Source organism: Humulus lupulus, chromosome 8 (genome assembly GCF_963169125.1).
Source record: "Humulus lupulus chromosome 8, drHumLupu1.1, whole genome shotgun sequence".
NCBI classification, from domain to species: domain Eukaryota; kingdom Viridiplantae; phylum Streptophyta; class Magnoliopsida; order Rosales; family Cannabaceae; genus Humulus; species Humulus lupulus.
The window spans coordinates 3,664,281-3,805,338 of NC_084800.1; the positions used below are offsets into that span (position 1 = coordinate 3,664,281).

The 141,058-nt window shown below is 36.2% G+C and overlaps 15 protein-coding genes and 1 pseudogene across 16 annotated transcripts in view; all 16 read left to right on the forward strand.

The window, feature by feature from the left end:
• Window positions 1-4,546: 4,546 nt before the first annotated feature.
• On the forward strand, window positions 4,547-16,977 carry LOC133793677 (G-type lectin S-receptor-like serine/threonine-protein kinase At1g61550). Its single transcript, XM_062230978.1, has 10 exons — window positions 4,547-4,812; window positions 5,200-6,054; window positions 6,138-6,664; window positions 13,773-15,044; window positions 15,148-15,239; window positions 15,425-15,597; window positions 15,684-15,894; window positions 16,089-16,326; window positions 16,445-16,595; window positions 16,684-16,977. Exons 2-10 carry the CDS (start codon window positions 5,200-5,202, stop codon window positions 16,975-16,977), a joined length of 3,813 nt encoding a protein of 1,270 aa, XP_062086962.1. The 5' UTR covers window positions 4,547-4,812.
• Window positions 16,978-21,718: 4,741 nt separating this feature from the next.
• Window positions 21,719-29,136, forward strand: LOC133793679 (G-type lectin S-receptor-like serine/threonine-protein kinase At1g61550). The gene is made up of 3 exons (XM_062230980.1): window positions 21,719-22,376; window positions 22,555-22,785; window positions 28,991-29,136. The coding sequence occupies exons 1-3, from the start codon at window positions 21,719-21,721 to the stop codon at window positions 29,134-29,136; spliced, it is 1,035 nt and encodes a 344-aa protein (XP_062086964.1).
• Window positions 29,137-33,774: 4,638 nt separating this feature from the next.
• LOC133793681 (G-type lectin S-receptor-like serine/threonine-protein kinase At1g61370) lies at window positions 33,775-35,126 on the forward strand. The gene is made up of 2 exons (XM_062230981.1): window positions 33,775-34,208; window positions 34,286-35,126. Exons 1-2 carry the CDS (start codon window positions 33,775-33,777, stop codon window positions 35,124-35,126), a joined length of 1,275 nt encoding a protein of 424 aa, XP_062086965.1.
• A 1,756-nt stretch (window positions 35,127-36,882) lies between these two features.
• LOC133794203 (G-type lectin S-receptor-like serine/threonine-protein kinase At1g61480) lies at window positions 36,883-40,487 on the forward strand. The gene is made up of 8 exons (XM_062231413.1): window positions 36,883-38,277; window positions 38,377-38,487; window positions 38,592-38,797; window positions 38,896-39,106; window positions 39,289-39,526; window positions 39,643-39,793; window positions 39,885-40,183; window positions 40,407-40,487. The coding sequence occupies exons 1-7, from the start codon at window positions 36,981-36,983 to the stop codon at window positions 40,164-40,166; spliced, it is 2,496 nt and encodes an 831-aa protein (XP_062087397.1). The 5' UTR covers window positions 36,883-36,980; the 3' UTR covers window positions 40,167-40,183; window positions 40,407-40,487.
• Window positions 40,201-44,071, forward strand: LOC133793682 (G-type lectin S-receptor-like serine/threonine-protein kinase At1g61480). Its single transcript, XM_062230982.1, has 9 exons — window positions 40,201-40,225; window positions 40,274-40,281; window positions 40,337-41,234; window positions 41,326-41,442; window positions 41,642-41,754; window positions 41,845-42,055; window positions 42,406-42,643; window positions 42,766-42,916; window positions 43,090-44,071. Exons 1-9 carry the CDS (start codon window positions 40,201-40,203, stop codon window positions 43,099-43,101), a joined length of 1,773 nt encoding a protein of 590 aa, XP_062086966.1. The 3' UTR covers window positions 43,102-44,071.
• A 145-nt stretch (window positions 44,072-44,216) lies between these two features.
• LOC133793684 (uncharacterized) lies at window positions 44,217-54,794 on the forward strand. Its single transcript, XM_062230985.1, has 20 exons — window positions 44,217-45,521; window positions 45,601-45,711; window positions 45,816-46,021; window positions 46,140-46,350; window positions 46,533-46,770; window positions 46,885-47,035; window positions 47,127-47,405; window positions 47,615-48,476; window positions 48,568-48,684; window positions 48,884-48,996; window positions 49,087-49,297; window positions 49,648-49,885; window positions 50,008-50,158; window positions 51,449-52,763; window positions 52,843-52,953; window positions 53,058-53,263; window positions 53,382-53,592; window positions 53,775-54,012; window positions 54,127-54,277; window positions 54,369-54,794. Exons 1-20 carry the CDS (start codon window positions 44,234-44,236, stop codon window positions 54,648-54,650), a joined length of 6,690 nt encoding a protein of 2,229 aa, XP_062086969.1. The 5' UTR covers window positions 44,217-44,233; the 3' UTR covers window positions 54,651-54,794.
• LOC133794205 (G-type lectin S-receptor-like serine/threonine-protein kinase SD1-29) lies at window positions 48,489-51,313 on the forward strand. The gene is made up of 5 exons (XM_062231416.1): window positions 48,489-48,684; window positions 48,884-48,996; window positions 49,087-49,297; window positions 49,648-49,885; window positions 50,008-51,313. The coding sequence occupies exons 2-5, from the start codon at window positions 48,892-48,894 to the stop codon at window positions 50,213-50,215; spliced, it is 762 nt and encodes a 253-aa protein (XP_062087400.1). The 5' UTR covers window positions 48,489-48,684; window positions 48,884-48,891; the 3' UTR covers window positions 50,216-51,313.
• On the forward strand, window positions 54,685-58,555 carry LOC133793686 (G-type lectin S-receptor-like serine/threonine-protein kinase At1g61480). Its single transcript, XM_062230986.1, has 8 exons — window positions 54,685-54,709; window positions 54,758-54,765; window positions 54,821-55,718; window positions 55,810-55,926; window positions 56,126-56,238; window positions 56,329-56,539; window positions 56,890-57,127; window positions 57,250-58,555. The coding sequence occupies exons 1-8, from the start codon at window positions 54,685-54,687 to the stop codon at window positions 57,455-57,457; spliced, it is 1,818 nt and encodes a 605-aa protein (XP_062086970.1). The 3' UTR covers window positions 57,458-58,555.
• LOC133794204 (G-type lectin S-receptor-like serine/threonine-protein kinase At1g61480) lies at window positions 57,728-64,097 on the forward strand. 2 transcript variants are annotated; one of them, XM_062231415.1, is made up of 8 exons: window positions 57,728-60,005; window positions 60,085-60,195; window positions 60,300-60,505; window positions 60,624-60,834; window positions 61,031-61,268; window positions 61,383-61,533; window positions 61,625-61,923; window positions 63,542-64,097. In XM_062231415.1, exons 1-7 carry the CDS (start codon window positions 58,718-58,720, stop codon window positions 61,904-61,906), a joined length of 2,487 nt encoding a protein of 828 aa, XP_062087399.1. In that variant the 5' UTR covers window positions 57,728-58,717; the 3' UTR covers window positions 61,907-61,923; window positions 63,542-64,097. The 2 variants fall into 2 exon arrangements, with proteins under 2 accessions (XP_062087399.1, XP_062087398.1); XM_062231414.1 differs by lacking the exon at window positions 63,542-64,097 and having other exon boundaries at window positions 57,729-60,005; window positions 61,625-62,129.
• Window positions 63,422-64,205, forward strand: LOC133793687 (G-type lectin S-receptor-like serine/threonine-protein kinase At1g61480). The gene is made up of 2 exons (XM_062230987.1): window positions 63,422-64,051; window positions 64,143-64,205. The coding sequence occupies exons 1-2, from the start codon at window positions 63,422-63,424 to the stop codon at window positions 64,203-64,205; spliced, it is 693 nt and encodes a 230-aa protein (XP_062086971.1).
• Window positions 64,206-72,071: 7,866 nt separating this feature from the next.
• Window positions 72,072-84,901, forward strand: LOC133793689 (G-type lectin S-receptor-like serine/threonine-protein kinase At1g61550). Its single transcript, XM_062230989.1, has 10 exons — window positions 72,072-72,470; window positions 72,859-73,713; window positions 73,798-74,717; window positions 81,466-82,737; window positions 82,841-82,932; window positions 83,118-83,287; window positions 83,374-83,584; window positions 83,785-84,022; window positions 84,141-84,291; window positions 84,379-84,901. The coding sequence occupies exons 2-10, from the start codon at window positions 72,859-72,861 to the stop codon at window positions 84,670-84,672; spliced, it is 4,203 nt and encodes a 1,400-aa protein (XP_062086973.1). The 5' UTR covers window positions 72,072-72,470; the 3' UTR covers window positions 84,673-84,901.
• LOC133793690 (G-type lectin S-receptor-like serine/threonine-protein kinase At1g61370) lies at window positions 84,831-95,561 on the forward strand (annotated as a pseudogene).
• Window positions 95,562-97,245: 1,684 nt separating this feature from the next.
• Window positions 97,246-99,695, forward strand: LOC133793691 (G-type lectin S-receptor-like serine/threonine-protein kinase At1g61400). The gene is made up of 6 exons (XM_062230991.1): window positions 97,246-98,059; window positions 98,121-98,293; window positions 98,380-98,590; window positions 98,803-99,040; window positions 99,163-99,313; window positions 99,400-99,695. Exons 1-6 carry the CDS (start codon window positions 97,246-97,248, stop codon window positions 99,691-99,693), a joined length of 1,881 nt encoding a protein of 626 aa, XP_062086975.1. The 3' UTR covers window positions 99,694-99,695.
• Window positions 99,696-107,629: 7,934 nt separating this feature from the next.
• On the forward strand, window positions 107,630-117,490 carry LOC133793693 (uncharacterized). The gene is made up of 14 exons (XM_062230992.1): window positions 107,630-109,182; window positions 109,277-109,378; window positions 109,535-109,725; window positions 109,817-110,027; window positions 110,387-110,627; window positions 110,733-110,883; window positions 110,981-111,268; window positions 113,871-115,251; window positions 115,346-115,447; window positions 115,552-115,742; window positions 115,835-116,045; window positions 116,440-116,680; window positions 116,786-116,936; window positions 117,034-117,490. The coding sequence occupies exons 1-14, from the start codon at window positions 107,847-107,849 to the stop codon at window positions 117,322-117,324; spliced, it is 5,088 nt and encodes a 1,695-aa protein (XP_062086976.1). The 5' UTR covers window positions 107,630-107,846; the 3' UTR covers window positions 117,325-117,490.
• Window positions 117,491-120,032: 2,542 nt separating this feature from the next.
• LOC133793695 (uncharacterized) lies at window positions 120,033-131,530 on the forward strand. The gene is made up of 19 exons (XM_062230994.1): window positions 120,033-121,479; window positions 121,577-121,687; window positions 121,944-122,134; window positions 122,221-122,431; window positions 122,681-122,921; window positions 123,050-123,200; window positions 123,288-123,573; window positions 124,003-124,048; window positions 124,281-124,597; window positions 124,783-125,006; window positions 125,058-125,658; window positions 125,788-126,083; window positions 128,161-129,412; window positions 129,526-129,642; window positions 129,731-129,930; window positions 130,043-130,253; window positions 130,430-130,667; window positions 130,750-130,900; window positions 131,037-131,530. Exons 1-19 carry the CDS (start codon window positions 120,147-120,149, stop codon window positions 131,328-131,330), a joined length of 6,471 nt encoding a protein of 2,156 aa, XP_062086978.1. The 5' UTR covers window positions 120,033-120,146; the 3' UTR covers window positions 131,331-131,530.
• Window positions 131,531-140,376: 8,846 nt separating this feature from the next.
• Window positions 140,377-141,058, forward strand: part of LOC133793698 (G-type lectin S-receptor-like serine/threonine-protein kinase At1g61440) — a 3,186-nt gene continuing 2,504 nt past the window's right edge. Inside the window, exon 1 of the mRNA XM_062230996.1 lies at window positions 140,377-141,058. This exon is cut by the window's right edge and continues 590 nt beyond it. Coding sequence (XP_062086980.1) covers window positions 140,377-141,058 — 682 coding nt within the window.

The window sequence follows — 141,058 nt, forward strand, 5'->3', positions numbered from 1 at the left end:
TTTTCTTTTATATATTTTTTTTCTATGTTTGTTTTTTGTCTTGCGAGGAACTTGAGATGTCTCATATGCAAGTCCTCATGAATTTTTTTCAACACGACTTGGAGCCTTTATACAAGGCATGGTGGAGATACAAAGCTTTGCTAATGAGGTTCCCATACCATGGTTTGTCCAAAGAGTGTCAATTAGAGAACTTCCTCAATGGGTTGAATGTCGAAACAAGAGAATGGGTAGAAAGAGGAGATGGTACCACCAATTTCTACCAAGTATCTGTGGATGAAGCCTATTGGATGTTGGAAGACATGGCAGAATACAATGAATGGTTGTATTGGAATTGTTCAGTGACCAACAAAGGATGGGAGAGCAATTATAACAATATGGAGCCAACTTTTAACACTTGCACTCAAGGACCAAATGAGGAAAATTTGGATAATTTTCAAGAAGTAATTATAGAAGAGAAACCTCACTAAGCGGCTCAATCATGTTCATTGGAGGTATTGATGATGGAGTATATGGATAAAAATGAAGCCTTAATTCAAAGCCAAGATTCATCATTGAGGAATTTGGAAAATTCAAGAGGGAAAGAACAACATGAGGAGGTCAATTTGGGGAATGGTGAGGAGATGGAGCTACCAATAGAAGAATTTGAACATAAAATGGAGTCCTCTTCAATCCAAAGTAAGGAAGAAAAGGGAGAGAAAATAGTAGTGTCGAATGCTATCTCTACCCAAGATGTGGATAAATTGTTTGAGCAAAGTAGTGAAGAAAGGCTACATCCACCATCACACTCCATGCAACAAGTACTCGATCCTCAATATAGTGAGCTAATGATAATGGAAAAGTACACATATGACGATCCTTATAGGCCACCACCATCTCCACCTCCATTAGAATCATTCCTTTGCATCCATCATGCTTATATTTCCAAAGAAAGTCAAGTTGAACATTGGAGCTCATCAATTCCAAATCTAGCCAAGCTTGAGGGCATTCCCAATGACAACCTTCAAGTTGTCTTGTATGACGCTTATTATGGGCGTCAGCCACTCATTGATGTGTTTCGAAATATAAAACACTAACGAGGTTAGCAATGAGAGTCACTACAATGGAGCAATACATTGGATTACAGGGAAGTTTTCTTTTCCTTTTCTTTTATTTATACATTGGGGACAATGTTTAGATTAAGTTTGGGGGAAGGGATTTGATTTTTATTGCTTTGCTCATTGTAGATATCTTAGTTTGTTTAAGTTTTGTTAGGTTTAGGTTTATATTTATTTTTATGTTTTGAGTCATGTTTTAGAGTATAAATTAAGTTGACAATAATGGCCATTTCAATCTGATTGACTGTTTTGTAGTATAATCCAAAGGAAAAAATTTGTGCTTCTAAATTAATCTGTGTGCTTGGTTAGATTACTTTGTTTTTTCACTGTGATTTGTTGACATCGGAGATCTATTGTTCATACATTGCAAATGTTATACTTGAGTTATTTTATGCATGTCAAATTTGGATTGTGGATTGAAAAGTTTGAAAAATTCTAGAACCTGCTTGCTTACTATTTGAGATGAAATTTGAAACAGTGCACATTTAGGAAAATGATATAGGCAATTTTTGGACTGGTTGTGCCTTTCAAGCTAACCCTATTAAAGTTTATCCTTAATCAACCCTTTCGAGCCTTATAACCATTTTTTTTATTAACACACTCTTTTGAGCCTAACTGTAAAATGAAATACCATTTACTCTTTTTGACCCATACCATGAGCATGAAAATCATTATATGAGGGGAGTGAATGTGTAATGGGATGTTTGTATTATGTGTTTTTCAGAAAATTACTTTTGATTGAGAAAGAAAACAATTAAAGAAAGAAAAGGAAAAGAAAGTGAAAAAAAATTATGCTCCCAAACAATTATTTATTGAAAAATCAAAGTTTGGGGGAGTTTATTGAAAAAAAAAATATAAACATTCTCAATCATTGCACAGAAAAAGGGGTAACAAGGGATGAGTGGTGTGAATTTGTTGGGAAAGCTTGTTTAATGGAATGCTTGTGGTATGATTAAGCCTAAAAACTGTCTCTTTGTCCACCTATACCTAAGCCTTATATTTCAACCCTTGTAAAGTCCTATTGATTCTTATTTGTGCATTTGTTTATATTAATGGAGAATAGTAAGTGATGCAGGCATATGGAATACTTGAGTTTGTGGTTAGTTGGTGAGAATTTGATGTGCATAAAGTAGTTCAATTATTTTATCTGCAAGTTATGAGTAAATGATCTTTGATGTTGAGAAATTGCAGTGAATTGTGAAGTGGTTAAGACTGAAAATCTAGATTAAAGTTTAAATTGCATGATTGTTTTTCCTGAGAATTATATATGCATAACAGTCTTGAGTGTTTGAATTGGTTAGTTATGTCAACTTGGTTTGTTAGGTTTGAGTCTAGTTAGATTATTTACTCGAGGGCGAGTAAATGTTAAGTTTGGGGGAATTTGTTAGGGTCATTTTAGGTTTGTTTTAGAAATCGTTTTAGGTTGTGTTTTTAGTTATTTAGGATTGTTTAGTGCAGATTTATGCTTGTTTTCTTCTTGTTTCAGGTTTTAATGGTCAATTGCATAATATGGAGTGAAATGAGAAGAAACATGTTAAATATGATTAATAAGATGGATTTCGTGTTGATTGTGGAGTTTCAAGACATTATGTGTGGAAAATACTACATTGAAGATGCTCAACACACGTCGTTTATGCTCTGTAACGCAAGTCTGAGACTTCAAGCCGCATTTTTACAAGGATTTATTCACTTTCTGGAAACATGTCTAGAAATAGAAGTTGTAGATATTTCTCTTATCTTTCCACAGCTTTTTGAATCATTCAATTCAGAGTTATATTGAAGGAGTTATGATCAAAATACAATGAGTTGACGCTGCAGGCTGTTCAAAACGAGTCAGTTTTATTCTGTGCAAAGTAGCGCCCCAGCGCTACAAACCAGCGCCCCAGCGCTGCCGAGAAACAGAGAGTATATTTTGACACAGGTTACAGCGCCTAGGCGCTACGTTTCAGCGCCCCAGCGCTAGGGTCCGTACGGAAACACAATTTAGGGGAATTTTCAAGGGTAATCTTGTCTTTTCATGCAAAAATGAATTAGGGTCTATAAAAGCTTCTTTAATGACGTTTTTAGAGGAGGAGATCAGATCAAGGAAGGTGGCTAGAGAGGAAACAACAATACAACTCAGAGTTCTTTTTTCTTTTTCTTTATCTTTTGATTCCATGTTTTTGTTTGATTTAGTCATGTTTATGAACTAAATTTCTGTTAGGTTTTCTAATTGACTCTCTTGAAACTCTATTATGATTTAATGCATTTTTCTATTTCATCTTCATTCTGAAATCTATTCAATTTGGGTTATTGTGTATGTATTTGACTGCGCATCTTCTACATATGATTTACGAATTTGAATCAAAATCTGAAAAGTGAGATTTGAATATGCTAAAATTGAATAGACATAGACTTCAATTTAGAACGAGAGTATCAAATTGGTTTATGTGATTGAGGGTTGTATTCACTGCTTCCTATTGTTTGAATTTACCATAGAAATATAGGGAATTCACACTAGGTCGAGTTTTCTATCTCTTAACTCGAATAGTTAACACTTTCGCATGCCTATCATTTCAGTGAGAAGAGTTTTAATAGCAATTGCATTAAAGATTAATAGAGTGGATCGTAGAGAAGATTAGGATTCCTAATTATTTTACAGTGATTTTAATCCTTGAGTTCTTGTTATTATTTGATTTCTGCAATTTTTATTTAATTCTGTTTTCTTGTTCTAAAAATTCACAAATCTAATTTTCATTAGTCAAATAGAAATCAAAAATTAATTATTTGGTAATTGATAAATCAGTCTCCGTGGGAACGATACCGGTCTTACCGGAATAAATTGCAAAAGCGATTACGTATACTTGCGTAGCCTTTAAAATATCGCAACAATGGCAGATGTAGTTTTCATGCTCAGCAATGAAACAAATCGTCCTCAACCCATTCAACCTATCTTTACTCTTCAAAGCTCTCCGATATCGCCAAAGGCTGCTACTACAAGCTCTGTGAATGAAGCCACAATCTCAATGATTGAAGGGCGGTAAAAAAAAAGATTAGAAAATAAGAGAAAAAGGAGAACGGTGAAGAAATCTCAATATTTTAGGTACACATATCAATTAAAAAAAGTAATAATATAATGTTGATTAAACGAGTGTGACAAATAAAATGGGGTGTCACAAAATGTTATTTTGTCAATTTGTAACATACAAAGGAAGGTTACAAATTGGTTATTGATTTGTAACTCCCAAAATATCACTATATTCAATAGGTAAAAAAAGTTGCATATTGTTGATTTGATTTTTAAGGGATGTAATGTTTTTTTAGCTGTTAGGGATGTTATTTTGAAAGGGGAAATTTCACTTTTTATCTCTAATAATACCTAATATTACCAAAAAATCCCAACATTAATAATATTTTCAAATTAATGCTAAGCTTTTCCCTCCTACCGAAAATACCCTTCCCATTCAATCTCAGCCTTGTCTCTCTCAGTCTCGGTTTCTCTCTTTTTCAGTCTCACAAAAATCCCCCAAAAACCATCAAACCCCCACCTCCGTCGAGCCGCCATCTCCGTCGAGCCGTCGAGCCGTTGAGCCCGCATCTCCGTCGAGCTCCCACCTTCTCCGTCGAGCCCCTACCTTCTCCCATTTCTCTGGCGATCTCGAGCCCACTGCCAACTCCCATTTTTCTGTCAAACCCGAGACCCACGGAGCATATTTCCTTCAAAGTTTAAAAAACTAAGGTAAAATCTTGAACCCAAGTCCATATTTGGTTTATATCGTTGTTGAATCTGTGATTTGTGGAATGGGTTGTCCGATTTTGTGGGAAATTTTTTCTGGGTTTGAACCAGTGGCTCGATAGGTTCGATTATGGTTCGATAGTAGGCTCGATAAGGTAGTTTGAACAGTTCGATGATGGATCGATTATGGCTCGATAGGAGCTCGATAGGAGCTCGATAGGAACTCGATAATAGCTCGATAGGATATGTTGTATTATATTACAAGGGCTCGATAGGTTATGTTTCAGCTCGATTATAGTTCGATAGAGCTCGATGACAACTTATTTCAGTGTTTTTATGAAATTTTTTTTATTCTTTTTTCTTACAAATTTTTTTCATGTGTTGTTACAGATGCCTAAGTTGCTTGTTCCGTTCAGTGATCACTTTCCTGGTCGAGTGACATATCGGGGTAGTAGTACTTTAAATCACATTAAGACCAGGTTTTTGGAGCTCGGGCTGCTTGAAAGGGCTAAGGAATCCCCTTTCAAGCAATTCTTTTTGGCTTCGGAGTTTAATTTCTCCGGAGTCTTGGTGCATCAACTGTTGCTGAGGAAAATCGCCAGCAACAACGAAGATGAGGTGCATTTTTTCTTGGGGTCGAAGTCTTGTAGATTCGGCATGGGAGAGTTTGCCCTGGTGACGGGGTTGGATTTCAGTGCCTTTCCGTCACCAGAAGAGTTGGAAGGGCGTAATCTCAGCGATCGGTTGATAAAGGAGTATTTCAACGATGCTGAGAAAGTAAAGCTGTCACAGGTGGACCATGCTTTCAAGACTTGTACGGTTGTGGAAGATGTGTACAAGCTTGGTCTATGTCTATTTGTTGAGGGGGTTCTGAATGCCATTGAGGGAAAACTGCACATTTGGCGAGATATTCTAAAAATTGTTGAGAATGTAGAGTACTTCTTCAGCTATCCATGGGGGAACTACTCTTATAGGAGGCTATTGCATTCTTGTAAGAAGGACATGGTGAAGCAAAAGGCCAACTATGATGCCAAGAAGGATGCCAAGGTGCAGCAAGAGTCCAAATACAGTATGTATGGTTATGCCCCCGCCTTACAGTACTGGGCATATGAGGCTATCCAACAGCTTGCGGTGGAGCTTGTTGTGAGCTCGGGAAACATGTTCCCGAGGATGCTTAGCTGGTCGCATCGGAGGAACAAGGATTTCACCAAGTCCGTCATCGCACCGATATTATTGAAGAAGAATGTAAGTTATGTTGTTTTTTTTTTATCTATATGCTTATCTTTTATCATTATTTGAGTTAACCAAATGTTTTATGTTGTTTGCAGTTAATTGTTCTTCCGATGTTGAAGCCTCGGCCAGCAGAAAAAGACTATTACTTGTCTTTGACTGAGGGAGATCTTCCCCTTTATCCTGGGCTTGGCCAGGATCCCTCGGAGACTGATGAGGAGGATGATGCGACTTTTGAGAAAATGGCAGAGAAAGTTTCTCAGGCTGCCGAGGCAGCCAAGATATTTGTTGATGCTGCCCCGGGGGAGGAGGTTGCAGGTCCCACCCCTCCTATTGCCCCAGCCTCAGCCCCAGCCTCAACCTGTGCCCCAACATCAGCCCCAACCTCAGCCCCAGCATCAACCTGTGCCCCAACATCAGCCCCAGCCTCAGTGTCAGCCCCAACACCAACCCCAACACCAGCCTCAGCCTCAGCCCCTGAGCTGGCCGACTTGATTGAGCGGTTGGACAGAGTCGAGGGTCGACAGGAGACCCTCTTGAAGAACCAGTCAGTGATCTTGGACGTACTCAGTCAAATCTTGACATTTGTTAAGGAGAAACCGAGGGGGTCCAATGAAGATTCAGAGTCAGAGTCATTGGATATTCCGCTAGACTATGTTGATGTTCCAACGACGCCCCCTACCATCATTGTGACACCAGATGCTGAGACTCCGGGAGTCGTTATTGTCAACCCTGAGGATGTTGCTGGGGTTCAGTTTCAGAGGGCTAGACGCCAAAGACGCAAGCCAGATTGGTTTGAGGACTATACGGATCCCACGAGGAAAAGACCTCGCACTGCTGCAGCTGCACCAGCAGACGAGGCTACACAAGAGGCTACACATGTGCTGGACCCTCTCAAGAAGCCAGATCCCAAACAGTATAGGACAATGTGCAAGTGGCTTCTTGGAGACATGCCCAACAAGACCCCGCGGGATGTAAAGACTGGGAGTCACGGTCCAGCATGGTTTCTGACGTTGAAGACACCCCAGTCGTGGCTCAATGATGGGGTAAGCAATTTATACCTAATTATGGACTATTTTCAATTTTAGATGTTTTATTTTTACTGACTCGATGTGAGCTCGATAGGAGTTCGATAGTAGTTCGACATGGATGTTAAAATAGGGGTTGTTCTTTACTGTTTTAGAGTGGCTCGATGGAGCTCGATAGGTAGTTCGATAGGGATGTTAAAATAGATTGTTTTTTTTACTGTTTTAGAGTGGCTCGATGTGAGCTCGATATTAGTTCGATAGTAGTTCGATAGGGATGTTAAAAGCTCGATGTGAGTTCGATATGAGTTCGATAGTGAAAATTCCCTTAACAAAGTGGCTCGATGTGAGCTCGATGGAGCTCGATAGGGAGTTCGATAGGGATGTTAAAATAGGTTGTCTTTACTATTTCATGATGGCTCGATGTGAGCTTGATAGGTAGTTCGATAGGGATGTTAAAGTAGGTTATTTTTACTGACTCGATAGTAGTTCGATAGGGATGTTAAAGTAGGTTGTTTTTTACTGTTTCAGACTGGCTCGATGTGAGCTCGATAGTAGTTCGATGGTAGTTCGATAGGGATGTTAAAGTAGTTTGTTTTATACTGTTTCAGACTGGCTCGATGTGAGCTCGATATGAGCTCGATATGAGCTCGATATGAGTTCGATGTGAGCTCGATGGAGCTCGACATCAGCATTTTATGATGGTTTTTGCTAATTTTTTTATCGTACTCTCTTTTGCAGCATATTGATGCGGCAGAACACATGCTTCGTATGCGTCGCAAGTATTTTCCCAATATATATCGACAGAATGCAGTTGTGATGAACAGTTATTTCTCACAAGTGATACCTGCCCGATATGATCAGTTCAAGAAAACAGCCGACAAAACAAAGTATTATTGGGATGCTGACATTATGTCCATGTTGACCGGCATCGAGCAGCAGTTTCTGGCATCTTGGGGAGGAGTTGAGGATGTATATTGGTGCCAGAACTATGGACAACAACATTGGTTTGCCATTGAGGCTTCCATTTCTAGTTGGACTCTGACTGTTTACGATTCAGACAACTCGGTGATTAGTGACGCAAAGCTTGAGGATATTATGAGTCCATGGTGCTTTATGCTACCTTCTCTGTTAATGCAGAGTAAACTGTTTACTGATAGCTTGATGTTGAAGATTCCATCAGCAGGAAATAGGCCGCATCAGTTCACATTGCGTCGCAAACAGAAACACGAGCTCCCTCAGTCAAAGAGAAGGTAACAAACATCATCTTCATACTAATTTTGTTTCTAACTAAATTTATAGTAATGTGCACTTAATATATATTTTTTTTTTACAGTGGGGATTGTGGTGTGTATGCTATCAAGTATATTGAGCATCTAATGGTCGGTCTTCCATTGGAAGCTATCTGCGATGAAAATATGGAGGTGTTTAGGAACAAGTGGACCACAGACTTGTGGTATCAAAATTTGTTACCTTGATGATTGTATATATACAGGGTCTTTACATGTACAGTTTGTTGTTCACATTTTTTTATAATTTTCATGGGCTGTTATCGAGCTAATATCAAGCTCTATCGAACTGTTATTGAATTATCAAAATTTGTTACCTTCATAAAAAGAGTTTATTAATACAACAAGTTCAAATGGGAAAAAAGAGTTTAAAGCCTAGCTTTGCCATAAACATAACTTTTCAGAAAAATCAAATAAAAAGAGTTTATTAATACAACAAGTTCAAATGGGAAAAAAAAGTTTAAAGCCTACCTTTGCATGTAGCCCTGTTGTGGCCAAGACCACCACACATGCTACACTTGCGATGACTGGGAATGATTTCTCCATTCGATGGAGTGCGGTTTGTCTTCCTTCTTCCCACCTTATTCTTCTTCGGTCGACCAACTGGTTGTTTTTCAACGGGAACCCCAACTTGCATTTTCTCTATGTTCTCGGGAACTTCCCAATCATCCTCATTGTCAGTTGGGTAAATTGTTTCTTTGTAAGACTCCCTCCACATCTCAGTAGTGTAATATGGTGAACACAGTGAGTAAATGTTGACATTGCGCAACATGGCCGCAGCCACACCATGAACACAAGGGTAACCCATTATTTGAAACTGACCACAAGAGCATGATTTGGTCATCAAATTCACCTCACCATCACCTTCTGGGTCTACCACATGAAATTCAAACTGTCCAAGAGGATGGACTTTCAAGTACCTTGCATCATCCGCAATGCCTGAGACATCTTTCTCATATGTTGTTGCTAATTTCGATGTGCACTTCTCTACCTCCTCACGACGCGCGGCAAACCATGACTGAATTGTGAAACGAATGAATTCCACAAAAGTAGTGACTGGGAAGGTTCTTGCGTCTCTGGTTTTGTTGTTGAAACTTTCAGCGTAGTTGCTTGTCATTACATTGTATCGATTCCCAGGAAAGTATACACGAGTCCACTTATCGAAGCCAATACCCTCGAGATATTGAGCTATGGCAGGATCCATTTGCTTTATATTGTTGAAGAACCTGTGAAATTTTGACTTCCGAAATGCATATGCCGCATTCCACATCTCCTTGTGACAGTGATCGGTCTTGAACTTAGCGATTACATTCATACTTATGTGATGGTAGCATGCGCCGTGGTAGGCATCAGGGAAGACCAACTCAAGAGCATGAATAATGCTATCATGCCTGTCTGATACAAAAGACAGATTATCAACAACTCCAATGGCTTCCTTCAATTTCATCATGAAATACTTCCAAGAAGCATGATTCTCACTGTCAACAATCGCGAATGCAATTGGATAAATGTGGTTATTCGCATCCAATGCGACAGCACACAACATGTGGCCACCGTACCTTGACTTTAAGAAAGTGCCGTCCACACATATAACAGGACGACATGATGTAAATCCCCTTCTACAAACTCCGAGTGAGAAGAAACAGTAAAGAAAGCGACCGTCATCTGTGACAAAATCAGTAATTGTACCTGGATTCTTTTGCTGCAGCATGTACAGGTAAGAAGGTAACTTGGAGTATGATTCTTCAGGTGTCCCCCTAACATAACCGAGTGCCTTCTCTCTGCATCTCCAAGCCTTAATATAACTCATATCGATCCCAAAATTATTCTTCATATCCTCCTTTATGCTGTTTGGTGGATAGCTAGTGCCATCAGTAGCATATTTGTTCTTGATAAGGTGCCCAATGACAGAAGGTGCTGCTTGACGGTGGTCTTTTTGTCGCAATTCTAGTGAGCAAGTATGTACACTATTATAAACAGTGATCTCAAACAGCTCTGATCGCGCTACTTTTTTCCCTCTTATTCTCCAACCACAATCAGGATCCTTGCAGGTGATATACAACACATCAGTACCAGACTTCTTAACCATAAACTCCAAATTATTCTTCATTGCAAAGAGAGCCGCTTTGGTTTTCAATTCCATCTTGTTCTCAAATGTCTTCCCAAGATGTAATTCCCCCAACGCTATACCGGATGAGGGTGATTCAGAACGACTACAAGCTATGATATCTTCTTTTGTAAACATGGGAGCACTCCATTTTCTGTGATCTTCTGTTGAACATATTGAAATGTTCCCTGTATAGTTATATTCTGTTCCACCATGACGACTAGAGCTGGTGCCAGGTGTTCGGCGTCCTTGACTTGGTGGGTTCGTCCGTGCAATATGACGTATTGGTTGTTCTTGTGCTTCTTCTACTTGCAAATGTTCAGCTAATAGATCATCATCCACCGAATTGTCTCCTAATTCCTCATTGTGTTCGGCTACCGGATCGTCATTCACATAGGGGTTGTACTCATACTGGTTGTCCCTCAGGTCACCAATAGGAAATCCTAAAGTACTGGCTGCTCCCTCAGGTCTGGGAGTGGAATATGGGTCTGCAATGACAATCTTTTTAACAGGAGTGACACACAAGGCCAACCTTTCTTTAGATGTTACTCCTATGAATGCACAAACACCAAGATCACTTTCAACATGAACGGGTGTAAACGGTTGGTCGCCGCAAGTGTAAGGAACCTCCAATTTCAACTCATACATCTGTTTATCAACTTTAAGTTCCTTGTGCAATATGTCAAGAAGTTGCAAGTACGTTACAGTATCCTCCATCGGTATCACCGTGCATTGAGGGTCCTTGAAAATCCACTTATTCCCTTGTAATTCCCAAACACCATTGTAGGATACAAAAACGTAGACAATAGAGCCTGTGTTGGAAAAAAAAACATTAACATTGTCAGGAAAACTGTCATTTTTCCAGAAATGCAATAAAAAATAACATTATCGAGTTTTATCGAGCTATTATCGAGTTGGAATCGAGCTACCATTTCTCAAAACAGAACACAAACCTAACCAAACCCTCCATCGAACCCCTATCGAGCTACCATTTCTCAAAACAGAACATAAACCTAACCAAACCCTCCATCGAACCCCTATCGAGCTATTATCGAGTTAGCATCGAGCTATCATTTCTCAAAACCGACCATAAAACACAACCAAACCCTCAATCGAACCCTATCGAGCTCATATCGAGCTACTATCGAGCTCAAATATTGTAGATCCATTCGAACCCTTATTGAACCCTTATCGAGTTTCCATCGAGCACTAAACCGAACCTATCGAGCTATTATCGAGCTCACATCGAGCTACATCGAGCTCTTACAAAGACCTTCTTCTACATACCATCGAACCGTTATCGAGCTTCTATCGAGCAAAAAAATTGCAGAAAACCCAGAAAAACACAGATCGCGGAATCTCTCAAAAAATCCCGAAAAATACACCAATATAGGCTCAGATCTGTTCAAAATAGCCAAAAAAAATGTAAACAAATAATACCCAACACATAAAATGTAAAATCTCATTACCCATGGTTTTTCTCCTCCAAAAACTCTCAAAATAGATGCTGCCTTTGATATTAACGACTTCACAGAAACAATGGAGATAACTAACAATGATTTTGACAAGAAAATTATACAAAACTGTAGGTTTTATGGAGATTTCGTGAGAATTAGAGAGAGAGAGGGAGGAGAGTGGAAGAGAAGGTTTTGTGAATTTTTGATATAATGGGAGGGGTATTTTGGGTATGGGAGGAAAGTTTAGCATTAATTTGAAAATATTATTAATGTTGGGATTTTTTGGTAATATTAGGTATTATTAGAGATAAAAAGTGAAATTTCCCTTTTGAAAGCCGATAAGTGTTTGGATATTAGAAAATTGCATGGGAGAAGATTTGGGATGTTTTGGCAGCTTGTAACTTGATAGTTTCGGTTTTGAAGCATCTTTTTTATGCCTTGAATGTTGTAACACCCTAAGTAACCTCCAAACCATCCATTTAATTCTATAAATATCTAATTTATCATTGGTAACACCTAAGGGAGTTGGTGGAATCTGAAAATTAATTGGTGATCTCAAACTCTATAAATAGAGCATTTGTTCACTTGTAAGACAACTAAGTTTTCTATGTCTTAAACCTTGTTCAAGTGGTGATCTTCACTACTCTACATTTAAGGTTATGTGTCTGTAAGAGTGTTCTTCTTATTCTTCTATTGTTTTTATTTTATTCTCGTTTTCTTATTTGTTCTCCTTTTATTTGTATTGTTATTGTCTTGAGTTTGTGATTTCCTTTTTTTCTACTTCTTCATATATCTATTTTATTTGTATATTTTGCATTAGAGTTGTAACTTTATTTATCCATCAAATTATCTTATTATAATTTCTTGCTTAAAGTTGTATCTTGGTTTCATATTTCCATTGGAATATATATATACATATATTTCTCTAACACTAATTGTTTGACCTTAACCAAGAAATTGAGGGGCATGGGTGCCTTTGATGAACACAGAAAATGAAGTTCGAAAAAAGATATGTTTAGTTGATGGTAATGAAATGTAGCCCATTTTTTTTATCTATTTCTTTTGTTTGGTTGCTTTATAAAGTATTGGAATGTCAATCCGATAAAATGATTTTTCCATTATTTTCGTGGAAAAGACTATTCCATCCACGTTATAATAATATGTCATTCCAATACATAAATTAAAAAATATTATAATAAAATGTCATTCCAATACACAAATTAAAAAATATATATTAATTTTTTTAGTTAAATTAAGATACATGTCACGTAATTGTCTATATTTTGAGTGTGCAAAATAAGGTTGTAACTATTATTATTTTTAAATGTTATCCCATTTCTATTCTCATTCTTATTCCTTTGTTTTCTTTACTCCCAACCATTCCTACTTGCAAGAAGTTGACTTAGAACAGACCTACCTATAAGAAGTTGACTTAGACTTAGTCGTAAGTCTGGACTAAAGTTATATTATACTGCTATATTACCTTCAATACGCTAGGGGAAGGCGATAAATATATATATATATATATTGTGCCGAAGTCTAACTTCTATGCATCATTATACATATTAAAAAAGGATAAAACTATTGCAAGTGTAACAACTATTGTGAAGTGGAGAGAATTAACTAGAAATTTCTTGCTAAATTCAACTCCTTAAAAAAGAATGAATGTAAAAAAAAAAAAAAAGATTCTTATGTTGTTATATAGGGATTAACAGAACTTTTTTTTTCTTTTAACATTCGGATCTTTGGATTATTTTGCCATCATTTTCTTTCCTTATATCCCCAGGTTCTGCCAAATGAATGCAAGCGATAGTCGCTTCATAGCTTTATTCTATCGAATTATACTATTCTGCAGTTTTTCATCTAAATGCTGCTCCGCAATTTTTAACATAACTTCATCCCAAGCTTTATCTCAGGGCCAAACTCTGGTCTCCTTCAACCAAGTTTTCGAGTTAGGCTTCTTTAGTCCCAATAACTCTGCAAATAAGTACGTGGGAATCTGGTATAAGCAAATCTTACCCCTTACAGTTGTGTGGGTGGCAAACAGAGACAACCCTCTCACAGTTGCAGACTCACCACCAAGTCTAACCATTGGCAGCAATGGAAATCTTGAGCTCTTGGATAGAAACAACAACTCTGTTTGGTCAACCAATGTCGAAATCCAATCCAATAATAGTTCAGTGGCAATTCTTTCAGATTACGGAAACTTAATTCTCAAATATGGTACACAGTACTTATGGGAGAGCTTTAAGCATTCTGGGGACACATTCTTACCAGGAGCAGAGTTGGGTTTTAATGTCAAAACTGGGGAGAGTTTTGTCTTGACTTCATGGAAAAGCAATAGTGACCCTTCAGTTGGAAAATTCACTGCTGGGATTTCGAAAGTGAAACCACCACAAGCTGTCATTTGGATCAACGGATCAACGCCACTGTGGAGAAGTGGACCATGGGCTAAAACTAAGTTCACGGGTATACCAGATATGGATACAAGTTATGGAAGTTATTTCAATATCGTAGAAGATACAGAAGAAGGAACGATACTTCTCCAAAATAATTGGGACTACAACAACTCCGATATGATAGTGGAAAATCTCTTCATCACATCTAGAGGTGTTCTAACCGTTGCGTTAAAAAAAACACATGAAGGCGGCGACTGGAATACGAAGTGGAAGGCACCAGCGACTCGGTGCGATATCTATGGAACTTGTGGACCTTTTGGGGTATGCAACGACTCGGAGTCTCCCATTTGTAAGTGTTTGAAAGGTTTTGAACCAAAATCATTTGGAGAGTGGAGCAAAGGGAACTGGACTGGAGGGTGCATGAGACGAAACCAACTAAGTTGTGACAAAAACACCACTGGTTTAGCTTCACGGAGAGGTAAAAGCGATGGATTTTTGAAGATAGGTGGTGTGAAACTTCCCGATTTATATGAATATATTCAACCTATGGAGAGCTGCCAAGGATGGTGCCTGAACAATTGTTCTTGCATAGCTTATGCAGACATAGAAGGAATAGGGTGTTTGGTCTGGTCCAAAGGCCTCATTGACATCAAGGGGTTTGCCTATGATGCAGAAAACCTTTTCCTACGCCTCCCTCACGCGGAACTAGGTGAGAGAGAACAAAGGTTTTCCCTTGGAAAATTCTTAAATTTGAAGTGTTTTTTTTCCCCTCTTCTCCATAGCTAATTTCAATGTGTTGACTAATTGTTTAGTTGGAGGACGTAAAGTTGGGAAGATTATCATCAGCCTTGCGACTCTTTCTACGGTTGGGACAATAGTTGCCATAGTATTATATTTGTGGCGACGGAGAGAAAGAAGAAAAGGTAAGAATGATACACAAAATATTGCAATGTATAATTCTCTCTTTCTCTTATGGACAAACACGTGCATACACAGGATTTGCCTCATCTTGGCAAGAAATTATTACAGACAGTAACATGTGGACATTACTTAATAAATGTTCAGTTACTACAATACTGACACAAAAAAAATTATTGAAAAAAATTAGGAAATACTATGGCAACCACAGAGCGCATTGACATGATGCAGTCAAGTGACAATTCAAAACAACATGATCCCTCCGAGCTTCCTAGTTTTGATTTTGGCACCATTTTACATGTGACAAACAACTTCAGTTCAACAAACAAACTTGGGCAAGGAGGATTTGGTTCTGTTTATAAGGTTACTACATCATTTCTTCAGTATCAATTAATGAATTTTAACAATTAAAACACCCATTCACATACAAATTTGAGCTCTATTTGCAGGGAAAATTGCCGGATGGGAGGGAAATAGCAGTTAAAAGACTCTCTAGTAGCTCAGGGCAAGGCACAGAAGAATTCAAGAATGAGTTGATATTGATCTCAAAACTCCAACACAGAAATCTTGTTAGGCTCTTGGGTTGCTGCATTGAGAAAGAAGAGAAATTACTAGTTTATGAGTTCATGCAAAATAAAAGCCTGGACAATTTCATCTTTGGTATTGGATTTCTAATCTATATATATATATTTTTTTATCCTAATGCATATCAATCAATTCTTGTTTTATCTAAATCTAGTTTGCCCTATAAATCATGTGAAATACTTGAGCTAAAATTAAACACGTACGATGGGATACGAAATAGGAAACAAGACATTAAATGCTGATTAATGTTTACTGGGTGCATGAATTAGATCCAAGAGGAAGAGAACAGCTGAATTGGGGTACTCGGGTGAACATCATACTAGGAGTTGCTAGAGGTCTTTTATATCTCCATCGTGACTCGTCTTTAAGAGTGATACACAGAGATTTAAAGGCCAGCAACATTCTTTTAGATGAGAAGATGAACCCAAAGATATCAGACTTTGGATTGGCTCGCATTTTCGAAGGAACACTGGATCTCGCAAATACTCGAAGGGTTGTTGGAACTTTGTAAGCATCTCAATCTGTTCATATGTTTTCATTGTGTTACTGTTTTCTTAGGGCTAGAAGAGCTATATATTCAAATGATTATGTAGCACTAATGGTGTAATGTTTCGAATAAGTACAGAGGCTACATGTCTCCTGAATATGCCATGGGTGGAGTCTTTTCAGAAAAATCAGATGTCTTTAGCTTTGGCGTATTGATCTTAGAGATAGTTAGCGGCAAGAAGAACTCTAACTTCCATTATTATGAGAAACCTCTTAGCCTTATTGCTCATGTGAGTTCAATTTATAATTTCCTCTTTGACTCGATGTGTACATATGTATATATTTTAAGTTGGTTACGACTGATATGAGTTTATTCAGGCATGGCAATTATGGAGTGATAACAGAGGATTAGAGTTTGTGGATGTTGCATTGGGTGGCTCATGTAGTGCATCAGAAGCAATAAGATGCGTACATGTTGGGCTGTTGTGCGTACAAGATCATACCACAGACAGACCAAGCATGGCAGATGTAGTTTTCATGCTCAGCAATGAAACAAATCGTCCTCAACCCATTCAACCTATCTTTACTCTTCAAAGCTCTCCGATATCGCAAAAGGCTGCTACTACAAGCTCTGTGAATGAAGCCACAATCTCAATGATTGAAGGGCGGTAAAAAAAAAGATTAGAAAATAAGAGAAAAAAGATTAGAAAATAAGAGAAAAAGGAGAACGGTGAAGAAATCTCAGTACTTTAGGTACACATATCAATTAAAAATAATAATGATATAATGTTGATTAAAAGAGTGTGACAAATAAAATAGGGTGTGACAAAATGTCATTTTGTCAATTTGTAACATATAAGGGAAGGTTACAAATCGGTTACTGATTTGTAACTCCCAAAATATCACTATATTTAATATGTAAAAAAAGTTACACGTTCTTGATTTGATTTTTATGGGATATAATGTTTTTTAGCTGTTAGGGATGTTATTTTGACAGCTGATAAGTGTTTGGATATTAGAAAATTGCATGGGAGAAGATTTGAGATGTTTTGGCAGCTTGTAACCAAGCTATTACTTGGGGTTACAAATCAGTAACTTGATAGTTTTGGTTTTGAAGCATCTTTTTTATGCCTTGAACGGTGTAACACCCTAAGTAACCTCCAAACCATCCATTTAATTCAATAAATATCCAATTTATCATTGGTAACACCCAAGGGAGTTGGTGGAATCTGAAAATCAATTGGTGATCTTACACTCTATAAATAGAGACATTTGTTTATTTGTAAGACAACTAATTTTTCTATCCACAAAACACTTGGCTAGAAAATACAACAAAATCTTGATAATTCCAGAGAGTTATTTCCTAAACTTGTGAGTCTCTTAATGCTTTGAGAATAAGGGAAATAAACTTTTGGACAATGGTCTTAAACCTGTTCAAGTGGCGATCCCCACTACTCTACATTTAAAGTTATGTGTCAGTAAGAGTGTTCTTCATATTCTTCTATTGTTCTTATTTTATTCTCGTGTTCTTATTTGTTTTTCTTTTATTTGTATTGTTATTGTCTTGAGTTTATGATTTCCTTCTCTTCTACTTCTTCATATATTTATTTTATTTGTATATTTTGCATTAGAATTGTAACTTTATTTATCCATCAAATTGTTCGGTTGTAATTTCTTATTTAGAGTTGTATCTTAGTTTCATATTTCTATTGTAATATATATATTTCTCTAACACTAATTGTTTGACCTTAACCAAGAAATTGAGCGGCATGGGTGCCTTTGATGAATACAGAAAATGAAGTACGAAAAAAGAAAAGAACTATATATGGCTATGTTTAGTTGATGGTAATGAAATGTAAACCATTTTTTTTTAATTTATTTCTTTTGTTTGGTTTCTTTATAAAGTATTTTTTCCATCATTTTGGTAGAAAAAACTATTCTATCCAAAAGTAGGAGTAAAATGTCATTCCAATACACAAATTAAAAAATATATATTAATTTTTTTAGTTATATTAAGATACATGTCACATAATTGTCATTATTTTGGATGTGCTGTTAAGTCTAGTTTAGGTGTGTTCTTAGAGTTGTTTTAGGTGTTTATTTTTAAGGTTTATTGTTGTTCTGTGTGGAATTCTACTTGGTTTGTGTTGTTTTAGGTACTTTGGACTTGACAGGTGAATTGGATGATAATTGAGGAAATTGGAGGAAGAAATGGTGATTTTCGGGGAGAGTTTTTGAAGTATTTTTGAAGTTGGATTAGCACAGCTGCACAATGTTGAAGGGCAGTTGCGCTATTGTATTTTTTGAGGTTTTTTTCGCTCTAGGAAACAGTGCCCCTGCGCTATGCAAAGTCAGAGAAGTGTAAAAACTCAGTTCGAAGTAGCGCCCTTGTGCTACTGATGGCGCCCCTGTGCCACTTCGAAGGAAAATTCTATTTTGAGCGTTTTAGCGAGAGTTTTTTGGTCTTTTCACTTGTAATCATTAGGGTTCTATAAAAACACATTAAAAACATCTTTTATCAGTTTTTTGAACCCTAGGGAATTGTGAGAGCATCTATGGAGTTTAGCATAAACGCTTCAATCGTCTTCAATTCTTCTATTTTGTTTTTCACTATTTTCTGGTTTTTATGTTTTTCCTTTTTATTTGGATGTTGATTAATTAAGATGTTGAACAACTAAGTTATTTTCTATGGTGTTAATGGATTCTCGTTGTTGCGAAATTTTCTTACTGCGCAAGTATACGCAATCGAATAAACAAGTAATAGTAGTGGAAATACAGTATCGTTCCGTCAGGAAATTGATCTAATAATTACCAATAGCAAACTTTTATTTCTATTTGACTAATGAAAATTTAATGACAATTAACAATGAACAATAAACTAGGAAAGCAAAATTTAATTAACGAAATTTAATATAAGCGAAATATTAGAGCATTCTAATTTCATCAACCTTCAATTCTATTCAATCAATAATACAACTAATATGTTTCTTTGATCTATGATTATAGCAAGTTTACTATTGACAATTCTATTCTTTCTTAAGATATAAAATATTCAGTTTACATGTGAATTCTCTACATGTCTGTGATAAATTCTACACATAAACCGCTTTAAGAACAAAAACCTAATTGCTACACAAACCAATTTGATACTTTCGTTCTAAATTGAAATCTATGTCTATTGTCTAAAGCTATTCCAATTCTCACTTTTCAGATATTGAATTAAAACCAATAATCATGCAAAAGATGGCCAATCAATTACAAGCATTAAACATAAGAACAATAGATAACCATAAATTCAAAGAGTCATAGAATTTGCATTAAAGACCAATAGAATATCCAGTGACTACATTAAAATACTCTAAATAGAAATTTAGTTCATAATATTAAACTTCATCACACAATCTAAAATTCAAAAGCATAAAAAAAACAAACAAAATAAAGTAGATTCTTCTCTGTGTCCTTTCTTCTGCCGTCAGAATGCTTCCCCCCTTTTCGTCTCTTTTGATCTTCTTTTTATTCTTTTTTTACAAAAATCCAAAAACCTACGAATTTCCATAAAAATTTCCAAAAATGCCCTTGTGCCGATATATCGCCTATAATGCTGCGATATATCGCCTATAATGTTGCGATATATCGCCTACTAAATGTTCTCGATAAAAATGCAATTTCTGATGTCGTTTCTGCTAAGCCGAAATTTGAAATTCCTCAAGCAGCGATATATCGCATGTACCACATCTCCAAATACTAACCAATTTCAACTACTAAAACAGACATTTATCCAAATTCGCGAACAAATCAGAATTATAACGACACACTGCACAAGTTCACCAAACAAATTAAATAGAAACTTTCTCTTGAGAAAAACAACCAAATCAATTTGAAAAAGTTATAAATAAGCGTATATTTTGTACGCTTATCACTCGTGAACCTTTATTTTAAATTAATGCAAGTTTTGTGATTTCAATTTTATCTTGTGATTTATTCAATTTGAATATAATGCTTGTGAATTAGGGGTGTTCATAAAACCGCCCACACCACACCGCAATTTGTGGTTTAGAACCCTTTGTGGTGCGGTGCGGTTTTATTGTTTTGCTTAAAGTTTATTAGCTTGTTGCACATTTAATTATTTTGTTAAACACTCTATGGTTATGAGATTTATTATGAATCTTTCTTAATTATAATATTTAATTGTTAAATTATTTGGCGATAGGTATAAACGCCAAAACTGCACTGCACCGCACCACACCACATTTTTGCAGTGCAGTTTATGCGGTTTGAGGTCTATGTGGTGCAAATTGCAGTTTGGAAAATTGTTTAAACCGCATATGCGGTGCGGTCCAAAAAATTAGAGAAAAACCGCACCAACCACACCACGAACACCCCTATTGTGAATGATTGATCAACATTGGCATGAAATATATAATTTTGATTCGAATTCTGAGAAGTGAGAATTAAATATGCTGTAATTGAATTAACATAGATTTCTATTAGGATGAGAGTACCTGTGTGGTCTGTATAGTTTTAGGGTTGTTAAACGTAATGCCTATCTTATGTTTATTTATCACATAGATGTAAAAAATTTGCATAGGATTGAGACTTATATATCCTAGGTTGAATATAAGTTATCATTGTTGACCTGCTATCACAAGAAAAAATTGAATAGTAAGATTTGTGTTAATGAGAATTAAAGGGGATGGTTGATGAAATTGATTACCCTAGTTCTTAATCTATTGAATTTTCCTAACATTGTTTATTTTCAGATCTTGAAGTTAATTTCAAGTTTTTGTTTTAGATTTTTAGTTATTTCTTGTGACTCGATTATTGTTAGCCAAATAAAAATAGGAGTTAATTCTTAGTACTTAATATAAAGTCGTGGGAACGATCTCACTTACTCTTTTATTATTTGTTACGATTACGTACATTTGCTTATCAATTTACACAACATATGCAAAATGAGTATGCACCTATTATTATTCTTAAATTTGATCACATTTCTATTCTCATTCTTATTCCATTGTTTTCTTTACTCTCAACCATACCTACTTGCAAGAAGTTGACTTAGAACAAACCTACCTATAAGAAGTTGACTTAGACTTAGGCGTAAGTCTGGACTAAAGTTATATTATACTGTTATACTACCTTCAATACGCTAGGGGAAGGTATATATATATATATTTTTGTGCCGAAGTCTAACTTATATGCATCATTATACATATTAAAAAAGGATTAACTAGAAATTAATTAGAAATTGCTTGCTAAATTCAACTCCTTAAAAAGGAATGAATGAAAAAAAAAAAAAAGGATTCTTATTTCGTTATATGGGGATTAACAGAACATTTTGTTTCTTTTAACATTCTGATCTTTGGATTATTTTGCCATCATTTTCTTTACTTATATCCCCAGGTTCTGCCAAATGAATGCAAACAATAATGGCTTTGTAGCTTTATTCTATCGAATTATACTATTCTACACTTTTTCATCTAAATGTTTCTCCGCAATTTATAACATAACTTCATCCCGAGCTTTATCTCAGGGCCAAACTCTGGTATCCTCAAACCAAATTTTCGAGTTAGGCTTCTTTAGTCCCAATAACTCTGCAAATAAGTACGTGGGAATCTGGTATAAGCAAATCTTACCCCTTACAGTTGTGTGGGTGGCAAACAGAGACAACCCTCTCACAGTTGCAGACTCTCCACCAAGTCTAACCATTGGCAGCAATGGAAATCTTGAGCTCTTGGATAGAAACAACAACTCTGTTTGGTCAACCAATGTCGAAATCCAATCCAATATTAGTTCAGTGGCAATTCTTTCAGATTACGGAAACTTAATTCTCAAATATGGTACACAGTACTTATGGGAGAGCTTTAAGCATTCTGGGGACACATTCTTACCAGGAGCAGAGTTGGGTTTTAATGTCAAAACTGGGGAGAGTTTTGTCTTGACTTCATGGAAAAGCAATAGTCACCCTTCAGCTGGGTTTTCGAAAGTGAAACCACCACAAGCTTTCATTTGGATCAACGGATCAACGCCGCTGTGGAGAAGTGGACCATGGGCTAAAACTAAGTTCACGGGTATACCAGATATGGATACAAGTTATGGAAGTTTTTTCAATATGGTAGAAGATACAGAAGAAGGAACGATACTTCTCCAATATAATTGGGACTACAACAGCTTCGATATGATAGTGGAAAATTTATTCATCACATTTAGAGGTGTTCTAACCCTTGCGTTAAAAAAAAATACACGAAGGCGGCGACTGGTATACGAACTGGAAGGCACCAGCTACTCGGTGCGACATATATGGAGCTTGTGGACCTTTTGGGGTATGCAACGACGCTGGATCTCCCATTTGTAAGTGTTTGAAAGGTTTTGAACCAAAATCATTTGGAGAGTGGAGCAAAGGGAACTGGACTGGAGGGTGCAAGAGACGAAACAAACTAAGTTGTGCCAAAAACACCACTGGTTTAGCTTCACGGAGAGGTAAAAGCGATGGTGTTGGAACTTTTTTTTTTTGTGAATTGTTAAAAATTGAAAAAAATATAGTTGTGTGTGATATGGGAAAAGTCCCACATGGAATTGAAACACTCTTCAAGGAGTGTATATAAGTTGCAAATGCTATGTCTTGGGGTGTGCCTCAAGGGGTACCCATTTTTGTGCGCATGGGTGAAGACTCACACACTTGATCACCACACGCGCGCCGCCCGACCGAGCTGAGCTGGTGGGGGGTGGTGTGGTGTGGTGTGGCAACAAAGGTAACTAAACGTTTATTAATTAAATAGATTAATCAAACATTTTTTGAAAAGGTAAGCCTTTTTTTCTTCTTGGTTCTACGAATTTTCTCAGAGCATTTTTATAAGGATGTTGCGAATTTTTTTACTACGCAAGTATACGCAATCGAATAAACAAGTAATAATAGTAGAAATACATTATCATTCCGTCAGGGAGTTGATCCAATAATTACCAATAGCAAACTTTTATTTCTATTTGACTAATGAAAATTTAATGACAATTAACAATGAACAATAAACTAGGAAAGCAAAATTCAATTAACGAAATTTAATATAAGTGAAGTATTAGAGCATTCTAATTTCATCAACCTTCAATTCTACTCAAATAATAATACAACTAATATGTTTCTTTGATATATGATTATACCATGTTTACTATGGACAATTCTATTATTTCTCAAGATATAAAATATTCAGTTTACCTGCGAATTCTTTACATGTCTGTGATAAATTCTACACATAAACCGCATTAAGAACAAAAACCTAATTGCTACACAAACCAATTTGATACTTTCGTTCTAAATTGAAATCTATGTCTATTGTCTAAAGCTATTCCAATTCTCACTTTTCAGATATTGAATTAAAACCAATAATCATGCAAAAGATGGCCAATCAATTACAAGCATTAAACATAAGAACAATAGATAAACATAAATTCAAAGATTCATAGAAATTGCATTAAAGATGAATAGAATATCCAGTGACTACATTAAAATACTCTAAATAAGAATTTAGTTCATAATATTAAACCTCATCACACAATCTAAAATTCAAAAGCATAAAGAAAATAATACATATATATGTGGAAAATATAAAGTTTGGGGGAGTGTGACTTGAAAAAAAGTATACAGATATTTTTAAACTGCGTTTAGGCGATATATCACCTATAACAGGCGATATATCGCCTGGACAACAGATTCGGATGGGAATTTGCAATTAATTTTTTTTTTCAGGTGCCCCAGGAGATATATCGCCTATCAATGGCGATACATCGGCTAGTGTGAAAGGGGTTGTGCTATATTGGGGGTGATCGTGGCGAAATATCGCCATTCTGAACAGAGACGCCGATTTGTTATGCATCGTGTGGCAATATATCGCCACTTATATGCGATATATCGCCTGTTCAAATTTTTTGAAAAAAAAATGGCACGTGGGGAGCACATGATGGCTTCATATCAGTTATTTTCCCCAAAAAATAACCCCAATTCGACCCCCTCTTCCAGAACCGAAGCATTCATTCAAGGATCCCATTTTTCACCCATTTTTCCTCTCAAGCAAATCAATCTCTCAAGCATTCAATCAAGCATCAAAGGTCCGACTATTGCTGTGATTCAAGACCATTTTCCTCATCCTATTCAAGCTTTGCAAGGTACATTGTTGAGTTTTGATGTGTGTGATGATATATTGAGGAAATTTGAAGAACTTAAGTTTTCTTTTGGGCATTGGACGGATTTTTGGGAATTATTGTGAGATTGGTTTGTGTTTCTTGTTGCGAATTTTTTTACTGCGCAAGTATACGCAATCGAATAAACAAGTAATAATAGTGGAAATACAGTATTGTTCCGTTAGGGAATTGATCCAATAATTACCAATAGCAAACTTTTCTTTCTATTTGACTAATGAAAATTTAATGACAATTAACAATGAACAATAAACTAGGAAAGCAAAATTCAATTAACGAAATTTAATATAAGTGAAGTATTAGAGCATTCTAATTTCATCAACCTTCAATTCTATTCAAATAATAATACAACTAATATGTTTCTTTGATCTATGATTATAGCAGGTTTACTATTGACAATTCTATTCTTTCTCAAGATATAAAATATTCAATTTACCTGCGAATTCTCTACATGTCTGTGATAAATTCTATACATAAACCGCATTAAGAACAAAAACCTAATTGCTACACAAACCAATTTGATATTTTCGTTATAAATTGAAATCTATGTCTATTGTCTAAAGCTATTCCAATTCTCACTTTTCAGATATTGAATTAAAACCAATAATCATGCAAAAGATGACCAATCAATTACAAGCATTAAACATAAGAACAATAGATAAACATAAATTCAAAGATTCATAGAAATTGCATTAAAGATGAATAGAATATCCAGTGACTACATTAAAATACTTTAAATAAGAATTTAGTTCATAATATTAAACCTCATCACACAATCTAAAATTCAAAAGCATAAAGAAAATAATAAAAGTGGATTCTTCTCTGTTTCTTTTCCCCTCCGTCAGAATGCTTCTGTCCTCCTTCTTCCAATCTTCTTTTTATTCTTTTTCCCCAAAAACCAAAACCTACGAATTTCTGTAAAAATTTCCAAAAATACCCTTGTGCCGATATATCGCCTACAATACTGTGATATATCGCCTGTTGAATGAACTCGATAAAGACGCAAAATCTAATGTCGTTTCTGCTTCAGCCAAAAATTGAAACTTCTCATGCTGCGATATATCGCCTGTACCGAATTTCCAAATATTCACAAATTTTGACTACTCAAACATATATTTGTCAGCATTCTCGCACTAATCAGAATTTTTTCAACACACTGCACAAGTTCACTGATTGACCCAAAACGGGTATGTTTAAAAATTTATAAATCGCAAGCGCACGACTCGTTCATATAGAATAGTGATCGTGTAAGTAAGGATATCGAACCCAAAGGAGTTGTCTAAAATCGAAAATAAAACTATTTTAAATCAAAATTAATAAATTATAACCTAGTTCCAAAGATTGATGAGAATTTGTAACAATAAAAATAAAATAAAAGATAATAATAAAGAAATTAAAGACAAATATATAAACATAAATTAAAAGTAGAAATCAAGACAGTAAAATAAGATTATTAAGGATTAGAATCCACAAAATATAAGTTCAATAATATTTATAAGTATATTGATTCACAAGTTTTAGTGATAGTTAAGATAAATCAAACTATCATTTTCTAAATAGATTTATAATTTTAAGCACAAATTTCTTCCAAAAAGATAAGATTTTTCTTCACTTTTCAAAATTATAATTTCAAAGCATTTAGTGTAAATCAATCTAATGAAATAACAAATAAATCAATGAACATTATTTATAAGGCAAAACATAATATTTTTGTTCTAAGCATGGATGTGTATAATTTAATGACACATCTTACACAAAGAATATTATGTATTTGCACTAATGAAGAACAAAGTTTAAATATGTGCTAACAATCCGAAATACATGATATTTAAGATTAAAGAAGATATTTGAAGAAGAAAATTTCATAAACTTTGTTGCACAAAATGGGAAATCAACATACAAAATAAATACTATCTAGTTACATATTATTTCATCATCACCTTAATAATCTTAAAAATATTAGAAATTCATAACTAGAATAGAAAATACAAACAAAAATTTACAAACATAAATAGGAAAATTTGGAGGAGAAACCCCCAAAATTTCCTCTAAAAATACATAGAAAATAACCAAAAAGAAGAAGGAGAAGAAGAGAATTGAGAGGTTTTGAATGTGTAGAAATTATGGTATAGTAACATCTCCCTAAAATGGACTCCTTAAATAGTCTTCAAAACTCTCTATTCATAGCCACAAATGAGGTATTAAAATAATCAATTCAAATTAATTAAATTGATTAAATTAATTTAATTAATTATAATATGGTAAATAGGGGTAAATTATAGGGTATAATAATTATGTTTTTGGGTAAAATGTGTAAAAAGTGGGGTAAAAAATGTAGAAAGTGGGGTAAAAAGTGGTATTTTTGTCATAGGGGACAAAGGTGCTTTTGGACAATTTATGGGCTCAAGATAAATGAAGGGGCTGGTGTTGTGCCAGGCGTGTGGGTGGCAGGGGCGCTGGGCTTTATGGGCCTTGCTTCTGGCAGTTGGAGTCAACGTTGGGGTGATTGGCATATGCGAATTGGTGGCATTGCTGTGAGGGAAATGCTTCATTGGTGCATGGCTGTGAGGGAAATGCTTCAGGAGGAAACCGTGGGGTGCTGGTGGGCCTTGGAGCTTGGGCCCAAGGTTGGGCTTGGGCTTGGGCTGGTTCTTCAAAAATGCAAGCTTTTCAATTCTTTTTTCTAAAAAATGCCACTTTTCTTCATTCTTTTCCTTGCTTTTCAAAGCCCAAAATTAAAATAACTTCCCTACAAAATAAACATAAACTAAATCATAATAAAATATTTTCAACTATAAAATAAATCAATTAATTCTTTTGAAAATATTAATTATAACTTAATTTATATTTAACATTTAAGCTCAATAATACAACATTTTTTTTACCACTAACTTAACAATAATAATTCATATAATTAACTACAACATTTTACAACAAAATAACTATAAAAACACACAAAAATCTATAAAATTAAAATAAGCCTAATAAATTGAAAATTACTTAAAAACTTAATAAATTACTTAAAAACTCAAGAATTATGCAACAATTAGCACATAAAAAGTGGTAAAATAACTCTATTTTGTAGAGTTATCATTCACCAAACAGATTAAATAAAAACTTTCTCTTGAGAAAAACAACTAAATCAAACTTGAAAAAGTTATAAATAAGCGTATATTTTGTACGCTTATTAAAGGGTGTACAAGAACGATCTTCTCGGTGCAGGGAGGAATCGTAACAGAGGCTGTTTTATCCTGGGGACGACGTGGTTGATAGACTGTCGTGCACACTTAGGGCAGAGCCGCGAAACATCTTAAAGAGAGCGACATTGTCCGCGACTCAGCCAGAAAAATTTGATCGGTAATTTCGTTCCAATTTTATTCTTTATTGAGGTTTATCAATTTTAAGGTGTTTCTGTTCTGCTATAGCTGCTGTTGACGCGGTTCTTCGCCAACAGGTAATTAAGAGAAAGAGAGAAAGGGATTAGTGCCAAATGTAGAACCGTAACAGATATAAGATCTTAGTGAATGAAATAGGTGACTCAAGACACGTTTTTAAGTGGTTCAAAGGTTAAAATCCTTCTACTCCACTAGTCAATATTATTGTTATATTCTGGGTATTTGGTTACAAAGTATATCTCTCCAGAGACTATTTTTTCCAACCCTTATCAACTCCCAGGGTCTCCATATTTATAGGAGAAGGCACCTGGAAGTTGGTAAGGAGGTCATCCCGTGACCTTCTTATTTGTCATATCAACTCTGTGACATTCATGATTAATTCCTAAACCTGACACATAAGTATGGTCAAATCGATAGGTAAGGAGATAATAGGTCGCACGGCCCAACCCAGCCGTGGGTGTCTGAACACGCACGTTCCTACAGCGTGTCCGAGAAGTCAGGGAGATATCAGACACGTGATGTCAGATATATGCACGTTTATCTTGCGTGTGTTGACTTTACAAGGGGTCATAGCCTCCATATCTAGCTCATACCACGAGCTGTGCATCTGACCCGACCTTCGGCCTTCCGATTCCTTGCTCCAGTCTTGGGAGTCTTGGCGAGTCCTTGAGGATTCCTCGAGCTAAGGGGGGTACGACCTCAAGACAGGAGCTCCAATCTGGGGGATGTTTATGGACTAACCATGATTAGTCCGAAGCTTGGCCTGCTAATCAGCCCGTGGGAAAATCAGGGCGTACACCTACGACCGATGATTTTTTTGGTTCTACCTCTGTTGATATTAATAAGCCATTTTCGTTTTGAGGGTTTGCATTTTAAGCGTTGGAAACAGAAGATGCTTTTTTATCTGACCATGAAGAAGGTTGCGTTTGTACTCACTGCTCTGAAGCCGGTTGTCTCTAAAGCCTCGACCGACAAGGACAATCAGACTGAACGCGAGAAGCAACAGAAGGACTTGGACTCCTAGGTGGAAAACGATTTCCTCTGTAAGAATTTTATTCTTAACGGTTTATCTGATGATCTTTATGACTATTATAACTCAGACAAGTTAGCAAAGGAAATTTGGGAGGCGCTGCAAAAGAAATATGATACAGAAGAGGCAGGGACTAAAAAATATGATGTTAGTCGCTACCTGAAGTATCAGATGGTGGACGATAAATCTGTGGAGGCCCAATCTCACGAAATTTAGAAAATTGCACATGAGATTATCTTAGAAGGTATGGCCCTTGATGAACAGTTTCAAGTTGCTGTTTTAATTGACAAATTACCTCATTCCTGGAAGGATTTTAAAAATGTTCTCAGGCATAAGACTAAGAAATTTTCCTTAGAAAGTTTGATCACCCGCCTTCATATCGAGGAGGAAGCTAGGAAACAAGACCAGAAAGAAGAGGTGCTTGTTGTCTCTAACAGCAACCCTAAGAAGTCCACACCTACGGTTCTGAAGCCAAATGGAAAAAAATTTAAGAATCAGAACCGCAACTCGAATTCAAATTCCAACCGCAACAACCAGAACAATCCTTGAAACAACAACCAGAGTTGGAACCATAACAGGAACCAACATGGAAGGCAGCAGCCTCCACCTAAACAGAATGACTCTCGACAATTCCTTTGTTACAACTATAACAAGCCAGGTCATATGGCACATAAGTGTAGGAACAAGCCAAGCACTGCTCCGCAGGCTAACTTGACTGAAGAAGCTTTTACAGCTATGATTTCTGAGATCAACCTTATTGGTGGATCAGATGGGTGGTGGGTAGACACTGGCGCTTCTCGCCATGTCTGCTATGATCGTGCTATGTTTAAAACATACACTGCTGCTGATGATAAGAAAGTGTTGTTGGGAGATTCCCACACCACTATTGTTGCTGGGATTGAAAATATGGAGCTTAAGCTTACCTCATGAAAGACTTTATTACTGAAAGATGTAATGCATACTCCTAAGATGAGAAAGAATTTGGTTAGTATGAAGTAATTAATTAATGCTTATTAATTACATACAAATACAAATTAATGCTAGTATAATTTCTCATTAATAATTCACCTCTAAAAATGAGAAATGAAACTCTAAATCTAAAGCATTAGTCGTATGATGATTCGTTTCTGAATAGATGTGGGAGACTCGAAATTTCATTTGAGATATCAAATCTTTCTTAGTTGATATCATTAGTGGGTGGGTTGGGTCAAATTGTTACTGCTTAGTTTATGGCAATGTGAATAGAATAAGGTGTTCGGTTCGGTCAGTCAAAGGTCCTCAATAATTATATATTATCATGATTTTGTACACTTTTGCCATCAGTTTGTCGAAGATTGACATTGAATTGTAAAACTGGCTCTCGGAACACATAACAGAAAAAATTTATCTCAACAAAATAAATAATAATAATAATAATAATTGTTAGGGAATTCACTTTCTTTACACCGGCTTCATCTACAAACACAAAATCAACAAACCAATAGATACAACATGCACAAATTTCAATAGAAAAAATCAGCAAGAAAAAAACTAAAATCAACACAATTATAGAAATTCAACCCAAATAACTTGAGCCTACATCCTCTTTGAACTCCCCTTGTGATGTTCTTCTCTGCACTATGAAACAACAATAGAGATTACAACTTGTCACCACTAGAGAACTTCTACACTTGATGGATTACAATGCCTTGAACCCAAACAAAACCCCAAGTACACTTGACCATGTACAAAGAAATCTCTCACCCAAGACCTAAGTGTTTCTCTCTCAAGCTCTCTCTCTGAAAAAACTCCTATTTTACAAATGAAATCTGTTCTCATATACACTTAAACAACTGATATATATATATTTACCAGATTACATGACATATATATAAAATAGAATAATATTTAAAAAGAAATTGATAATAGAAATAAAATAAGAATAGAAAAAGTCATAGTGTAGACAGTAATATATATGCATCAACTATTTTTACATTATAATATATCTCGCAATGTCTTTTGGTGAATTTGATGAAGAAAAAAAGCTCCAATCACTTGATAAAAACAAACTATCACACAAATTTATAAGATAAAAAAAAATATGCATGTCTTTATTATTTTTAAATAAATATGATTTAATTATTTAAATTATCATAAAATATCTTAAAAATATCTTATTTTAATTAATTTTTGTTTAAGTTTATGTTTGTTCTAGTTTTTAAATTTGACAGTGACAATAAATAATTATATATTATATGTTTAATATAATATTAAGTTTGATTAAATTTTATTTTAGTTATAAAATATATGGTTTTAAATAAATATGATTTAATTATTTAAATTATCATAAAATATCTTATTTTAATTAATTAATTTATTTATTTATTTTTGTATAAGTTTATGTTTATTCTAGTTTTTTAATTTGGCAGTGACAACAAATAATATATATTATATGTTTAATATAATATTAAGTTTGATTAAATTTTATTTAAGTTATAAAATATATGGTTTTATTATTTTTAAATAATTATCATTGTAAAATATCTCAAAAATATCTTATTTTAATTTGTTTAATTATTTAAGTTTAAGTCATGTTTATAATCTACTGTTAAATATAAAAATATTCTGTTAAATATAAAAATATTCAGTTAAAATTAACTGGAAAAAATAAAAAAACCTTTAAAACCAATAATTTTCATTATTTACACATTTTTTATATAGAATAGATATATATATTTAGATATATATTTAGATATATATAAAAAAAATTCTCCGAAAATATTATTACCATTTCTTAGACTTGCTCCATCAAGTGTGAGAAATTGAACGGCAGGGGTGCCTTAGTGAACACACAGATAATTAAGTACGAAAAATGAACGAAGTATATGAAGTTGACTGGAGTCCATGGTAAATTATAGTATTATATAACATTCAATGGTCTAAGGGAAGTCGATAGTTTTTATTTTCTTACTTTTTTATTCTATCCCCAAAAGTCTAACTTCTTTGCTCATTATATATAAAAAATAAATAACACTATAACTAGTGGGACAGTTATTATGATGTGGAGAGAAATTATCAAGAAATTGCTTGCTAAATTCAACTTCTGAAGAGAAAAAAGAAAGGAAAAGAAGGGAATATCATGTTGTTACTTTTTTTTTTTTTTTTGAAAAAAACATTGGGATCTTTGTCTTTACTTGTATCCCTAGGTTCTGGCCAAAAGAATGGAAATGATAAAGCTTTCATAGGTTTATTATTCCGTGTTATACTATTATGCATTTTTTCATCTAAATTCTGCTCTGCAATTTATAACATAACTTCATCCCAAACATTATCTCAAGGCCACACCCTGGTCTCTTCCAACCAAAATTTTCGAGTTAAATAACTCTGTCAAAGAGGTACGTGGGAATCTGGTATAAGTAACTTTCACCCTTTACAGTTGTGTGGGTGGCAAACAGAGATATCCCTGTTACTATTGCAGACTCTCCACCAAGTCTATCAGTTGGTAGCAATGGAAATATTGAACTCTTGAATAGAAACCGCAACTTTGTTTGATCTAGACTCTCGAGATTGATAAAAAAAAAAAACACTCACTACAAATAGGCATGCCAATTTAACTTGCGGGGACCCGCTCATAATGGGGCTGGGGCGGAGAACATGACTCATTCTGAATCTGTCCCGGTTTGATTGTAATTTATATTTTTAATATAAATATTATTAAAAATATATAATATAATGATTTATATAAAAATATATATATTAATTAATGGTATAATTTATTGTTTTTGTTAATTATTTTAAATTAAAAAGTATTGATTATTATAATTTATTTTATCAAATTTAGAAAAAAAATTAAACATTTTTATTAAACGGCTACCTGATGGAGCCCTGACCCCGAGACGGGACAGGGATGGGGGAGCCATTCCCGACCCCGCCACACCCCGTTTACATCCCCAATTACAAAATATTATACCAAATTTAGTTTAATATATAACTTGGGCTAAATTTTGCACATAATAAATATTACTTTTTCTATATCCCATATTCCACTAATTAATATTATTTATTAATTAAAATCATTTTAATTTGTTATTAATTTAGTTAAATAATTCTTTTATGTATATTTTTATAAAAAAAATAATGTCTTTGTTGACTTGATTTGCATGCATGGAGACAAAATTATAAAAAAATAATAATGATATTGAGCTAAATTCAACATTTAATATTGGAGTTAAAAAAAAAATAATGAGATTTCTATCTAAAAACTAATTTATTATTAAAAGAGTTAACCATGTTCTCATTAATACGGTTCATTATTATTATATTTATTCTAAGTGGACACCGAACTCCAATATTAGGGAGAATGTTGATAACAAACTTACTCAGCCTTAATAGCATTTAATATCAATGTATTATGTACATAGTACGCATGCCAATATTTGTTACCTTATTTTAAAGTCTAAGAAATCGAACGGCCGTGGGGCCTCAGTGAGCACAAAGATTAGGAAGTCCGGAAAAAAATAATAAAGGAAATATAAGAAGTTGACTGAGTCTACACAGTGGTAAATTATGATGTTATATAACATTCAATGTGCTAAGGGAAGGCGATTGTTTTTATTTTATCCCCCATAGTCTAACTTCTATGCTCATTGTATTTGTATGTATAAAAAATAAATAAAATTATAACAAGTGGGACAACTATTGTGATAGGAAGAGAATTAACAAGAAATTGTTTGCTAAATTATACTTCTTAAGAGAAAAAAGAAAAAAAAAGAAGGGAATATTATGTTGTTGGTATAGGGATTAGTAGAACTTTTTTTTTTTAAAACAAAAACATTGTAATCTTTGTCTTTACTTGTATCCTCAGGTTCTAGCAAAATGAATGCAAATGATAAAGATTTCATTGCTTTATTCTGCCGAGTTATACTATTCTACATTTTTTCATCTAAATCCTGCTCCGCAATTTTTAACATAACTTCTTCTCAAGCATTATCTCAGGGCCAAACTCTGGTCTCCTCCAACCAAATTTTCGAGCTAGGCTTCTTTAGTCCCAATAACTCTGCAAATACATACGTGGGAATCTGGTATAAGCAAATCTTACCCCTTACAGTTGTGTGGGTGGCAAACAGAGACAACCCTCTTACAGTTGCAGACTCTCCACCAACTCTAACCATTGGCCGCAATGGAAATCTTGAGCTCTTGGATAGAAACAACAACTCTGTTTGGTCAACCAATGTCCAAATCCAATCCAATAATAGTTCAGTGGCAATTCTTTCAGATTACGGAAACTTAATTCTCAAATATGGTACACAGTACTTATGGGAGAGCTTTAAGCATTCTGGGGACACATTCTTACCAGGAGCGGAGTTGGGTTTTAATGTCAAAACAGGGGAGAGTTTTGCTTGACTTCATGGAAAAGCAATAGTGACCCTTCAGTTGGAAAATTCACTGCTGAGATTTCAAAAGTGGAACCACCACAAGCTGTCATTTGGATCAACGGATCAACGCCACTGTGGAGAAGTGGACCATGGGATAAAACTAAGTTCACGGGTATACCAGATATGTTTACAACTTATAGAAATTTTTTCAATATCGTAGAAGATGCAGAGGAAGGAACGATACGTTTCCAATATAATTGGGACTACAACAACTCCGAAATGACAGTGGGAAATTTATTCATCACATCTACAGGTGTTCTGACCCTTGCGTTTAAAAAAATACACGAAGGCGGCGACTGGAATACGAACTGGAAGGCACCAGCGACTAGGTGCGATATCTATGGAACTTGTGGGCCTTTCGGGGTATGCAACGAGTCTGTGTCTCCCATTTGCAAGTGTTTGGAAGGCTTTGAACCAAAATCATTTGGAGAGTGGAGCAAAGGGAACTGGACTGGAGGGTGCATGAGACAAAACCAACTAAGTTGTGACAAAAACACCACTGGTTTAGCTTCACGCAGAGGTAAAAGCGATGGATTTTTGGAGATAGTTGGTGTGAAACTTCCCGATTTATATGAATATATTGTACCTATGGAGAGCTGCGAAGGATGGTGCCTGAACAATTGTTCTTGCATAGCTTATGCAAACATAGTAGGAATAGGGTGTTTGGTCTGGTCCAAAGGCCTCATTGACATCAAGGGGTTTCCCCATGATGCAGAAAACCTTTTCCTACGCCTCGCTCCCGCGGATGTGAGAGACAACAAAGGTTTTCCCTTGGAAAATTCTGAAATTTGAAGTGTTTTTTTTCCTCTTCTCCATAGCTAATTTCAATTTATTGACTAATTGTTTAGTTGGAGGACATAAAGTTGGGAAGATTATCATCAGCCTTGCAACTCTTTCTACTGTTGGGGCAATAGTTGCTATAGTATTATATTTGTGGCGACGGAGAGAAAGAAGAAAAGGTAAGAATGATACAAAATATTGCAATGTATGATTCTCTCTCTCTTATAGACAAACACGTGCACACACTGGATTTGCCTCATCTTGCAGATACAAATGGCCAAGCTCTAGCGGTAGTTTGGCATTGGCAACAAATTATTAGAAACAGTAACAATGTGGACATTACTTAATAAATGTTCAGTTACTACAATACTGACACAAAAATTAATGCTTAAAACAATTAGGACATACTATGGAGACCACAAAGCGCATTGACATGATGCAGTCAAGTGACAATTCAAGAGATACCCTTCAATTTTCAAAACAACATGATCCCTCCGAGCTTCCTAGTTTTGATTTTGGCACCATTTTACATGTGACAAACAACTTCAGTTCAACAAACAAACTTGGGCAAGGAGGATTTGGTTCTGTTTATAAGGTTACTCTACGTTATTTCTTCAGTATCAATTTTAATGAAGTTTAACAAGTAAAATATCCATTCACTTACAAATTTGAGCTCTATTTGCAGGGAAAATTGCCGGATGGGAGGGAAATAGCAGTTAAAAGACTCTCTAGTAGCTCAGGGCAAGGCACAGAAGAATTCAAGAATGAGTTGATATTGATCTCAAAACTCCAACACAGAAATCTTGTTAGGCTCTTCGGCTACTGCATTGAGAAAGAAGAGAAATTACTAGTTTATGAGTTCATGCAAAACAAAAGCTTGGATTTACTCATTTGGTACCCTATATTTTTGCAAAGTATTATTTTGGTACTTTTTGTTTTTAATAATACTCATATGGTACCCTGTATTTTAAAATTATACATATTTGATACCCTAGACTCAGATTTGATAGATAAAATTTTGTCAATATGATCAAACTGTCATCAGTTATATGTAATTAAGTAATTAAATTTAAATTTGGAACTTACAAAATTGACAGCAGTTTGATAGAATTGGTAAAATATTATTAATTAAATTTGAATTTATGATATTAAATATGTACGATTTTAAAATATAAAGTACTATATAAGCATTATTAAAAACAGAATGTATCAAAATGATATTTTGTAAAAATACATGGTACCAAATATTTACCTATCTTATTAAATTAAATTAAGTAGGACTTAATATTAAATTTCACTCGCTAGATGGTAGATACGAGTATGACGACACGTCAACATAAAAGGGGCAATGTCCCGCGTCTTTTTATTGGAGCTAAGTCTGAAAATAATAACGCATGTGGAAAACAAGTGGAGTGAGCTTCCCTTTGAGAAGAGAAAACCTATGGTGGTGATAGTTTTATAGTAGACTTGTCTATATATGTCATTTTATCTTGATTCTCGTTCTAAACCACAAGATTGATGATGCTTACAATTACAAGAGAAAATAAAAAAGTTGAAGCAATTTATAAGAGCCGACTCAACTTTATATGTAATATAAATAAATATCATATAAATTTTAGAATATGCAAACGTGTTGTAATATTGATTAAAATAATCCGTTCGCCAGAAATTGTAGCATGTCAATATTGAATATTAAAATAAAGTTTAGAATATTGTAGCATGTCAATATTAAAATAAAAAAGTTAAAGCAATTTATAAGAGCTGACTCAGCTTTATATGTAATATAAATAAATATCATATAAAGTTTAGAATATGCAAATGTGTTGTAATATTGATTAAAATAATCCGTTCGCCAGAAATTGTAGCATGTCAATATTGAATATATTTCTGTTATCTTTCTTCTGGTTTCAATCCCAATATTGCTATGCAAATTATTATAACATAACATCATCCCAAGCCTTATCTCAAACACAAACTCTAGTCTCCTCTAACCAAATTTTTGAGTTAGGCTTCTTCAATCCAACTAATTCTTCAGATCACTATGTGGGCATCTGGTACAAGGGAACTTCACCCCATACTGTTGTATGGGTGGCTAACAGAGAGAATCCGCTTAAAAACGCAGACTATGCAACGGCAATTCTAACGATTAGCAATAATGGAAATCTGGAGCTTGTGAGTGGTAAGAACAAGTCTGTGACCTGGTCAACTAATATTCATGTTCGATCAAATAGTTCAATAGCAGCTCTTTCAGATGATGGTAACTTGGTTTTGAAAGATGGCATATCAGGAGAAAGCTTGTGGCAGAGCTTCCAACATCCAGGGAACACATTCTTAGCTGGAGCAACGTTAGGTTATAATCTCAAAACTGGAGAGAATTATGTGTTGACCTCTTGGAAGAGTGACAGTGATCCATCACCTGGTAATTTCACCATGGGAATCTCGACACAGGCACCGCCACAAGCTTTCATTTGGATCAATGAAACAACGCCTCACTGGAGAAGTGGGCCGTGGGACAAATCCAAGTTCATTGGTGTACCTGAGATGGGTAATTTATATTCAAGTTCAATTAATCTTCAAAGTGACTTTGACAAGGGAACAACTTTTTTGTATTTCACTATGTTCAACAAATCCATTCTCGCAAATATGTTTGTTTCATCGCAAGGTCTTTTGAAAAATATCTTCAAAGACAATGCCGACGACACTTGGAATACTGACTGGGAGGGACCAAAAAGTCGATGCGACTTATATGGAACTTGCGGGGCTTTTGGGGTATGCAAAACATTTGAATCTCCAATTTGCAAGTGTTTAAATGGGTTTGTACCAAAATCATACCAAGAGTGGACGAGTGAAAATTGGAGCGGAGGGTGCAAGAGAAGAACCAACTTACACTGCGAGAAAAACAATAGTAGCCAATCTTCAAATGGAGGAAAACCCGATGGATTTTACAAGATGAGTATGCTAAAACTACCAGACTTGTATACGTATGTGAACATTAATGAAGCCAGTAATTGCTACACATGGTGCCTGAATAATTGCTCTTGCGTAGCTTATGCTTATGTGAATGGAATAGGCTGTTTGGTTTGGTCAGAAGGTCTTATTGACATTCAGGGCTTTTCCTATGGAGGGAAGGATCTTTTTATTCGCCTTGAACAAATCGAACATGGTGAGAAATTTTTTGCTCTTAGTTAAGGAAGTTTATTAAGTACCATCTCTTTTTTCTTAATTCTAACACATATGATCCGTTATATTCTTTCTTATTTAGTCGGAGGACAGAAAACCAGGAAGACTGTCATCATCCTCACAGTTATTTCTGGTTGTGCCCTTCTTGTTGCTGTTGTTTTCATATTTCAACGATGGAGAACTAACCACAGAAGTAAGAAAATGATAAAACTTCTATCAAATGTAAATTTTCACTTTATAGTTTCTTGTATTTCTATCTAAATTTATCTGACCTCAATATTACACCAAATTTTAAAGCTGGTATAGCAGGGCCCGTTAAGGAGATCTTAAAGAAATTTGGTTTGGCTAAGAAAGGTGAGGCTCTAGTACCCAATCTTCAAAGTGCCAAACAACAAGATCCATCCGAGTTAAGTGTTTTGGAATTGGTTAGCGTTTTAGCTGCTACAAACCATTTCAACATCACAAACAAACTCGGGCAAGGAGGGTTCGGTTCTGTTTACAAGGTAATTACTTTGAGTTTTTAACAAAAAATAGTGTTACTCACTGCACTTTGTTTTGAAAAAAAGAGTAAATAATGTCAGAGAGGTTTATCTACTTGCAGGGAAAATTACCAGATGGAAGGGAAATAGCAGTCAAAAGACTGTCAAGTAGCTCGGGACAAGGCATAGAAGAGCTTAAGAATGAGATGATTTTGATCTCTAAACTTCAACACAGAAATCTTGTCAAGCTCTTAGGTTGCTGCATTGAAGAAGAAGAGAAGTTACTAATTTATGAGTTTATGCCCAACAGAAGCTTGGACACTTTTATCTTCGGTTGGTTTCCACATGTTCTCTTAATTTGTTCCCTATCCATCACATATTAACTATCATGCAATATACACCAACTTTTTTTGCATCCCTCAATCTTTATTTTGTTTCATTCATATGTTTTTTTTAAAGTAAATTAGATTATTCATCCTCGAAAACATAAGATATTTTTATGATCAATTATGTAGATCCAAGTAAAAGTGCACAGATCAGTTGGGCTACACGCTTTAAAATTATTCATGGAGTTGCTAGAGGCCTTGTATATCTTCATCGTGATTCGTGTTTAAGGGTGATACATCGAGATTTGAAAGTTAGCAATATTCTCTTAGACGAAAATATGAACCCAAAAATTTCAGACTTCGGACTAGCACGGATTTTTCAAGGGACAATGGATCAAGTAAACACTCGAAGGGTAGTCGGAACATTGTAAGTAGGATATTAAATATGCTTTGTTATAACGAAAGCAATGTTATTTCTTTACTAGAAGCATATGGTTTTCAAGAACTAATGGAACATTTTCTTGGTTCAATCAACTAATGCAGAGGCTACATGTCTCCAGAATATGCCATGGGCGGGATATTTTCTGAAAAATCTGATGTATTTAGCTTTGGTGTACTGCTATTAGAGATAATCAGTGGGAGGAAGATTTCCAACTTCCACTACTATGACCAAGACCTAAGCCTTATTGCTCACGTGAGTTCATACTAGTTTCTCCTAATTTGAATCATAGTTGGTTCGTTTTTCAAACGGTCATCTTGATTGGTTAGACATGTTTGTTTTGTAGGCATGGCGACTGTGGAATGAAAGTAGAGGACTAGACTTGGTTGATGAAGCAGTGGCGGGGTCATACTCTGCACCAGAAGCAATAAGGTGCATACATATTGGTTTGTTATGTGTACAAGATCACGCCGCTGATAGACCAACAATGCTGGATGTGGTTTCCATGTTGATCAACGAAACATATCGTCCTCAACCTAAACAACCCTTCTTTACTTGCCAGCGTCAGCCACAAACCGGAATTAGCTCCGCGAATGAAGCCACCGTATCATTATTTGAAGGCCGATGAGTCACTCCTTCGTTTAAGTAAGTTTTGCAAATTCATGCTTTTATCTATAAACTCTGACAGTTGACAACAGAGTTACTGTGTCAGCTGAATAGTATTTGATACTAAAGCAAGAACGGTAAAGAAATCTCAATCTATTTGGACAGAGTGCACATGTCAATATAAATATATAGGTGTACAAATTTTTGTTACGTTATTCCTTATGGAAGAGCTTTGAGCATCCTGGGGACACATTCTTACCAGGAGCAGAGTTGGGTCGTAATGTCAAAACTGGGGAGAGTTTTGTGTTGACTTCGTGGAATAGCAATAGTGATCCTTCAGTTGGAGATTTCACTTTTGGAGTTTCCAAAACGAAACCACCAGAAGTTTCCATTTGGATAAACGGATCGAAGGTACTATGGAGAAGTGGACCATGGGCTAAAATTAAGTTCACGGGTATACCAGACATGGATCCAAATTATGGAAGTCCTTCCAATCTCGTAGAAGAAGCAGAAGAAGGAACGATACGTCTCCGTTTTAATTGGGACTACAACAACTCGGCTGTGGGAATAATTTTCATCACATCTACAGGTGTTCTAACACTTGAGGCAAAAGAAATAGATAAAGGCAACGACTGGTATACGGACTGGGTGGCACCAGCGACTCGCTGCGATGTCTATGGAGTTTGTGGACCTTTTGGGGTATGCAACGAGTCTGTGTCTCCCATTTGCAAGTGTTTGAAGGGTTTTGAACCAAAATCATTTGAAGAGTGGAGCAAAGGAAATTGGACTGGAGGGTGCCTGAGACGGAACCAATTAAGTTGTGACAAAAACACCACTGGTTTAGCCTCACAAAGAGGTAAAAACGATGGATTTTGGAAGATAGGTAATGTGAAACTTCCCGAGTTATATGAATATGAGATTGACTATTCTGATAAGGAGAGCTGTCAAAACTGGTGCCTGAATAATTGCTCTTGCATAGCTTATGCATATGTAGAAGGAATAGGGTGTTTAGTCTGGTACAAAGGCCTGATTGACATTAGTCCCTATGATGCAGAAGACCTTTTCCTTCGCCTTGCTGACGCAGAAATAGGTGAGAGAGAACATGCCTAGGAAAATTCTGAAATTGCAAGTGTTTTTTCCTCTTCTCCATAGCTAATTTCATGAGTTGACTGATTGTTTAGATGGAGGAGCAGGACATAAAGTTAAGAAGATTATCATCAGCCTTGCAACTCTTTCTACTGTTGGGACAATAGCAGTCATAGTATTATGTTTGCAGAGACGGAGAGATAGAAAAAAGGGTAAGAAAAGTATTAGATGGACAAAATATTGAACTGTATTTCTCTCTCTTAACACAAACACGTGCACGCACTGGATTTGCCTCATCACGCAAATGCAATACAAATGGCCAAACGCTTACACTAACGGTAGTTTGGCATTGGCTTGAAATTATTCCAGTTGCTACAATACTGACACTAAAAATAATGCTTAAAAAATCAGGAAACACTATGGAGACCACAGAGCACATTGACTTTGGCACCATTTTACATGTGACAAACAACTTCAGCCCAACGAACAAACTTGGGCAAGGAGGATTTGGTTCTGTTTACAAGGTTACTCTACGTTATTTCTTCAGTATCAATTTTAATGAAGTTTAACAAGTAAAATATCCATTCACTTACAAATTTGAGCTCCATTTGCAGGGAAAATGTCCGGATGGGAGGGAAATAGCAGTTAAAAAACTCTCTAGTAGCTCAGGGCAAGGCACAGAAGAATTCAAGAATGAGTTGATATTGATCTCAAAACTCCAACACAGAAATCTTGTTAGGCTCTTGGGCTACTGCATTGAGAAAGAAGAGAAATTACTAGTTTATGAGTTCATGCAAAATAAAAGCCTGGACAATTTCATCTTTGGTATTGGATTTACTAATTAAGCAACATCTGTTTTTTGCTTTATATATATACTTTGCTATTCTAATCTACAATTTTTGTTACTTTAATAATTTGTTTTCTATTGCATACCAATCCATTCTTGTTTAATCTAAATCTACATTTTATTTTGATCAATAATTTACCAGCAATTGTCATTACAAGCTCAAACAACTATGTATGTTGCATAACAGAGCACAGCATGAAAAATATCATGATTATGATTGCCTTAAAAATCATATGACAAACTTCAGTTAACAAATAAACAAGATGGGATGTGAAAGAGGAAACAAGACATTAAATACTGATTAATGTTTACTGGGTGCATGAATTAGATCCAAGAGGAAGAGAACAGCTGAACTGGGGTACTCGGGTGAACATCATACTAGGAGTTGCTAGAGGTCTTTTATATCTCCATCGTGACTCATCTTCAAGAGTGATACACAGAGATTTAAAGGCCAGCAACATTCTTTTAGATGAGAAGATGAACCCAAAGATATCAGACTTTGGATTGGCTCGCATTTTCGAAGGAACACTGGATCTCGCAAATACTCAAGGGGTTGTTGGAACTTTGTAAGCATCTCAATCTGTTCATATGTTTTCATTGTGTTACTGCTTTCTTAGGGCTAGAAGAGCTATATATTCAAATGATTATGTAGCATTAATTAATGGTGTAATGTTTTAAATAAGTACAGAGGCTACATGTCTCCTGAATATGCCATGGGTGGAGTCTTTTCAGAAAAATCAGATGTCTTTAGCTTTGGCGTATTGATCTTAGAGATAGTTAGCGGCAAGAAGAACTCTAACTTCCATTATTATGAGAAACCTCTTTGCCTTATTGCTCATGTGAGTTCAAGTTATAATATTTTTTTAGAGTGTCGTTGTTTGATATTTAAGATGTAACACTTTCTTATAATAATTATTAAATTAAATTAAGTAGGACTTAATATTAAATTTCACTGGTTACAACTTTTTCTGATGTTGGGTGTGACTAACCCTTCTTTTTTATATTTTTCAAGGAGACTAGATAGTAGATACGAGTATGACTATACGTCAATATAAAAGGGGCAATGTCCCACGTCTTTTTATTGGAGCTATGTCTGAGAATAATAACTATAATAACTGTGGAGTAAATTCCCTCATGAGCTGTCAAAACCAGAAACAAACAGAACATCAGTTACAACCAACTCAGCAAGTCTCTAGACACAACATCTAATTAACCCAACCGTTTACAACAACAATTTTTTTTTTCTTTCATGTAAAAGGGAAAGAAAGGGGCTGTGAGTGTGAGGCTTGACCATTCTTGTAAAAGGGGTTCAGCTTTTGGTTGACTCTTGAGAAGAAAAAGATACAGAGAGAGTTTGTAAGAAAGGGGTTTATTTTGTAAGGGTTCTGAAAAGAAAAGAAATACAGAAAACGAAAAGAAAAACTGAGAGAAGGAAGGAAGGATTACCTGTCGATACTGTGGCATGGATTCCTTGATCATTGATGTACCAAATTGAATGTCTAGTGCAGATCTGAGCTTCCCTGAGGAGAGCTCAACGAGGTCGTAACCCAGATTGGGGTGAACCTCGATAAAATTGTTGTCTTGCATCCTCTCTTTATTTTTCTTTCTTCTGATTGCTTGAACTTGTTGATTGCTTCTGATTTCTGAATGGTTTGTGCATGAGTTCTCGAAGTCTTGTTCAACTCTGCATAGATAAAAGTCAGGTAAAAGGTTTTAATCTATTAGCTGAATATTCATTGAACTCTGTGGTCATTTTGGTCCACACGCGTGATTGTTGAAAGGTCATTTGTGACCTTGGTTTTGCTAATGTGTCTGTGAGTTGGTGTAGGGCAGAAAAGTAATTTTCCTTCCTACAATAACGTATGTGGAAAACCAGGTGGAGTCAAGCTTCCCTTTGAGAAGAGAAGACCTATGGTGGTGATAGTTTTATAGTAGACTTGTCTATATATGTCATTTTATCTTGATTCTCGTTCTAATCCACAAGATTGATGATGCTTACAATTACAAGAGAAAATAAAAAAGTTGAAGCAATTTATAAGAGCTGACTCAACTTTATATGTAATATAAATAAATATCATATAAAGAGTTTAGAATATGCAAATGTGTTGTAATATTGATTAAAATAATAATCCGTTCGCCAGAAATTGTGTCGTAGCATGTCAATATTGAATATATTTCTGTTATCCTTCTTCTGGTTTCAATCCCAATATTGCTATGCAAATTATAACATAACATCGTCCCAAGCCTTATCTCAAACACAAACTCTAGTCTCCTCTAACCAAATTTTTGAGTTAGGCTTCTTCAATCCAACTAATTCTTCAGATCATTATGTGGGCATCTGGTACAAGGGAACTTCACCCCTTACTGTTGTATGGGTGGCTAACAGAGAGAATCCGCTTAAAAACGCAGACTATGCAACGGCAAGTCTAACGATTGGCAATAATGGAAATCTGGAGCTTGTGAGTGGTAAGAACAAGTCTGTGACCTGGTCAACTAATATTCATGTTCGATCAAATAGTTCAGTAGCAGCTCTTTCAGATGATGGTAACTTGGTTTTGAAAGATGGCATATCAGGAGAAAGCTTGTGGCAGAGCTTCCACCATCCAGGGAACACATTCTTACCTGGAGAGAATTATAATCTCAAAACTGGAGAGAATTATGTGTTGACCTCTTGGAAGAGTGACAGTGATCCATCGCCTGGTAATTTCACCGTTGGAATCTCGAAACAGGCACCGCCACAAGTTTTCATTTGGATCAATGAAACAACACCTCACTGGAGAAGTGGGCCATGGGACAAATCCAGGTTCATTGGAGTACCTGAGTCGGCTAATTTATATTCAAGTTCAATTAATCTTCAAAGTGACTTTGACAAGGGAACAATTTTTTTGTATTTCTATATGTTCAACAAATCCAATCTCGCAAATATGTTTGTTTCACCGCAAGGTCTTTTGAAACATATCTTCAAAGACAATGCCGACGACACTTGGAAAACTGTATGGGAGGGACCAAAAAGTCGATGCGACTTATACGGAACTTGCGGGGCTTTTGGAGTATGCAAAACATTTGAATCTCCAATTTGCAAGTGTTTAAATGGGTTTGTACCAAAATCATACCAAGAGTGGACGAGTGAAAATTGGAGAGGAGGGTGCAAGAGAAGAACCAACTTACACTGTGAGAAAAACAATAGTAGCCAATCTTCAAATGGAGGAAAAGCTGATGGATTTTACAAGATGAGTATGCTAAAACTACCAGACTTGTATACGTATGTGGACATTAATGAAGCCAGTAATTGCCACACATGGTGCCTGAATAATTGTTCTTGCGTAGCTTATGCTTATGTGAATGGAATAGGCTGTTTGGTTTGGTCAGAAGGTCTTATTGACATTCAGGGCTTTTCCTCTGGTGGGGAGGATCTTTTTATTCGCCTTGCACAAATTGAACTTGGTGAGAAATTTGTTGCTCTTAATCTCTTTTTTCTCAATTCCAACACATATATGATCCATTATATTCATTTCTTATTTAGTTGGAGGACAGAAAACCAGGAAGATTGTCATCATCCTCACAGTTATTTCTGGTTGTGCCCTTCTTGTTGCTGTTGTTTTCATATTTCAAAGATGGAGAACTAACCACACAAGTAAGAAAATGATAAAACTTCTATCAAATGTAAATTTTCACTTTATAGTTTCTTGTATTTCTATCAAAATTTATCTGACCTCAATATTGCACCAAATTTTAAAGCTGGAATAGCAGGGCCCATTAAGGAGATCCTAAAGAAATTTGGTTTGGCTAAGATAGGTGAGGCTCTAGTACCCAATCTTCAAAGTGCCAAACAACAAGATCCATCTGAGTTAAGTGTTTTGGAATTGGATAGCGTTTTAGCTGCTACAAACCATTTCAACATCACAAACAAACTCGGGCAAGGAGGGTTCGGTTCTGTTTACAAGGTAATTACTTTGCGTTTTTAACAAAAAATAGTGTTACTCACTGCACTGTGTTTTGAAAAAAAAGAGTAAATAATGTCAGAACACCACATAAAAAAATGAGAGGTTTATCTACTTGCAGGGAAAATTACCAGATGGAAGGGAAATAGCAGTCAAAAGATTGTCAAGTAGCTCGGGTCAAGGCATAGAAGAGCTTAAGAATGAGATGATTTTGATCTCTAAACTTCAACACAGAAATCTTGTCAAGCTCTTAGGTTGCTGCATTGAAGAAGAAGAGAAGTTACTAATTTATGAGTTTATGCCCAACAGAAGCTTGGACACTTTTATCTTCGGTTAGTTTCCACATGTTCTCTTAATTTGTTCCCTATCCATCACATATTAACTATCATGCAATATACACCAACTTTTTTTGCATCCCTCAATCTTTATTTTGTTTCATTCATATGTTTTTTTTAAAGTAAATTAGATTATTCATCCTCGAAAACATAAGATATTTTTATGATCAATTATGTAGATCCAAGTAAAAGTGCACAGATCAGTTGGGCTACACGCTTTAAAATTATTCATGGAGTTGCTAGAGGCCTTGTATATCTTCATCGTGATTCGTCTTTAAGGGTGATACATCGAGATTTGAAAGTTAGCAATATTCTCTTAGACGAAAATATGAACCCAAAAATTTCAGACTTCGGACTGGCACGGATTTTTCAAGGGACAATGGATCAAGTAAACACTCGAAGGGTAGTCGGAACATTGTAAGTAGGATATTAAATATGCTTTGTTATAACGAAAGCAATGTTAATTCTGTACTAGAAGTATGGTTTTCAAGAACTAATGGAACATTTTCTTGGTTCAATCAACTAATGCAGAGGCTACATGTCTCCAGAATATGCCATGAGCGGGATATTTTCTGAAAAATCTGATGTATTTAGCTTTGGTGTACTGCTATTAGAGATAATCAGTGGGAGGAAGATTTCCAACTTCCACTACTATGACCAAGACCTAAGCCTTATTGCTCACGTGAGTTCATACTAGTTTCTCCTAATTTAAATCATACTTGGTTCGTTTTTCAAACGGTCATCTTGATTGGTCAGACATGTTTGTTTTGTAGGCATGGCGACTGTGGAATGAAAGTAGAGGACTAGACTTGGTTGATGAAGCAGTGGCGGAGTCATACTCTGCACCAGAAGCAATAAGGTGCATACATATTGGTTTGTTATGTGTACAAGATCACGCCGCTGATAGACCAACAATGCTGGATGTGGTTTCCATGTTGATCAACGAAACATATCGTCCTCAACCTAAACAACCCTTCTTTACTTGCCAGCGTCAGCCACAAACCGGAATTAGCTCCGCGAATGAAGCCACCGTATCATTATTTGAAGGCCGATGAGTCACTCCTTCGTTTAAGTAAATTTTGCAAATTCATGCTTTTATCTATAAACTCTGACAGTTGACAACAGAGTTACTGTGTCAGCTGAATAGTATTTGATACTAAAGCAAGAACGGTAAAGAAATCTCAATCTATTTGGACAGAGTGCACATGTCAATATAAATATATAGGTGTACAAATTTTTGTTACGTTATTCCTTATGGAAGAGCTTTGAGCATCCTGGGGACACATTCTTACCAGGAGCAGAGTTGGGTCGTAATGTCAAAACTGGGGAGAGTTTTGTGTTGACTTCGTGGAATAGCAATAGTGATCCTTCAGTTGGAGATTTCACTTTTGGAGTTTCCAAAACGAAACCACCAGAAGTTTCCATTTGGATAAACGGATCGAAGGTACTATGGAGAAGTGGACCATGGGCTAAAATTAAGTTCACGGGTATACCAGACATGGATCCAAATTATGGAAGTCCTTCCAATCTCGTAGAAGAAGCAGAAGAAGGAACGATACGTCTCCGTTTTAATTGGGACTACAACAACTCGGCTGTGGGAATAATTTTCATCACATCTACAGGTGTTCTAACACTTGAGGCAAAAGAAATAGATAAAGGCAACGACTGGTATACGGACTGGGTGGCACCAGCGACTCGCTGCGATGTCTATGGAGTTTGTGGACCTTTTGGGGTATGCAACGAGTCTGTGTCTCCCATTTGCAAGTGTTTGAAGGGTTTTGAACCAAAATCATTTGAAGAGTGGAGCAAAGGAAATTGGACTGGAGGGTGCCTGAGACGGAACCAATTAAGTTGTGACAAAAACACCACTGGTTTAGCCTCACAAAGAGGTAAAAACGATGGATTTTGGAAGATAGGTAATGTGAAACTTCCCGAGTTATATGAATATGAGATTGACTATTCTGATAAGGAGAGCTGTCAAAACTGGTGCCTGAATAATTGCTCTTGCATAGCTTATGCATATGTAGAAGGAATAGGGTGTTTAGTCTGGTACAAAGGCCTGATTGACATTAGTCCCTATGATGCAGAAGACCTTTTCCTTCGCCTTGCTGACGCAGAAATAGGTGAGAGAGAACATGCCTAGGAAAATTCTGAAATTGCAAGTGTTTTTTCCTCTTCTCCATAGCTAATTTCATGAGTTGACTGATTGTTTAGATGGAGGAGCAGGACATAAAGTTAAGAAGATTATCATCAGCCTTGCAACTCTTTCTACTGTTGGGACAATAGCAGTCATAGTATTATGTTTGCAGAGACGGAGAGATAGAAAAAAGGGTAAGAAAAGTATTAGATGGACAAAATATTGAACTGTATTTCTCTCTCTTAACACAAACACGTGCACGCACTGGATTTGCCTCATCACGCAAATGCAATACAAATGGCCAAACGCTTACACTAACGGTAGTTTGGCATTGGCTTGAAATTATTCCAGTTGCTACAATACTGACACTAAAAATAATGCTTAAAAAATCAGGAAACACTATGGAGACCACAGAGCACATTGACTTTGGCACCATTTTACATGTGACAAACAACTTCAGCCCAACGAACAAACTTGGGCAAGGAGGATTTGGTTCTGTTTACAAGGTTACTCTACGTTATTTCTTCAGTATCAATTTTAATGAAGTTTAACAAGTAAAATATCCATTCACTTACAAATTTGAGCTCCATTTGCAGGGAAAATGTCCGGATGGGAGGGAAATAGCAGTTAAAAAACTCTCTAGTAGCTCAGGGCAAGGCACAGAAGAATTCAAGAATGAGTTGATATTGATCTCAAAACTCCAACACAGAAATCTTGTTAGGCTCTTGGGCTACTGCATTGAGAAAGAAGAGAAATTACTAGTTTATGAGTTCATGCAAAATAAAAGCCTGGACAATTTCATCTTTGGTATTGGATTTACTAATTAAGCAACATCTGTTTTTTGCTTTATATATATACTTTGCTATTCTAATCTACAATTTTTGTTACTTTAATAATTTGTTTTCTATTGCATACCAATCCATTCTTGTTTAATCTAAATCTACATTTTATTTTGATCAATAATTTACCAGCAATTGTCATTACAAGCTCAAACAACTATGTATGTTGCATAACAGAGCACAGCATGAAAAATATCATGATTATGATTGCCTTAAAAATCATATGACAAACTTCAGTTAACAAATAAACAAGATGGGATGTGAAAGAGGAAACAAGACATTAAATACTGATTAATGTTTACTGGGTGCATGAATTAGATCCAAGAGGAAGAGAACAGCTGAACTGGGGTACTCGGGTGAACATCATACTAGGAGTTGCTAGAGGTCTTTTATATCTCCATCGTGACTCATCTTCAAGAGTGATACACAGAGATTTAAAGGCCAGCAACATTCTTTTAGATGAGAAGATGAACCCAAAGATATCAGACTTTGGATTGGCTCGCATTTTCGAAGGAACACTGGATCTCGCAAATACTCAAGGGGTTGTTGGAACTTTGTAAGCATCTCAATCTGTTCATATGTTTTCATTGTGTTACTGCTTTCTTAGGGCTAGAAGAGCTATATATTCAAATGATTATGTAGCATTAATTAATGGTGTAATGTTTTAAATAAGTACAGAGGCTACATGTCTCCTGAATATGCCATGGGTGGAGTCTTTTCAGAAAAATCAGATGTCTTTAGCTTTGGCGTATTGATCTTAGAGATAGTTAGCGGCAAGAAGAACTCTAACTTCCATTATTATGAGAAACCTCTTAGCCTTATTGCTCATGTGAGTTCAAGTTATAATATTTTTTTAGAGTGTCGTTGTTTGATATTTAAGATGTAACACTTTCTTATAATAATTATTAAATTAAATTAAGTAGGACTTAATATTAAATTTCACTGGTTACAACTTTTTCTGATGTTGGGTGTGACTAACCCTTCTTTTTTATATTTTTCAAGGAGACTAGATAGTAGATACGAGTATGACTATACGTCAATATAAAAGGGGCAATGTCCCACGTCTTTTTATTGGAGCTATGTCTGAGAATAATAACTATAATAACTGTGGAGTAAATTCCCTCATGAGCTGTCAAAACCAGAAACAAACAGAACATCAGTTACAACCAACTCAGCAAGTCTCTAGACACAACATCTAATTAACCCAACCGTTTACAACAACAATTTTTTTTTTCTTTCATGTAAAAGGGAAAGAAAGGGGCTGTGAGTGTGAGGCTTGACCATTCTTGTAAAAGGGGTTCAGCTTTTGGTTGACTCTTGAGAAGAAAAAGATACAGAGAGAGTTTGTAAGAAAGGGGTTTATTTTGTAAGGGTTCTGAAAAGAAAAGAAATACAGAAAACGAAAAGAAAAACTGAGAGAAGGAAGGAAGGATTACCTGTCGATACTGTGGCATGGATTCCTTGATCATTGATGTACCAAATTGAATGTCTAGTGCAGATCTGAGCTTCCCTGAGGAGAGCTCAACGAGGTCGTAACCCAGATTGGGGTGAACCTCGATAAAATTGTTGTCTTGCATCCTCTCTTTATTTTTCTTTCTTCTGATTGCTTGAACTTGTTGATTGCTTCTGATTTCTGAATGGTTTGTGCATGAGTTCTCGAAGTCTTGTTCAACTCTGCATAGATAAAAGTCAGGTAAAAGGTTTTAATCTATTAGCTGAATATTCATTGAACTCTGTGGTCATTTTGGTCCACACGCGTGATTGTTGAAAGGTCATTTGTGACCTTGGTTTTGCTAATGTGTCTGTGAGTTGGTGTAGGGCAGAAAAGTAATTTTCCTTCCTACAATAACGTATGTGGAAAACCAGGTGGAGTCAAGCTTCCCTTTGAGAAGAGAAGACCTATGGTGGTGATAGTTTTATAGTAGACTTGTCTATATATGTCATTTTATCTTGATTCTCGTTCTAATCCACAAGATTGATGATGCTTACAATTACAAGAGAAAATAAAAAAGTTGAAGCAATTTATAAGAGCTGACTCAACTTTATATGTAATATAAATAAATATCATATAAAGAGTTTAGAATATGCAAATGTGTTGTAATATTGATTAAAATAATAATCCGTTCGCCAGAAATTGTGTCGTAGCATGTCAATATTGAATATATTTCTGTTATCCTTCTTCTGGTTTCAATCCCAATATTGCTATGCAAATTATAACATAACATCGTCCCAAGCCTTATCTCAAACACAAACTCTAGTCTCCTCTAACCAAATTTTTGAGTTAGGCTTCTTCAATCCAACTAATTCTTCAGATCATTATGTGGGCATCTGGTACAAGGGAACTTCACCCCTTACTGTTGTATGGGTGGCTAACAGAGAGAATCCGCTTAAAAACGCAGACTATGCAACGGCAAGTCTAACGATTGGCAATAATGGAAATCTGGAGCTTGTGAGTGGTAAGAACAAGTCTGTGACCTGGTCAACTAATATTCATGTTCGATCAAATAGTTCAGTAGCAGCTCTTTCAGATGATGGTAACTTGGTTTTGAAAGATGGCATATCAGGAGAAAGCTTGTGGCAGAGCTTCCACCATCCAGGGAACACATTCTTACCTGGAGAGAATTATAATCTCAAAACTGGAGAGAATTATGTGTTGACCTCTTGGAAGAGTGACAGTGATCCATCGCCTGGTAATTTCACCGTTGGAATCTCGAAACAGGCACCGCCACAAGTTTTCATTTGGATCAATGAAACAACACCTCACTGGAGAAGTGGGCCATGGGACAAATCCAGGTTCATTGGAGTACCTGAGTCGGCTAATTTATATTCAAGTTCAATTAATCTTCAAAGTGACTTTGACAAGGGAACAATTTTTTTGTATTTCTATATGTTCAACAAATCCAATCTCGCAAATATGTTTGTTTCACCGCAAGGTCTTTTGAAACATATCTTCAAAGACAATGCCGACGACACTTGGAAAACTGTATGGGAGGGACCAAAAAGTCGATGCGACTTATACGGAACTTGCGGGGCTTTTGGAGTATGCAAAACATTTGAATCTCCAATTTGCAAGTGTTTAAATGGGTTTGTACCAAAATCATACCAAGAGTGGACGAGTGAAAATTGGAGAGGAGGGTGCAAGAGAAGAACCAACTTACACTGTGAGAAAAACAATAGTAGCCAATCTTCAAATGGAGGAAAAGCTGATGGATTTTACAAGATGAGTATGCTAAAACTACCAGACTTGTATACGTATGTGGACATTAATGAAGCCAGTAATTGCCACACATGGTGCCTGAATAATTGTTCTTGCGTAGCTTATGCTTATGTGAATGGAATAGGCTGTTTGGTTTGGTCAGAAGGTCTTATTGACATTCAGGGCTTTTCCTCTGGTGGGGAGGATCTTTTTATTCGCCTTGCACAAATTGAACTTGGTGAGAAATTTGTTGCTCTTAATCTCTTTTTTCTCAATTCCAACACATATATGATCCATTATATTCATTTCTTATTTAGTTGGAGGACAGAAAACCAGGAAGATTGTCATCATCCTCACAGTTATTTCTGGTTGTGCCCTTCTTGTTGCTGTTGTTTTCATATTTCAAAGATGGAGAACTAACCACACAAGTAAGAAAATGATAAAACTTCTATCAAATGTAAATTTTCACTTTATAGTTTCTTGTATTTCTATCAAAATTTATCTGACCTCAATATTGCACCAAATTTTAAAGCTGGAATAGCAGGGCCCATTAAGGAGATCCTAAAGAAATTTGGTTTGGCTAAGATAGGTGAGGCTCTAGTACCCAATCTTCAAAGTGCCAAACAACAAGATCCATCTGAGTTAAGTGTTTTGGAATTGGATAGCGTTTTAGCTGCTACAAACCATTTCAACATCACAAACAAACTCGGGCAAGGAGGGTTCGGTTCTGTTTACAAGGTAATTACTTTGCGTTTTTAACAAAAAATAGTGTTACTCACTGCACTGTGTTTTGAAAAAAAAGAGTAAATAATGTCAGAACACCACATAAAAAAATGAGAGGTTTATCTACTTGCAGGGAAAATTACCAGATGGAAGGGAAATAGCAGTCAAAAGATTGTCAAGTAGCTCGGGTCAAGGCATAGAAGAGCTTAAGAATGAGATGATTTTGATCTCTAAACTTCAACACAGAAATCTTGTCAAGCTCTTAGGTTGCTGCATTGAAGAAGAAGAGAAGTTACTAATTTATGAGTTTATGCCCAACAGAAGCTTGGACACTTTTATCTTCGGTTAGTTTCCACATGTTCTCTTAATTTGTTCCCTATCCATCACATATTAACTATCATGCAATATACACCAACTTTTTTTGCATCCCTCAATCTTTATTTTGTTTCATTCATATGTTTTTTTTAAAGTAAATTAGATTATTCATCCTCGAAAACATAAGATATTTTTATGATCAATTATGTAGATCCAAGTAAAAGTGCACAGATCAGTTGGGCTACACGCTTTAAAATTATTCATGGAGTTGCTAGAGGCCTTGTATATCTTCATCGTGATTCGTCTTTAAGGGTGATACATCGAGATTTGAAAGTTAGCAATATTCTCTTAGACGAAAATATGAACCCAAAAATTTCAGACTTCGGACTGGCACGGATTTTTCAAGGGACAATGGATCAAGTAAACACTCGAAGGGTAGTCGGAACATTGTAAGTAGGATATTAAATATGCTTTGTTATAACGAAAGCAATGTTAATTCTGTACTAGAAGTATGGTTTTCAAGAACTAATGGAACATTTTCTTGGTTCAATCAACTAATGCAGAGGCTACATGTCTCCAGAATATGCCATGAGCGGGATATTTTCTGAAAAATCTGATGTATTTAGCTTTGGTGTACTGCTATTAGAGATAATCAGTGGGAGGAAGATTTCCAACTTCCACTACTATGACCAAGACCTAAGCCTTATTGCTCACGTGAGTTCATACTAGTTTCTCCTAATTTAAATCATACTTGGTTCGTTTTTCAAACGGTCATCTTGATTGGTCAGACATGTTTGTTTTGTAGGCATGGCGACTGTGGAATGAAAGTAGAGGACTAGACTTGGTTGATGAAGCAGTGGCGGAGTCATACTCTGCACCAGAAGCAATAAGGTGCATACATATTGGTTTGTTATGTGTACAAGATCACGCCGCTGATAGACCAACAATGCTGGATGTGGTTTCCATGTTGATCAACGAAACATATCGTCCTCAACCTAAACAACCCTTCTTTACTTGCCAGCGTCAGCCACAAACCGGAATTAGCTCCGCGAATGAAGCCACCGTATCATTATTTGAAGGCCGATGAGTCACTCCTTCGTTTAAGTAAATTTTGCAAATTCATGCTTTTATCTATAAACTCTGACAGTTGACAACAGAGTTACTGTGTCAGCTGAATAGTATTTGATACTAAAGCAAGAACGGTAAAGAAATCTCAATCTATTTGGACAGAGTGCACATGTCAATATAAATATATAGGTGTACAAATTTTTGTTACGTTATTCCTTATGGAAGAGCTTTGAGCATCCTGGGGACACATTCTTACCAGGAGCAGAGTTGGGTCGTAATGTCAAAACTGGGGAGAGTTTTGTGTTGACTTCGTGGAATAGCAATAGTGATCCTTCAGTTGGAGATTTCACTTTTGGAGTTTCCAAAACGAAACCACCAGAAGTTTCCATTTGGATAAACGGATCGAAGGTACTATGGAGAAGTGGACCATGGGCTAAAATTAAGTTCACGGGTATACCAGACATGGATCCAAATTATGGAAGTCCTTCCAATCTCGTAGAAGAAGCAGAAGAAGGAACGATACGTCTCCGTTTTAATTGGGACTACAACAACTCGGCTGTGGGAATAATTTTCATCACATCTACAGGTGTTCTAACACTTGAGGCAAAAGAAATAGATAAAGGCAACGACTGGTATACGGACTGGGTGGCACCAGCGACTCGCTGCGATGTCTATGGAGTTTGTGGACCTTTTGGGGTATGCAACGAGTCTGTGTCTCCCATTTGCAAGTGTTTGAAGGGTTTTGAACCAAAATCATTTGAAGAGTGGAGCAAAGGAAATTGGACTGGAGGGTGCCTGAGACGGAACCAATTAAGTTGTGACAAAAACACCACTGGTTTAGCCTCACAAAGAGGTAAAAACGATGGATTTTGGAAGATAGGTAATGTGAAACTTCCCGAGTTATATGAATATGAGATTGACTATTCTGATAAGGAGAGCTGTCAAAACTGGTGCCTGAATAATTGCTCTTGCATAGCTTATGCATATGTAGAAGGAATAGGGTGTTTAGTCTGGTACAAAGGCCTGATTGACATTAGTCCCTATGATGCAGAAGACCTTTTCCTTCGCCTTGCTGACGCAGAAATAGGTGAGAGAGAACATGCCTAGGAAAATTCTGAAATTGCAAGTGTTTTTTCCTCTTCTCCATAGCTAATTTCATGAGTTGACTGATTGTTTAGATGGAGGAGCAGGACATAAAGTTAAGAAGATTATCATCAGCCTTGCAACTCTTTCTACTGTTGGGACAATAGCAGTCATAGTATTATGTTTGCAGAGACGGAGAGATAGAAAAAAGGGTAAGAAAAGTATTAGATGGACAAAATATTGAACTGTATTTCTCTCTCTTAACACAAACACGTGCACGCACTGGATTTGCCTCATCACGCAAATGCAATACAAATGGCCAAACGCTTACACTAACGGTAGTTTGGCATTGGCTTGAAATTATTCCAGTTGCTACAATACTGACACTAAAAATAATGCTTAAAAAATCAGGAAACACTATGGAGACCACAGAGCACATTGACTTTGGCACCATTTTACATGTGACAAACAACTTCAGCCCAACGAACAAACTTGGGCAAGGAGGATTTGGTTCTGTTTACAAGGTTACTCTACGTTATTTCTTCAGTATCAATTTTAATGAAGTTTAACAAGTAAAATATCCATTCACTTACAAATTTGAGCTCCATTTGCAGGGAAAATGTCCGGATGGGAGGGAAATAGCAGTTAAAAAACTCTCTAGTAGCTCAGGGCAAGGCACAGAAGAATTCAAGAATGAGTTGATATTGATCTCAAAACTCCAACACAGAAATCTTGTTAGGCTCTTGGGCTACTGCATTGAGAAAGAAGAGAAATTACTAGTTTATGAGTTCATGCAAAATAAAAGCCTGGACAATTTCATCTTTGGTATTGGATTTACTAATTAAGCAACATCTGTTTTTTGCTTTATATATATACTTTGCTATTCTAATCTACAATTTTTGTTACTTTAATAATTTGTTTTCTATTGCATACCAATCCATTCTTGTTTAATCTAAATCTACATTTTATTTTGATCAATAATTTACCAGCAATTGTCATTACAAGCTCAAACAACTATGTATGTTGCATAACAGAGCACAGCATGAAAAATATCATGATTATGATTGCCTTAAAAATCATATGACAAACTTCAGTTAACAAATAAACAAGATGGGATGTGAAAGAGGAAACAAGACATTAAATACTGATTAATGTTTACTGGGTGCATGAATTAGATCCAAGAGGAAGAGAACAGCTGAACTGGGGTACTCGGGTGAACATCATACTAGGAGTTGCTAGAGGTCTTTTATATCTCCATCGTGACTCATCTTCAAGAGTGATACACAGAGATTTAAAGGCCAGCAACATTCTTTTAGATGAGAAGATGAACCCAAAGATATCAGACTTTGGATTGGCTCGCATTTTCGAAGGAACACTGGATCTCGCAAATACTCAAGGGGTTGTTGGAACTTTGTAAGCATCTCAATCTGTTCATATGTTTTCATTGTGTTACTGCTTTCTTAGGGCTAGAAGAGCTATATATTCAAATGATTATGTAGCATTAATTAATGGTGTAATGTTTTAAATAAGTACAGAGGCTACATGTCTCCTGAATATGCCATGGGTGGAGTCTTTTCAGAAAAATCAGATGTCTTTAGCTTTGGCGTATTGATCTTAGAGATAGTTAGCGGCAAGAAGAACTCTAACTTCCATTATTATGAGAAACCTCTTAGCCTTATTGCTCATGTGAGTTCAAGTTATAATATTTTTTTAGAGTGTCGTTGTTTGATATTTAAGATGTAACACTTTCTTATAATAATTATTAAATTAAATTAAGTAGGACTTAATATTAAATTTCACTGGTTACAACTTTTTCTGATGTTGGGTGTGACTAACCCTTCTTTTTTATATTTTTCAAGGAGACTAGATAGTAGATACGAGTATGACTATACGTCAATATAAAAGGGGCAATGTCCCACGTCTTTTTATTGGAGCTATGTCTGAGAATAATAACTATAATAACTGTGGAGTAAATTCCCTCATGAGCTGTCAAAACCAGAAACAAACAGAACATCAGTTACAACCAACTCAGCAAGTCTCTAGACACAACATCTAATTAACCCAACCGTTTACAACAACAATTTTTTTTTTCTTTCATGTAAAAGGGAAAGAAAGGGGCTGTGAGTGTGAGGCTTGACCATTCTTGTAAAAGGGGTTCAGCTTTTGGTTGACTCTTGAGAAGAAAAAGATACAGAGAGAGTTTGTAAGAAAGGGGTTTATTTTGTAAGGGTTCTGAAAAGAAAAGAAATACAGAAAACGAAAAGAAAAACTGAGAGAAGGAAGGAAGGATTACCTGTCGATACTGTGGCATGGATTCCTTGATCATTGATGTACCAAATTGAATGTCTAGTGCAGATCTGAGCTTCCCTGAGGAGAGCTCAACGAGGTCGTAACCCAGATTGGGGTGAACCTCGATAAAATTGTTGTCTTGCATCCTCTCTTTATTTTTCTTTCTTCTGATTGCTTGAACTTGTTGATTGCTTCTGATTTCTGAATGGTTTGTGCATGAGTTCTCGAAGTCTTGTTCAACTCTGCATAGATAAAAGTCAGGTAAAAGGTTTTAATCTATTAGCTGAATATTCATTGAACTCTGTGGTCATTTTGGTCCACACGCGTGATTGTTGAAAGGTCATTTGTGACCTTGGTTTTGCTAATGTGTCTGTGAGTTGGTGTAGGGCAGAAAAGTAATTTTCCTTCCTACAATAACGTATGTGGAAAACCAGGTGGAGTCAAGCTTCCCTTTGAGAAGAGAAGACCTATGGTGGTGATAGTTTTATAGTAGACTTGTCTATATATGTCATTTTATCTTGATTCTCGTTCTAATCCACAAGATTGATGATGCTTACAATTACAAGAGAAAATAAAAAAGTTGAAGCAATTTATAAGAGCTGACTCAACTTTATATGTAATATAAATAAATATCATATAAAGAGTTTAGAATATGCAAATGTGTTGTAATATTGATTAAAATAATAATCCGTTCGCCAGAAATTGTGTCGTAGCATGTCAATATTGAATATATTTCTGTTATCCTTCTTCTGGTTTCAATCCCAATATTGCTATGCAAATTATAACATAACATCGTCCCAAGCCTTATCTCAAACACAAACTCTAGTCTCCTCTAACCAAATTTTTGAGTTAGGCTTCTTCAATCCAACTAATTCTTCAGATCATTATGTGGGCATCTGGTACAAGGGAACTTCACCCCTTACTGTTGTATGGGTGGCTAACAGAGAGAATCCGCTTAAAAACGCAGACTATGCAACGGCAAGTCTAACGATTGGCAATAATGGAAATCTGGAGCTTGTGAGTGGTAAGAACAAGTCTGTGACCTGGTCAACTAATATTCATGTTCGATCAAATAGTTCAGTAGCAGCTCTTTCAGATGATGGTAACTTGGTTTTGAAAGATGGCATATCAGGAGAAAGCTTGTGGCAGAGCTTCCACCATCCAGGGAACACATTCTTACCTGGAGAGAATTATAATCTCAAAACTGGAGAGAATTATGTGTTGACCTCTTGGAAGAGTGACAGTGATCCATCGCCTGGTAATTTCACCGTTGGAATCTCGAAACAGGCACCGCCACAAGTTTTCATTTGGATCAATGAAACAACACCTCACTGGAGAAGTGGGCCATGGGACAAATCCAGGTTCATTGGAGTACCTGAGTCGGCTAATTTATATTCAAGTTCAATTAATCTTCAAAGTGACTTTGACAAGGGAACAATTTTTTTGTATTTCTATATGTTCAACAAATCCAATCTCGCAAATATGTTTGTTTCACCGCAAGGTCTTTTGAAACATATCTTCAAAGACAATGCCGACGACACTTGGAAAACTGTATGGGAGGGACCAAAAAGTCGATGCGACTTATACGGAACTTGCGGGGCTTTTGGAGTATGCAAAACATTTGAATCTCCAATTTGCAAGTGTTTAAATGGGTTTGTACCAAAATCATACCAAGAGTGGACGAGTGAAAATTGGAGAGGAGGGTGCAAGAGAAGAACCAACTTACACTGTGAGAAAAACAATAGTAGCCAATCTTCAAATGGAGGAAAAGCTGATGGATTTTACAAGATGAGTATGCTAAAACTACCAGACTTGTATACGTATGTGGACATTAATGAAGCCAGTAATTGCCACACATGGTGCCTGAATAATTGTTCTTGCGTAGCTTATGCTTATGTGAATGGAATAGGCTGTTTGGTTTGGTCAGAAGGTCTTATTGACATTCAGGGCTTTTCCTCTGGTGGGGAGGATCTTTTTATTCGCCTTGCACAAATTGAACTTGGTGAGAAATTTGTTGCTCTTAATCTCTTTTTTCTCAATTCCAACACATATATGATCCATTATATTCATTTCTTATTTAGTTGGAGGACAGAAAACCAGGAAGATTGTCATCATCCTCACAGTTATTTCTGGTTGTGCCCTTCTTGTTGCTGTTGTTTTCATATTTCAAAGATGGAGAACTAACCACACAAGTAAGAAAATGATAAAACTTCTATCAAATGTAAATTTTCACTTTATAGTTTCTTGTATTTCTATCAAAATTTATCTGACCTCAATATTGCACCAAATTTTAAAGCTGGAATAGCAGGGCCCGTTAAGGAGATCCTAAAGAAATTTGGTTTGGCTAAGATAGGTGAGGCTCTAGTACCCAATCTTCAAAGTGCCAAACAACAAGATCCATCTGAGTTAAGTGTTTTGGAATTGGATAGCGTTTTAGCTGCTACAAACCATTTCAACATCACAAACAAACTCGGGCAAGGAGGGTTCGGTTCTGTTTACAAGGTAATTACTTTGCGTTTTTAACAAAAAATAGTGTTACTCACTGCACTGTGTTTTGAAAAAAAAGAGTAAATAATGTCAGAACACCACATAAAAAAATGAGAGGTTTATCTACTTGCAGGGAAAATTACCAGATGGAAGGGAAATAGCAGTCAAAAGATTGTCAAGTAGCTCGGGCCAAGGCATAGAAGAGCTTAAGAATGAGATGATTTTGATCTCTAAACTTCAACACAGAAATCTTGTCAAGCTCTTAGGTTGCTGCATTGAAGAAGAAGAGAAGTTACTAATTTATGAGTTTATGCCCAACAGAAGCTTGGACACTTTTATCTTCGGTTGGTTTCCACATGTTCTCTTAATTTGCTCCCTATCCAAATTGAGTTCACATATTAACTATCATGCAGGATACACCAACTTGTTTGCATCCCTCAATCTTTATTTTGTTTCATTCATCTGTTTTTTGAAAGTAAATTAGGTTATTCATCCTCTAAAACATAAGATATATATTAACATTTATGATCAATTATGTAGATCCAAGTAAAAGTGCACAGATCAGTTGGGCTACACGCTTTAAAATTATTCATGGAGTTGCTAGAGGCCTTGTATATCTTCATCGTGATTCGTCTTTAAGGGTGATACATCGAGATTTGAAAGTTAGCAATATTCTCTTAGACGAAAATATGAACCCAAAAATTTCAGACTTCGGACTGGCACGGATTTTTCAAGGGACAATGGATCAAGTAAACACTCGAAGGGTAGTCGGAACATTGTAAGTAGGATATTAAATATGCTTTGTTATAACGAAAGCAATGTTAATTCTGTACTAGAAGTATGGTTTTCAAGAACTAATGGAACATTTTCTTGGTTCAATCAACTAATGCAGAGGCTACATGTCTCCAGAATATGCCATGAGCGGGATATTTTCTGAAAAATCTGATGTATTTAGCTTTGGTGTACTGCTATTAGAGATAATCAGTGGGAGGAAGATTTCCAACTTCCACTACTATGACCAAGACCTAAGCCTTATTGCTCACGTGAGTTCATACTAGTTTCTCCTAATTTAAATCATACTTGGTTCGTTTTTCAAACGGTCATCTTGATTGGTCAGACATGTTTGTTTTGTAGGCATGGCGACTGTGGAATGAAAGTAGAGGACTAGACTTGGTTGATGAAGCAGTGGCGGAGTCATACTCTGCACCAGAAGCAATAAGTTGCATACATATTGGTTTGTTATGTGTACAAGATCACGCCGCTGATAGACCAACCATGCTGGATGTGGTTTCCATGTTGATCAACGAAACATATCGTCCTCAACCTAAACAACCCTTCTTTACTTGCCAGCGTCAGCCACAAACCGGAATTAGCTCCGCGAATGAAGCCACCGTATCATTATTTGAAGGCCGATGAGTCACTCCTTCGTTTAAGTAAATTTTGCAAATTCATGCTTTTATCTATAAACTCTGACAGTTGACAACAAAGTTACTGTGTCAGCTGAATAGTATTTGATACTAAAGCTAGAACGGTAAAGAAATCTCAATCTATTTGGACAGAGTGCACATGTCAATATAAATATATAGGTGTACACATTTTTGTTACGTTATTCTTATTTTAAAGTAATTGTTCGACCTTATCTAATCTCTTCAATATATATATATATATATATATATATATAAAATTCTCTGAAAATATTATTACCATTTCTTAGACTTGCTCCATCAAGTGTGAGAAATTGAACGGCAGGGTGCCTCAGTGAACACACACGAAAAATATATATGAAGTTGACTGAGACAGAGTCCTCTATCAGTCTAGACCATAGTAAATTATACTATTATATAACATTCAATGCTCCAAGGGAAGGCGATAGTTTTTTTTTTTTTTTTTTACTTTTTTATTCTATCCCCCAAAGTCTAACTCCTATGCTCATTATATATAAAAAATAAATAACAATATAACAAGTGGGACAATTGTTATGATGTGGAGAGAATTATCAAGAAATTGCTTGCTAAATTCAACTTCTTAAGAGAAAAAAGAAAAGAAAAGGGAATATTATGTTGTTACTTTTTTTTGAAAAAAACATTGGGATCATTGTCTTTACTTATATCCCTAGGTTCTGGCCAAAAGAATGGAAATGATAAAGCTTTCATAGGTTTATTCTTTCGAGTTATACTATTCTGTATTTTTTTCATCTAAATCTCGCTCCGTAATTTATAACTTAATTTCATCCCAAACATTATCTCAAGGCCACACCCTGGTCTCTTCCAACCAAATTTTCGAGTTAAATAACTCAAATTTAACACAAAATTTAACGAGCCCGAGCTGTGTTATATACCAACAAAAATCATGAGACTCTATCTAAAAATCAATTGGTTATTAGTAGAATTACCATATTATTATACTCAGCATCAACTGAATAGCATTTAATACTGAATCGAACGGTGAAGAAATCTCAGTCTATTATGTACATAGTAGGCATGCCAATATTTGTTACCTTAGTTTAAAGTCTTAGAAATCGAACGGCTGTGGTGCCTCGGTGAGCACAAAGATAAGGAAGTCCGGAAAAAAAAAAGGAAATATGAGAAGTTGACTGAGACTGAGTCCTAAGTCTAGACAATGGTAAATTATACTGTTATATAACATTCAATGTGCTAAGGGAAGGCGATAGATTTTATTTTATCCCCCAAAGTCTAACTTCTATGCTCATTGTACGTATAATAAATAAATAAAATTATAACAACTGGGACAACTATTATGATATGAAGAGAATTAACAAGAAAATGTTTGCTAAATTTAACTTCTTAAGAGAAAAAAGAAAAGAAAAGAAGGGAATATTATGTTGTTGGTATAGGGATTGCTAAAACTTTTTTTTTTTAAACAAAAACATTGTAATCTTTGTCTTTACTTATATCCTCAGGTTCTAGCCAAATGGATGCAAATGATAAAGATTTCATTGCTTTATTCTGCCGAGTTATACTATTCTACATTTTTTCATCCAAATCCTGCTATGCAATTTATAACATAACTTCATCTCATGCATTATCTCAGGGCCAAACTCTGGTCTCCTCCAACCAAATTTTCGAGCTAGGCTTCTTTAGTCCCAATAGCTCTGCAAATACGTACGTGGGAATCTGGTATAAGAAATTCTCACCCTTTACAGTTGTGTGGGTGGCAAACAGAGACAACCCCGTTACAGTTGCAGACTCTCCACCAAGTCTAACCATTGGCAGCAATGGAAATCGAGAGCTCTTGGATAGAAACCGCAACTCTGTTTGGTCTACCAATGTCAAAATCCGATCCAATAATAGCTCAGTGGAAATTCTTTCTGATTACGGAAGCTTAATACTCAAAGATGATACACAGAGCTTATGGAAGAGCTTTGAGCATCCTGGGGACACATTCTTACCAGGAGCAGAGTTGGGTCGTAATGTCAAAACTGGGGAGAGTTTTGTGTTGACTTCGTGGAATAGCAATAGTGACCCTTCAGTTGGAGATTTCACTTTTGGAGTTTCCAAAACGAAACCACCAGAAGTTGCCATTTGGATAAACGAATCGAAGGTACTATGGAGAAGTGGACCATGGGCTAAAACTAAGTTCACGGGTATACCAGATATGGATACAAGTTATGGAAGTCTTTTCAATATCGTAGAAGATGCAGAAGAAGGAACGATACGTCTCCAATATAATTGGGACTACAACAACTCCGATATGATAGTGGGAAATTTATTCATCACATCTACAGGTGTTCTAACCCTTGAGTATAAAAAAATACACGAAGGCGGCGATTGGAATACGGACTGGGTGGCACCAGCAACTAGGTGCGATATCTATGGAACTTGTGGGCCTTTCGGGGTATGCAATGACTCGGAGTCTCCCATTTATAAGTGTTTGAAAGGTTTTGAACCAAAATCATTTGAAGAGTGGAGCAAAGGAAATTGGACTGGAGGGTGCCTGAGACGGAACCAATTAAGTTGTGACAAAAACACCACTGGTTTAGCGTCACAGAGAGGTAAAAACCATGGATTTTGGAAGATAGATAATGTGAAACTTCCCGATTTATATGAATATGAGATCGACTATTCTGACAAGGAGAGCTGTCAAAAATGGTGCCTGAATAATTGCTCTTGCATAGCTTATGCATATGTAGAAGGAATAGGGTGTTTAGTCTGGTACAAAGGCCTGATTGACATTAGGTGGTTTCCCTATGATGCAGAAGACCTTTTCCTTCGCCTTGCTGACGCAGAAATAGGTGAGAAAGAACATGCCTTGGAAAATGTAGGAGATATATCAACCTGTATAGATTAGAAGAACAATACAACTAGGCAAAACATATACTGTTAATCGAAATTAGAACACCAGAATCAATGAAATCAAAAATTAAGAGAAATAAAAGGGCCAAAACAGAAAGCAATCGACACAGTGATTTTATACTGGTTCAAGATCAAAGATCAATGTGATCTTTGACTCTACATCCAGTTGAATACTATCCCTTTATTAATCAAGAACTCAGAAGTGCAAAATTACAACAGTTAAGAAGTATATCACCAGACAATGAGAGATTTAATGGTGAGTAAACTCAGAACTACTCAACAGCAACTTATCACCATAACACATCCGTTCATAGTGTTATGCCAGCTTCTTCTCTCCTTCTGTCGTGCATATACTTCTCTTTCTCTCTTTGTAGTTTCTAGTTCTCTTTCTCACTTTCTCTCTCTGTTCTCTTCTTGCTCTGTTTTTCTGTGTGTGTTTTTCTGATGAGCCGAGACCCCTCATATATATATGCCTCTTAAAAGAATAGGCAAAAGCCTCACAAACTAACTTAACTGACTTAACAGAGTTAGTTAAAGACTGTTGGATTTGAATGAATACCAATACCACAAATTCCACTTTATTCTTTCAAAACTCAACAGTAAGAGGCAGGGATAGTATTCCAGCCTTGGTATTATTTTCCAAGGCTAAGCAAGTTTAAACAGTACCTAAACTTGCTTACTGAGAGTACCTTGGTACCAACATCTGCAGGATTTTCTTCAGTCCTTACTTTGCTCAGTTCAATGACACCTTCTTCTATCTTTTCTCTTATCCAGAATAGTCTAATGTCTATGTGTTTGCTTTTCTCATGATATACCAGATTTTTGCATAGATGAATTGAAGATTGACTGTCCGAGAAGACTGTAACCTTTCCTTTTAGAACTTTCAATTCAGACAGTATCCCTTTTAGCCAAATTGCTTCCTTGAATGATTCTGTGGTGGCTATAAACTCTGATTCAGTAGTTGAAAGTGAAACTACTGATTGTTGTTGTACCTTCCAGCTTATGCAATTCTTATTAGTTAGAAACATGTAAGATGTGGTCGATTTTCTGGTATCCTTGTTGGCTGCATAATCTGCATCTACAAAACCCTGTAATTCCATTTCATCTTCAACTCTCTTGTAAATCAAACCATGATTCCAGGTGCCTTTCAAGTATCTAATGAGCCATTTTAGAGCCTTCCAATGTTCTTGACCTGGGTTTGACATGTACCTACTTAGTACACTCAATGCATGAGCAATGTCAGGCCTTGTACTGACCATAATATACATGACACACCCCAAGGCAGCAGAGTATGGCACCTTACTCATTTCCTTCATTTCTTCATCACTTGAGGGACATTGGTCTTTAGTTAGCTCAAATTGGCCTCCTAAAGGAATGGAGGTACTTTTAGCATCTTGTAAGTGAAACTTTTGAACAACCTTCTGTATGTAGCTCGACTGTCTTAAGTACATCCTTCCTTCATCCCGATTTCTCACAACTTCAATGCCAAGAATCTTTTGTACTTGCCCCAGCTCCTTCATTTCAAATTCCTTTTTCAGCTTCACCTTGATGTTGTTGATTATGGTTTTATCTCTGCTTAAGATAAGCATATCATCAACATATAATAATAAGTAAACTGCAATAGAGGAGTTTAGACCTTTGTAGTATAGACAGTGATCAAACTGAGATCTAGTGAACCCGATATCTTGCATGTAGGTGTCAAATCGTTTGTTCCACTGTCTTGGTGATTGCTTAAGACCATATAACGATTTTTTCAGTTTGCATACTAACTCCTCATTATTGTGTTCCACCTTAAATCCTGGGGGCTGTTTCATATAAATGTCTTCTTCTATGAATCCATTTAAGAAGGCTGTCTTCACATCTAGTTGCTCCACTTCTAAGTCTTGTTGAACAGCTAGGGACAGCATTAGTCTTATTGTCTTATACTTAACAACTGGTGAAAAAAATTCTGTGTAGTCTGTCCCTTCTACTTGAGTGAACCCCTTTGCCACCAACCGTGCCTTATACCTTACTGAGTCTTCATTTGTTGTTCCCTCTTTAATTTTGTAAATCCACTTACAATCTATCACCTTTTGCTTGGCTGGTCTAGATACAAGATCCCATGTTTTATTTTTATTTAGAGCCTCCATTTCTTCCTTCATAGCCAGCAGCCACTTGTCCTTGTCTCTTCCTGAAATAGCTTCTTCAAAGCTGTTTGGTTCAGGGATTTCAGACTGCTGAACAACAGACAAGGCATATGCAATCAAATCAGCTTCTGCATATCGTGATGGAGGATTAATTTCCCTTCTTATTCTGTCCCTTGCCAGTTGATAATCTGCCAAATTTTCTTGTGTCTCATCACTGTCTTGATCATTCTTTTCAGGTTGTCTTTGAGCTTCATCATCCCTATCTTCTTGCTGAGTTTGGTCAATATCAGTTTTGACTGTTTGTTGTGTGCTTTTGATACCTGAAATGTCAGAAAGCACACTGCCTTTCTCGGCTGTTAAGTAGGGAAAATCATATTCATTAAATACAACATTCCTAGCAATTATGATTTTGAGCCTACCCTTTTGATTAACACAAATTCTATAGCCTTTTGTGCCTATTTGATAACCAAGGAAAATTCCTTTAATTGATCTAGGCTCAAGTTTATCTTTAGATTGATGTACATATGCTGTACATCCAAATACTTTTAAATGTTTAAGACTAGGTTGTCTACCATACCACATTTCAAAAGGTGATTTCAAGTTTATGGATCTGTTTGGGCTTCGGTTTATCAAATAACAGGCTGTTGCTAAGGCTTCTCCCCAATAAACTTTTCCTAATCCTGAACTGAGTAACAAGCATCTGACTTTATTCAATAGGGTCCTATTCATTCGTTCAGCAACCCCATTCTGCTCAGGTGTATTAACAATAGTCCTATGTCTTGTTATGCCACTTTCTTTACATAAAACATCAAACTCATGATTAACAAACTCTAAACCATTATCTGTTCTAAGAGTTTTTATTTTTAAATCGGTTTGGTTTTCAATCTGAGTTTTCCAAGTTTTAAAGTGATCTAAACACTCATTTTTAGTTCTCAATAGGCAAGTCCACACACACCTACTATAGTCATCAACTATAGAGAGAAAATAGTGTTTACCTGTATTTGTTGGAATCTTGTAGGGTCCCCATAAATCTGCATGAATGTACTCTAAGATCCTCTTTGTGGTATGTCGGGCTTGAGTAAACTTGATCTTGTGTTGCTTGCCAAGTATGCATACTTCACAGAATGGGAGAGCACAAGTTTTTAGTTGTTCAATGCTCCCTTGTCTGTGTAGTTCTCTTAGTCCTTGTTCACTTATATGCCCGAGCCTTTGATGCCACAAAAACATTTCATTTTCTTGTCCTTTTACAGTTCCAGCTTCAGCAGTGGGAACTGTTTCACCATCCAGTACATAAAGGCCATTTATTTTCTTGCCTTTCATTATGAGTAGGGAGCCCTTAGTTATCTTGAGAACACCATTTGTTGATTTGTAGGAGTAGCCTTCATCTTCAAGAGTCCCTAGGGAGATCAGATTTCTTCTCAAATCTGGAATGTGTCTCACATCTGACAGGATCTTAACTTCTCCATTAAACTGTTTGACAGCAACTTTGCCAATACCTGTGACCCTGCAAGAGACATCATTTCCCATTAGTACTTTGCCACCATTAACATTTTTATAATCAAAAAATGATTCTCGATTTGGACACATGTGATATGTGCATCCAGAATCGAGTATCCACTCCCTGTTATGTGCAGTTTCTGAGATGGTAAATGCATCTCCATCAGTTGACCACTCATCATTGTTCTCCTCGGCTACTGCAGCTGTGTTTCCAGCTGCCTTAGGATCACTTCTTGGCTTCTGATCTTGTTTAGGATGATTAGAATGATGTGATCTGAAGCTTGCTTGTTGTTCTTTGTACTTATTACATAATCTTTGAATGTGTCCTGTTTTGCCACAGAAATAGCACTTTCTGTCTCCTCTTCCCCGAGATTTAGACCTTGAATGTGAGTGATGTTGCTGGTTTCTTGAGGAACTTCTTCTTGGAGTTCTTCCTCTGGCCATGTACACTTCCTCTTTCTTTGATTCCCTTTCCAGTTGCAACTCAAACTCTTTTGACTTAAGAGCACATAGAACATCTTTTAAGGCAATCACATCCCTGCCATATTTGATAGCAGCCTTAACTTCTTGATAGGCAATCAGTAATGATCTCAGGAGTATTATGGCTTGGCTTTCTTCATCTACAACATGCTTAATATTGGCAAGACCTACAATAATCTCATTAAACTTGTCAATATTTTCATCTAAAGACATAGTAGATATCATTCGAAAACCATAAAAACTTTCGAGCAAGTTTATCTTGCTGGAAATTGAAGGTTTCATATACAGTTCCTCCAATTTATCCCATATTTCTTTTGCTGTCTTTTCACCAGTTAGCTTCCTTCTGACTGTGTTTGACAGATGCATTATTATCGTGTAGTAAGCCATTTCCTCCATTTCTGCTATTTCTTCTGGTTTCTTTTCAGCCAACAATTTGGTATCACCTAACACCTTGGCTACCTTCTGGTGAACTAGAATGCCTTTAAGACTCTCCCTCCAAAGAGAAAAGTCACCTGTTCCATCAAACTTTTCCAGTTCGAACTTAGCCATTGTTGCAGTGTGTTCTTTAACAGCTTCTTGATCAATTTCTTGTTTGTTCTTGCAGCGGAAATATCAGTTTCTTGAATTGTTCTTCTTGATCAGACCTGGCTCCTGGTACCACTTGTAGGAGATATATCAACCTGTATAGATTAGAAGAACAATACAACTAGGCAAAACATATACTGTTAATCGAAATTAGAACACCAGAATCAATGAAATCAAAAATTAAGAGAAATAAAAGGGCCAAAACAGAAAGCAATCGACACAGTGATTTTATACTGGTTCAAGATCAAAGATCAATGTGATCTTTGACTCTACATCTAGTTGAATACTATCCCTTTATTAATCAAGAACTCAGAAGTACAAAATTACAACAGTTAAGAAGTATATCACCAGACAATGAGAGATTCAATGGTGAGTAAACTCAGAACTACTCAACAGCAACTTATCACCATAACACATCCGTTCATAGTGTTATGCCAACTTCTTCTCTCCTTCTGTCGTGCATATACTTCTCTTTCTCTCTTTGTAGTTTCTAGTTCTCTTTCTCACTTTCTCTCTCTGTTCTCTTCTTGCTCTGTTTTTCTGTGTGTGTTTTTCTGATGAGCCGAGACCCCTCATATATATATGCCTCTTAAAAGAATAGGCAAAAGCCTCACAAACTAACTTAACTGACTTAACAGAGTTAGTTAAAGACTGTTGGATTTGAATGAATACCAATACCACAGAAAATTATGAAATTGCAAGTGTTTTTTCCTCTTCTCCATAGCTAATTTCATGAGTTGAATGATTGTTTAGATGGAGGAGCAGGACATAAAGTTAAGAAGATTATCATCAGCCTTGCAACTCTTTCTTCTGTAGGGACAATAATAGTCATAGTATTATGTTTGCAGAGACGGAGAGAAAGAAAAAAGGGTAAGAAAAGTATTAGAAGGACAAATATTGAACTGTATTTCTCTCTCTTAACACAAACACGGGCATGCACTGGATTTGCCTCATCACGCAAATACAATACAAATGGCCAAACACTTACACTAACGGTAGTTTAGCATTGGCTTGAAATTATTCCAGTTGCTACAATACTGACACTAAAAATAATGCTTAAAAAAATCAGGAAACACTATGGAGACCACAGAGCACATTGACTTGATGCAGTCAAGTGACAATTCTAGAGATACCCTTCAATTCTCAAAAGAACATGATCCCTCCGAGCTTCCTAGTTTCGACTTTGGCACCATTTTACATGTGACAAGCAACTTCAGCTCAACAAACAACTTCTATGTACATCATCACTGAATTACATATTTGTTACAGAAAAAGAGAAAAGGAATATTCTTCCATCATTACACCACTATAACCAAAAAGTGCAATAACAGAAAGGTGAAATTATACTAACAAATTATAACAGAATGAATGAGACCACTATGACAGCTATGCACAAAATAACAGTCTATGAATATTTTATTTTCTAACAGGAGTTGTTAGAGGTCTTTTATAACTCCATCGTGACTCTTCTTTAAGAGTGATACACAGAGATTTAAAGGCCAGCAACATTCTTTTAGATGAGAAGATGAACCCAAAGATATCAGACTTTGGATTGGCTCGCATTTTCGAAGGAACACTAGATCTCGCAAATACTCAAAGGGTTGTTGGAACTTTGTAAGCATCTCAATCTGTTCGTATGTTTTCATTGTGTTACTGTTTTCTTAGTGCTAGAAGAGCTATATATGCAAATGATTACGTAGCATTAATTAATTGTGTAATGTTTCAAATAAGTACAGAGGCTACATGTCTCCTGAATATGCCATGGGTGGAGTCTTTTCAGAAAAATCAGATGTCTTTAGCTTTGGCGTATTGATCTTGGAAATAGTGAGCGGCAAGAAGAACTCTAACTTCCATTATTATGAGAAACCTCTTAGCCTTATTGCTCATGTGAGTTCAAATTATAATTTTCTCTTCGACTCGATGTGTACATATATATATTTTAAGTTGGTTACGACTGATATGAGTTTATTCAGGCATGACAATTATGGAGTGATAACAGAGGATTAGAGTTTGTGGATGTTGCATTGGGTGGCTCATATATTGAATCAGAGGCAATGAGATGCGTACATGTTGGGCTGTGATGCATACAAGATCTTACCACAGACAGACCAAACATGTCAGAAGTAGTTTTCATGCTCAGCAATGAAACAAATCGTCCTCAACCCATTCAACCTATCTTTACTCTTCAAAGCTCTCCGATATCGCCAAAGGCTGCTACTACAAGCTCTGTGAATGAAGCCACAATCTCAATGATTGAAGGGCGGTAAAAAAAAAGATTAGAAAATAAGAGAAAAAGGAGAACGGTGAAGAAATCTCAATATTTTAGGTACACATATCAATTAAAAAAAGTAATAATATAATGTTGATTAAACGAGTGTGACAAATAAAATGGGGTGTCACAAAATGTTATTTTGTCAATTTGTAACATACAAAGGAAGGTTACAAATTGGTTATTGATTTGTAACTCCCAAAATATCACTATATTCAATAGGTAAAAAAAGTTGCATATTGTTGATTTGATTTTTAAGGGATGTAATGTTTTTTTAGCTGTTAGGGATGTTATTTTGAAAGGGGAAATTTCACTTTTTATCTCTAATAATACCTAATATTACCAAAAAATCCCAACATTAATAATATTTTCAAATTAATGCTAAGCTTTTCCCTCCTACCGAAAATACCCTTCCCATTCAATCTCAGCCTTGTCTCTCTCAGTCTCGGTTTCTCTCTTTTTCAGTCTCACAATAATCCCCCAAAAACCATCGAACCCCCACCTCCGTCGAGCCGCCATCTCCGTCGAGCCGTCGAGCCCGCATCTCCGTCGAGCCGTCGAGCCCGCATCTCCGTCGAGCTCCCACCTTCTCCGTCGAGCCCCCACCTTCTCCCATTTCTCCGGCGATCTCGAGCCCACTGCCAACTCCCACTTTTCTGTCAAACCCGAGACCCACGGAGCATATTTCCTTCAAAGTTTAAAAAACTAAGGTAAAATCTTGAACCCAAGTCCATATTTGGTTTATATCGTTGTTGAATCTGTGATTTGTGGAATGGGTTGTCTGATTTTGTGGGAAATTTTTTCTAGGTTTGAACCAGTGGCTCGATAGGTTCGATTATGGTTCGATAGTAGGCTCGATAAGGTAGTTTGAACAGTTCGATGATGGATCGATTATGGCTCGATAGGAGCTTGATAGGAGCTCGATAGGAACTCGATAATAGCTCGATAGGATATGTTGTATTATATTACAAGGGCTCGATAGGTTATGTTTCAGCTCGATTATAGCTCGATAGAGCTCGATGACAACTTATTTCAGTGTTTTTATGAAATTTTTTTTATTCTTTTTTCTTACAAATTTTTTTTCATGTGTTGTTACAGATGCCTAAGTTGCTTGTTCCGTTCAGTGATCACTTTCCTGGTCGAGTGACATATCGGGGTAGTAGTACTTTAAATCACATTAAGACCGGGTTTTTGGAGCTTGGGCTGCTTGAAAGGGCTAAGGAATCCCCTTTCAAGCAATTCTTTTTGGCTTTGGAGTTTAATTTCTCCGGAGTCTTGGTGCATCAACTGTTGCTGAGGAAAATCGCCAGCAACAACGAAGATGAGGTGCATTTTTTCTTGGGGTCGAAGTCTTGTAGATTCGGCATGGGAGAATTTGCCCTGGTGATGGGGTTGGATTTCAGTGCCTTCCCGTCACCAGAAGAGTTGGAAGGGCGTAATCTCAGCGATCGGTTGATAAAGGAGTATTTCAACGATGCTGAGAAAGTAAAGCTGTCACAGGTGGACCATGCTTTCAAGACTTGTACGGTTGTGGAAGATGTGTACAAGCTTGGTGTATGTCTGTTTGTTGAGGGGGTTCTGAATGCCATTGAGGGCAAACTGCACATTTGGCGAGATATTCTAAAAATTGTTGAGAATGTAGAGTACTTCTTCAGCTATCCATGGGGGAACTACTCTTATAGGAGGCTATTGCATTCTTGTAAGAAGGACATGGTGAAGCAAAAGGCCAATTATGATGCCAAGAAGGATGCCAAGGTGCAGCAAGAGTCCAAATACAGTATGTATGGTTATGCCCCCGCCTTACAGTACTGGGCATATGAGGCTATCCAACAGCTTGCGGTGGAGCTTGTTGTGAGCTCGGGAAACATGTTCCCGAGGATGCTTAGCTGGTCGCATCGGAGGAACAAGGATTTCACCAAGTCCGTCATCGCACCGATATTATTGAAGAAGAATGTAAGTTATGCTGTTTTTTTTTTTATCTATATGCTTATCTTTTATCATTATTTGAGTTAACCAAATGTTTTATGTTGTTTGCAGTTAATTGTTCTTCCGATGTTGAAGCCTCGGCCAGCAGAAAAAGACTATTACTTGTCTTTGACTGAGGGAGATCTTCCCCTTTATCCTGGGCTTGGCCAGGATCCCTCGGAGACTGATGAGGAGGATGATGCGACTTTTGAGAAAATGGCAGAGAAAGTTTCTCAGGCTGCCGAGGCAGCCAAGATATTTGTTGATGCTGCCCCGGGGGAGGAGGTTGCAGGTCCCACCCCTCCTATTGCCCCAGCCTCAGCCCCAGCCTCAACCTGTGCCCCAACATCAGCCCCAACCTCAGCCCCAGCATCAACCTGTGCCCCAACATCAGCCCCAGCCTCAGTGTCAGCCCCAACACCAACCCCAACACCAGCCTCAGCCTCAGCCTCAGCCCCTGAGCTGGCCGACTTGATTGAGCGGTTGGACAGAGTCGAGGGTCGACAGGAGACCCTCTTGAAGAACCAGTCAGTGATCTTGGACGTACTCAGTCAGATCCTGACATTTGTTAAGGAGAAACTGAGGGGGTCCAATGAAGATTCAGAGTCAGAGTCATTGGATATTCCGCTAGACTATGTTGATGATCCAACGACGCCCCCTACCATCATTGTGACACCAGATGCTGAGACTCCGGGAGTCGTTATTGTCAACCCTGAGGATATTGCTGGGGTTCAGTTTCAGAGGGCTAGACGCCAAAGACGCAAGCCAAATTGGTTTGAGGACTATACGGATCCCACGAGGAAAAGACCTCGCACTGCTGCAGCTGCACCAGCAGACGAGGCTACACAAGAGGCTACACATGTGCTGGACCCTCTCAAGAAGCCAGATCCCAATCAGTATAGGACAATGTGCAAGTGGCTTCTTGGAGACATGCCCAACAAGACCCCGCGGGATGTAAAGACTGGGAGTCACGGTCCAGCATGGTTTCTGACGTTGAAGACACCCCAGTCGTGGCTCAATGATGGGGTAAGCAATTTATACCTAATTATGGACTATTTTCAATTTTAGATGTTTTATTTTTACTGACTCGATGTGAGCTCGATAGGAGTTCGATAGTAGTTCGACATGGATGTTAAAATAGGGGTTGTTCTTTACTGTTTCAGAGTGGCTCGATGTGAGCTCGATGGAGCTCGATAGGTAGTTCGATAGGGATGTTAAAATAGATTGTTTTTTTTACTGTTTTAGAGTGGCTCGATGTGAGCTCGATATTAGTTCGATAGTAGTTCGATAGGGATGTTAAAAGCTCGATGTGAGTTCGATATGAGTTCGATAGTGAAAATTCCCTTAACAAAGTGGCTCGATGTGAGCTCGATGGAGCTCGATAGGGAGTTCGATAGGGATGTTAAAATAGGTTGTCTTTACTATTTCATGATGGCTCGATGTGAGCTCGATAGGTAGTTCGATAGGGATGTTAAAGTAGGTTATTTTTACTGACTCGATGTGAGCTCGATAGTAGTTCGATAGGGATGTTAAAGTAGGTTTTTTTTTACTGTTTCAGACTGGCTCGATGTGAGCTCGATAGTAGTTCGATGGTAGTTCGATAGGGATGTTAAAGTAGTTTGTTTTTTACTGTTTCAGACTGGCTCGATGTGAGCTCGATATGAGTTCGATGTGAGCTCGATGGAGCTCGACATCAGCATTTTATGATGGTTTTTGCTAATTTTTTTATCGTACTCTCTTTTGCAGCATATTGATGCGGCAGAACACATGCTTCGTATGCGTCGCAAGTATTTTCCCAATATATATCGACATAATGCAGTTGTGATGAACAGTTATTTCTCACAAGTGATACCTGCCCGATATGATTAGTTCAAGAAAACAGCCGACAAAACAAAGTATTATTGGGATGCTGACATTATGTCCATGTTGACCGGCATCGAGCAGCAGTTTCTGGCATCTTGGGGAGGAGTTGAGGATGTATATTGGTGCCAGAACTATGGACAACAACATTGGTTTGCCATTGAGGCTTCCATTTCTAGTTGGAATCTGACTGTTTACGATTCAGACAACTCGGTGATTAGTGACGCAAAGCTTGAGGATGTTATGAGTCCATGGTGCTTTATGCTACCTTCTCTGTTAATGCAGAGTAAACTGTTTACTGATAGCTTGATGTTGAAGATTCCATCAGCAGGAAATAGGCCACATCAGTTCACATTGCGTCGCAAACAGAAACACGAGCTCCCTCAGTCAAAGAGAAGGTAACAAACATCATCTTCATACTAATTTTGTTTCTAACTAAATTTATAGTAATGTGCACTTAATATTTTTTTTTTTTTTTACAGTGGGGATTGTGGTGTGTATGCTATCAAGTATATTGAGCATCTAATGGTCGGTCTTCCATTGGAAGCTATCTGCGATGAAAATATGGAGGCGTTCAGGAACAAGTGGACCACAGACTTGTGGTATCAAAATTTGTTACCTTGATGATTGTATATATACAGGGTCTTTACATGTACAGTTTGTTGTTCACATTTTTTTATAATTTTCATGGGCTGTTATCGAGCTAATATCAAGCTATATCGAACTGTTATTGAATTATCAAAATTTGTTACCTTCATAAAAAGAGTTTATTAATACAACAAGTTCAAATGGGAAAAAAGAGTTTAAAGCCTAGCTTTGCCATAAACATAACTTTTCAGAAAAATCAAATAAAAAGAGTTTATTAATACAACAAGTTCAAATGGGAAAAAAAAGTTTAAAGCCTAGCTTTGCATGTAGCCCTGTTGTGGCCAAGACCACCACACATGCTACACTTGCGATGACTGGGAATGATTTCTCCATTCGATGGAGTGCGGTTTGTCTTCCTTCTTCCCACCTTATTCTTCTTCGGTCGGCCAACTGGTTGTTTTTCAACGGGAACCCCAACTTGCATTTTCTCTATGTTCTCGGGAACTTCCCAATCATCCTCATTGCCAGTTGGGTAAATTGTTTCTTTGTAAGACTCCCTCCACATCTCAGTAGTGTAATATGGTGAACACAGTGAGTAAATGTTGACATTGCGCAACATGGCCGCAGCCACACCATGAACACAAGGGTAACCCATTATTTGAAACTGACCACAAGAGCATGATTTGGTCATCAAATTCACCTCACCATCACCTTCTGGGTCTACCACATGAAATTCAAACTGTCCAAGAGGATGGACTTTCAAGTACCTTGCATCATCCGCAATGCCTGAGACATCTTTCTCATATGTTGTTGCTAATTTCGATGTGCACTTCTCTACCTCCTCACGACGCGCGGCAAACCATGACTGAATTGTGAAACGAATGAATTCCACAAAAGTAGTGACTGGGAAGGTTCTTGCGTCTCTGGTTTTGTTGTTGAAACTTTCAGCGTAGTTGCTTGTCATTACATTGTATCGATTCCCAGGAAAGTATACACGAGTCCACTTATCGAAGCCAATACCCTCGAGATATTGAGCTATGGCAGGATCCATTTGCTTTATATTGTTGAAGAACCTGTGAAATTTTGACTTCCGAAATGCATATGCCGCATTCCACATCTCCTTGTGACAGTGATCGGTCTTGAACTTAGCGATTACATTCATACTTATGTGATGGTAGCATGCGCCGTGGTAGGCATCAGGGAAGACCAACTCAAGAGCATGAATAATGCTATCATGCCTGTCTGATACAAAAGACAGATTATCAACAACTCCAATGGCTTCCTTCAATTTCATCATGAAATACTTCCAAGAAGCATGATTCTTACTGTCAACAATCGCGAATGCAATTGGATAAATGTGGTTATTCGCATCCAATGCGACAGCACACAACATGTGGCCACCGTACCTTGACTTTAAGAAAGTGCCGTCCACACATATAACAAGACGACATGATGTAAATCCCCTTCTACAAACTCCGAGTGAGAAGAAACAGTAAAGAAAGCGACCGTCATCTGTGACAAAATCAGTAATTGTACTTGGATTCTTTTGCTGCAGCATGTACAGGTAAGAAGGTAACTTGGAGTACGATTCTTCAGGTGTCCCCCTAACATAACCGAGTGCCTTCTCTCTGCATCTCCAAGCCTTAATATAACTCATATCGATCCCAAAATTATTCTTCATATCCTCCTTTATGCTGTTTGGTGGATAGCTAGTGCCATCAGTAGCATATTTGTTCTTGATAAGGTGCCCAATGACAGAAGGTGCTGCTTGACGGTGGTCTTTTTGTCGCAATTCTAGTGAGCAAGTATGTACACTATTATAAACAGTGATCTCAAACATCTCTGATCGCGCTACTTTTTTCCCTCTTATTCTCCAACCACAATCAGGATCCTTGCAGGTGATATACAACACATCAGTACCAGACTTCTTAACCATAAACTCAAAATTATTCTTCATTGCAAAGAGAGCCGCTTTGGTTTTCAATTCCATCTTGTTCTCAAATGTCTTCCCAAGATGTAATTCCCCCAACGCTATACCAGATGAGGGTGATTCAGAACGACTACAAGCTATGATATCTTCTTTTGTAAACATGGGAGCACTCCATTTTCTGTGATCTTCTGTTGAACATATTGAAATGTTCCCTGTATAGTTATATTCTGTTCCACCATGACGACTAGAGCTGGTGCCAGGTGTTCGGCGTCCTTGACTTGGTGGGTTCGTCCGTGCAATATGACGTATTGGTTGTTCTTGTGCTTCTTCTACTTGCAAATGTTCAGCTAATAGATCATCATCCACCGAATTGTCTCCTAATTCCTCATTGTGTTCGGCTACCGGATCGTCATTCACATAGGGGTTGTACTCATACTGGTTGTCCCTCAGGTCACCAATAGGAAATCCTAAAGTACTGGCTGCTCCCTCAGGTCCGGGAGTGGAATATGGGTCTGCAATGACAATCTTTTTAACAGGAGTGACACACAAGGCCAACCTTTCTTTAGATGTTACTCCTATGAATGCACGGACACCAAGATCACTTTCAACATGAACGGGTGTAAACGGTTGGTCGCCGCAAGTGTAAGGAACCTCCAATTTCAACTCATACATCTGTTTATCAACTTTAAGTTCCTTGTGCAATATGTCAAGAAGTTGCAAGTACGTTACAGTATCCTCCATCGGTATCACCGTGCATTGAGGGTCCTTGAAAATCCACTTATTCCCTTGCAATTCCCAAACACCATTGTAGGATACAAAAACGTAGACAATAGAGCCTGTGTTGGAAAAAAAAACATTAACATTGTCAGGAAAACTGTCATTTTTCCAGAAATGCAATAAAAAATAACATTATCGAGCTTTATCGAGCTATTATCGAGTTGGAATCGAGCTACCATTTCTCAAAACAGAACACAAACCTAACCAAACCCTCCATCGAACCCCTATCGAGCTATTATCGAGTTATCATCGAGCTACCATTTCTCAAAACAGAACATAAACCTAACCAAACCCTCCATCGAACCCCTATCGAGCTATTATCGAGTTAGCATCGAGCTATCATTTCTCAAAACCGACCATAAAACACAACCAAACCCTCAATCGAACCCTATCGAGCTCATATCGAGCTACTATCGAGCTCAAATATTGTAGATCCATTCGAACCCTTATCGAACCCTTATCGAGTTTCCATCGAGCACTAAACCGAACCTATCGAGCTATTATCGAGCTCACATCGAGCTACATCGAGCTCTTACAAAGACCTTCTTCTACATACCATCGAACCGTTATCGAGCTTCTATCGAGCAAAAAAATTGCAGAAAACCCAGAAAACACAGATCGCGGAATCTCTCAAAAAATCCCGAAAAATACACCAATATAGGCTCAGATCTGTTCAAAATAGCCAAAAAAAATGTAAACAAATAATACCCAACACATAAAATGTAAAATCTCATTACCCATGGTTTTTCTCCTCCAAAAACTCTCAAAATAAATGTTGCCTTTGATATTAACGACTTCACAGAAACAATGGAGATAACTAACAATGATTTTGACAAGAAAATTATACAAAACTGTAGGTTTTATGGAGATTTCGTGAGAATTAGAGAGAGAGAGTGAGGAGAGTGGAAGAGAAGGTTTTGTGAATTTTTTATATAATGGGAGGGGTATTTTGGGTATGGGAGGAAAGTTTAGCATTAATTTGAAAATATTATTAATGTTGGGATTTTTTGGTAATATTAGGTATTATTAGAGATAAAAAGTGAAATTTCCCTTTTGAAAGCCGATAAGTGTTTGGATATTAGAAAATTGCATGGGAGAAGATTTGGGATGTTTTGGCAGCTTGTAACTTGATAGTTTCGGTTTTGAAGCATCTTTTTTATGCCTTGAATGTTGTAACACCCTAAGTAACCTCCAAACCATCCATTTAATTCTATAAATATCTAATTTATCATTGGTAACACCTAAGGGAGTTGGTGGAATCTGAAAATTAATTGGTGATCTCAAACTCTATAAATAGAGCATTTGTTCACTTGTAAGACAACTAAGTTTTCTATGTCTTAAACCTTGTTCAAGTGGTGATCCTCACTACTCTACATTTAAGGTTATGTGTCTGTAAGAGTGTTCTTCTTATTCTTCTATTGTTTTTATTTTATTCTCGTTTTCTTATTTGTTCTCCTTTTATTTGTATTGTTATTGTCTTGAGTTTGTGATTTCCTTTTTTTCTACTTCTTCATATATCTATTTTATTTGTATATTTTGCATTAGAGTTGTAACTTTATTTATCCATCAAATTATCCAATTATAATTTCTTGCTTAAAGTTGTATCTTGGTTTCATATTTCCATTGGAATATATATATACATATATTTCTCTAACACTAATTGTTTGACCTTAACCAAGAAATTGAGGGGCATGGGTGCCTTTGATGAACACAGAAAATGAAGTTCGAAAAAAGATATGTTTAGTTGATGGTAATGAAATGTAGCCCATTTTTTTTATCTATTTCTTTTGTTTGGTTGCTTTATAAAGTATTGGAATGTCAATCCGATAAAATGATTTTTCCATTATTTTCGTGGAAAAGACTATTCCATCCACGTTATAATAATATGTCATTCCAATACATAAATTAAAAAATATTATAATAAAATGTCATTCCAATACACAAATTAAAAAATATATATTAATTTTTTTAGTTAAATTAAGATACATGTCACGCAATTGTCTATATTTTGAGTGTGCAAAATAAGGTTGTAACTATTATTATTTTTAAATGTTATCCCATTTCTATTCTCATTCTTATTCCTTTGTTTTCTTTACTCCCAACCATTCCTACTTGCAAGAAGTTGACTTAGAACAGACCTACCTATAAGAAGTTGACTTAGACTTAGTCGTAAGTCTGGACTAAAGTTAAATTATACTGCTATATTACCTTCAATACGCTAGGGGAAGGCGATAAATATAAATATATATATATATATTATGCCGAAGTCTAACTTCTATGCATCATTATACATGTTAAAAAAGGATAAAACTATTACAAGTGTAACAACTATTGTGAAGTGGAGAGAATTAACTAGAAATTGCTTGCTAAATTCAACTCCTTAAAAAAGAATGAATGTAAAAAAAAAAAAAAAGATTCTTATGTTGTTATATAGGGATTAACAGAACTTTTTTTTTTCTTTTAACATTCGGATCTTTGGATTATTTTGCCATCATTTTCTTTCCTTGTATCCCCAGGTTCTGCCAAATGAATGCAAGCGACAATCGCTTCATAGCTTTATTCTATCGAATTATACTATTCTGCAGTTTTTCATCTAAATGCTGCTCCGCAATTTTTAACATAACTTCATCCCAAGCTTTATCTCAAGGCCAAACTCTGGTCTCCTTCAACCAAGTTTTCGAGTTAGGCTTCTTTAGTCCCAATAACTCTGCAAATAAGTACGTGGGAATCTGGTATAAGCAAATCTTACCCCTTACAGTTGTGTGGGTGGCAAACAGAGACAACCCTCTCACAGTTGCAGACTCACCACCAAGTCTAACCATTGGCAGCAATGGAAATCTTGAGCTCTTGGATAGAAACAACAACTCTGTTTGGTCAACCAATGTCGAAATCCAATCCAATAATAGTTCAGTGGCAATTCTTTCAGATTACGGAAACTTAATTCTCAAATATGGTACACAGTACTTATGGGAGAGCTTTAAGCATTCTGGGGACACATTCTTACCAGGAGCAGAGTTGGGTTTTAATGTCAAAACTGGGGAGAGTTTTGTCTTGACTTCATGGAAAAGCAATAGTGACCCTTCAGTTGGAAAATTCACTGCTGGGATTTCGAAAGTGAAACCACCACAAGCTGTCATTTGGATCAACGGATCAACGCCACTGTGGAGAAGTGGACCATGGGCTAAAACTAAGTTCACGGGTATACCAGATATGGATACAAGTTATGGAAGTTATTTCAATATCGTAGAAGATACAGAAGAAGGAACGATACTTCTCCAAAATAATTGGGACTACAACAACTCCGATATGATAGTGGAAAATCTCTTCATCACATCTAGAGGTGTTCTAACCGTTGCGTTAAAAAAAACACATGAAGGCGGCGACTGGAATACGAAGTGGAAGGCACCAGCGACTCGGTGCGATATCTATGGAACTTGTGGACCTTTTGGGGTATGCAACGACTCGGAGTCTCCCATTTGTAAGTGTTTGAAAGGTTTTGAACCAAAATCATTTGGAGAGTGGAGCAAAGGGAACTGGACTGGAGGGTGCATGAGACGAAACCAACTAAGTTGTGACAAAAATACCACTGGTTTAGCTTCACGGAGAGGTAAAAGCGATGGATTTTTGAAGATAGGTGGTGTGAAACTTCCCGATTTATATGAATATATTGAACCTATGGAGAGCTGCCAAGGATGGTGCCTGAACAATTGTTCTTGCATAGCTTATGCAAACATAGAAGGAATAGGGTGTTTGGTCTGGTCCAAAGGCCTCATTGACATCAAGGGGTTTCCCTATGATGCAGAAAACCTTTTCCTACGCCTCCCTCACGCGGAACTAGGTGAGAGAGAACAAAGGTTTTCCCTTGGAAAATTCTTAAATTTGAAGTGTTTTTTTTCCTCTCTTCTCCATAGCTAATTTCAATGTGTTGACTAATTGTTTAGTTGGAGGACGTAAAGTTGGGAAGATTATCATCAGCCTTGCAACTCTTTCTACGGTTGGGACAATAGTTGCCATAGTATTATATTTGTGGCGACGGAGAGAAAGAAGAAAAGGTAAGAATGATACACAAAATATTGCAATGTATAATTCTCTCTTTCTCTTATAGACAAACACGTGCATACACAGGATTTGCCTCATCTTGGCAAGAAATTATTACAGACAGTAACATGTGGACATTACTTAATAAATGTTCAGTTACTACAATACTGACACAAAAAAAATTATTGAAAAAAATTAGGAAATACTATGGCGACCACAGAGCGCATTGACATGATGCAGTCAAGTGACAATTCAAAAGATGATCCCTCCGAGCTTCCTAGTTTTGATTTTGGCACCATTTTACATGTGACAAACAACTTCAGTTCAACAAACAAACTTGGGCAAGGAGGATTTGGTTCTGTTTATAAGGTTACTACATCATTTCTTCAGTATCAATTAATGAATTTTAACAATTAAAACACCCATTCACATACAAATTTGAGCTCTATTTGCAGGGAAAATTGCCGGATGGGAGGGAAATAGCAGTTAAAAGACTCTCTAGTAGCTCAGGGCAAGGCACAGAAGAATTCAAGAATGAGTTGATATTGATCTCAAAACTCCAACACAGAAATCTTGTTAGGCTCTTAGGTTGCTGCATTGAGAAAGAAGAGAAATTACTAGTTTATGAGTTCATGCAAAATAAAAGCCTGGACAATTTCATCTTTGGTATTGGATTTCTAATCTATATATATATAAATATATATATTTATCCTAATGCATATCAATCAATTCTTGTTTTATCTAAATCTAGTTTGCCCTATAAATCATGTGAAATACTTGAGCTAAAATTAAACACGTACGATGGGATACGAAATAGGAAACAAGACATTAAATGCTGATTAATGTTTACTGGGTGCATGAATTAGATCCAAGAGGAAGAGAACAGCTGAATTGGGGTACTCGGGTGAACATCATACTAGGAGTTGCTAGAGGTCTTTTATATCTCCATCGTGACTCGTCTTTAAGAGTGATACACAGAGATTTAAAGGCCAGCAACATTCTTTTAGATGAGAAGATGAACCCAAAGATATCAGACTTTGGATTGGCTCGCATTTTCGAAGGAACACTAGATCTCGCAAATACTCAAAGGGTTGTTGGAACTTTGTAAGCATCTCAATCTGTTCATATGTTTTCATTGTGTTGCTGTTTTCTTAGGGCTAGAAGAGCTATATATTCAAATGATTATGTAGCATTAATGGTGTAATGTTTCAAATAAGTACAGAGGCTACATGTCTCCAGAATATGCCATGGGTGGAGTCTTTTCAGAAAAATCAGATGCCTTTAGCTTTGGCGTATTGATCTTGGAGATAGTTAGCGGCAAGAAGAACTCTAACTTCCATTATTATGAGAAACCTCTTAGCCTTATTGCTCATGTGAGTTCAAATTATTATGAGAAACCTCTTAGCCTTATTGCTCATATATACAACCAAGTTCGTTACGACTGATATGAGTTTATTCAGGCATGGCAATTATGGAGTGATAACAGAGGACTAGACTTTGTGGATGATGCATTGGGTGGCTCATGTAGTGCAACAGAAGCAATAAGATGCGTACATGTTGGGCTGTTGTGCGTACAAGATCTTACCACAGACAGACCAAGCATGGCAGATGTAGTTTTCATGCTCAGCAATGAAACAAATCGTCCTCAGCCCATTCAACCTATCTTTACTCTTCAAAGCTCTCCGTTATCGCAAAAGGCTGCTACTACATGCTCTGTGAATGAAGCCACAATCTCAATGATTGAAGGGCGGTAAAAAAAAAGGTTAGAAAATAAGAGAAAGAAGATTAGAAAATAAGAGAAAAAGGAGAACGGTGAAGAAATCTCAGTACTTTAGGTACACATATCAATTAAAAAAAATAATGATATAATGTTGATTAAACGAGTGTGACAAATAAAATAGGGTGTGACAAAATGTCATTTTGTCAATTTGTAACATATAAAGGAAGGTTACAAATCGGTTACTGATTTGTAACTCCCAAAATATCACTATATTTAATATGTAAAAAAAGTTACACGTTCTTGATTTGATTTTTATGGGATATAATGCTTTTTAGCTGTTAGGGATGTTATTTTGACAGCTGATAAGTGTTTGGATATTAGAAAATTGCATGGGAGAAGATTTGAGATGTTTTGGCAGCTTGTAACCAAGCTATTACTTGGGGTTACAAATCAGTAACTTGATAGTTTTGGTTTTGAAGCATCTTTTTTATGCCTTGAACGGTGTAACACCCTAAGTAACCTCCAAACCATCCATTTAATTCAATAAATATCCAATTTATCATTGGTAACACCCAAGGGAGTTGGTGGAATCTGAAAATCAATTGGTGATCTTACACTCTATAAATAGAGACATTTGTTTATTTGTAAGACAACTAATTTTTCTATCCACAAAACACTTGGCTAGAAAATACAACAAAATCTTGATAATTCCAGAGAGTTATTTCCTAAACTTGTGAGTCTCTTAATGCTTTGAGAATAAGGGAAATAAACTTTTGGACAATGGTCTTAAACCTGTTCAAGTGGCGATCCCCACTACTCTACATTTAAAGTTATGTGTCAGTAAGAGTGTTCTTCATATTCTTCTATTGTTCTTATTTTATTCTCGTGTTCTTATTTGTTTTTCTTTTATTTGTATTGTTATTGTCTTGAGTTTATGATTTCCTTCTCTTCTACTTCTTCATATATTTATTTTATTTGTATATTTTGCATTAGAATTGTAACTTTATTTATCCATCAAATTGTTCGGTTGTAATTTCTTATTTAGAGTTGTATCTTAGTTTCATATTTCTATTGTAATATATATATTTCTCTAACACTAATTGTTTGACCTTAACCTAGAAATTGAGCGGCATGGGTGCCTTTGATGAATACAGAAAATGAAGTACGAAAAAAGAAAAGAACTATATATGGCTATGTTTAGTTGATGGTAATGAAATGTAAACCATTTTTTTTTAATTTATTTCTTTTGTTTGGTTTCTTTATAAAGTATTTTTTCCATCATTTTGGTAGAAAAAACTATTCTATCCAAAAGTAGGAGTAAAATGTCATTCCAATACACAAATTAAAAAATATATATTAATTTTTTTAGTTATATTAAGATACATGTCACATAATTGTCATTATTTTGGATGTGCTGTTAAGTCTAGTTTAGGTGTGTTCTTAGAGTTGTTTTAGGTGTTTATTTTTAAGGTTTATTGTTGTTCTGTGTGGAATTCTACTTGGTTTGTGTTGTTTTAGGTACTTTGGACTTGACAGGTGAATTGGATGATAATTGAGGAAATTGGAGGAAGAAATGGTGATTTTCGGGGAGAGTTTTTGAAGTATTTTTGAAGTTGGATTAGCACAGCTGCACAATGTTGAAGGGCAGTTGCGCTATTGTATTTTTTGAGGTTTTTTTCGCTCTAGGAAACAGTGCCCCTGCGCTATGCAAAGTCAGAGAAGTGTAAAAACTCAGTTCGAAGTAGCGCCCTTGTGCTACTGATGGCGCCCCTGTGCCACTTCGAAGGAAAATTCTATTTTGAGCGTTTTAGCGAGAGTTTTTTGGTCTTTTCACTTGTAATCATTAGGGTTCTATAAAAACACATTAAAAACATCTTTTATCAGTTTTTTGAACCCTAGGGAATTGTGAGAGCATCTATGGAGTTTAGCATAAACGCTTCAATCGTCTTCAATTCTTCTATTTTGTTTTTCACTATTTTCTGGTTTTTATGTTTTTCCTTTTTATTTGGATGTTGATTAATTAAGATGTTGAACAACTAAGTTATTTTCTATGGTGTTAATGGATTCTCGTTGTTGCGAAATTTTCTTACTGCGCAAGTATACAGTATCGTTCCGTCAGGAAATTGATCTAATAATTACCAATAGCAAACTTTTATTTCTATTTGACTAATGAAAATTTAATGACAATTAACAATGAACAATAAACTAGGAAAGCAAAATTTAATTAACGAAATTTAATATAAGCGAAATATTAGAGCATTCTAATTTCATCACCCTTCAATTCTATTCAATCAATAATACACTTGGATAGAAACAACAACTCTGTTTGGTCAACCAATGTCCAAATCCAATCCAACAATAGTTCAGTGGCAATTCTTTCAGATTACGGAAACTTAATTCTCAAATATGGTACACAGTACTTGTGGGAGAGCTTTAAGCATTCTGGGGACACATTCTTACCAGGAGCGCAGTTGGGTTTTAATGTCAAAACTGGGGAGAGTTTTGTCTTGACTTCATGGAAAAGCAATAGTGACCCTTCAGTTGGAAAATTCACTGCTGAGATTTCGAAAGTGAAACCACCACAAGCTGTCATTTGGATCAACGGATCAACGCCACTGTGGAGAAGTGGACCATGGGCTAAAACCAAGTTCGCGGGTATACCAGATATGGATACAAGTTATGGAAGTTTTTTCAATATCGTAGAAGATGCAGAAGAAGGAACGATACGTGTCCAATATAATTGGGACTACAACAACTCCGATATGATATTGGGAAATTTGTTCATCACATCTACAGGTGTTCTGACCCTTGCGTTTAAAAAAATACACGAAGGCGGCGACTGGAATACGAACTGGAAGGCACCAGAGATTAGGTGCGATATCTATGGAACTTGTGGGGCTTTCGGGGTATGCAACGGCTCGGAGTCTCCCATTTGTAAGTGTTTGGAAGGCTTTGAACCAAAATCATTTGGAGAGTGGAGCAAAGGGAACTGGACTGGAGGGTGCATGAGACGAAACCAACTAAGTTGTGACAAAATTACCACTGGTTTAGCTTCACGGAGAGGTAAAAGCGATGGATTTTTGAAGATAGGTGGTGTGAAACTTCCCGATTTATATGAATATATTGAACCTATGGAGGGCTGCCAAGAATGGTGCCTGAACAATTGTTCTTGCATAGCTTATGCAAACATAGAAGGAATAGGGTGTTTGGTCTGGTCCAAAGGCCTCATTGACATCCAGGGGTTTCCCTATGATGCAGAAAACCTTTTCCTACGCCTCCCTCACGCGGAACTAGGTGAGAGACAACAAAGGTTTTCCCTTGGAAAATTCTGAAATTTGGTGTTTTTTTTCCTCTTCTCCATAGCTAATTTCAATTTATTGACTAATTGTTTAGTTGGAGGACATAAAGTTGGGAAGATTATCATCAGCCTTGCAACTCTTTCTACGGTTGGGACAATAGTTGCCATAGTATTATATTTGTGGCGACGGAGAGAAAGAAGAAAAGGTAAGAATGATACACAAAATATTGCAATGTATAATTCTCTCTTTCTCTTATAGACAAACACGTGCACACACTGGATTTGCCTCATCTTGCAGATACAAATGGCCAAGCTCTAGCGGTAGTTTGGCATTGGCAACAAATTATTAGAAACAGTAACATGTGGACATTACTTAATAAATGTTCAGTTACTACAATACTGACACAAAAATTAATGCTTAAAACAATTAGGACATACTATGGAGACCACAAAGCGCATTGACATGATGCAGTCAAGTGACAATTCAAGAGATACCCTTCAATTTTCAAAACAACATGATCCCTCCGAGCTTCCTAGTTTTGATTTTGGCACCATTTTACATGTGACAAACAACTTCAGTTCAACAAACAAACTTGGGCAAGGAGGATTTGGTTCTGTTTATAAGGTTACTCTACGTTATTTCTTCAGTATCAATTTTAATGAAGTTTAACAAGTAAAATATCCATTCACTTACAAATTTGAGCTCTATTTGCAGGGAAAATTGCCGGATGGGAGGGAAATAGCAGTTAAAAGACTATCTAGTAGCTCAGGGCAAGGCACAGAAGAATTCAAGAATGAGTTGATATTGATCTCAAAACTCCAACACAGAAATCTTGTTAGGCTCTTCGGCTACTGCATTGAGAAAGAAGAGAAATTACTAGTTTATGAGTTCATGCAAAACAAAAGCTTGGATAATTGCATCTTTGGTATTGGATTTACTTATTGATCAACATATCTTTTTGTTGCATTTCAGCATTGAATGTTGGATTCTTTCCTGCACAAACTAAACAATGCAGCAACACAAAGAACAAAACTGATAACAAGTATTAAAGAAAAAACAGAAATAAAAACACCACAATTATAGAGGTTCGAACTTCCTTCACAGAATTGTGTGAAGAGCCTAATCCTCTCTCTGAACTCCTCAGTAGTTCAGTTCATCCATTAATCTTCTGAATCTTGGTTACAAACTAATGGTAACACAAACTGTGTTCCAATCTTCTATACAACTCAATGTTCTTGCTATGACCTTCTCTGCCTCACGATTACAACACCAGAATTTTTGTATTCTCTTTTCTCAAAATGACTTAAAACTTATCTAAGTTACATTAAGTAAGGTATTTATAGGCAATTGAATAAGTCACCAAGGAAGACTTCAAATAACGGTCATAACAGAGATTCAAGAATGCTGAGTTGGCATTAGTTGTCTTTGGTATTCTTGAATGAACTTGTAAAGTTAAGTTGAGATCTGACTCAACACTTTTCTTATAGTTTGCTATTCTAATCTATATTTTTTTATCCTAATGCACATCAATCAATTCTTGTTTGATCTAAATCTACATTTTCTTTATCCATGATTTACCAGTCATTGTCATTTTCTTTATTATGCCTGTCCTATAAATTATGTGAAACACTTGAGCTAAAATTAAACACGTACGATGGGATACGAAATAGGAAAGAAGACATTAAATATTGATTAATATTTACTGGGTGCATGAATCAGATCCAAGAGGAAGAGAACAGCTGAATTGGGGTACTCGGGTGAACATCATACTTGGAGTTGCTAGAGGTCTTTTATATCTCCATCGTGACTCGTCTTTAAGAGTGATACACAGAGATTTAAAGGCCAGCAACATTCTTTTAGATGAGAAGATGAACCCAAAGATATCAGACTTTGGATTGGCTCGCATTTTCGAAGGAACACTAGATCTCGCAAATACTCGAAGGGTTGTTGGAACTTTGTAAGCATCTCAATCTGTTCATATGTTTTCATTGTGTTACTGTTTTCTTAGTGCTAGAAGAGCTATATATTCAAATGATTGTGTAGCATTAATTAATGGTGTAATGTTTCGAATAAGTACAGAGGCTACATGTCTCCTGAATATGCCATGGGTGGAGTCTTTTCAGAAAAATCAGATGTCTTTAGCTTTGGCGTATTGATCTTGGAAATAGTGAGCGGCAAGAAGAACTCTAACTTCCATTAGTATGAGAAACCTCTTAGCCTTATTGCTCATGTGAGTTCAAATTATAATTTTCTCTTCGACTCGATGTGTACATATATATATTTTAAGTTGGTTACGACTGATATGAGTTTATTCAGGCATGGCAATTATGGAGTGATAACAGAGGATTAGAGTTTGTGGATGTTGCATTGGGTGACTCATATATTGAATCAGAGGCAATGAGATGCGTACATATTGGGCTGTTATGCGTACAAGATCTTACCACAGACAGACCAAACATGTCAGAAGTAGTTTTCATGCTCAGCAATGAAACAAATCGTCCTTGTGAAGATTCTGATAATGATGTATGAATTGTGTAATCTCTCATTAACTTAATGAATGAATATACAATGGTATATATAGAGATTACAGTAAGCAAGAAGCTAAACTAACTACCTAACTAACTAACTGAATTACAGCTATAATTAACAGACTAAGAACTGAGTAATAACAGAATGTACAATTAGGTAGTATCAGTAATAACTGGTCTTAACACCCCCACTCAAACGAAGAGTGGATAAGGATTCCACTCTTAGTTTGGAACGTAAATCAAAAAATCTGGAGTGTGAGAGTGCTTTGGTGAGTATATCAGCATTTTGATCTTGAGCAGGGACATGCTTCACTTGAATTTGCTGCCGTTGAAATTTCTCCCTGACAAAATATAAATCCAACTCAATATGCTTGGTCCGAGCATGTTGAATCGGATTAGCTGAAAGTAGAACTGTGCTGAGATTATCACACCAAAGAACAGGGGGGCTATGTTGAGGAAAACGCAGTTCAGCAAGCAAGGCCTGAAGCCAAGTAATCTCAGCAGTGAGGGTGGCTAGACTTCGGTATTCAGCCTCTGTGCTAGATCTCGAGACAGTAGGTTGTTTCTTGGAGGACCAGGACACCAAGTTCGGACCAAGATAAACACAAATGCCTGAAGTAGATCGTTGATCATCCGGATCAGACGCCCAATCTGCATCGCAGAAGCCAACCAAAGGAAGAGAGGAGCTAGCCCGAAAATGAATACCGTAGTCTAGAGTGTGCTTGAGATATCGTAAGAGGCGTTTAACTGTTTTCCAATGAGACTCCAGTGGGTTATGCATAAACTGAGAAACTTTGCTGACAGCAAAGGAAATCTCAGGCCGTGTAATGGTAGCATACTGTAAGGCACCCACTAGACTTCTATAAAGTTTAGGATCCTGAACAGGATCACTACCAGAAGCAGATAGTTTCTCTCCACCAACCATAGGAGTAGGTAGGCCATTAGCAAATTGCATCTTTGATCTACAAAGTAAGTCTGTGATGTATTTTGATTGGGATAAATGATAACCTTGGGATGTTTTAACCACTTGGATTCCAAGAAAATAATGAACATCACCAAGATCCTTCAAGGCAAAGGCTGAGTGTAAATGAGAAATCACAGTCTGCATTTCAGTAGCTGAGCATCCTGTCACCAAAATATCGTCAACATAGACTAAAATAAAGATAGGTGAACCATTAGTAAATCGCAGAAATAGAGATTGGTCAGCTTGAGAATGCTGAAAATGCAGAGAAAGTAGTGTAGATCGCAGCTTTTCAAACCAAGCTCTAGGTGCCTGTTTCAGGCCATAGAGTGCTTTGTGCAACTTGCAAACCAACTGTGGAGAGTGAGGAGTCTCAAATCCAGGGGGTTGAGTCATAAAAACCTCTTCCTGAAGCTGGCCATTTAAAAAGGCGTTATTGATGTCCAATTGTTTGATAGGCCAGCCATAGGAAAGAGCAATAGAGAAGATGACTCTAATAGTAGTTGGTTTAATGACTGGACTAAATGTCTCAGTAAAATCAAAACCATACTGTTGATTAAACCCCTTTGCAACCAATCTCGCCTTGTGCTTAAGAACTGTCCCATCGGGATTCTCCTTGACCTTAAAGACCCACTTACAGCCAATAGCTTTCCTGTCAGGTGGCAGCTCAACTAATGTCCAAGTGCAATTTTTCTGCAGTGCTGTATACTCAGCATCCATAGCTGATTTCCAATTAGGATCGGTCAAGGCTGCTTGGAGTGTTAATGGCTCTTTGGAGGTGATGAACACCTTCGGTTTATACACTCCAGCCTTAGAGCGGGTGACCATCTGATGTTGATTTTGGTTAGATCTAGAAATAGGTAACAAAGGCTCAGCTGCTTGTACAGTCTCAGAAGGTAACTCAACAGAACTAGGAGGATCAGGTGGCAAAGGAGAAGATGCAGCGGAATTATGAGTATTAATCTGTGTAAGGGGAGGAAGGGATTGAGAAGGAGACATATAAGGAGAAGAATGAGCATGGGAAATGGAGGGTGAAGAAGTAGTCAAGGAAGGAGGTGGAGCATGCATTGAAGCAGTTGTTTGAGGGGTAGATGCGATAGGAATATGAGAAGGAAATCTGGACAATAAAGGGATGCAAGTAGTGGAAGTAGATAATGGTTGAGAATTAGAAGACACAGAGGAAGAGGAGGAGGAGTATGGAAATTTAAGCTCATTGAAAATAACATCACGAGAGATGTATATCCGACCAGATTTTGAAAGACATTTGTAGCCTTTATGGTTGTAACTGTATCCTAGAAATGTACAAGATTCAGACCGAAACTGAAGTTTGTTAGAATTGTATGGTCTAGTATTAGGAAAACATTCACAACCAAAAATTTTTAGCTTGGAATAATCAGGTTGTTTATTGAATAGTCGATAGAGAGGTGAAACATTTGAAATCACAGGGGAAGGCAAACGATTTATGAGATATACAGAGGTGCGAACAGCCTCATCCCAAAACTTAAGAGGCAAGGAGGCATTGGCAAGTAAGGTTAGGGACATCTCAATGATATGCCTATGCTTGCGCTCAGCAAGACCATTTTGCTCAGAGGTTTTGGGGCAAGAAACACGGTGAGAAATGCCATGTTCTAAGAGGTACTGAGTAAAAGCACGATACTCACCTCCCCAGTCAGTTTGTATTGATTTTATCTTATGACCAAGCTCATTCTCAATCTGAGTTTTGAAGTTTCGAAAAGTTTGTATGGCTTCAGATTTATTTTTAAGAAGATACACCCAGGTATACCGAGAGTAAGAGTCTATGAAATGAATATAGTATCTGTAGCCATTAGAAGACACCATGGGAGCTGGCCCCCAGATGTCAGAGTGAATTAGTTCTAAGGGAGTATTGTACTCAGAAGTAGAGTTGGGAAAGGGAAATTTATGGATTTTGCCTTGACAACACGATGAACAAAAATCAACAGGAGTTTTATTAATATGAGAAAGGTTACATTGAGATAGAATTGACTTTACAATTTTTGCAGATGGGTGACCCAATCTGTTATGCCACAACATGAAATCAGAATTATTACAAGACTTAGAGCTAGATACATCAACAGAAAAGCAATTGGATAAAGGCAGAGATGGAGAGGCAGTGTTAGGAAGAGACTTGCAGGAAGGCAAAACAGAGGCTGGTCGAATGAGCTGGAATGCAGAAGAAGGGAATGCATAGAGACCGTTGTTAAGGGTCCCTCGCATCAGGATTTGATTGGTGACCTGGTCTTTCACAAGACAGAAATCAGAATGGAATTCACAGTAAACATCATTATCTTTAGTTAATTGGGAGACACTAATAAGATTTTTCTTAATAGATGGAACATGGAGAAGTTGAGTTAGGAACAAAGGTTTAGATGAGGAAAGAGACTGTATAGCAGACTTACCAATGTTGGAAATGGTTAGACCCGAGCCATCACCAACATGCAGCTGATCAGTACCACAGTAAGGACTCTTGGTCAAAAGATTGTGCTCATTGTTTGTACAGTGGTTCGTTGCCCCCGAATCAGGATACCACGAGGAGTCATTAACCAGATCTGAAGAGGCAACTAGAGCATTCATAAGAGAAGCGGATTTGTCGACAGATTGAGCTCCAAAGCCTGGAAAATCCATGTTGAAGCGCTGATAACATCTGGAAGCATAGTGGCCTGGACGAGAACAAAGTTGACAAATCGGTCGATTGGACTGAGAAGAAGTGGAATTAGGAGGTCCATCACTGTACGATCTACCGGGATGAGAAGCACGGCCACGACCACCGGCATAGGGATTCCAGAAAGATCCACGACCAGGAGAGGGTAAAGAAGGCGACGAGTGATTATGTTGAGAAAATCGACCATACCCAGGGTTTGAGAAGGAGTTCGAGCCGCCCCTTCGATAAGCAGCGTTCACTTGTGGAGTGGAGTCCAGATCACGATTGTGCTTCTCCAGGCGACTTTCTTGAGAAAGAAGAAGAGATTCGATCTCAGCAACAGTATAAGTGGACTGACGAGAGTTGATAGAGATGATAAAAACGTCATATTCAGGTGGAAGGCCATTAAAAATGGCAGTAATGTGATCTTTGGCAGAAGTAGTGTGACCGACAGAGCTGAGTTGATCCACCAGAAACTTGATTTTGAGTAAGTAATCATTCAACGAGAGAGAGCCTTTCTTAAGATTTCGTAGCTGAGTATGAAATTGGTCAATTTTAGCATTCGTCTGAGTTGTGAAGTAAGTATCAAGAACGGACCAAACCTGAGCCGAGGTGTCAGATCCAACAACTCTGGTGAGAATACTCTCTGTCATGGATGAGAGAAGCCACGAGTAAAGGAGATTGTCCTGTTGCTTCCATTGAGTGTACGCAGAGTTGAGCTGACCAGCTACTCGATCTGCATCAGTGAGATACTTCAATGGAGGAGTAAAATCCAGATCTATGTAATCTTCAAGCATATGACCTCGGATCGCCGCAAGAACTTGTGGCCTCCATAAAAGAAAATTATGAGTGTCTAATTTGACAGAGAGATTATGAGAGAAAACGATCGGTGCGAACGAAGAAGATGCCATGGAAGATGGAACAACAGATGCCATGAAGAAGAAAGATCAATCAAGAATGGACGAGAGAAATGAAGAAGGAAGATCAATCAAGAATGGACGAGAGAAATGAAGAACAGAATAACAGAATCGGTTGAGGCTCTTGATACCATGTGAAGATTCTGATAATGATGTATGAATTGTGTAATCTCTCATTAACTTAATGAATGAATATACAATGGTATATATAGAGATTACAGTAAGCAAGAAGCTAAACTAACTACCTAACTAACTAACTGAATTACAGCTATAATTAACAGACTAAGAACTGAGTAATAACAGAATGTACAATTAGGTAGTATCAGTAATAACTGGTCTTAACAGTCCTCAACCCATTCAACCTATCTTTACTCTTCAAAGCTCTCCGATATCGCAAAAGGCTGCTACTACATGCTCTGTGAATGAAGCCACAATCTCAATGATTGAAGGGCGGTAAAAAAAAATTAGAAAATAAGAGAAAAAGGAGAACGGTGAAGAAATCTCAATATTTTAGGTACACGTATCAATTAACAAAAAGTATAGATATAATGTTGATTAAAGGAGTGTGACAAATAAAATGGGGTGTGACAAAATGTCATTTTGTCAATTTGTAACATACAAAGGAAGGTTGCAAATCAGTTACATATTTTTTATTTGATTTGTATGGGATATAATGTTTTTTAGCTGTTAGGGATGTTGTTTTGACAGCCAATAAGTGTTTGGATGTTAGGAATTGCATGGGAGAGGATTTGTGACGTTTTGGCAGCTTGTAACTTGATAGTTTCGGTTTTGAAGCATCTTTTTTATGCCTTGAACGATGTAACATCCTAAGTAACCTCCAAACCATCCATTTAATTCCATAAATATCTAATATATCATTGGTAACACCCAAGGAAGTTGGTGGAATCTGAAAATCAATTGATGATCTCAAACTCTATAAATAGAACATTTATTCTCTTGTAAAACAACTAAGTTTTCTATCTACAAAACACTTAGCTAGAAAATACAACAAAGACATAATTCTAAGGAGTTATTTCCTACACTTAAGAGTCCCTCAGTACTTAGAGAATAAAGGAAATAAGTTTTTTAGATAAAGATTTTAAACCTTGTTCATGTGGTGATCCTCACACCCTACATTTAAGGTTATGTGTCTGGAAGAGTGTTCTTCTTATTATTTCATTGTTTTTATTTTATTCTCGTTTTCTTATTTGTTCTCATTTTATTTGTATTGTTATTGTCTTGAATTTGAGATTTCCTTCTCTTCTATTTCTTCATATATCTATTTTATTTGTATATTTTGCATTAGAGTTGTAGCTTTATTTATCCATCAAATTATCCAATTGTAATTTTTTGCTTAAAGTTGTATCTTGGTTTCATATTTCCATTGGAATATATATACATATATTTCTCTAACACTAATTATTTGACCTTAACCAAGAAATTGAGGGGCATGGGTGCCTTTGATGAACACAGAAAATGAAGTTTGAAAAAAGATATGTTTAGTTGATGGTAATGAAATGTAGCCCATTTTTTTTTATTTCTTTTGTTTGGTTGTTTTATAAAGTATTGTAATGTCAATCCGATAAAATGATTTTTCCATCATTTTCGTGGAAAAGACTATTCCATCCAAACTATAATAAAATGTCATTCCAATACACAAATTAAAAAATATATATTAATTTCTTTAGTTAAATTAAGATACATGTCACATAATTGTCTATATTTTGAGTGTGCAAAATAAGGTTGTAACTATTATTATTTTTAAATGTTATCCCATTTCTATTCTCATTCTTATTCCTTTGTTTTCTTTACTCCCAACCATTCCTACTTGCAAGAAGTTGACTTAGAACAAACCTACCTATAAGAAGTTGACTTAGACTTAGTCGTAAGTCTGGACTAAAGTTAAATTATACTGCTATATTACCTTCAATACGCTAGGGGAAGGCGATAAATATAAATATATATATATATATTATGCCGAAGTCTAACTTCTATGCATCATTATACATGTTAAAAAAGGATAAAACTATTACAAGTGTAACAACTATTGTGAAGTGGAGAGAATTAACTAGAAATTGCTTGCTAAATTCAACTCCTTAAAAAAGAATGAATGGAAAGAAAAAAAAAAAAGATTCTTATGTTGTTATATAGGGATTAACAGAACTTTTTTTTTTCTTTTAACATTCGGATCTTTGGATTATTTTGCCATCATTTTCTTTCCTTGTATCCCCAGGTTCTGCCAAATGAATGCAAGCGACAATCGCTTCATAGCTTTATTCTATCGAATTATACTATTCTGCAGTTTTTCATCTAAATGCTGCTCCGCAATTTTTAACATAACTTCATCCCAAGCTTTATCTCAAGGCCAAACTCTGGTCTCCTTCAACCAAGTTTTCGAGTTAGGCTTCTTTAGTCCCAATAACTCTGCAAATAAGTACGTGGGAATCTGGTATAAGCAAATCTCACCCCTTGCAGTAGTGTGGGTGGCAAACAGAGACAACCCTCTTACAGTTGCAGACTCTCCACCACGTCTAACCATTGGCAGCAATGGAAATCTTGAGCTCTTGGATAGAAACAACAACTCTGTTTGGTCAACCAATGTCCAAATCCAATCCAACAATAGTTCAGTGGCAATTCTTTCAGATTACGGAAACTTAATTCTCAAATATGGTACACAGTACTTATGGGAGAGCTTTAAGCATCCCGGGAACACATTCTTACCAGGAGCAGAGTTGGGTTTTAATGTCAAAACTGGGGAGAGTTTTGTCTTGACTTCATGGAAAAGCAATAGTGACCCTTCAGTTGGAAAATTCACTGTTGGGATTTCGAAAGTGAAACCACCACAAGCTGTCATTTGGATCAACGGATCAACGCCACTGTGGAGAAGTGGACCATGGGCTAAAACTAAGTTCACGGGTATACCAGATATGGATACAAGTTATGGAAGTTTTTTCAATATGGTAGAAGATACAGAAGAAGGAACGATACTTCTCCAATATAATTGGGACTACAACAACTCCGATATGATGGTGGAAAATTTATTCATCACATCTAAAGGTGTTCTAACCCTTACGTCAAAAATAATACACGAAGGCGGCGACTGGTATGGAGACCACAGAGCGCATTGACATGATGCAGTTAAGTGACAATTCAAGGGATACCCTTCAATTTTCAAAACAACATGATCCCTCCGAGCTTCCTAGTTTTGATTTTGGCACCATTTTACATGTGACAAACAACTTCAGTTCAACAAACAAACTTGGGCAAGGAGGATTTGGTTCTGTTTATAAGGTTACTACATCATTTCTTCAGTACCAATTAATGAATTTTAACAATTAAAACACCCATTCACATACAAATTTGAGCTCTATTTGCAGGGAAAATTGCCGGATGGGAGGGAAATAGCAGTTAAAAGACTGTCTAGTAGCTCAGGGCAAGGCACAGAAGAATTCAAGAATGAGTTGATATTGATCTCAAAACTCCAACACAGAAATCTTGTTAGGCTCTTGGGTTGCTGCATTGAGAAAGAAGAGAAATTACTAGTTTATGAGTTCATGCAAAATAAAAGTCTGGACAATTTCATCTTTGGTATTGGATTTCTAATCTATATATTTTTTTTTATCCTAATGCATATCAATCAATTCTTGTTTTATCTAAATCTATATTTTTTTTTATCTAAATCTAGTTTGCCCTATAAATCATGTGAAATACTTGAGCTAAAATTAAACACGTACGATGGGATACGAAATAGGAAACAAGACATTAAATACTGATTAATGTTTACTGGATGCATGAATTAGATCCAAGAGGAAGAGAACAGCTGAATTGGGGTACTCGGGTGAACATCATACTAGGAGTTGCTAGAGGTCTTTTATATCTCCATCGTGACTCGTCTTTAAGAGTGATACATAGAGATTTAAAGGCCAGCAACATTCTTTTAGATGAGAAGATGAACCCAAAGATATCAGACTTTGGATTGGCTCGCATTTTCGAAGGAACACTAGATCTCGCAAATACTCGAAGGGTTGTTGGAACTTTGTAAGCATCTCATTCTGTTCATATGTTTTCATTGTGTTACTGTTTTCTTAGTGCTAGAAGAGCTATATATTCGAATGATTGTGTAGCATTAATTAATGGTGTAATGTTTCGAATAAGTACAGAGGCTACATGTCTCCAGAATATGCCATGGGTGGAGTCTTTTCAGAAAAATCAGATGTCTTTAGCTTTGGCGTATTGATCTTGGAGATAGTTAGCGGCAAGAAGAACTCTAACTTCCATTATTATGAGAAACCTCTTAGCCTTATTGCTCATGTGAGTTCAAGTTATAATTTTCTCTTCGACTCGATGTGTACACATATATATATTAAGTTTGTTACGACTGATATGAGTTTATTCAGGCATGGCAATTATGGAGTGATAACAGAGGATTAGAGTTTGTGGATGATGCATTGGGTGGCTCATGTAGTGCATCAGAAGCAATAAGATGCGTACATGTTGGGCTGTTGTGCGTACAAGATCATACCACAGACAGACCAAGCATGGCAGATGTAGTTTTCATGCTCAGCAATGAAACAAATCGTCCTCAACCCATTCAACCTATCTTTACTCTTCAAAGCTCTCCGATATCGCAAAAGGCTGCTACTACAAGCTCAGGGAATGAAGCTACAATTTCGATGATTGAAGGGCGGTAAAAAAAAAAATTAGAAAATAAGAGAATTTAAAAAAAAAAAAAGTGTTTTGAATCTACTTTCTAATGTCAGTTAAATGATATGAAAGATTTATTGTTGAAGTGGAAACACAAATCACGTCAATGTAACTTTGTAATTATATGTTAATACATTATGATTGAAGGTTTATAATTAATATTATTAAAATGATTATTTTTTCAGTACTAATTCTGTTCTTTAATTAATTATTAAAAGATATTCACTTTAAAATTTAAGAAAAGCTTAATTTCTTAAAAAATAAAATAAAAACAAAAACAAATGTATTAAAAAGATTTGGCATAGTAGTAATAATATATATAAATAGTTTTAAGCATACTAACGTATATAAAGTTTATTTTGAAACAATAGAAATTAAGTGTCAATATTGGTATTTAACCAAATACACGTTGGCAAAAAGTTGTGCTTGTACTAAAATGATATGATGTACATTGATGAGTGCCAAATTTATGAACTCATTCATGACTGCCAATTTTATGAACTCATTCATGACTTTTTTTATCTTGATTCAACGTATTTACCTAAGTTTTTGTGTGAATTTGATGTGTTATCTTAAAGTATGTAGGAATAAATTTAATTGATGAATGTTTTCGCCAATTCAAAACTTCAAGCTTGATTTTTGCTATGTTCCCTTAATTTTCTTGGAGATTTCCTGAAACAAAAACTTGTAGATCTATTTCTCGGGTTTCTAAAGCATGTTGAAGCGTCATATTTGGAGCTCGGATGAATTTTTTTTGCATATTTTATTAAACAAGGTCGAATTAGGAAAATCGAACGAGTTTCAAGTGGCGTCGCCTGATAAGCTGCCGCACGTCACCACTTGACACCACAAAGATTGTCACAACATCTTGATGGTTTATCTTTCCATTGAAAATGAGAATAAACTTTTGATTGTTAGAGAATATTATATTTCAATAGAATAAAATGGAAACCAATATTACAACTCTAGACAAGAAATACAATTAGACAATGTGATTGTTAAAATAAAATTACAACACTATGCTTAAAATATAAATAAATATAGACAATATAGAAGAAGGGGAGAAAATGAATACAAAGTCAAAGCAAAAGTTACAAATAAAATAACAAGAATAAAGAAAGAAAAACCTTATCACTTACACAACCTTAAGTGAAGAATAGTGAGGTTTACTAGACTTGAACAAAGTTCTAAATTTTTGTCCAAATGCTTATTTTCCCTTATTTTATTAGCATTAAGGGACTCTCAAGTTTAGTAAATATCTCTTTGGAATTATCAAGTCTTGTATTTTCCAGCCAAGTGCTAAAATAGATGGAAAAAATCATATTCACAAGTAACCAAATGATCTCTATTTATTGAGTTTTGGATCACCATTTGATTTTCGAATTCCACAAACCTCTTTGTCTGTTATCAATGATAAATTGTGTGTTTATGGAATTAATGGGATGATTTGGGAGTTACTTGGGGAGTTACAACCTCAATGCATTAAAAAGATGCTTCAATACCAAAACTATCAGGTTACTGATTTGTAACAACTTTGGTTACAAGCTGCCAAACGTTCTAACTATTCTCCTATACAATTTTGTAACATCCAAATGCTTATTGGCTACCAAAATAACATCCATAACAACTATAAAACATTATAACATATGAAAATCAAATCAAGAATATGTAACTCCATTTACATATCGATTATGATGGTATTTTGGGAGTTACAATGTATGTTACAAATTGACAAAATAATATTTTATCACGCCCATTTTATTTGTCACACTTAATTAATGGATATTATAACAATATCTTATTGGAGTATGGTGTCTCACGTGGAATAAGTGTATGAATATTGTGTCATTAATAAGAACATGAGTAACTCCACTAATCATCAATTGGTTTTTAGATGAAACCCTATGATTCTTGTCATTATATCATGAGCCAATTCCCTAGCGGACATTTGACCTGAAGAAACGTTTGAGATCCGTATAGTGCTGCAATATGACACTTGGGATCTAGATAGTGATTTAAACCACACGAGATCCGCATATAGTGCAAAAAGACACTTGGGATCCAAAAAAATAAGCGAGCTGAAAAATGATCACTTGTGATCACGTGATTCAAGAATGGTGAGCGAAAAATTGTCACTATCTTGAGGGGATATTAGAGTATGGTGTCCCACATGGAATAAGTGTAAGAATTTCGAACCATTAATAAGAACATGTGTAACTCCACTAGTTACCAATTGATTTTTAGATGAACCCTCATAATTCTTGTCATAACTCTTGCTATGAGCATTTTTTTTCCTCGGAAATATGATAGGGTGAATAATCATTTAGTTCCTTTAAATAAATAATTGATTAATTATATATTAATTTGATAGATGTGGACTTTAAGATGTTTATTATCTATTAAGTTAAAGAAAAATCTCCTATTTAATATGCAAAAAAGAATGACAATGAAAACATTAAAAGGAACTGCTAAATCAACTATACCAAATTGTGTCTCTTTCCTAGCATTATAAAACTTGAAATAATTAGCAGCAATCATAGAAGAGCAGCTAGCTACCACGTTGAATTAATTTAATATTCAACTAAATTATAAATTAGAGATTAATTAATGTAAATAACTGTTTTTGTTAAGGATTTAAAAATACTAGACAGTAATAGAAACTTAAATATGGATAGGTTCTCTGGACATCAATTTCTACATTAATTTTTACACCAATTATAGATAGATTAAATATGGTTGAAAATAAAAGATAAACTCATCTTCGCGGTTGCTGATGACTGAGAGTCAACGCCAATTAATTTCCAGCCTATACATAAAGCATTTGTCAAGGGCCACTGATTCTGAAAAAAGAATAATTATTTATTAATTCTAAAAAGTCAGACTTGTTAACATGATAACAAACCAAATCCCTTTGACAGCGTTGAAGATAATCATTTTGTTTATATATATATATATATATATATAGGAGGAAGATGAGAGAACAAGAGGTTCAAATCATTTAAGTCAACAAAAATAAATCAAAATATATATATATATATTATTTTTCTAAATTGTGAAAATATAATCCTTATTCTAATATTGGCAAAAAAAAAATCATATTCAGCACACTATTACAAATTGGAATACTGCATTTTACTCAATTGACCGAAACGATGATTTCTACTATTATTAATAAATCACTAACTTCAGAAATCACTAGACAATTGAATTCACCACAATTTTTCCCAAGAAATTTTTAAAAAAAAATCATGATAAGAAATCACACACGGACGGTGGAAGAGATACCAACTTTCAAACGTTATATAATCTCTTCAATAATAATTAGAAAAAGTGATCCAATCTCTTAAAAAAAAAACTCAAAATTCAGTAACAGTTGCCAAAATTTCGGGTATTGTTTTTTCTTCTTTTTTTTCTAAAAAAAAAAAAAAAGGCAATGCAGTTTCAAATTTCCCGTTCTACATTAATTTTTACATGGGAGGCGTGACATGTATTCATTACAAAAATATAAGGAGGCAGAGTCGCTACTGTTTGAGGTTCTTTCGCAACAGGAGGTCTTCTGGCGTCAAAGATCAAAGCAATTTTGGCTCCAAGCAGGTGATCTTAACACTAAATTCTTTCATGCTTCAGCAAATAAAAGAAGACAGAGGAATCAGGTAGTTGCTCTTAAGGATGATGATGGTGTGCTTCGTGATTGGGATAGCGGACTGGATAGGGTCATGGTCGATTATTTTAAACAATTGTTTTCAACATCTACCACAGATTGGCGTGTAGTGACAGAGTGTATATCTGCTACAGTTTCTGATGAGGTAAATCTTGATCTCGTGCGACCTATTGAATCTGATGAAGTTAGGAAAGCCTTGTTCCAGATGCATCCTGACAAATCTCCGGGACCGGATGGGTTCTCTCCTGGTTTCTACCAGAAGTTCTGGGATATTGTGGGTGTGGATATTATTAGCATGGTTCAGGATTTCTTTACTACTGGCATGTTTCCGGATCATCTTTCTGAAACCAACATTGTGTTGATTCCCAAAAAGTCAAATCCGGAATCGATGGGTGACTTGAGACCTATTGCCCTTTGTAATGTGGTGTATAAAGTGGTTTCAAAGGTGATGGCGAATCGAATGAAGGACGTACTTAATGTGGTGATTTCAGAAACTCAAAGTGCTTTTGTGCCAGGGCGATTGATTACTGACAATATTATGGTGGCTTTCGAGGTAATGCACTATCTGAAAAGGAAAGTGTCAGGGAAAGATGGGTTTATGGCTTTAAAACTTGATATGAGTAAAGCATACGACAGAATTGAATGGGGTTTCCTAGAAGCTATGATGAAAAAAATGGGTTTTGGGGACCATTGGGTTTCGTTGGTAATGAAATGTGTTAGCTCGGTTGCCTATAAGATTGCTATTGAGGGCCAGGAGTTGGGTCCTATTGTTCCAACAAGAGGTCTGAGACAAGGAGACCCGCTATCACTGTATCTTTTTATCATCTGTGCTGAAGGTTTTTCTGCGTTGATCTCTAAATTTGTTGGAGATGGTAGGCTCACTGGGTGCAAGGTGGCTAGGTCGGCTCCGGTGATTTCACATATGTTGTTTGCTGATGATAGCTATTTATTCTGTAAAGCATCAATGGAGGAGGCGATTCATGTGGGCGAGTTACTTCATTTTTATCAGTTAGCTTCAGGACAACAAATAAACTTAGCCAAATCATCGGTGTTTTTTAGTACAAATACCAGGGCTGAGACTCGCCAAAATATTTGTTCAGAACTCAATATACCAGAGGCGGGCCCTCTTAGCATGTATCTGGGGTTGCCTAATACTTTGGGCAGAAACAAATCTGTGGTGTTGGGTTTTCTGAAGGACAAAATGAGGAAAAGAATTGCTCAGTGGGAGGGTCGTTTTTTATCTAAGGCTGGTAAGGAGATATTAATTAAAACTGTTACACAGGCACTGCCATCTTATGCCATGAGTGTTTTTCTGCTCCCTCTAGGCTTATGTAGAGAGATGGAGATGCTTATGTGCAAATATTGGTGGCATTCTTCTTCTAGTACTGGTCAAGGCATTCATTGGAGGAAATGGGATTCATTGACAATGCACAAGGTTAAGGGCGGTATGGGATTCAGAGATCTTCATGATTTTAATAGATCTCTTTTGTGTAAACAGGGATGGCGATTACTTATTAATCCTCATTCTTTAGTAAGTCGTCTGTTCCAAGCCCGTTACTTTAGAAATGGGAACTATTTAACTGCTGAGCTTGGGCCTAACCCAAGTTACATTTGGAGGAGTTTATGGGAGGTGAAGTGTTTAGTAAAGAATGGAGCTCGGTGTCGAGTTGGAAATGGGGAGACCATTTTTATTACTTCGGATCCTTGGGTCTTTGATAAAGAGAATCCTTGGGTTACATCGGTGCACCCTGGCTTAAATGGTCAGCGAGTATCTTCTTTAATGCATGTCGGGAGGCTTGAGTGGGATGAGGAGCTGGTGCAGGACCTGTTTAATGATAGAGATATGAGGTGTATTCTTAGCATTCCATTAAGTCCTAATCGTCCTTTAGACCGCTGGTTTTGGTCTCTGGAGCCGTCTGGGTTCTTCACGGTTAAAAGCTGCTACAAAAATTTACAGGTGCTAAAAAATGGCGATGGTACAGATCTAGATAAGCAATTTTGGAAGGTTTTGTGGAAAGTTAGAGTTCCCCCAAAGGTAAAGGATCTTATTTGGAGGGCTTCTACGGGTTGTTTACCCACTAATTTTCAGCTCCGTTCAAGACATGTGGAGGTGGATCCGTTGTGCCCTTTATGCCAAACTAAGAGGGAAACAATTATGCATGCGTTGGTGCGATGTAATCGGGTCTGGGAGTGTTGGGAGAGGCTGGGTCTGCGATTGGTGCGTTCAGAATCTGAGATTTTTGCTTCCTGGTTGAGAGATTGTATAGCTGGGTTAACTGATGAACAGAAAGCTAAAGTGTTCATGTTATGTTGGGCAGTGTGGAGGAGGAGGAATGATTTCGTTTGGAGGAATACAAAAAACAATACTTATGGTGTGCTCTTTTTGGCTGAATCTTCATTACTTGCTTGGGGTCATGCTCAAGATAAGGAAATTGCTCCATTGCCCAATTTTTTATCCCCTGAAGATGGTCGGTTGGCATGGGTCAAACCCCCTTTTGGAGTTCTGAAAATAAACGTTGATGCAGCATTGTTTTCAGAGGCAGCCACGTATAGCTTTGCAGGTATTGTTCGAGATCATGAAGGAAATTTGGTGGAAGCATTCTCTGTGTGTCGTGCTGGGTCTGTTTCTCCGGAGCTGGGCGAGGCGTTGGGTGTGAGGGAGGCCTTGAGTTGGATAAAGAAGAGATCTTGGCAGCAGGTGGAGGTTGAAACGGATAGTCTCCTAGTTGTTCAAGCGCTTAGGAGTTCTTTGTCCATGGCCTCTTACTTTGGGGTTGTTATAGATGATTGTAAGGCATTGTGGAAAGATTTGGTTTCTGTTTCAATTTGTTTTGTAAAACGTTCTACAAATGAAGCTGCAAATGCATTGGCAAAAGCTTCCTCTTTTATAGCTGAATGTACTTTATTGAAGGAGGATATCTCCTCTAGTGTGTTGATGTTATTTTGAAAGATAATTGCTAATAAAGTCCATATTTTATTTCAAAAAAAAAATAGAAAATTTAATTTTTAGAAATTAATTTTTAAAAGGAAATTAATTAATAATTATAATATTTTTTTAATGTAAGATATGAACTTAATTAATAACATTCTTTTCATATAAATAAATACAATCAGATCAGATCATGTTAGTAAATATAATATTTTTTTACATAAATAGTTAGTATGAAGCAATTAATTAATGCTTTTTAATTACATACAAATACAAATTAATGCTAGTATTATTTCTCATTGATAATTCACCTCTAAAAATGAGAAATCTAAATCTAAATCCAAATCTAAATCTAAAGCATTAGTCGTATCATGATTCGTTTCTGAATATAGATGTGGGAGACTCGAAATTTCATTTGAGATATCAAATCTTTCTTAGTTGATATCATTAGTGGGTTGGGTTGGGTCAAATTGTTACTGCTTAGTTTATGGCAATGTGAATAGAATAAGGTGTTCGGTTCGGTCAGTCAAAGTTCCTCAATAATTATATATTATTATGATTTTGTAGACTTTTGCCATCAGTTTGTCGAAGATTGATATTGAATTGTAAAACTGGCTCTCGAAACACATAACAGAAAATTATTATCTCAACAAAATAAATAATAATAATAATAATAATAATAATAATTGAAAGATTGCTCTCGTTTCAAGAAGACCCTCCCATTAGGACACTTGAATGTTGAAGATGATGATGGCGATTGGGCTCTCTGCGATATTTATATTCCTAAGATACTTAATATTTATACCTAGAAATTTTGATACTTAATATTTATACTTCTAAATTTTGTGAGGGTTAAAATAACTTAAAAATTAATTTATTTTATACTTTGGTGTGATTTTGATATTTATTTACAAAATAATTTGGGACACTCAAAATAGTTAGTCGAAATATTTTAAATAATTTGTCAAAAAATTGAGATAACAAGTAGAAATTTTAGACTGATACTACTTTGCAAAATATTATTAAAATTAAAGCAGAATAGAGTACAAAATGACTAGTTTAATTACGGTAAGTATTTCACTAATGTCAAAATCAGAATTAACACATTTGGTATACACCCTCGTGTAAAAAAAAATAAGTAATATAAAAATTTAGAATTATAACTGTTGAGGGATGTCGATATTTCTCTTTTGAGGAGAAAGTGCTAGAGAAACCCCAATATTATAATATATGAAAATTCTAGCTTCTATGCTCAACGTATATATTTATATATAAAATAAATGATGACAAGAGTAACGACTATTTAATGAGAGAACTAATAGGAAATTGCAGTGCTTTGCTTGCTCAATTCAACTCCTTCTGACAAAAAAAATATCTTCTTTATTATTTTTAAAAAGAAAAAAGAAATAGAGGGGTATGTTGCGGGCATTTGATTTTTCTTTTCTTTCTGGAAATTGGTATTTGAATTAATAGATTCTTGTGTATGTATTTTCTCATCTAAACATTATTTATTGCCATCTTTGTCTTTAAAATACTGTGTTTGTGCCCAAATGGGTACAAAAGACAGAATTTTCATAGCTTTGTTCTTCAGAGTTACACTATTCTACATATTTTCATTGAAGTGTTGTTCTGCAATTTATAACATAACTTCTTCCCGAGCTTTATCTCAGGGCCAAACTCTGGTATCCTCCAACCAACTTTTCGAGCTAGGCTTCTTTAGTCCCAATAACTCTGCAAATAAGTACGTGGGAATCTGGTATAAGCAAATCTCACCCCTTGCAGTTGTGTGGGTGGCAAACAGAGACAACCCTCTCACAGTTGCAGACTCTCCACCAAGTCTAACCATTGGCAGCAATGGAAATCTTGAGCTCTTGGATAGAAACAACAACTCTGTTTGGTCAACCAATGTCGAAATCCGATCCAATAATAGTTCTGTGGCAATTCTTTCAGATTACGGAAACTTAATTCTCAAAGATGGTACTCAGGACTTGTGGGAGAGCTTTAAGCATCCTGCGGACACATTCTTACCAGGAGCAGAGTTGGGTTTCAATGTCAAAACTGGGGAGAGTTTTGTCCTAACTTCATGGAAAAGCAATAGTGACCCTGCAGTTGGAAAATTCACTGCTGAAATTTCAAAACAGAGACCCCCACAAGCTATCATTTGGGTAAACGAATCGAAGGCAAAGCCACACTGGAGAAGTGGTCCATGGGCTAAGAGTAAGTTCTCTGGTATACCACAGATGAATACCTTTTATCAAAGTCCATTCAATCTAGTAGAAGAAGCAGAGCAAGGAACAACACGCCTTCGTTTTAATTGGGATTACAGCAACTCTACAGTCTCAAATATGTTCCTCAATTCTGGAGGTGTTTTAACAATTGTAAGACAAGAAAAAGATGATGACATTGACTGGGATACGAACTGGGAGGCGCCGGAGACTCCGTGCGATGTATATGGAGTTTGTGGACCTTTTGGGGTATGCAACGACTTTGAATCTCCGGTTTGTAAGTGTATGAAAGGTTTTGGACCAAAATCGTTAGAAGAGTGGAGCAAAGGAAACTGGACTAGAGGGTGCGAGAGACGCAGCCAATTACTTTGCGACAAAAATACCAGTGGCCTAGCTAATTCGCAGAGAGGTAAAAAAGACGGATTTTGGAAGATAGGCAATGTGAAAGTTCCCGATTTTTACAAATATGTGGAGCCATTAGAGCTTGATTTTGCTGATACGGAGAGCTGTCAAAAATGGTGTCTGAATAATTGTTCTTGCATAGCTTATTCATACGTGGATAACATAGGATGTTTGGTCTGGTCTCAAGGCCTTATAGATATCGAGCGGTTTTCAGATGGTGGTGAAGACCTTTTCCTTCGCCTTGCTCACTCAGAACTAGGTGAGAACAATGTTATTACGACGGAAACTCTGCAATTTGAACTGTATTTTTCTCTTCCCCTTAGCTAATTTAAATGTGTTAATTCATTGTTCAGTTGGTGGAGATAAGGTAAAGAAGATAATCATCAGCTTTGCAGTTCTTTCTACTGTTGGGATCATAGTTGTCATAGTACTATGTTTGAGAGCTAGAAGAGTGGGTAAGAAAAAAAGCCTTAGATTGAAACAATTTTTCATTGTATCTCTTACATTGCACATGCAAATAGGATTCAAGTGTTATTTTCTTTTACTCTTTCGAGTTTTATTCTTCCAAAACTAAGTATGATTACTGACACAGCATAAATTTGAAAAACCAGGAAACAATAAGGAGATCACAGAGCACATTGATTTAATACAGTCAAGTGACAGTTTAAAAGATCATCAATTTTCAAGACAAGATGAACCCTCCGACCTCCCTAGTTTTGACTTCGGGACCATTTTACATGTGACAAACAACTTCAGTTCAACAAACAAACTTGGGCAAGGAGGATTTGGTTCTGTTTACAAGGTTACACTACATTATTTTTTCAGTACAAATTAATAAATTTTAACTAGTAAAATATCCATTCCCTTACAAATGAATTGAGCTCTGTTTGCAGGGTAAATTGGCTGATGGGAGGGAAATAGCAGTTAAAAGACTTTCTAGTAGCTCAGGGCAAGGCACAGAAGAGTTCAAGAATGAGTTGATATTGATCTCAAAACTCCAACACAGAAATCTTGTTAGGCTCTTGGGTTGCTGCATTGAGAAAGAAGAGAGATTACTAGTTTATGAGTTAATGCCCAACAAAAGCTTGGACAATTACATCTTTGGTAATGGTTTTACTTGCTATTCTGACCTATATTTCTTGTAAATTTTGGGCTTGATTGGATTCACTTCTTTTTTTCTATTTTTTTAAACAAAAAATTTGAAGTTTTCTTTGAAAGTTTACAAAGGAAATTGTTTATTGTTTTAAAAAGTTGCTAGCTTTATTTTTCAAACAAATTTACAAAACGAAAGATATACACATTTACTATACATTTGTATGTATGCATAGCACAGTACAACTAGAAAACCTCCAGAGTTTCCTTGTTTTAACGTCTTATGATAGTTCAGCTAAAATTAAACAAGGCTGGATATGATACGGGAAACAATACATTACTGATTAATTTTTACTGGGTGCATGAACTAGATCCAAGAGGTAGAGAACAGCTGAATTGGGATGCACGAATGAACATCATACTTGGAGTTGCCAGAGGTCTTTTATATCTCCATCGTGACTCATCTTTAAGAGTGATACACAGAGATTTAAAGGCCAGCAACATTCTTTTGGATGAGAAGATGAACCCTAAAATATCAGATTTCGGATTGGCTCGCATTTTCCAAGAAACGATAGACCTGGCAAACAGTACTCAAAGGGTTGTTGGAACTTTGTAAGCATCTTAATCTTATGAAGCATGTGTTTACTTTAATAAACAACTATGGTTGTGAGTTATGACTAACAAGCACTAATGGTTTGATGTTGCAATTAAGTACAGAGGCTACATGTCTCCTGAATATGCCATGGGTGGAGTCTTTTCAGAAAAATCAGATGTTTTTAGCTTTGGTGTCTTGATCTTAGAGATAGTGAGCGGCAAGAGGAACTCTAACTTCCATTATTATGAACAGAACCTTAGCCTGGTTGCTTATGTGAGTTCGGATTATATTTCTATCTTTAACTGAACGCATACACATTTGCATAAGAGTTATATTTCAATCTCATAATGAATGGTGTGAATTGATTCAGGCATGGCAATTATGGAGTGAAGGAAGAGGAGTAGAGTTTGTAGATGATGCAATAGGCGGCTCATATGTTGAATTAGAAGCAATAAGATGCTTACATGTTGGGTTGTTATGCGTACAAGATCATACCACAGATAGACCAAGCATGGCAGATGTCGTTTTAATGCTCGGCAATGAAACAAATCGTCCCCAACCCATTCGACCTATCTTTATTTTTCATAACTCCGCCAGATCGAAAAAGCCTACTGCGTGCTCTGTCAATGAAGCCACGGTCTCAATGATTGAAGGTCGTTAACACCTCTTTTTTTGGTACAAATGTGACCTTTTTTATTCGTTCCCTTCTTTATGAAATGGAAATAGCTTAGAGGAAAAAGAAATTCAAGGTAAATAATTGAAAAGAAAAATACTATGTGATAATACAACTTTTGCATACTCTGCTTTCAAGTAATTGTTTGACCTTATCAATGTTTCTCCAAAATGATGCTTCCTTTTTTTGTTGTCATTTACCACCAATTATTTTGAAGATAATGAATTGTAGGGATTCCTCATGCTAAAAAAAATTAGGGTGAATATTTGACCTGCAAAATACAAAACTCACAAAATCCGTCCGACCCAAACTCTGAGAACCCAAATTTTTGGAAAACCCGTTCATTTTGGGCTTAATCTGATCCGAATCTGACATATGTCGGGTCAGGTTTGGATTTAAAATTCAGAAATTTCCAGTTCGGGTGACCAAAATTTTTTGAAAAAATTGGTATTTTGCAAAATTAGACTTTTCGGCCCAAAACCCAGCAGGCCCGAACCCAACCCGAAAACCCAAAACCAAAAAAAACTCGAAAATTTCGGATCGGTTTTAGTACTATTTTTCTCCACCCAAAATCTGCAAAATTCAAAACCGATGAACCCGAAACCTGAAAATTCGACTCATGTGCACCCCTACAAAAACTGTTGTAAATTGACAACACAAACTTAAATAGAACACTACACAAATACAATGTAAATTTATACTGGTTCGGCCAAACAAAGGGCCTACATCCAGTTACTCCCCACTGGATTATTTTTTCATTTAATCAGTAGAAATACAAACTCTAATTCAGTCTAGTGCACCAGGCAAATGACACCGAGCATAAACTCCCTCAAAACTCAGTATGAGGTTTTCCAAGAACAATGATCTTGGTCTTCAATCTCGAGCATCACCTTCACACTCTTACTCTTTCTCTATTTTGCTTTCTATTACAATTCTAATGTTTTTTATTTACCTTCTCGAGTGCCTTAGATGGCTTTAAATAGCTAACAAACAAACTCGGTCCACTACAACTAACAAAACTAATTTTTAACTAACATAACCACTTTTGACACATGTTGTTTTAACATTTTGTTTTATACGGATTCACCTGATGATAGATATGGGAACAACTTGTTTGCATTTTGTGGACCGATACAAGGGCTCAGCTGCCTGGAAAATCCAAGTTCGTTGGTTGATCACCGGACATGGATAAGATGCTTGGTTTGGTCAGTGAAAGGTTCTGAAGAATTATATTATGATTTTGTAGACTTTTGCAAAAATGGAAAAATCTATAGATATTGTATACTTATTCAGATGTAATTTTATATTTTAACATGAAGAACTTCGTCTTTATGTATATACTTGATAATAATTATTAGGGTAATTGAGGAATTATTAATTTTTTATCCAAAACTGTCGGAATTAATAATTATTCCCCCTTTTATATCCCAGTATTTGTCAAAAGATTAAATAAATAAAAATTGTTTAAATAGTAGGTGATGCCAATGAGACTCACGTATAGTACGTATAGTACTAGCATGGAACACCAATTTTGACTTTAGGCCCAAAATTTAAGCCCGACTGCGTCAGTATAATTAATAAATAAATGAAAAAGAAGATAATTTTCAGTATTTGGATGTATGATCGATTGAGAGACTCATTCACATGTACTTGTTATGTAAGTAATAGAAAATATAAATATACATAAGTTGATTACACTTGTATTATATAACTTTCAATGAGCAAATTCTTTCCCAATTGCTCTAAAATATTAGATTTCTTCTATTAAAAGAACGTCTATTAAAAGTACATAGATAACATATAAATTCTTAATTTTGACAATTATTTTGTTTACATTAATAAAACATTCTAAATATTCAACGGAATATATTTTTAAAATCAATTAAAAATAATTATTTATTAATTATATTAATATAAATTCAAGTGTAATAAAATATCATTATTATAATAATATATAATATATAATATATAATTCTAATTTGTATAAAATTTTGCTACAAGAAATATTTAGTAATTATATTAATATAAATTCACATGTTATAAAGTATTATTATTACAATATATGTATTGTTCGTACAAATAGTATGACTGGGTAACTAAATAAGAAATTAAAATAACATTTATCTTATATAAAAAATAAATAAGTTTCTTCTCCATTGATATGTAATTTAAATAATAATATCATGAATATTTTGTACTTTAATTATGATATTTTTTTTAATCATAAATAATATCTTGAATTAATGTTTTTTTAATAAATTTATATCATTATTTTATATATAATATTATTTATTTATTTAAAATTTATACGACAATCATAAAAAAGATTAATAAATTTGTACTTAGTATATATATATATATATGAAAGTTCTAACTAATTTCTTTTTTTATTTTTGAAATGGAAAAGTTCTAACTACTTTGCTGAATGGTATATGTATAAAATTAATGATGACAAGTGTAACGACTATATAATAACAAGATAATTAGCAGGAAATTGCAATGCTTGCTCAATTTAGCCTCTTCATTATTATTTTATAAAAGAAAAAAAAAGAAGATGATTCTTATGTAAGTATTTTCTGATCTAAAGATCATTAAGCCATCTTTGTCTCTACTTAAATTCTTAGTTTGTGCTCAAATGGGCGCAAAAGATAGAGATTCCATAGCTTTATTCTTTCGAGCACTATTCCACCTTGTTTCATTTAAATGCTGCTCCGCAATTTATAACATAACTTCATCACAAGCTTTATCTCAGGGCCAAACTCTGGTCTCCTCCAACCAAGTTTTTGAGTTAGGCTTCTTTACTCCCAATAACACTGCAAACAAGTTCGTGGGAATCTGGTATAAGCAAGTCTCACCCCGAAGAGTTGTGTGGGTGGCAAACAGAGACAGCCCTATTACAGTTGCAGACTCTCCACCAAGTCTAACCATTGGCAGCAATGGAAATCTTGAGCTCTTGGATAGAAACAACAACTCTGTTTGGTCAACCAATGTCGAAATCCGATCCGATAATAGTTCAGTGGCAATTCTTTCAGATTACGGAAACTTAATTCTGAAAGATGATACTCAGGACTTGTGGGAAAGCTTTAAGCATCCTGCGGACACATTCTTACCAGGAGCAGAGTTTGGTTTCAATGTCAAAACTGGGGAGAGTTTTGTCTTAACTTCATGGAAAAGCAATAGTGACCCTGCAGTTGGAAAATTCACTGCTGAAATTTCAAAACAGAGACCCCCACAAGCTATCATTTGGGTAAACGAATCGAAGGCAAAGCCACACTGGAGAAGTGGTCCATGGGCTAAGAGTAAGTTCTCTGGTATACCACAGATGAATACCTTTTATCAAAGTCCATTCAATCTAGTAGAAGAAGCAGAGCAAGGAACAACACGCCTTCGTTTTAATTGGGATTACAGCAACTCTACAGTCTCAAATATGTTCCTCACTTCGGGAGGTGTTCTAACAATTGTAAGACAAGAAAAAGATGAAGACGTTGACTGGGAGACGAACTGGGAGGCACCGGAGACTCCGTGCGATGTATATGGAGTTTGTGGACCTTTTGGGGTATGCAACGACTTTGGATCTCCGGTTTGTAAGTGTATGAAAGGTTTTGGACCAAAATCGCTCGAAGAGTGGAGCAAAGGAAACTGGACTAGAGGGTGCGAGAGACGCAGCCAATTACTTTGCGACAAAAATACCAGTGGCCTAGCTAATTCGCAGAGAGGTAAAAAAGACGGATTTTGGAAGATAGGCAATGTGAAAGTTCCCGATTTTTACAAATATGTGGAGCCATTAGAGCTTGATTTTGCTGATACGGAGAGCTGTCAAAAATGGTGTCTGAATAATTGTTCTTGCATAGCTTATTCATACGTGGATAACATAGGATGTTTGGTCTGGTCTCAAGGCCTTATAGATATCGAGCGGTTTTCAGATGGTGGTGAAGACCTTTTCCTTCGCCTTGCTCACTCAGAACTAGGTGAGAACAATGTTATTACGACGGAAACTCTGCAATTTGAACTGTATTTTTCTCTTCCCCTTAGCTAATTTAAATGTGTTAATTCATTGTTCAGTTGGTGGAGATAAGGTAAAGAAGATAATCATCAGCTTTGCAGTTCTTTCTACTGTTGGGATCATAGTTGTCATAGTACTATGTTCGAGAGCTAGAAGAGTGGGTAAGAAAAAAAGCCTTAGATTGAAACAATTCTTTTACTCTTTTAAGTTTTATTCTTCAAAAACTAAGTATGATTACTGACACAGCATAAATTTGGAAAACCAGGAAACAATAAGGAGATCACAGAGCACATTGATTTAATACAGTCAAGTGACAGTTTAAAAGATCTTCAATTTTCAAGACAAGATGAACCCTCCGACCTCCCTAGTTTTGACTTCGGGACCATTTTACATGTGACGAACAACTTCAGTTCAACAAACAAACTTGGGCAAGGAGGATTTGGTTCTGTTTATAAGGTTACACTACATTATTTTTTTCAGTACAAATTAACAAATTTTAGCTAGTAAAATATCCATTCACTTACAAATGAATTGAGCTCTGTTTGCAGGGTAAATTGGCTGATGGGAGGGAAATAGCAGTTAAAAGGCTTTCTAGTAGCTCAGGGCAAGGCACAGAAGAGTTCAAGAATGAGTTGATATTGATCTCAAAACTTCAACACAGAAATCTTGTTAGGCTCCTGGGTTGCTGCATTGAGAAAGAAGAGAGATTACTGGTTTATGAGTTAATGCCCAACAAAAGCTTGGACAATTACATATTTGGTAATGGTTTTACTTGCTATTCTGACCTATATTTCTTGTAAATTTTGGGCTTGATTGGTTTCACTTCTTTTTTTCTATGTTTTTAAACAAAAATTTGAAGTTTTCTTTGCAAGTTTACAAAGGAAACTTGTTTATTGTTTTAAAAAGTTGCTAGCAAATTTTAAAAAAGAGGTACTGATACAAGCTTTATTTTTCAAACAAATTTACAAAAGGAAAGATGTACACATATACTATACATTTGTATATATGCATAGCACAGTACAACTAGAAAAGAAAACCTCCAGAGTTTCCTTGTTTTAACGTCTTATGATAGCTCAGCTAAAATTAAACAAGGCTGGATATGATACGGGAAACAATACATTACTGATTAATCTTTACTGGGTGCATGAACTAGATCCAAGAGGAAGAGAACAGCTGAATTGGGATACTCGGGTGAACATCATACTTGGAGTTGCTAGAGGTCTTTTATATCTCCATCGTGACTCATCTTTAAGAGTGATACACAGAGATTTAAAGGCCAGCAACATTCTTTTGGATGAGAAGATGAACCCTAAAATATCAGATTTCGGATTGGCTCGCATTTTCCAAGAAACGATAGACCTGGCAAACAGTACTCAAAGGGTTGTTGGAACTTTGTAAGCATCTTAATCTTATGAAGCATGTGTTTACTTTAATAAACAACTATGGTTGTGAGTTATGACTAACAAGCACTAATGGTTTGATGTTGCAATTAAGTACAGAGGCTACATGTCTCCTGAATATGCCATGGGCGGAGTCTTTTCAGAAAAATCAGATGTTTTTAGCTTTGGTGTCTTGATCTTAGAGATAGTGAGCGGCAAGAGAAACTCTAACTTCCATTATTATGAACAGAACCTTAGCCTGGTTGCTTATGTGAGTTCGGATTATATGTCTATCTTTAACTTAACGCATACACATTTGCATAAGAGTTATATTTCAATCTCATAATGAATGGTGTGAATTGATTCAGGCATGGCAATTATGGAGTGAAGGCAGAGGAGTAGAGTTTGTAGATGATGCAATGGGTGGCTCATATGTTGAATTAGAAGCAATAAGATGCTTACATGTTGGGTTGTTATGCGTACAAGATCATACCACAGATAGACCAAGCATGGCAGATGTCGTTTTAATGCTCGGCAATGAAACAAATCGTCCCCAACCCATTCGACCTATCTTTATTTTTCATAACTCCGCCAGATCGAGAAAGCCTACTGCATCCTCTGTCAATGAAGCCACGGTCTCAATGATTGAAGGTCGTTAACACCTTTTTTTTTGGTACAAATGTGACCTTTGTTATTCGTTCCCTTCTTTATGAGATGGAAATAGCTTAGAGGAAAAAAAAATTCAAGGTAAATAATTGAAAAGAAAAATACTATGTGATAATACAACTTTTGCATACTCTACTTTCTAGTAATTGTTTGACCTTATCAATGTTTCTCCAAAATGATGCTTACTTTTTTGTAGTCCTTTAACAACAATTATTTTGAAGATAATGAATGGTAGGGATTCCTTTTTTGTAGTCCTTTAACAACAATTATTTTGAAGATAATGAATGGTAGGGATTCCTTTTTTGTAGTCCTTTAACAACAATTATTTTGAAGATAATGAATGGTAGGGATTCCTCATGCTAAAAAAAAAATTACTAAGGAGCACTATTGGTGTCCAACACCATAAGAAGTGGCATAATGGTGTAATTCAGTATCGGAACTCATTTATTTGAATTTAATAAGCATTATGGGGGTATCGCTAACCAATCATAGAATGTCACATCATATGGTGTTGGGCACCTTAAGTGCCAAATAGAAACACTAAAAAAAACTGTTGTAAATTAACTACACAAAGTTAATTAAACACTACACAAACACAATGCAAATTTATCGTGGTTCGGCCAAAGAAAGGACCTACATCCAGTTGCTCCCCCATTGGATTTTTTTTCATTTAATGAGTAGAAATACAAACACCAATTCAATCTAGTGCACCAGACAAATTACACCGAGCATTAACTCTCTCAAAACTCAGTATGAGTTTTTCCAAGAACAATGATCTTGGTCTTCAATCTCGAGCATCACCTTCACACTCTTACTCTTACTCTTACTTTTACTCTATTATGCTTTCTATTACAATTCTAATGTTTTTGATTTACCTTTTCGAGTGCCTTAGATGGCTTTAAATAGCTAACAAACAAACTCGGTCCACTACAACTAACATAACTGATTTTTAACTAACATAACAACTTTTGACACATGTTGTTTTAACATTTTGTTTATTATGGATTCACCTGATGATATGGGAACAACTTATTTGCATTTTGTGGACCGATACAAGGGCTCAGCTGTCTTGAAAATCCAAGTTCGTTGGTTGATCACCGGACATGGATAAGATGTTTGGCTTGGTCAGCGAAAGGTTCTGAAGAATTATATTATGATTTTGTAGACTTTTGCAAAAGTGGAAAAATCTATAGATATTGTATACTTATTCACATGTAATTCTATATTTTAACATGAAGAACTTCGTCTTTATGTATATACTTGATAATAATTATTAGGGTAATTGAGGAATTATTAATTTTTTTATCCAAAACTGTTGATATTAATAATTATTCCCCCTTTTATTATATCCCAGTATTTGTCAAAAGATTAAATAAATAAAAATTGTTTAAATAGTTGGTGTCTCACGTACGTATAGTACTAGCATGGAACACCAATTTTGACTTTAGGCCCAAAATTTAAGCCCGACTACTTCAGTATAATTAATAAATGAGAAATTTGTGGAAATAGACTCTTTTATAGTAAAAGAAAGATCATTTTATTATATTAATAAAAAAATGCCATTTTACCAAGGACTCCTTATTAAATGGAGGAAATTAATAAATAAATGAAAAAGAAGATAATTTTCAGTATTTGGATGTATGATCGATTGAGAGACTCATTCACATGTACTTGTTATGTAAGTAATAGACAATATATATATATATATATATAAACATAAGTTGATTACACTTGTATTATATAACTTTCACTGAGCAAATTTTTCCCAATTACTCTAAAATATTGGATTTCTTCGCTAAAAAAGTAAGTAGATAACATAAATTCTTAATTTCAATAATTATTTTGTTTATTCTAATAAAACATTCTAAATATTTAATAGAATATACTTTTAAAACTAATTAAAAATAAATATTTATTAATTATATTAATATAAATTAAAATAAATATTTATTAATTATATTAATATAAATTCAAATATAATAAGATATCATTATTATAATAATATATAACATATAATATATAATTCTAATTTATATAAAATTTTGCTAGAAGAAATATTTAGTAATTATATTAATATAAATTCACATGTTATAAAGTATTATTATTACAATAATATATAATACATAATAAATACATTATGTATACGTGTCGTGTGTACAAATAGTAGGATTGTGTAACTAAATAAGAAATTAGAATAATATTTATTTTATATCAAGAATAAACAAGTTTATTCTCCGATCATTGATGTAAGTTTCTTCTGATGTGTGATTTAAATAATAATATCATGAATATTTTGTATCTTAAATATGATAGTTTGTAATCTAAAATAAGATCGTATTATTTTTTTTTCAAAAAATCATAAACAATATCTTAAATTAATATATTTTTTAATAAATTTACATCATTTTTTATATATAATATTATTTTTTTTATTTAAAATTTATACGATAATCATACAAATTTAATAAAATTAATTAATAAATTTTCTAAATAAAACTAATCAAAAACATGCCTTTGTACTTAGTATATATATGAAAGTTCTAACTAATTTCTTTCTTTTTTTTTTTTTTTTTTGAAATGGAAAAGTTCTAACTACTTTGCTGAATGGTGTATATAAAATAAATGATGACAAGGGTAACGACTATAAAATAAGAAGATAATTAGCAGGAAATCGCAATGCTAGCTCAATTTAGCCTCTTCATTATTATTTTATAAAAGAAAAAAAAAGAAGATGATTCTTATTATGTAAGTATTTTCTGATCTAAAGATCATTAAGCCATCTTTGTCTCTACTTAAATTCTTTGTTTGTGCTCAAATGGGCGCAAAAGATAGAGATTCCATAGCTTTATTCTTTCGAGCACTATTCCACCTTGTTTCATTTAAATGCTGCTCCGCAATTTATAACATAACTTCATCCCAAGCTTTATCTCAGGGCCAAACTCTGGTCTCCTCCAACCAAGTTTTTGAGTTAGGCTTCTTTACTCCCAATAACACTGCAAACAAGTACGTGGGAATCTGGTATAAGCAAGTCTCACCCCGAAGAGTTGTATGGGTGGCAAACAGAGACAGCCCCATTACAGTTGCAGACTCTCCACCAAGTCTAACCATTGGCAGCAATGGAAATCTTGAGCTCTTGGATAGAAACCGCAACTCTGTTTGGTCTACCAATGTCAAAGTCCGATCCAATAGTAGTTCAATGGCAATTCTTTCCGATTACGGAAATTTAATTCTCAAAGATGATACACAGCACTTATGGGAGAGCTTTAAGCATCCCGGGGACACATTCATACCAGGCGGAGAGATGGGTTTTAATGTCAAAACGGGGGAGAATTTTTTCTTTACTTCATGGAAAAGCAACAATGACCCTTCAGTTGGAAAATTCACTACGGAAATTTCAAAAGAAAAACCACCAGAAGCTATAATTTGGATGAACGGATCAAAGGCAAAACCACACTGGAGAAGTGGCCCCTGGGCTAAAGGCAAGTTCGTTGGTATACCAGAGATGAATACCTTGTATCGAAGTTCATTCAATCTAGTCGAAGAAACAGAACAAGGAACGACAAGTTTTCTATTTAATTGGGACTACAACAACTCTACACTCCTAAATATGTTGCTCACTTCTGAAGGTGTTCTAAAAGTTGTTAGGAAAACAACAGATCAAGGCAGTGGCTGGTATACAGACTGGGAGGCACCAAAGACTCAGTGCGATGTATATGGAGTCTGTGGACCTTTTGGGGTATGCAACGACTTTGAATCTCCGGTTTGTAAGTGTATGAAAGGTTTTGGACCAAAATCGCTCGAAGAGTGGAGCAAAGGAAACTGGACTAGAGGGTGCGAGAGACGCAGCCAATTACTTTGCGACAAAAATACTAGTGGCCTAGCTCATTCGCGGCGAGGTAAAAAAGATGGATTTTGGAAGATAGGCAGTGTGAAACTACCCCACTTTTACGAATATGTGGAGCCAGTAGAGCTTGATTTTGCTGATACGGAGAGCTGTCAAAAATGGTGTCTGAATAATTGTTCTTGCATAGCTTATTCATATTTGGATAATATAGGATGCTTGGTCTGGTCTCAAGACCTTATTGATATCGAGTGGTTTTCATACGGTGGTGAAGACCTTTTCCTTCGCCTTGCTCACTCAGAACTAGGTGAGAACACTGTTGTTACCTTGGAAAATTCTACAATTTGAACTGTTTTTTTTTTTCTCTGACTTTGCTGATTTGAATGTGTTAATTAATTGTTCAGTTGGAGGAGATAAAGTTAAGAAGATAATCATCAGCCTTGCAGTTCTTTCTAGTGTTGGGACTATAGTTGTTATAGTACTATGTTTGCAAAGATGGAAAGCTAGGAAAGAGGGTAAGAAAAAAGTTTCAGATTGAAAGAATTTTTCATTGCATCTCTCTCAACACAATCACTTCATGATAATCACTTTATAGTACCATGTTCTTTATGCTGAAATACTCACGCTACTTGAGTATGCATATGCATATTCGTTGCCAATTTTCTTTCAAATCCAGTTAATAAAATGGATAATGACATAATTTAGTTGATTTCTAGGTAGTCTTAAAACCAAGTATGATTACTGACACAAAAGATAAATTTAAAAAACCAGGGAACAATAAGAAGATCACGGAGCACACTGATTTGATACAGTTAAGTGACAGTTTAAAAGATGTTCAATTCTCAAAACAACATGAACCCTCCGACCTTCCTAGTTTTGACTTCGGGACCATTTTACATGTGACAAACAACTTCAGTTCAACAAACAAGCTTGGGCAAGGAGGATTTGGTTCTGTTTATAAGGTTGTTGCAGTTTTTCTTTAGTATAAACTAATGAATATTCACTACTAAAATATCCATTCACTCACAAATTTGAGTTCTATATTCAGGGGAAATTGCAGGATGGGAAGGAAATAGCAGTAAAAAGACTTTCTAGTAGCTCAGGGCAAGGCACAGAAGAGTTCAAGAATGAGTTGATATTGATCTCAAAACTTCAACACAGAAATCTTGTTAGGCTTTTGGGTTGCTGCATTGAGAAAGAAGAGAGATTACTAGTTTATGAGTTAATGCCCAACAAAAGTTTGGACAATTACATATTTGGTATTGGTTTTACTAAAAGCACAATTTCGTCCTATACTTGCTATTCTGACCAATATTGGAATTTTTCTTTGAAAGTTTTCAAAGGGAACTTTTTTATTGTTTTTTTTTTTAAAAAAAAAAGAGGTATTAAAACTGGTTTTATTTTTCAAACTAATTTACAAAACGAAAGATATATACAATTTACTGTATATAGCACATGCAGTACAACTAGAAAATTAACCTCACAGTCTTACTGGGTGCATGAACTAGATCCAAGAGGTAGAGAACAGCTGAATTGGGATGCACGAATGAACATCATACTTGGAGTTGCTAGAGGTCTTTTATATCTCCATCGTGACTCTTCTTTAAGAGTGATACATAGAGATTTAAAGGCCAGCAACATTCTTTTGGATGAGAAGATGAACCCTAAAATATCAGATTTCGGATTGGCTCGCATTTTCCAAGAAACAATAGATCTGGCAAACAGTACCCAAAGGGTTGTTGGAACTTTGTAAGCATTTCATTCTTATGAAGCATGTGTTCACTTTAATGTGAATTAATTTTTAGTGTTAATAAACAACTATGGTTGTGAGTTATGACTAACAAGCACTAATGGTTTGATGTTGCAATTAAGTACAGAGGCTACATGTCTCCTGAATATGCCATGGGTGGAGTGTTTTCAGAAAAATCAGATGTTTTTAGCTTTGGTGTCTTGATCTTAGAGATAGTGAGCGGCAAGAAGAACTCTAACTTCCATTATTATGAACAGAACCTTAGCCTTGTTGCTTACGTGAGTTCGGATTATATTTCTCTCTTTGACTTAATGCATACTCATTTATATGTTTAATTCCATTATGAATGATATGAATTCCTGCAGGCATGGCAATTATGGAGTGAAGGCAGAGGAGTAGAGTTTGTAGATGATGCAATGGGCGGCTCATATGTTGAATTAGAAGCAATAAGATGCATACATGTTGGGCTGTTATGCGTACAAGATCACACCACAGATAGACCAAGCATGGCAGATGTAGTTTTAATGCTTGGCAATGAAACAAATCGTCCCCAACCCATTCGGCCTATCTTTACTTTTCACAACTCTCCCAGTTCGCAAAAGCCTACTACAAGCTCTGTCAATGATGCCACGGTCTCAATGATGGAAGGGCGTTAAGACTTTTTTTCTTTTTTTTTTTTGTAGAAATGAGACTTTTGGTACTCGTTCCCTTCATGGTACTCTGTAATGGTACAACTTTTGCCTACCTTATTTTCAAGTAATTGTTTCACCTTATCAATGTTTCTCCAAGATGATGTTTACTTTTTTTATAGCCTTTACCAATAATTATTTTGAAGTTAATGAATGGTAGGGATGGTAGGGATTCTTCACGAAAACCCTTCTATCTATGCAACATCTTAATGTTAGAGTTATTATTTGAAGGTATTTTAGTATTTTTTTAATTATTGTTATTTTATATCTTTTGTCTTATATAAAAGGCTTGGGCTTATTAGTTTTGTAACCTAGAATAATTTTATCTCTATTTTGCAATACACTCTAGCCTCATTTTTCTCTCTTCATCTTTTTGCTATCTTCATTTTAGTTTTATGGATTGTGTCTTTGCATAATTATCATGGTATCAGAGAAGGGTTTATGGAATTGAATTTCTTAAGTGTAACCATAGCTTTTGCGGATCGAGAAAACTAGGTGAGTTAGTTAGGGGGTTGCAGGGGGGGCAGCGCGCCACCTGCCCGGGGTTCGGGGCGGAGGCCTGAATTTTTTTTTTGGCGGCTTGGGTCTTCTTCGTATTGCAGCAAACTAGGTCGGAGCATCTTTGCAGTAACTTGGTATGTGATTTTCGTGTTCGTTCTGAAATTTTAGGGTTTCGTCAGATTGCAGAATTTGGGAGCTTTTGTCTGAGATAGCATTTGGAAATTTGTTTTTTGTTTCTGAAATGGCAAGTAATAGAGATGATTCCCTTCAATCCATTAGTGTGAGGTTAGATGGAAATAATTATTCTTATTGGAACTATGTGATGAAAAAAAATTTGAAAGGGAAAAAGATGTGGGGTTATGTTTCTGGAACTTTAGTTAAACCAACAAATGACAAAGCGGATTATGCAACTTTGCTAGATAATTGGGAAGTGGATAATTCAAAAATTATTACTTGGATAAACAACTCTATAGAACACTCCATAGGTACCCAACTAGCCAAGTATGAAACAGCGAAGGAAGTTTGGGACCATCTTGCAAGGCTGTATACTCAGTCTAACTTTGCAAAGCAATATCAATTAAAATAAGATATTAGAGCTCTTGAACAGAAAGATATGAGTATTCAGTTATGACAGATCTATAGGATCAATTGGCCCTTACTAAATCTGCAGAGTTAGGAGCTTTCGCACCACATATTGCTCATAGGGAGGAGCAACGATTGGTTCAATTTTTTATGGCACTTCGTGATGACTTTGAGGGACTCCGTGGCTCTATTTTGCATCGTTCTCCACTTCCTTCGGTTGATTCAGTAGTCAGTGAACTGTTGGCAGATGAAATTCGTCTTAAGTCTCAAGCAAGAAAAGGCATCCTCCCAGCACCTAGTCCCTCTGTTTTGGTAGTTCCTCCTTGACACTTTACTCACCATGAGAATAAACCTCACACAAAGGTTGGAGTTGATGAATGTAGCTTCTGCAAACAAAAAGGTCACTGGAAGGCTCAGTGTCCTAAATTAGTAAATCGTGCACCTTCGCAACAAAGACATCAACTCATACCTCAATTCGGTAATCAACCGCCTCATTATGGTAGCCAACCACAGTTTGGCAACCACTCACAACCTCGACCATACCGTCCTTCGCAATTTAATGTTGCTGCTACTGTACCTCCATCTGACTTGTATGATTTTGGGGCCTCATCTTCTAATCCTGCTCTTTCTGCCCTCTCAGAACAGTTTAAGAAGTTTCTAACCATGCAGCCACATGCCATGTCCGCCTCTTCTTCGATAGGTCAGCCCCCTACTAGCACTTCAGGTATGACATCCTCTACATGGATTTTAGATTCTAGAGCCTCGCACCATATGTCTCCACATTCGAAATCTTTTGTTTCTTTGTGTCCTGCATCATCTGTGCCTGTCATGACTGCTGATGGTACTCCTATGTCATTAGCAGGTGTTGGTTCTGTTGTCAGTCATCATTTATCACTTCCTAATGTTTACCATATTCCTAAGCTTTCACTAAACCTTGTATCTGTTGGTCAATTGTGTGATTCTGGTTACTCAGTGTCTTTTTCTTCTACCTCTTGTCACGTGCAAGATCAGTAGTCTTAGAAGCTGATTGGGACCGGCCGTAGGCGGGGGGGTTTATATGTTTTGGATGAGATGAAATTACCAGTATTTACAGCTCCTAGTGTTGATCTGTCTTCCTTTCGTTTGTCTCCATCATCATCTAGTTTTTATTTATGGCACTCTCGCCTTGGTCATGTTTCAACTTCCCGTTTAAGATTCTTAGCTTCTACAAGAACCTTAGGAGATTTGCAAGTTTATGATATTTCTGATTGTAGTGGTTATAAACTTGCAAAATTTTCTGCTTTACCTTTCAGTAAAAGTACTTCATGTTCTGTTGCACCTTTTGACTTAGTTCATTCTGATGTGTGGGGACCCTCTCTTATTGCTACAAAAGGAGGGTCTAGATATTATGTCTCTTTTTTTTATGATCACACTCGATTTTTTTGGGTTTTTCTAATGAAATGTCGTTCTGATTTCTATGATATTTATGATCGTTTTCGAGCTTATGTAGTTCCGTCAGGACAGATCAAATTAGGTGGGGGCCTTTCGACCCTGCCAACCTGCAGGTCCCGTGCCTGGCGGTCTGGACGAGGCGCAGGACGGTTATTGGGGGCGAGCTGATGCTGTGAGCCCCCCCCGGACCTCCTTCTGGAATTTCCCCGAGCTCTCCTGGGCGCACTCGAGGCTGGTTGGGAGCTAGGAGTTGATGTTCTGACCGAACGGCTGTACTGCTGTTGTTCGGCTCTAGGCATCCCTTCGAAGTTTGCTTCTCGACGGTGCGACGAGGGAGTGGAGTTGGCTGTAGGAAGTCTGTCCGAGCGGCTATGCCTGGACCGATTACCCCGGCGAGACTTAGGAGCCTCGCCTTGCCTCTCTCCGACGTTAACGTCGGTTGTGAGAGGGGGTAGTCGGGCCAGCACATCCTTGATCTGCTGATTGGCTATTGCTAGCTGGCTCCTCAACTGAGCATTCTCCATCTCCACCGCAGTGTAATAGCATGGGTTCGGATTAGGTGGCCGGGGCACCGAACTTCCAGTGTCGTCTTGGCCCGCCGGCTATTTGTCGAGCCGCTGTTGAACTTCAGGAATTTGCTCACGAGGAATGGCAGTATGATGAGCCTCCTGCCCATCATGCTGTTTCGTCTCGTTACCATGCCTGGATCGAGTAGTCACCATAGTTGGATGCTTGTGACAACACTAATCGAACTTGCTCTCAATGAAAGCACCAAACTGTTGACGCGGTTCTTCGCCAACAGGTAATTAAGAAAAAGAAGAGAAAGGGATTAGTGCTTAGGTTGAACCGAAATAGATAAATGATCTTAGAGAATGAAATGGTGACTCAGAACACGTTTTTTAAGTGGTTCAAAGGTTAAAATCATTCTACTCCACTAATCAGTATTATTGCTATATACTGGGTATTTGATTACAGGGTATTTCTTACAATCGAGAATCCAACCCCTTACAATTCCCAGGGTCCCCATATATATAGGGGAAGGCACCTGGGAGTTAGTAAGAAGGTCATCCCGTGACCTTCTTACCTATCATGTCAACTCTGTGACATTCATGATTAATTCCTAAATCTAACACATAAGTGTGGTCAAATCGATAGGTAAGGGGATAATGGGCCGCACGGCCCAAACCAGTCGTGGATGTCTGAATATGCACTTTCCTGCTGCGTGTCCGAGAAGTCAGGAATATATCAGACACGTGATGTCTGATATATGCACGTTTATCTTGCGTGACTGACTTTATAAGAAGTCATAACCTCCAGTTCCAGCTCGTACCACGAGTTGGATGCTTCCCTCGACCTGTGGTCCTCAGAGCCCAGGCTCAGTCCTTAAGCAATCTAGGTGAACCCTTAAGTTATCTCGAGCTAAGGAGGTAGGACCTTACGATGGCAGCTCCGGTCTTGGCGATGTTCACGTGGTAGTCATGATTGGGCTGTATCTCAGCTCGCTAATCAGCTCGTGGGAAAATCAGGGCGTACACAAATTATATGTGATTTTTTTTCTTATAATTTCATGAAAGTATTGCTCTTATAATATTTATCAATTTTCCATATCAAATCTAAGAATTCCTAAAAGACCACAATTATAAAAATGCCAAGTGGAAAGGAATTTTGAAGCAGTGCAGGATGACTTGGTTTGTTTTGTTCGTCACTAGTGTAACAAAGTCTAGCGTCTCAATCCCATGCATAAAAAAAAATAACAGCACCAAATGATGACAGATATGATAAGGAACGGAACAGGTATTGAAAATTTCAACCACAGAAGAAATTTAAATAGATTATGCCTTATGGACTTGGTTTTAAAGTAAAAGTCTTAAAAACTCTGTTTTTAAACATTAATTCACAACTTACTTTTCTAGTACTTGATAGATCTCATACACTCTTTCTGTTCTTGAGAGGCCATATGGAAGCGAACAATAAAGACCAGATTGGTCTAGTTTTTCGTATATTATTCTTACTCTTCTACTCGATTCCATTACAGTTTTCCTATGCAATTTCTAACATAACTCAATCAGACTCATTATCTCAAAGACAAACTCTAATATCCCCCAGCCAAAAATTCGAGTTAGGATTTTTCAGTCCTAGTGATAAGTCTAGAAATCAATATGTGGGCATGTGGTACAAGGGAATCTCTCCAGTTAGAGTTGTATGGGTGGCTAACAGAGAGAATCCGCTCGCAGCTTCAGACACTTCTGCAACTCTAAACATTGCCAGTAATGGAAACTTAGAGCTTTTGGATGGAAAACTCAACTCTGTCTGGTCAACCAATGTTGTCGTCCCTTCAAATGGTAGTTCTGTTGCTCTTCTCTTAGATAATGGAAACTTGGTCCTCAGAGATGGCATATCCGGAGAAAAGCTTTGGGAGAGCTTAAAACATCCCGGGAATACATTCTTACCTGGATCAGTGCTGGGCTTTAATGTTAAAACAGGAGAGAATTTTGGCTTGACCTCGTGGAGAAGTGACAGTGATCCATCACTTGGGAATTACTCTTATAAAGTTGTCCAACAGGCTCCACCCCAAACCTTCATCTTGATTAATGGATCAACTCCCTACTGGAGAAGTGGACCTTGGGATAAATCCAAGTTCGTTGGTTCACCTGACATGGATTCATCATACAAAAGTGACTGTCATCTCGTGGAAGATCTTGATATGGGAACAACTTATTTGCATTTTGTGGACCGATACAATGGCTCAGCTGTCTTGAAGATTTTCCTTTCATCGCATGGTGTGTTGACATCTGTAGTGAAACAGAGTGGAAGCAATGTTTGGGAAACTACATGGCAAATACCAGAAAATGGCTGTGGCGTTTATGGGGTTTGTGGACCTTTTGGGGTATGCAAAATATCAGAATCTCCTATTTGCAAGTGTTTGAAAGGATTTGAACCAAAATCATACGAGGAGTGGAGCCAGGGAAACTGGGCAGGAGGGTGTGTGAGGCGTAGTAAATTACTATGCCATCAAAACGCAACCTCTTCATTGTCACAAGGAGGAAAAACTGACGTTTTTGTTAAGATGGGAATGACAAAACTGCCAGATTTTTATGAATATTTGGACGTTGAGGGTGTTGATGATTGCCGACTATGGTGCCTGAATAATTGTTCTTGCTTAGCTTATGCCTATGCTAACGGAATAGGGTGTTTGATTTGGTCGACTAAAAGTCCTCTGCTTGATATTCAGGAGTTTTCCTCTGGTGGACAAGATTTTTTTCTTCGCCTTGCAAATGCAGAACTTGGTGAGAATGTAGATAAATTTACAAAATTAATTCTTCAGTAAAAATGTGTGTATTTCTTTTTCTTTTCTCATACTTATCTACTTTGTTTATGATCTTTTAAATTTTCTTTTCAGATGAAGGACAGATAAGTAAGAAGAAACTTATTAGCCTTGCAACTATTTCTGCTGGTGCAATATTGTTGTGCATCATAGTACTAATTTATTTTTGGAGAAGGAGAGCTAATAAAAATGGTAATTATAACGAGAATACTGCCTTACACTTCCACCAATTTCAATTGTTCTCATATCTAGGATTGATTTCTGACTTGAAAATACACAGTAAACAAAAGTAAGGTGACCACAAATCACTTGATCAGTATGGTTAAGCCCCCAGACAGTCCAAGAAACGTTCTTCAATTTTCGACTCAGCTGCAAGAACCCCAGCTCCCTTTTTTTGACTTTAGTAGCATTTTTGCTGCTACCAACCACTTCAGCATATCAAACAAACTCGGGGAAGGAGGATTTGGCCCTGTATATAAGGTCATTACTTGCCTCTTAATTTTATAATGAGATAAACAAATGCATTTTTGCAATTAATCATTTTAGTGAAAAACATGATTGATGGACAGAATAGTATATGAAAAAATTGTAGGGAAAATTACAAGATGGACGGGAAATCGCAGTGAAAAGACTCTCAAGTAGCTCAGGACAAGGAATTGAAGAGTTCAAGAATGAAACCATACTAATCTCAAAGCTCCAACACCGAAACCTTGTTCGGCTCATGGGTTGCTGCATTGAGAATGAGGAGAAATTGCTAATCTATGAGTTCATGCCCAACAAGAGTTTGGATACTTTTATTTTTGGTTTGTTTTTCTTAGCCAAATGTCTCTTGTTCTATAATACACTGCTAAATCTCACTAAACTTTTCTCCTCCTATAAAGCTCTAGTAGAATTTTTGATGAAATGAAGCAGATTAGCATTCACTCTCAAAATATACATCACTACAATGGATTTTGATTTAGTTGGTTATTATCATCAGATGCAAGAAAAAGAGAACAACTTCAGTGGGGTGCACGCTTTAACATCATTCATTGTGTTGCTCGAGGTCTCGTATATCTCCATCGCGATTCTTTTTTAAGGATAATACACCGTGATCTGAAAGTCAGCAATATTCTCTTGGATGAGGATATGAACCCAAAAATATCAGATTTTGGACTCGCACGCATTTTCCAAGGACGGTTAGATGAAGCAAATACTCTCAGGGTTGTCGGAACATTGTAAGTAATACAAGAAATTTTTTAGTTTAGTACAACTTTTAATGAATCGTGATTAATATATTTTTGTTTTAATCAAGTGCAGAGGGTATATGTCTCCAGAATATGCTATGAGTGGTGTATTTTCTGAAAAATCTGATGTCTTCAGCTTTGGTATCTTGATATTGGAAATAATTAGTGGTAGAAGGAACACAAGCTTCTATTATGATGAGCACCACCTAAGCCTTGTTTCTTATGTGAGTTCATTCTTTTTTCCCCATTAAATCTTCAAAATATATGACACACACACACACACATATAATATATATATATATATATATATTATCCTTATGAAGATAAATATAAAATATACATCTATATATATGTGTATAGGCATGGCAATTATGGAGTGAATGCAGGGCAATGGAATTGGTAGATGAAGCAATATTGGGAGACTTATGTAGTTCATCAGAAGTAATGAGATGCATACATGTTGGGCTTTTGTGCGTACAGGACCATGCCGAAGATAGACCCACCATGCCAGAAGTAGTTTTTATGCTAAGTAATGAAACTCATTGTCCCAACCCCAAACAACCTGTCTTAACTGTTCGAAGCTCACAAAGACAGCAAATGCTTAGTACATGCTCTGTGGATGAAGCTACCATCTCCATAGTTGAAGGGCGTTAAAGTCAGTTATGTCACTAATTAAGATAACCTTCACAGACAGACTATATCGCTGTGCTTGTGGCCGATCCAAAAGATCGTTGGTTAAAGTTGTGCTACTTTTATCAATACACTTTTGCCAACACTATAAATATGTACATGTAAAAGTTTCATCCGTAGTGCCACTGTATTTCTATTATTTTCTAAATAATTCGAATTATCTATACACTGCCTAATTAATTCCAGGTTTCTTTTACTATGTGGTATAGTTCCTATAAATGATTAGCAACAGAAAGTCAGTTATGTCATATTAGTTTCCAGTTTTAACTAACTAATCCATCTCAGCTGAAAATATCTTTCAAGGCCACTCGTATTCAGCTGCCTATATATACTGCTTCACTCTCCTCATTTGATACTGATAATGTTAATTTTTAGTTCTTGCTGTTTGTTGTCAAAAATTATGCATCTTGTTTTGTCTAGGTTTCGATCTGTCTTATCTCAATATTAAAGGGTTAACATTGTTTTGACAGGTTAGTTGTTACTTAAAATAATAATGATCTTTTCCAGCTGGCAGTCCACAAGTGACAAGCTGTTGTCACTTGATTATGTCATTTCTATATATAGATCATTGTGCTAAACAGAGGAACTAACTCTTGGAGAAAAAAACCCTAGATATTGTAGATCTTGTTTCTTGGACTTTTCTTTGTGGTGCAGAGATAAGTGTGGAGAAGAAGCTGGTGATCTACTTGGGCTTTTGAAGAGGAGCAGCTAAAGCTTGGTACAGACATTTACTGAAGGGAGTTCAGTCGATTCTTTGAAGGGAGTTCAAAGAAAGTTCTCTGTCAAGTTTTTGCTGTAGATCTTGATTGGTTACTAATTAGTGTACATAGATTGATTGGACTGTGCATTCAATCTATATTCTGTATTTCTGTTTGTAAGTTGTTTTTATAAACTTTGTTTGAAAGATTTCAGATCTATAATAAATCTTCTTGAAAGATTACAAGTGTTTCATGTTTGATCAATAATTGAGTTCATTGAGTATAAGGTTCTTTAATTACTGTAAGTAATTTGAAATAATCATTAGAGTAGCAAACCCACTTTCGAATTGGTATCAGAGCATGGTTACTAAAGATCGATCTCTATCTGTTTGATATTTTTTCTTTGGGTTTATTTGCTTTAGTGATTTTTCTGTAAATCTGTTTTCTGGGAAATTCATGTTTTGTCTGTTCTTTTTCGTGTTGTATCTGCTTATCTTGTGTGCAGGTGAAAATGGATATGTTCAGAGAAGGGGGATCTACTTCTAGACCTCCAATGTTAGAAGGGTCCAATTATCCCTATTGGAAAACCAAGATGAGGGCTTTTCTGAAAGCTGTGGACGAAAGAGTCTGGATGGCAGTGGTGGATGGATGAAAAGCTCCAAGTATTACTGAAAATCGGGTAGAAATTGTTAAACCGATGAGTGAATGGTCTGAAACTGAGATTGAGAAGGCAAATTTCAACTCCAAAGCTCTTCATGCTATCTTCAATGCAGTCTCTACAAATCAGATGAAAGTCATAGCCAACTGTGAAATTGCTAAAGAGGCTTGGGAAAAACTGAAGACAAAGAATGAAGGGACTCAAGCTGTCAAGAAAGCAAGATTAAGGGCTCTAGCTACTCAGTTTGAAAACTTAAATATGGAGGAGGGAGAGACTGTTGCAGAGTTTCATGCCAAATTATGTGACATTTCAAATGAGTCGTATGCCCTTGGAAAGACTTACTCAAACACGAAACTTGTCAGAAAGGTTCTAGCTGTCTTGCCAAGAGCTTTTAAAGCAAAAGTTACCTCCATTGAAGAGGTACATGATGTTGAAGAACTGGATCTTGATGAGCTGATAGGTTCTTTACAAAACTATGAGATGACTTTATAACGATGGGGCAAAGAGAAACATGAAAAAGAGAAGGATAAGGGCAGCATCAGTCTTGCTTTCGTACACAAATAGGAGGTAGAGAAAGGTGATATGCTAGACGGCTTGACTGAAGATAAAGTGGCATTTCTTACGAAAAACTACGCCAAGTTCTTGAAAATAAATATGAGGAGAGGAAATCTTGGTGGGAAAGAAAATGGTCCCAAAAAGATTATGCCATTTAATCAAAGATCTGTGACTTCACAGGAAAGGAAAAATAGAGAAATTCGGTGTCGTGAATGTGATGGTTTTGGTCACATTCAAGCTGAATGTGCCAATACTCTAAAGAAGAAAAAGGCTATGACAGTAACATGGAGTGACAGTGATGAAGAGAAAGAAGAATCTTGCAGTGAATATTCAGATCAAGATAAATGCGTGGTTGCATTTATGGCCTCATCAAATCGTAAGGATGAAAGTGAGAATGATGAGTCTGGAGAATCTGATGTGGAAAGTCTGGATCAACAATCTGCTTATGAACAAATGTATGATCAATGGGTGACTATGATCAAGAAGGTAAAGCAGGTTGAAGGAAGAAATCAAGAATTAATTCTGATTAATAAAAATCTTGAGGGAAAAGTCAAAAGATTGCTAAGGGAGATTGATGATAAGAATGTGCAGTTGCAGGCCTTACGAGTTGAAGCTTTGAAAGTTAAAAAACCTCGTGATGATTCAGGAGCAGAGGGGTATCGAACCAAGGTAAGACTTCTAAATAAATGTGGAAAGGAGATTCTGATTGATGATCTATTTTCTTCCAAAAGTCATCAGTCAAATGCAGTTTTATCTACAAATTTTCAGACTCAAGAAGATGAATCCTGGAGCAGGCCAAGTATGCAAAAAAATTTCACTAGTGGAAGATTTGTTCCAGTCTGTCACTTCTACAACAAACGTGGTCATATACGCCCAAAGTGCTTCAAGTTACAGAACTATCTCCAAAAGTTATTCGAGAGAAATGAGGGATTGAAGTCTTCAGAGAAGATTGTTCATGTTCCTTTTGACATTTTTCCTAACACAAGTTCTGAGGATACAAAAGTTTGTGTGGCTCATATATCTCTATCTGCATTTAAGGATGACCAGTGGTATTTTGATAGCGGTTGTTCACGACACATAACTGGAAACCGGCACCTATTGATCAACTACCAAGATAAGATAGAAGGAGTTGTTACGTTTGGTGATGAGAACAAGGGTGCTATCAAAGGAAAATGGGAACTTCTTCTGAAGAATGTTCCATCTTTGAAGGATGTTCTATACATTGAGGGGCTGAAAGCAAACTTGATCAGTATAAGTCAGCTGTGTGATTCGGGTTATTTGGTGAATTTTTCTAACAGTTGTTGTTCTGTTGTTTCGTCAGATGGAAGTACAGTCGTAACAGGCAAAAGATCAATTGACAATTGCTATAAGCTAGACAGTGAAGTTCTGTGTAATAGAACTGTTCTGGAAAAATTAGATTTGTGGCATCATAGAATGGGTCATCTAAACTACAGAGATCTTCATAAACTGATCAAGCTCAAGGCACCCAGAGCTTGGTATGAGAGGTTAACCTCTTTTCTTCTCAGCAATGGTTTTGTCAGGGGAAATGCAGATCAAACTTTGTTTATCAGACATTTGCATCCAGGTATATTTGTAGCTCAAATTTATGTAGATGATATCATTTTCGGATCTACTTGCCCTGGTGCTATAAATCATTTTGTTGAGTTAATGCAGTCCGAATTTGAGATGAGCATGATAGGTGATCTTTCATTTTTCCTAGGATTACAGATCAAACAGTTATCCACTGGAATCTTTATTTCCCAGTCGAAATATACTCTTAACATGTTAAAAAAATTTGGTCTAGATCATTCTAAGCATGCTAGAACTCCTATAGGCACAGCCTCTAAGCTTACTAAAGACATGTCAGGCAAACCTGTAGATCCAACACTTTTTCGTAGTATGATAGGGAGTCTTCTTTATTTGACCGCTAGTAGACCTGACATTTGTTTTAGTGTTGGTTTGTGTGCTAGATATCAGTCCACTCCCACTGAGTCTCATCTTACAGCTGTTAAGAGAATAATGAAATATATGGTTGGTACTGTTGAATTTGGTCTGTGGTACACAAATGATTCCAATATGTCATTAGTAGGATATAGTGTCTCAAATTGGGCTGGAAATTTAGATGATCGAAAGAGTACATCTGGAGGGTGTTTTTATCTGGGAAACAACCTTGTATCTTGGCACAGCAAGAAACACAACTCTATTTCTCTTTCCACTACTGAAGCCGAATATATTGCAGCAGGCAGCTGTTGCACTAAATTACTCTGGATGAATAAGATGCTTGCTGATTATGGTTACCCTCAAAACTCTTTACTCATGTATTGTGATAATACTAGTGCCATTAATATTTCAAAAAATCCTGTGCAGCATTCTAGGACTAAACATATTGACATTCGGTATCATTTTATTCGAGAATTGGTAGAATCAAAATCAGTTGTGATATCTCATGTGTCTTCTGAAGCACAATATGCTGATTTGTTCACCAAAGCTTTAAACTCTCAGACCTTTGTTCATTTATGTAAATGCATTGGAGTTTGCTCTATTTGAGTTTCTTTATCTAGAACACTCTTATTTCATTTCTGTTTCCAGGATTGGTTGTTCATCTGAACCAATTTTTTTTCTCAGCTAAAAAGGCTACCTTGTCAGGTGCAATGGGAAGAGCTTTCTCTTAAGATTTACTCTTGAGTAGTTTGCTCCTTCTTCTTGAGTATTTTCTGCCTTAGAGAAGACGGCTACATCCCTGGTCAAGAGTGAAATCCATGGCTGGTTGTTGTTTTATAAAAAAAAAATTCAAAAAAAAAATCAAAAAAAAAAATCAATATAATAAAAAAAAAGAAATTCTTGTGAGAGTTTTTTGAGAGAGTGAGTCATTTGACTCACATGAGGACACTTTTTCACACACTCATGAAAAATTCTGGTTCAACATCATGTTGAAATTTTTATGTTATGAGTGTTGTTTTGTTCTAGTCATTTGGTTAAAGAGCTCTCTATTGCTTATTTTTTTTCTCTCATCTGGTCTGATTATTTTTTTTGGTCTGTCTGTCATATCTCAGAATCATCTTGATATATCACAATTGGTTTGGGTCTACTCATCTTCTCTTTCTTGTTTTTGGGCCGAGCCTTTTATTAGTTTGTTGCTCAGTGACTTTTTGGTTTTTTTTTTTTTTTATATTGATTTAGGGTTTTGTGGCTCTATAAATACATACTATTCTTCCAGGCATCTTATTCATCTTTGTTTTTGAGTTTCATCTTTTGTTGTTGCCTATTCGATGGCTTCTAACATTGTGGGCTCTCCTAGAAAGGTTCTTGCTGTTCCCATTGGGTCCCCGTTGGCTTCTTCGCCTGTCTCTCAGTCTCCTCCTTCTGTGATCGTCCCTGATGACGGTTCAAATGTGGCTGTTGCGGTTGGTCCCTCTTCAGGTAAATCATCCGACTCTGGTCTCCCTAGTATTCCTCTAGTTTCATCTGAGGTTGTGTCTGTTAAATCTGCTGTTGAGTCCATGATTTCTAGGGGTTGGATTAATTCGGTCTCTAATCTACTCATGCCATCTCAGAATCTTGTTCGGGAAATTTATTCTAATATTGACAAACATATTTTGGAATCTTCTAATCCCAATCAGTTTAAAGTGTTTTGTCGGGGCAAGTGGTTTCGTTTTTCTCCATCTACTATTGCTAAAGTTCTGAATTTGCATGTGGTTAAATCTCCTGTTTTTTGCTCTGATTTTTCCCCTGACTTAAACTTGGTTGCTGCTGAGTTAACTGGTATTCCTGATTTTAAATGGCCTGATAGTAAGGGTGCCATTCTTGCTACTGCACTTACATCATTTTATAGACTTCTTTTTCGGGTTGCTCTCACAAATTGGTTGTCTAATACTCACAAGTCTACTGTTGGTACTTCACTGGCTCGATTTATGTTTGCTGTTGACCATGTGCTGCCTGGTTTTCCAACCTCTGGCTGGCGGTTTATGCTGTTTGACTATATGCATTAGTTTCGTGCAAGTTTCAATGATTTTGTGACTACTTACAAAAAGGATAGACAACGCTCATTGCAATTTGAGAGGAGGGTTTTGGCTCAGTTGGCTCAAATTCGTGCTTCATCTCAGGGGGAGTCCATTGTTCCAGGCGCATCTGTGCAGGGGGAGTTTCTAGAGAGACCTTCGTCTCAGTAAAATGGGCTGCAATTATGATCACTGAGGGGGAGATGTTTTAATATTTTCAGTTGTTGTTTAGTTTTTCTGTGCAGACTTTTGGATACTGTTGGGTATATGTCTTTGAAGGGTATGGTTGTGTTTGAAAAGTTGGTGGTGTAATCTTTGTTTTGTTTTTTTTTTTGTTTTGTGTTTTGTGGCTGTTTTACTAACTCTATTTCTGCACTGATCATAATTTTTGTCAAAGGGGGAGATTGTTAATGTTAATTTTTAGTTCTTGCTGTTTGTTGTCAAAAATTATGCATCTTGTTTTGTCTAGGTTTCGATCTGTCTTATCTCAATATTAAAGGGTTAACATTGTTTTGACAGGTTAGTTGTTACTTAAAATAATAATGATCTTTTCCAGCTGGCAGTCCACAAGTGACAAGCTGTTGTCACTTGATTATGTCATTTCTATATATAGATCATTGTGCTAAACAGAGGAACTAACTCTTGGAGAAAAAAACCCTAGATATTGTAGATCTTGTTTCTTGGACTTTTCTTTGTGGTGCAGAGATAAGTGTGGAGAAGAAGCTGGTGATCTACTTGGGCTTTTGAAGAGGAGCAGCTAAAGCTTGGTACAGGCATTCACTGAAGCGAGTTCAGTCGATTCTTTGAAGGGAGTTCAAAGAAAGTTCTCTGTCAAGTTTTTGCTGTAGATCTTGATTGGTTACTAATTGGTGTACATAGATTGATTGGAGTGTGCATTCAATCTATATTCTGTATTTCTTTTTGTAAGTTGTTTTTATAAACTTTGTTTGAAAGATTTCAGATCTATAATAAATCTTCTTGAAAGATTACAAGTGTTTCATGTTTGATCAGTAATTGAGTTCATTGAGTATAAGGTTCTTTAATTACTGTAAGTAATTTGAAATAATCATTAGAGTAGCAAACCCACTTTCAGATACACAAAACCCACTTTCAGATACAGAAAAAGAGCAAGGAAGAGAGAGAGTTTTGGTACAGAGTAAAGAGTGAGATTGGGGTTCTTGGGTTTTGTAATGAGCTGCATATGTTGATGAATATGCAAGCTCGTGTCTGAGTATTCTTGAGAGAAAGACAATCACTTTGAGAGGATCCAAGAGAGTTGAATCTACTTGACTGTATTGTACCAAGAAGTTGTTCTTATCAATAAAGAGGAAGTTGGTGGTGTTCCAAAACTGGATTAGAGCCATAGATCACATCGATCTATTGGTCTTGAACCAGTATAATCATTGGTGTTATTTACTGTTTTCTGCATTGTTAAGTTCTTTATTTTCTAATCTTGCATTTGATTGTGCTCTTGCTTATTAGCTTGTTGTGTTTTAGTTGTTTATTTGGTTCTGTTTAGTACAAAATTCCCACATACTATTTTCTAACACAGTCTAGAATCGGTAATGACTTTTAACACATGGCTTATCATCAAAATCAATAAGATGCATGTGCAGGAAGATTCATATTAGTGTATGCATGAAAGGCATAACAGGAAGAATCTACTAAAGTAATTATTATTAGCTTATTATAAGGCTAGTTTAGTCGCTTATTTTAATCTTATTCATATTATGACTTTAATATAAAAAACAAGATTTTGCAACCACATTTTCTTATATTTGTCTTATTTCTTTTTGTTGAATATTTCACAGAATCTTGTATGTAACATCTTAAGTGATAACAACAAAACAATATTACATGGTTACTTTCACTGAGAAATTGTACTGGCTATCAATTTGAGGCGAAATGGGAAAATGGGGCAGTGAGGCGGGGCGGGGCGGGGCGGGGCCCCGACCCAACAGGGCATCTTTGCCCCGGTTAAAACGGGGCGGAATTCGAGGCGGGCCCCGCCCCGCTTCATTTTTTTTTTCTATACTCTAATCCAATTTTTTCATACTATTTATATACATAGTACGTAAAATTAACATTTTATATGTAGTTTAGAATATTTTTAATTCTATATAGACTAGAAAGAATTATAAATATTGAAAAATATGTTTTATATAATTCATCATTATTCTTATATTTATTTTGTAAATTTTAAAATAAAAAAATAAAATATAATTTTTGATGATGTAGTTGATACCAAGTATAAAATATAAAAATTATAATAAAAAATAATATTTAAACTTTGGGAAAATTCTAAAATTATAATTTAATGTTTATAAAAAAATAAAAGCTAAATGGGCGGGGCAGACCCGCCCCGATTAAGCCGGGGCGGAGCAAAATGTTTGCGGGGCGGGAGCGGGGCCGCCCCATTTACATGCCTACGTGTCAAAGTTTGAAGAGTGCGCAAGATATTTCTTATACCACAAACAATACGAAGTCCGCAATTACCACCGAAATCTTCTTTCAAATTATTATAATTGTGTTGGATCAAATTGAAACAGTCGAGTCATATCTTTATAAATATATATATATATATATATATATATAAATTTGTATGCATGTGTATGTGTGTTTTGTTTTAACTTCATGAAAGTTGTGCTCGTATAATAATCAACGTTTCATATCAAATCTATGAATTTCTTAAAGACCACAATTATAAAAGAGCAAGTGGAAAGGAATTTTGAAGCATATATAGGGTGACTTGTTTGTTTTGTATGTCACTAGTGTAACAAAGTCTAACCTCAATATCAATCCCATGCATAAAATATTACAAATTTAAATAACAACATCAACGATCGATCATCGATGACAGTTATGATAAGGAACGGGTATTGAAAATTTCAACTTCAGTAGAAATTTAAATTGCTTATGGACTTGGTTAAAGCTCTAGTCTTAAAAACTCTGTTTTTACACATCAGTTCACACAACTTATTCTTCTACTAGATAGATCAGTATCACATACACTAATACTCTTCTTGACAGGCCATATGGGAGCGAACAATAGAGACCAGATTCCTCTAGTTTTTCATATACTTTTCTTATTCTTCTACTCGATGCCATTGGAGTTTTCCTATGCAATTTCTAACATAACTCCATCAGAATTATTGTCTCAAGGACAAACTCTAATATCCCCCAACCTAAAATTCGAGTTTGGATTTTTCAGTCCTAGTGATAAGTCTAAAAATCAATACGTGGGTATTTGGTACAAGGGAATTTCTCCACTTACAGTTGTATGGGTGGCTAACAGAGAGAATCCGCTCGCAGCTACAGACACTTCAGCAACTCTAAACATTGCCAGAAGTGGAAACTTAGAGCTTTTGGATGGAAACCTCAACTCTCTCTGGTCAACCAATGTTGTCGTCCCTTCAAACAATAGTTCTATTGCTCTTCTCCTAGACAATGGAAACTTGGTCCTCAGAGATGGCATATCCGGAGAAAATTTATGGGAGAGCTTTAAACATCCTGGGGACACTTTCTTATCCGGGTCAGTGCTGGGTTATAATGTTAAAACAGGGGAGAGTTTTGGCTTGACCTCGTGGAGAAATGAAAGTGATCCATCTCCTGGCAGTTTCTCTTATGCAATTTCCCACCAGGATCCACCCCAAGCCTTCATCTGGATTAATAGGTCAACCCCCTATTGGAGAAGTGGACCCTTGGATAAATCTAAGTACGTTGGTTCTCCAAACATGGATAGATCATACCGAAGTAAGTATCAACTCGTGGAAGATTTTCATA

Excerpts from the sequence above, each read along its gene's own strand:
- LOC133794205 (XM_062231416.1), top strand. The coding sequence starts at position 48,892 with ATGGAGACCACAGAGCACATTGACTTTGGCACCATTTTACATGTGACA. Across the intron at positions 48,997-49,086 it reads GATTTGGTTCTGTTTACAAG|GGAAAATGTCCGGATGGGAG; the intron begins GTTACTCTACGT and ends CTCCATTTGCAG. Across the intron at positions 49,886-50,007 it reads CAAGGGGTTGTTGGAACTTT|AGGCTACATGTCTCCTGAAT; the intron begins GTAAGCATCTCA and ends AAATAAGTACAG.
- LOC133793681 (XM_062230981.1), top strand. The coding sequence starts at position 33,775 with ATGAATGCAAATGATAAAGATTTCATTGCTTTATTCTGCCGAGTTATA. Across the intron at positions 34,209-34,285 it reads ATTCTCAAATATGGTACACA|GGGAGAGTTTTGCTTGACTT; the intron begins GTACTTATGGGA and ends ATGTCAAAACAG.
- LOC133793693 (XM_062230992.1), top strand. The coding sequence starts at position 107,847 with ATGGGTACAAAAGACAGAATTTTCATAGCTTTGTTCTTCAGAGTTACA. Across the intron at positions 109,726-109,816 it reads GATTTGGTTCTGTTTACAAG|GGTAAATTGGCTGATGGGAG; the intron begins GTTACACTACAT and ends CTCTGTTTGCAG. Across the intron at positions 115,743-115,834 it reads GATTTGGTTCTGTTTATAAG|GGTAAATTGGCTGATGGGAG; the intron begins GTTACACTACAT and ends CTCTGTTTGCAG.
- LOC133793684 (XM_062230985.1), top strand. The coding sequence starts at position 44,234 with ATGTCAATATTGAATATATTTCTGTTATCCTTCTTCTGGTTTCAATCC. Across the intron at positions 48,477-48,567 it reads CCTTGCTGACGCAGAAATAG|ATGGAGGAGCAGGACATAAA; the intron begins GTGAGAGAGAAC and ends CTGATTGTTTAG. Across the intron at positions 49,298-49,647 it reads CCTGGACAATTTCATCTTTG|ATCCAAGAGGAAGAGAACAG; the intron begins GTATTGGATTTA and ends TGCATGAATTAG.
- LOC133793677 (XM_062230978.1), top strand. The coding sequence starts at position 5,200 with ATGCCTAAGTTGCTTGTTCCGTTCAGTGATCACTTTCCTGGTCGAGTG. Across the intron at positions 15,240-15,424 it reads ACGGAGAGAAAGAAGAAAAG|GAAATACTATGGCAACCACA; the intron begins GTAAGAATGATA and ends GAAAAAAATTAG. Across the intron at positions 16,596-16,683 it reads CTCTTAGCCTTATTGCTCAT|GCATGGCAATTATGGAGTGA; the intron begins GTGAGTTCAATT and ends GAGTTTATTCAG.
- LOC133793695 (XM_062230994.1), top strand. The coding sequence starts at position 120,147 with ATGGGCGCAAAAGATAGAGATTCCATAGCTTTATTCTTTCGAGCACTA. Across the intron at positions 123,574-124,002 it reads GGTCTCAATGATGGAAGGGC|TTTTATGGATTGTGTCTTTG; the intron begins GTTAAGACTTTT and ends TCTTCATTTTAG. Across the intron at positions 130,901-131,036 it reads ACCTAAGCCTTGTTTCTTAT|GCATGGCAATTATGGAGTGA; the intron begins GTGAGTTCATTC and ends ATATGTGTATAG.
- LOC133794204 (XM_062231415.1), top strand. The coding sequence starts at position 58,718 with ATGTCAATATTGAATATATTTCTGTTATCCTTCTTCTGGTTTCAATCC. Across the intron at positions 60,835-61,030 it reads CTTGGACACTTTTATCTTCG|ATCCAAGTAAAAGTGCACAG; the intron begins GTTGGTTTCCAC and ends TCAATTATGTAG. Across the intron at positions 61,269-61,382 it reads CGAAGGGTAGTCGGAACATT|AGGCTACATGTCTCCAGAAT; the intron begins GTAAGTAGGATA and ends CAACTAATGCAG.
- LOC133793691 (XM_062230991.1), top strand. The coding sequence starts at position 97,246 with ATGAATGCAAGCGACAATCGCTTCATAGCTTTATTCTATCGAATTATA. Across the intron at positions 98,591-98,802 it reads TCTGGACAATTTCATCTTTG|ATCCAAGAGGAAGAGAACAG; the intron begins GTATTGGATTTC and ends TGCATGAATTAG. Across the intron at positions 99,314-99,399 it reads CTCTTAGCCTTATTGCTCAT|GCATGGCAATTATGGAGTGA; the intron begins GTGAGTTCAAGT and ends GAGTTTATTCAG.
- LOC133793689 (XM_062230989.1), top strand. The coding sequence starts at position 72,859 with ATGCCTAAGTTGCTTGTTCCGTTCAGTGATCACTTTCCTGGTCGAGTG. Across the intron at positions 82,933-83,117 it reads ACGGAGAGAAAGAAGAAAAG|GAAATACTATGGCGACCACA; the intron begins GTAAGAATGATA and ends GAAAAAAATTAG. Across the intron at positions 84,292-84,378 it reads CTCTTAGCCTTATTGCTCAT|GCATGGCAATTATGGAGTGA; the intron begins GTGAGTTCAAAT and ends GAGTTTATTCAG.
- LOC133794203 (XM_062231413.1), top strand. The coding sequence starts at position 36,981 with ATGTCAATATTGAATATATTTCTGTTATCTTTCTTCTGGTTTCAATCC. Across the intron at positions 38,278-38,376 it reads CCTTGAACAAATCGAACATG|TCGGAGGACAGAAAACCAGG; the intron begins GTGAGAAATTTT and ends TTTCTTATTTAG. Across the intron at positions 39,527-39,642 it reads CGAAGGGTAGTCGGAACATT|AGGCTACATGTCTCCAGAAT; the intron begins GTAAGTAGGATA and ends CAACTAATGCAG.
- LOC133793687 (XM_062230987.1), top strand. The coding sequence starts at position 63,422 with ATGGATGCAAATGATAAAGATTTCATTGCTTTATTCTGCCGAGTTATA. Across the intron at positions 64,052-64,142 it reads TTTGGATAAACGAATCGAAG|AAGATGCAGAAGAAGGAACG; the intron begins GTACTATGGAGA and ends TCAATATCGTAG.
- LOC133793679 (XM_062230980.1), top strand. The coding sequence starts at position 21,719 with ATGAATGCAAACAATAATGGCTTTGTAGCTTTATTCTATCGAATTATA. Across the intron at positions 22,377-22,554 it reads GGCTAAAACTAAGTTCACGG|GCGGCGACTGGTATACGAAC; the intron begins GTATACCAGATA and ends AAATACACGAAG. Across the intron at positions 22,786-28,990 it reads TGGTTTAGCTTCACGGAGAG|ACAAGTTAGCAAAGGAAATT; the intron begins GTAAAAGCGATG and ends ATTATAACTCAG.
- LOC133793682 (XM_062230982.1), top strand. The coding sequence starts at position 40,201 with ATGCTTTTATCTATAAACTCTGACA. Across the intron at positions 41,443-41,641 it reads ACGGAGAGATAGAAAAAAGG|GAAACACTATGGAGACCACA; the intron begins GTAAGAAAAGTA and ends TTAAAAAATCAG. Across the intron at positions 42,056-42,405 it reads CCTGGACAATTTCATCTTTG|ATCCAAGAGGAAGAGAACAG; the intron begins GTATTGGATTTA and ends TGCATGAATTAG.
- LOC133793686 (XM_062230986.1), top strand. The coding sequence starts at position 54,685 with ATGCTTTTATCTATAAACTCTGACA. Across the intron at positions 55,927-56,125 it reads ACGGAGAGATAGAAAAAAGG|GAAACACTATGGAGACCACA; the intron begins GTAAGAAAAGTA and ends TTAAAAAATCAG. Across the intron at positions 57,128-57,249 it reads CAAGGGGTTGTTGGAACTTT|AGGCTACATGTCTCCTGAAT; the intron begins GTAAGCATCTCA and ends AAATAAGTACAG.